The following is a 120811-nucleotide window of genomic DNA, read 5'->3' on the forward strand; positions in this document are numbered from 1 at the left end:
TACTCTGGAGCCCAGAGAAGGTTACAGGAATACATGACGCCTTGGTTTTAATTTTATTTTCTTTTAAATCAGGATTGAGAAAGGCTCTAAGGAAAAGCTGGTGGGTTTCCTGCTTTACAGACACCTCCTGATGGTCAGTTCATGGGGTGAGAAGGACTCATTTAGAAAGTGGAAGCTGTGATTGCAAATAAATGAGGCTGTATGATCAGTGTGGAAAAGGAGCTGCAATTAGAGGGAAGAGAAGAGCAGAGATGAAGAGTGCCAGGGAAAACCCTGGGTGTGCGGGCCTTCGGGTCGGCAGCAGGGAGCTGGGCAGTGTTTGAGGAGACGAAGGCTTTCTGCTGGAGGAGAGGAGAGAGATGGGGGAAATTTCACTGCATCACATCTGACTAACGCTTGGGCTGCAAAATTCTTTCAACCAAATTTAATGCAGATGGTACATTAAATATTACAGTTCCATTAAATTACATATTATCTCATTTTCTGTGAGGTTTTGTGGATGTTTCTGACATACAAATATGGAAAAATGCTGCAGTTCCCGATGGGTTTGGCGAGTGCTTACTCATGGGTTTTAAATACCCACAGGAGGACTGAACAGAGAGCCAGAGCCCTGAGCCCTTTGGCAGAAGCGGGACTTCGCCGGCATGGAGAGCTGATGAGGTCCAGCCTTGCTTGGGGCGAGGAGCAACGCTCACAGCAGCAGCAGCTGCCCCTGTAAACAGGCAGAGGTAAGTTCAAGGTGAATAGCTTCACCTTGTGCTCAGTTCCTTCACCTGAAAGAGGATCTGGGTCTTAAATGCTCCCAAAAGAAGTATTTTTCAACTCTTTTGTACCTGAGTTGGACTAGCAGGTGTCACCAGCTTGGTTGTCATCCTGTCCTGAACACCTGCAGTGGTTGAAACTGCAGTAGCACTGCCTGGTATTTCAGTTGTGCCTTTCCTTTCCTGACAGCGGCATGTTGTGGAGAGGAGACCTGAGATCTGACACTGAACACAGGGCTGGATTTGGGGAGAGCTATTCCAAAGCAGCTGAGAGAAGCCTCTGTGGAGCAGCAGGTAACTTCATTTCCCATCACCATTTTTTTTCCTAGGGTTATCTTCTCTTCACTCAGTAGCAGATCAGAGCTGATATCAGTTGAAGGTCATGTTTGCCCTCTTCTATTGACCTTAACCAGAGGAAACTCTGACTGAATGTAATGGGAGGAAATTTGCCCCTGTGCTGTATGGTGTGTGTGAGATGGGGCTATGTCTGATTAGGGTTTGGTAACCTCTTTCTTTTCCAAGCACATCTCAAGAGAGGAATGATTCATGCTGTGGGTTTATATTATGCTCCAATATCTGTGTTATGGTCTGTGAGGGCTATTTATATACACAAAATATCACACTTTGCTAGCTTGATAGTAGTCTAACTATAAGCAAGTAGTAAATAATAGTTGCATAATTCCACATCAAAATACAATAAATAAGGCAGTAGACTCAGTTGCCACTGGCTTTGCCTTGACTTCGACAGGTGGTGGAGCACATTTGAGCCACAGAACATGCAAAATCAGGTATCAAAACACACAGAAGGGAGAGGGATGCTACAGCCCTCAGGGTAACGGCTGAAATATCAGATCTATCTGTCAGGCCAAATCTGTTGCTGTCAATGAACTTCCACTGGCCTCGGAGGAACTCAGTGCGTTCGTGTTGTGTCAATGCGCTCAAACAGGTTGGCATTGTGATTTCATTGACGTGAGCTGGTGATGCTACTCGTAACTGATAGACAGCAGAGTACAAAATAATTAGTCTCATCACCCTAAATGAATACCAGTGAAACGTTCGTACTTTCCCTCTCACCCACACAATGATGTATCTCACTTCTGCCACATGCCAGTATCTCTTCACTAATTACCAACTTAAAGAAACTGAGATAACATAATTTCAATCCCTTTGTCTACTGTATATTTGGAAATTGGAATCTATGATCCAGAGACTGATCAACAACATGAATAATTTGGTTTTAAGTAGCTTTTTGGTGCAGGGTTTTAGGGCTCATTTTACTTGTGTGCTTTGAAATTTCGTCTCTCGAACAGGATGGAGGTGCGAGTTAGCTCCAGTTTGCCAGGCGCCAGTTTTTAAGCCTGTTGTGGTCTGTGAATTTAAACGGCAAGTAAATGCGAGGTCCCGGTGGTTCTGACCCAGGCAGGGACTCCTCGCCTTCTCGGGGACACAGACAACAAACTTTCTGAGCACTCTTAAGGTGAACTATGTGAACACTGCTCTCGGCTGGCGTTTTTAAAGAGCATAGTCATGAAAACTGGTTGGGAGCATGGAAGCCAACTGCGGTGCGGTCCCGCAGAGCTTTTGCGTTCGTCCCTTAAAGCAGCCTTTACACCACAAACACGGGAGTAAACCCTCCCGCTGTGGCACGGCGGCTCCGGCCGAGGCACGCCGCTTCTGGATCTCGGCCGGCAGCGGCAGGAAACCCAGGAGCAGGGACAATCCTTGTCCTGATGCTCCCCCATCTGACAATTTCTGCGTGTCTCCCCTTTCGCGCAGCCCTGCTCTTTTGCAATTATTTCCATCGGGTTGGGGTTTGGTTTGGGTTTTTTTTTCTTGGTTTTTTTTTTTTTTATTTTTGATTCCTTGTTTGAGCTGCCAGCCCGGGGAGCGCTCGGGGAAGGCGGCGCAGCCGGGGATGCGCCGGGCACCGCGGAACCGCTCCGCGCACCGCGCTGCCTCCCACCCCCCCATCCCTCACCATCGTCCCAGCGCTGCGGGAGCCTCCGCGTTTCCCCGCGCACCGCCCCGCGCCCGCGCACCGCCCCGCTGAGGGCGGTGCGCGGGCGCGGGAGCCCCGAGGGGGCGGTGCGCGGGTGCGGGGGGCGGCGCCGGCGCTCGGCGCTGACAGCCACATGCCGCCCTGCCTGAAAAGGCTGCGAGGCGCCGGCGGGGAGGGAGAGGAGGCGCAGACGGCGCCCCAGCCCGCACCGCCACCGCCGCCGCTGCCACCACCGCGCCCCGGGGGATGCCGAGGCGCCGGCCCCGCGGGTCGCCCTAGGGGACAGGCGCTCCGCCGGCACCGCAGCCCCGGCCCGGGGGAGGCCGCCGGCCCCCGCTGAGACCCGCCGGTGCCTCTCACGCGTGGGGCGCCCACGCGGCGCTCCCGGGGCAGGGAGGGGAAACCCGGCCCCGCCGCCTCGGGTGTTGTATTTTATTTTTTTTTATTATTATTATTATTTTTTAAAAAAAAATTCTTCCGAAGGATGGATACGTTTCTTCTCGCGTGGGGATTTCTAGGGCTGTGCTTGCCCGGCTCCGGAGGCACGGCGGAGACAGGTAAGGCGCCCGCCAGGGCGGGGGATGCCCTCGGCCACGCATGGGCGAGGGAGCCCTCCCCGCCCGCCCAACTTTCGGGTGCCCGTGCGCGGTCCCGGGTACACGCACAGGGGCTTTGCCCGGCCTGGGGCATCGCATAAGGGAATAAGTGAGGGATCGGCGGCGCCGCGCAGCTTTCGCAGTACGGGTTTTGGGGGGGGTTGGTGCTTGTGGCGAGGCGGGGATGGGGCGGCCCCCCCGGCAAGGCGCTCAGCGGGTGTAGCCGCGCAGCTCCCATCGCCCGGCGTGAAGGGGCGAGGAGCCGCATTGGAAAGTTGCGTGCTGTTTTTTGGGGGGGAGGCACGGGGAAAGGGAGGGGAGGCGGTTAGGGACCAGCCGCATCACGGACACCCGCATCCGGATGCCCGCGGCTCCGTGCCCGCTCACAATCTCGGGAAACTTTAGGTGAGAAATTAAAATCATCTGGCAGGGAGCAGGCAGCCGTGCAGGGCGGTGCTGGGAGCAGGCGAGGCTTGCGGCGGTGGCGGCACCCGCCCGTGGGAGGCAGCCTCCGGGCAGCCCCCCGGGAAAGCCTGCCCGCGGTACCTGCGGGACCCGCACTTACTTTACGAACGCCGGGGTGTCCCGGGACATGGCGGGTTCGTGGCAGGTTTTGGGGTGTGAGTGTGTTTTTCTGGTCTTCGCTGAAGAGCTAGGCTGGGCTGTCAGGAGGCGCTGGGATGAAGCCCCGGTGTTTGCGTTGGGGACAGGAGAGGGGCAAGGGCGGGCTGAGGCCGGGCCCTGTGCTCCCCGGCCACTGGCTCTGAGTCTGGCTGGTGGGGGCAGCAGGGTCCCCACCTGGAGCAGTCACTGGGGGAAAAGGGTATGCCTCATCCAGCCGTCAACCGCTCTCTTTGGGCTCCTTCTGCGGTCAGCAACCCGGGAGCTGCCTGGTAGGATGGTGGTACCAAGCCAGCAGCTGCTGAGCTGTGGGTTTCCCTTCCTGTTAGCCGGGGCCTTGGGACATGCCTGGGACAGCCTGTGGGGACACAAGGTCCTGAGCCACGGTCTGATCCAGGCAGCGTTGGATGGCGAGGCATGATGTGTGTTGGTCCCTGCCTTCCCCCTCCCTCGGGCAGCACGGCCACCAGCTACCCCTTTGAAAGGGGAGAGTCTCTGCCGCCTGAGAAAGTCCCTCTTTTTTTGCAGCAGCGAAGCACAGACGTTCCCAGCAAACATGCTTCGTGTACATTCAGTTGCCGGTTGGCATCGCCTCCTTCCTTATGGTTATAAAGGAAAGAAAAAAACAACAATCCCATCTTTTGTTCAAATAGGAAAACAAATGAATAGGCACTCGATGGGGTGAAGAGAAAGGGCAAGGTCCTGGGAGGCCCCTGCCAAGTGCGACAGTCTTTTCAGATGGTCCCTGTTGCAGAGGCAGTGTCTGGTATCCTGGAGCGGGTATTGTGCTGAGGCAGATCGGGCTGTAACCTGAGGCTGGCTCCTGAGGGTGCACTGGCCAGCCTGGCTGCAATCCCTGTGGCTGCAGAGCCCGACTGTGTGCCTGTGCCTGTGTTTGTACCTCCTTCTATCCGTGAATGGGCTCGGGATCAGGACTTCTAACTGGGAAGGGGTTTATGAGCCAACCGTGTCTCTGAGGCCATTCAGTCGCTGTAAGAAATGTTTATTTGAACGCAGGGTTTTCCCGGCTAAGCAGAGCATCACATGGTGTTGGAGCCAGCAAGGAAGTTGTCTCTCTGCAGCTGACACCAGCGGCTGTTTGCTGAGATGTTGTTGTGGTGCTGCAAACCCAGCCAAATGACTTTATGGCTAGCCCAGTGAGGAAAGGTACGGGGTAACAGGACGCAAACCTCAATCAGGCTATGCTCAGCTCCAGTAAAATAGCCAGCCTAGTAAGAAAAACATGCCAGAGGTAGATGGATTTATGTTTCAGTCTGGTGTATCTGAAAGCCTTCCCCCATTATGAAAGTCCCTCTTAAGGTTCCCTAAGGGAGGTTAGTAGAGAGGGGAGATGTTTTTAATAGACAATAATATGATAATCTACATGGAAAAAACCCTCGTGCAATATTTCTACAGTAAGAGATAAACAGTGCAGCTGCCAATTTGTATGTAACCAAGCAAACCCTGAGATAACCACGGAGGGGAGTGGGTGGGAGACCCTGGAAGATAAATCTGAAGGCTGCTGGATGTCTGTGTGTTTTTCATCTTCCCGTAAAAAGCAATCAAGTAAGAAAGTAACAGATTTGAGTGACCCAAGTACTGAGCCATTCAGATGATGTTTATGCAGCTCCAAGCAAAGCTCACTCTTGAAGCCTTCCAAATACTTTGCTTAAAAGCCAGTATTTTCAGTAATGACTGAGGAGATGGAGCAAGGTGGGGAGAGGGACCAAAACAAATTGCTGCCAAGCAGGCACACCGCCACACACATACAAACATGCACACACACACACCCACGCAAGCCTTGAGCGTAATGCCTTTTGCCCGTTGTGCTGTTAACTCAGCTCTTACTGGGAACAAAAGCTTTTTTAGCCTAGAAGTCAGACAGTTGTCAGGAGCATCACCGAAAACGACTGATACAAGCTCAGTGGGGGGCTCTGACCCAGGTTAGGATGCTGCATTTTGTTTTCCTAACTTTTCTGCTGCAGAAAAATCACGGTGTGTGGTGTCTGAAGTGACAGGCAGGCATACTGGTCCTGGGGGCTTTATGGAGGTGCTTCCCATCTCCCTGCCCTATTCCTTCCCCCCCCACCCCCAGACCCCTTCTCCACATTTACTCTGTGTTTGGTACCTCGTGAATGGCCTAAAAGGTTAAAATGAGAAAGCAACTCACTTTGCTGGGCTGGAGAAGGCAGCGCTCCCTGTCCCAGCAGTGTGCTGCTCCAGGCAGGTGGGTGGGTTTGTTTCTTAGCAGAAACTTCCAGTGCCACTGAACTCCAGGACGTGGTGGCCTTGTATCGCAGATGATAGCCTGAAAGGAGAAAGTATCCTTCATGGGGTTTAGGAAGCTGTCAGGTTCAGATAAGGCTGGGATCCTATCCTATGGGACCCCCAGTTGTATTAATAAGGAAAAATTAATTTTTAAGCACTGGGATTGCTGCCAAATTATATGACCTCTGACAGAACAGCTGCGCTAGGAAAATAAATCGTCTATATCGGAGACCCGTGATCCTATCTGAAATCGAAATAGAAAAAGTCTGCATTTAGCCACGATGGTGGGGGCAGATTGCAGCAACTTGAGAGCAAACTGGAAGCTGCTAAACTTGCTCTCCATTGTGTGGTGAAGTCACCGCCACCGTCTCCCCATGGGGTCTCGGAAATACAGTTGTCTAATCCGGGAAGTGTGGAGAGCTGATGTGCTTGCACACACCCAAGCTGGAGCTGATGGTGTCGGCACGGAGGTGGGGGCAGAAGCGGGGTGTGAACGTTTCCAGCTCTACCCTCACTCCGTAACAGCCCTTTGACACATTTCTAATTATAATACACACACAGACAAAGAGGTAGCTGGGCTATTTTCGAAATCCCTGTCTACACCCTGGTGGAAACCGCAATACTAGCAACAACATAAATCAGGGCTGTTGCTAGCAGTGTTGCACACGGCTTAGCGCTACAGTAGCATGGTTTTAATCTTACTCAGAATCAAAGGGTCAGCCTTCTCCCTGCCTGAGCCAAATCGCAGTCTCAGAAGGCCGAATCCTGAGCCAGGCTTGATGCCTGTGCAGTGAAAAGACACAAGCGCAGACACGGAGGAGAGGTTTGTCAGCACGAGGTCAGCAGGCACAGGGCCAAACACTCAAAATCACAACTCGTATCTGTAACCCTTTCTACGTGCAAGTGGTGCCTGTGGATTGCATGGGGGAGGACAGCTAGGGTAATGCTGGGGGGCCAGGGCCCTGACCGCAGCCTTGGTGAGGCAGCCTCTTCCCAAACAGATTGGGGAAAGGGGTACAAGCAGCGGGTTGGCATGCAGAGTAGCCCGAAGTAGTACTTGCAGGGATGGATGGCTGCAGAGACTCTGTCTGAATGCTTCTCCCCCTCTTCATACTTGACAAGTCAAAGAAAACGGGCCCCAGAGATGAAGTGCTGGGCTCTGGGTCTTTGAAACCTGCCCTGATTTCTCCCCATGCATTTGAGACAAAGGCAAGACATCTGCCCCAGCTGTTCTGGTGGGTCACCCCTAGCTGTGAAGTGCTCTCTGTGTGGGGCTTGAATGCCTGCCTTTCTCTGTGTCCCTTCTAGGAAGATGGTGAAGCCAAAAAGACGCTGTCCTTTCACTCTGCTTACATTTTGTTCAAAGGCTGCTTTGGACCCTGTTTTTCAGGGGGTGCCTGTGGGGAGAGGAGGGAGGAAAACCCCAACCCCTTGTTGTATGTAGACACGTATGCACACGCTTACTGTCTCCCTGGTTCCTCCTTTCTCCTCACAAGCACACAAATCTCTACCTCTTCTCTTTTGCATAGAGCCCCTCTGGTCCCCCCCACCTTGCTGCCTGCGACACACACACACACACACACACACACACACACACACACACACACACGGTCCTGCATCCTTCCCTTCCCCGCATGCTCCCACAGCCCCTTGGCAACTTTCTCCCTCATGCACACCCCCAGGCTTGCTCCTGCTTTCCTCTCTTTCTGTTTGACCGCTGAATATGTGCTCAGCAGGAAACAATGTGTTTAAGACACTCGCCAGAATGTGTAATAACTTCAGCGCTAGCAGTGAGGCTCAGCAGTAGCTGGATTTGAGCAAGCCGTCATAAAGGCTGAAGCCGCTGCTGCTCGGCAGCGTGTGCGGAGGGAGCTGCCGTGGGGCCTCTTCCCGGGGGGCTCCGGAGGGGCTGCTTCTCCTCCCATCCCCTCCCCTTCCATCCCATCCATGGGGCTGCCCACTGACAAGGCACCGGCTTTTGCTCTGCGGCTCCAACAGGGCCCTTGGAAGGGAGGGCTGAGCCAGGGGTCGTGTGGGATTCGGCGAAGCTCTGCCAGACGCTTTGGGAAGAGGCAGGAATAAACTGCCATTGCCCGGTGGGGAAAGCCAAGATTCAGTTTTTATGAAGAACGGACTGTGACAGATGGGCTCGAAAGGTGTGAGGGAGCTGGGAGGGCACAAGGGGAGATGAGAGACAAGATAGGCTTTTTTTCTTCTTGAATTTGTCGTAATAACAATGCTAATTAGTATTTCAGAGGCATTGAACACCTTTCATCAAGCCTGAAGCTCTTTAGAGAGGAATCCTAGGTGAATCCATGGCTCGCTCTTTAATGTGTGGAATTAGAAATGTCTCTCGCTTTTTCTCTGTGGCCCTCAAACGAGCCTGTTCTTGATAGCATTCACAAGGGTGGCTCAGCAAATTGTTTCATCCTCATATTATTTCCTAGTGTAGCCTATAGGTAGGGTGGCAGGCTGCCATGCAGGAAGCCTCTGCCTTATTCCTGCTTCTACTCTGAGCCTTCAAGCTTCCCTGAGTCTCTGTTTCCCAGCCTGCAGTACCGGCAAGGTTTCCTCAGAAACTGCCCGATCTGCAGCTTGAAGATCTCCTGAAGCTGCCACCTGTTCCTGGGAGATGGCGGTGTGTTTCCACGAGACTTAAAACCCTTGGAAGCCTAACACAGAGGCAGGAGAAACAGGCGTGATTCCTGCAAGTTCAATATGCAATTATGCCCCTGCCTTGCACGTGCACACACACACTCACACGCTCTCCTGAATGATTACCGGAGTAGCCGGGAGTTGTAATTCCAGACCCACCGATTACATTCACAGGCAAGCCGGGAGGATTGTGTGTGTGCATATCTATATAAAGACTTAACACTATTAATCCAGTTGCCCTATTGGAATTGCATTTGCCTGTGATATAAGATGACAAATAACAAAGTTAGTGGAGGTGGCACCATGTAAAACCAGGATATGAAATCTCATCAAAGATTCAAGGCGGGGGGTGGCGAGTGGGGGGAGGAACCACCAGCACCCCAAAGTGGCAACATTTAAAGCTCAAGGTTTTCACTGACTCAAGTGGTACAAAGATATGCCACCCCCGGAAGGAGGCTATCCAGAACTGCAGGTGTGGAAATCAGCTGAACTCCAGTGATTTCAAAGCAAATTACCTGGATTTGCATGCAGGATTTGGCCCTCTCATTTTCCGTAGTGAAGCTTGAGTAGGTCTCTATTTCAGGTTTCCACTTAATTCTTCTGTGGATTAACATGGCAAAGAAAGCGCAGGTATCAGAAACCTCCAAATCTCCTCTTTCTTCCGCCCTCCAACACTCCCTTCTTATTTAAAAATAATTTAAAATGATCCGTTTTTGCAAAGGCTCACAGCTAAAATGTTCCATTTGCTGAGCTTTCCGGTGCTCCCCTCCACTGCTGTCCAGCGCTATAAAGTGAATATATTGCATCCCTCCCCGGTTGCCTTAGGAAGTGGTCAAACGGCTGCATTCCTCAACTGATGGATTGGCGCGTTCCTCTCTTGCTTAAGCCCAGACAGTGTTTTTATGAGCCTGTCTTGTGACAGGCTTGAGACACTTTGAATCAGACAAAATCCTAGTTCAGACCACAGAAGCAGTCTTTAAATTCTGCTCTGCTGTGCCTCTATTTTTAAGTGAAATTTTAGTTAAACTGGTAAAAGCCCACGCTGAAACGTTCAGGGGACTTTCCCTGGTTGTGTGAAATCCCAAGAGGTGGATGTGGGTACCGCTCTGGGATGAAATGTGCGTGGAAGTGCTTTGTGGTGTTTGGGTGTGTTTGTCCATTAATTTGTTCAGGAAGCCTTTGAAGCTTTATCTCGCAATCCAAAGCAAACACGCTTCTGCTAAAATGATCTATGCTACTGGGGATAAAATATCTAATCTTATTAGCTTCCTCTGCACTATGTCTCTCTCCTTGGCCAATGGCTAAGCTGTATCATTTAAATCTGAGAGTTCGCATTTGTGTTCCTGCCTGATGTGAGCGTTGTGCCGTACAGTTTGAGGGGAGAGCCCCTGCCACGTTAGCCATTCCCAGACTCTCCCCCAGGCCCAGAGCCTGGGTAATGAGGCAGGATGACCATTAACGGTAATGAATCCTCAGCAGACGAAATCTGTTTCTCCCCTCTGTGCCAGGGTTTGGCAAAATGCTTGGACGCACATGGACCTTGAAAAACTTTGCTTCTCAAAGAGCTGTTTGACTCTAAAGGGACTGAAACGCAGGGTTTGCTGCACAAAGGCTCGCACTAAGTTCAGCAGCTCTGAGAGCAGTAGGTCGTGCGTGCCAGGACCCGTATTTTGCTGTGCTGTTGGAAGGTTGGCAGGGCAAATCTCCTCTGCCCAGCTCTGAATGCCGGGACGCAGAAATTTTCTGTGGTGGTTGGATGAGAGTGTGGAGCTGGGCTGTGAGGGCCTCGTGAGAAGAAGAGAAATAAGTGACAAGGCCAGGCGATGCACCCCTCCGCTGTGGGATCCTGGGATCTCTCTCCCTTCCTCCTTTGCTGCCCTCAAAGGCTGCTCTTTCTTTCTGAGCAGCACAGACACCAATGCTGCTGCTGCTGCTTGCCTCTAAGGCAACAAGAAGGTCTTAAATTTTCTGCGCAGCCCTGAATTACATCCCTAAAGTAAACTGAACCCAGCAGATCAAAACACGTGATAGTTTTCTGCTGGACGCTACAGGCTCTGAGAGGCTGTAGTATGTGTGTTTGTTGTGAAATGGGCCTCTCTGGTGATGATTATTTTTGTAACAGGCAGAGTTGGCTTTAGTTTCTGTGTTGAAGGTCCAATAATAACAGTGAGCCCTGCTCTCCTGGGGTGAGGGAAATCCAGAGGGGTTTAATCGGCAGGAAATTCAAGTAGGAGAATGCTCTGCTCCTGGCCTAAGGTTTCAGCATGTGCTGATGAACTGCAGAGCTGAAAAACCCCAAATGTGGGTGGAGGTTCCTGGGGCCTGGCTGTTATTTTTGGGTCCCCTGAGTGATGATTGCTTGTTGCAGGCAGGGGGAGACTTCATCAGCCTGGATGTCTCCAGCGGGTCAGGGCAGGGAAAGAGGGGTCTGCCCCTCGAAAAGGGTGAGGAGCTCAGCTGCAGATACCCATCTCCATGGAAGCTTTGCAGTTGCCAGCTGTACGTTGTGGCGTTTGCAGGAATCTGCCCTCGTGAGCTTCTCCAGGTCTTCCTTTCCCGTCCCTATGGCTTGTTTGTCATCCTCTTGTGTAGTTCCCCTGTTGGGTGGTCCTGCAAGGAGAGGATTGCTGGGATAGCATAAGTCATGTGGTGGACAGTAACGAAGGAGGGGATCTGGGGATTTCCCATCCTGAACATAGCCTGCTCCAACATGCTGGCGAGTGCCGACCTCTGTAGCTGTTGAAGAGCCCGGCTGCTCTCCTGTGGCCTTGCCATTGGCACAGTGCTCCACTGGCCCCTCCATCCTGCAAGCTGGCTGGGGCCCCAACAGTTTGCTTTCAATGCCTGCGTTTTGCTTACTGAGCAACGGGATGTCCCACGCACCTGGCAGACTTGGCTTAAACTTCAGAATTTAATTTTAATTTTATTAAGTGAATTCAGGGCTGGCAAAAGCTGCCAGAGCCCATTAGCTGTGGAGCACGTCTCACTTCCAAAGCACGCAGCCTGGGCAGTAGCCATGCCGCTCACCTTTTTTCTTTTTTTTTTTTTATTTTTGCACGGTTTGCATCAGTTTGAAAAGACACATTTATATAGAAGCCTGACCCTCTACTGTGTACAAAACAGGCCTGATTTTATACAGAAAGCCAGTGCTTGGCATGTCTGCTAAGGCAAAGCCTTTGCCTGTCAGTGGGCACAGTGATAGATTTTTTGTTGTTGTTGTGGGTGTTTATCTGCTAGATACCAGTGAATCAGAAGAGAAGAAGCCCAACAGAACAATTACAAAGATATTGAAGTCATTTTGCTTTTTCAGATAACTCTAAGAAGACCCTATTTCCCTGGTACGCTATTGCCCATCACATGGCCTGGTGCTGCGTGTGGACAAGGCAGCGCTGCACTGAAGCAGCCCCCTTCATTTCTCTGGACCTTCTTGGGGAGGGATGAATGCAAGGGCAAAATCCATTCCTCTGAGAGACACAGATAAGTCTTCTGTGGGCGGAAGGCTTTTTCTGCTGCAGAAAGATGGTGAAATTTTCCTGGTGGTATCTGAACACCTGAGGGATGTGGCTGTTCTCCTGTCTGCTCAGTGGTTTTGCCTGCTTGTCCTGTTTTGCTGCAGAGACCACAGTCACAGAGAGCTGGGCTCCAGGCCCTCTCACTCAGGCTGTCCTCACTGCCACCAGCAGTTTGACTTGGGCACCAAACTGACCTGAAATCAGGATCAAGCCCAGGGATTTCCTTAGCTCAGTCCCGCTGACCTGCGATGGCCTTGCAGGGCAAGGGAGAGGTTTTGAGATCAGGGCAAACCTGGGTTTCTGCTCCTGAGTTCATTTGTCAGGGAAGAGCAGGAGCAAGCTGGAGCTGACGCCCCTGTTCACATTGCAGTTCCCCTCCAACTGGTTGAGTTGCAACAGCTCACAGAGTATTCATAGTATCCGGCGCGAGTAAGGGGCTAGCAACTTCTGAGTGCTGGGTGATGTTGGTGGTATCAGCCTAGCGGGTAGCATGTGTGTGAAAGCTGGAGAGACGGGGAGGGGATGACGAGGTGTGGAAGTATTGACTGTATTTTCATTGCTTCGAGACTTTGCCCTTTCCAAGAAAAATAATCTGCAGCTTGAATATTTCTCTTTGCTGGAGGGGGTGGACATGTGTGCAAACGAGGTGTGAATTTTTATGAGAAGGTGTGAAAGTGCGTACATGAGTGAAGTGTGAATTACACGTCTATTTGTACGTTGATGTCAACAAGTCCGTGAATTTCTTCCTTCCACGTGAATGTCTCTCTTTTTCTCTCTCTCTCCCCTCAAACCCACATAGACACGTGTGTGGGCAAATATGCCTTGCTGAGAGAAGAGATTTGTGCAAGAACATAGGTTTGTAAATGTTTGTGTGTTGAGCAAGCTCTCCTGTGGAACAAAACCAGATGTTTTTGAATATTCTCAGCTCTTCTGTGGTGGTGTTGCGATTTTTCCCCTCATATTTTTCAGGATACTAACAGGATTATTTTAAGAAAAAAAGAGAAGGCTGCAGAGATGCCTTTGGGTATGTGAGAAGAAAGTTATTTTGAAGAATTAATGTGTTAGAGGGCATGAAAAATACGGAGGAAGCTGACATAGTGCTTTTTCATGGCGGAGGAAGCATTGCTCCCCCATGAAGAGCCCTCCTGTTGTCCTTGTTCCTGCACAGGGCACGTGCATTTTCTGCAGGCAGCGTGCAGGTAGTGTGCAGACAGGGTGCAGGCAGCAGGTTGTTTATTCAAAGTGCTTTTTTCCAGGAAGCATTGCCACCAAGGGGTCCTGCTTCGCTCCAGCTGCTTGCGTTGGCTGTGACAAGAGGGCAGTTTGAAGGAGGGCTGGGATGTCCTCACTGAGAGCAGGCAGGCTTGTGACAACCTGGCAGGGGACACACACCCCTGGGACCTGGTGGGCCCCATGGCAGAGGGACAGAGCCAGACCTGCGGCACGGGGTTGAGCCCACAGGCTTTACTTCTCCTGGGTGGTCCTGGGGCTTTGCAACGAGTGCCACTGTGGGAGGGACAGGGACAACCCTCAGGACCAGGGCAGTGGGGAGATCTTTGGCTCGGAGAGCCCATGGGGCATGGGACATGTGGTTACTGTCCTGCACCAAGGGTGATGTCCTGTGCCTCAACGCCCTTTGAGGCACGGGATGTGCCTCTGTCCCCATCCCAAGGTGTGCACATCTGGGCCCTAGGACAGCCCACCTGCACCCTTCTGTGGGATCAGAGCTCTCTGGGACTGAGGGGAGGCTGTGGGGACAGCCCCACAGTGGGGACAACCCACGAAGGTTTGTATCCTATGTTGTACCCCATTGCTTATTGTCAGGGAGGGGTAAGCCTTTCTACAACATGGATCAGGGTCACCCTCTATTATGGCCAGCCTGCCCTGTGGAGGGACCTGGGCTTTGCTGAGTTTTACCCATTTTGCTGTTTTTGTCCATTTTGCTGGGTGTAAGGAGGCAATGCTGTCTACCAAGGGCAGCTGTGTCAGCCTGTGGGGCTGTGGCGCTGGGACGGGCTGGTGGCAGGGGAGGGTGGCACGTGGTAGGGGGCCCATGGAGAAAGGGACTTTGTTGGGATTTGTAGTGCGTTATCAATTGACCCTGTGATGCAGATTTTCCTCCCAGCAAGTAATGCAATAATAAATTTGATTTGCAGCGTTCATGAGATTAAATGTTTTTTTGAAGATGAAATCACCCTCCAGGGCCTGTTCTAACCCAAAGCTGAGAGTGCTTCCTCCACTCACCACGCAGCTGTTGCCAGCCATTTGCGGGCTAGCCCCACAAAACCGCCACTGCTGATTATCCATGTCTGCAGTTCCAACGGCTGGGTTAGCTTGAAAGGTTTTGGGAGGCAGGAGGCCAATCTGCCGAGATGGGGTAGTGGGGGCAGGCGTGGTTGGGGAGGGAGAGCACAACGAGTGGAAAAGGGCTGTCGTGGGGCTGTGGACGGGGGCCAGGAGGGCTGGACGCTGTCCTCAGGTCTGCCACCGGCGGGTCTGGGCTTGCCATCAGCCCTGCTGTGCCTCGGTTTCCTTCCTTGGGTGCAGCAAAGCTTTCTGCACTCCTGCAGCTGGATCAAGGGTTGTATGCGTCCAAACTTTGGTGTCTCCTGAGGCAGCTGTGGGAGACTGCCACAGAGCAGCTTGCTAAGGAGGCAAAAGAAGGGATAAAATGAGGCGGCTCCAAATGATCTGATATCAATCTGTCTCTTACTTTATGGCTCCGTAATTGCCTCGGCAAGAGCATTTATTTCTCTTCTCTGGTCTGTGTGAAATGTGGTATGTATGTGTGGCAGGAGGTGGAGGGGAAAAGGAGTAGGTTTGTTGTGTAGAATAATTGCTCTTGCCCAAAGATTAATATGAAATATTAGAGTACTAAATGGATGTCAACAGCCGGGAGAATGGCCTTTATCAGACCACCCCTAGCAGTGGCCCAAAGGGACCGACTCTGCGTGGCTGATGTCCAGAACCCATTTCAATGCCTTTTTCCCTTCTGTGTCTCCGCAGCTCAGCCGTGCGGGGGCCGCCTGAACTCCAAGGATGCCGGGTACATCACCTCCCCGGGGTACCCCAATGACTACCCCTCCCACCAGAACTGCGAGTGGGTCATCTACGCCCCTGAATCCAACCAGAAGATTATCCTCAACTTCAACCCTCACTTCGAAATCGAAAAGCATGACTGCAAGTAAGAGCCTTCCTTTTCCTCTCTAGTACATAGTCACCTCCTCTTCCCACTTTTGCCTAGCACGTGAAAGCACGCATCGTCCTGAGTCCCTGTAGCCCTGCGTCTCGTTGCCTTTCAGGGGAAAGTGTGCCTCTACCAACTGGATGGTTATAAGATGCTGCTTTGGACACATAAGATGAGCTGACTCTGGATTGGACTGGTGGTTCTTAACTCAGCCTGATATCACCTGAAAGCAAGAGCAAGCTGGCTTTCAGCCTATTTTGACTTTGGTTCAAAGGCAGCTTGTTTTTCTGTGTTAAAGTGGCCTCCCTGTCCTTTTAAACCGTGCTGGGAGAGCAGAGCAATTTCCTGGAGTGTAACTAGGCAGTGATATGGCAGAGAGTGCCCTAGGGCTGGAGACTCAGGCTTGGGCCACGTGAGGCTGGGGGCTTGGCGGGCCTGAGCTGTTTGGGCTGGATCTGACTCTCCACAGTGCTTATTCTGCTGCGTTTGGTAAACTGGGGGTTTAGTTTGGTTTGCTTTGCTTTTTTTTCCTCTTTTCTTCTAAGAAGGGACTCGGAAACTAGATGTCCGGGAAAAACAATTAACAGCTAGTAAAGAATAATTAATGGCATCAAAGGGCACCATAAAGGGCTGAGTTAATAACATGGTCTCAGCAGACGTATAAACCTGTGTGTTTAATCTGGAATCCACAGCCAGCTACGGGGATGCCTGAGCTGTGAAGGAGCTTGGGGTCTCCTAAAACAGGCCTGACACAGCAGTCTTGCCAGACACGCTGGTCCTGTTGATTAAAAGGGGGTTATATATGGAGAGGGGAACTCTGTTTTCAAAAAGGACAGAGGGACAGGGGAAGCATTTATGGGGCTGTAGAATCAGTCCTGTGGAGAACAAAGAATTCAGCATGGGTTTGATGATGTACTGAAGGTTATGAAGTGTAGAGCTGGATCCTTAGCTACCATAAATCAGTGTACCTCCTCTAACTCTAATGAAGGTGTGCTGATTGATGTCACTGGGGATCTCATCACCCCCTATAGATAAAGCTTGGGCTAATAAGGCTTCGAGCACCATGAACTCTCCCTGAAGTCACTGTGTGTGCAAGGCGTTTAGAGCTTTGCAGGATCAGGCCTGTGTTTAGAGAGGGGGGGAAAAGGTAGAGAAAGGCTTAATGTGGGCATAGATGAATACACCAAGGCCTCGGCAGCGCGCGTGAGAATGATGGTTGCTGTCAGATTTTGTTATTGCTTGTACAGGCTGAACTGTATAGCCTTCTCATAGGTAATCCAGTTGCCCCAAATTCACAGTAATAAAAGCTTTATAGGCCTATATTTGCAGTCTGCAGAGTATGTAGTATGTATTGGGCAGGGCAGGGGTTGAGCCTGGGCAGGAGGGACTCCAGCTTCTGCCTCTCCAAGGTCTTGGGCAAGCAAAGCCAATTTGGTCAGAGAGCCAGCAACCCCCATGGGCACCTGGCTTTTCCTCCATGTGTAGGAAGCTGTCAGTTTTAGCTCTGAGCACTTTGGACAACTCTTGCCATGTTTGGCTGCCTGTGAGAGGGCGCGGTCTGGTCCTGAGCTGCAAGTGGTGTGTGCTGGAGGGGCTGCCTGAGCGTTGGAGATGATGTCCCTTTGCTGCTTTCTACTTTGCTGTTGCAGATCTTCTGAGGAGCTGCTACGTGGTCTCGCCCTTTCCCTTTCTGCATGTACATGCACAAGGGAGCCTTTAGTTAAAGCAGAAAGGTTTGAGTTGGAGGGTTTTGGTCCATGTGGGGCATGAATGGAGGATTTGTCAGGGTCTCTGATTCAGCTCAGCTCCTGCGGCAACATTGCTCTCTAGAAACCAGGTATTAACATCAAACGTCTCCTGAAAGTGAAGTTTGCCTGCATCTCTATCCCCTCAGCTGCCACCTGTGTGCAAGTGAAACAGGGTTCATCCACAGTGCACTTGGGCTTCTGCTGGCCACACGTATGAGCTGGGAGCCAAGCTGACTTTGGGTGCCTGCTCCCCAGAGCCAGCACTGCAAAGGCGTGGATTTGAAAGAACTTCATGAACAGTGCTTTACAGAAAGCATAACCAAACAAGTGAAAGCAGTGCATGATAAACAGTGCCTGAAAGAAAATGATAGGAGGGAGATTCTTTTAAATTTTTTCAAGTGACCTAGCAGAAGGAGACAATTATTAACACTGTGTAATGCTTGGGCATTAAGCAGTACTAATAGGTGACGAACTAGTAATAAATCTCATGTGAGCATCAGAGGGTATTTTATGAAGAAGCAAAGGCCTCATTGCAGCTGCAGGTGGGAACCTTAACAGGAGCAGGAGTTCAACATCAAAGAAATATAGTCCAGGGCAGAGCCCTTCTTTTGACATCTGATCATTAATAATAGAGCATATTCACACAAAGGTGACAGGCTGATGAACCCCACTGTGGCACCCTGTCTCTGGGCAGGCAGGGTTCCCTCTACTCTGGTATTGCTACCTGGCAGCTATCGGAGCGGGAGCGGGGCCAGTCTGTGCTTCCAGCTGCCAGAGGTAAACACCATAACCCCTTCGTCTGTCACTTCTTCCTTCGACTTCTCATTTTACCTTATTAGGCTAAAGTTTCTCCCTCATAAAGCATAACATTTACATTCCTAAAACCCATTCTAAGGCCTACAAAAATATCTGCAAAAGTCTTTTTAGTTTTACTGTGTTCTTTCTGGCCTTCCTTGTGTCAGTTTTAGATTTCCCTTTGGGACGGGAGGTGTTTCCTCCTGTGTTTTGTACAGTGCCTGGCACCCTGGGGACCTCTGCGGAAAGGTCAGTGATTTCCCCTTGCCGGGCAGCTGGCCGGAAAGGGCCTGCGTACCTGCTGCTGCCCGGACGCCGGAGCAGTGAGAGCAGGCTGCCGACAGCGGCTTCGGCAGCCGGCCCTCGCTGCACGGAGGCGGGAGCATCAGATGGGGATGGAGCTCGGAGATGGTAGCCAGGGGCGGCTGCTCGGTGCTGATTGTTGCTATTGTTTTTCTGGAGGCACATCTGGGCTTCTATTTTTCAGCTGTGTCCAGCTGCATTAAGAAGTAACTGCACTCCCACCATCACCATTATGAAAGGAGTAATTGGGTGTAATTGAAGCCCCAGAACATATTTCTCTCTGTCTCTGTGCTTCACCCATGCTCTGAGTAAGTAAGTGCCTTACTTTGGGAAGGCACTTCAGGTTAAGAAAATTGGCCTCCTCCTGCCATTATGGCTCTTGTGCGCCAGCACAGCAGGGATCCCTGTTGCGGGAGGGTGGGCACGCTGTGACAGGGAGGATGGGACCCGGGCTGCTGATCGCACTGTCCTGCAGCCGTGGGGCCACAGCAGTAATGGCAGAGTCAAAAGGGAAGTTTGATGCTCCGATAAGAGACCTGCCAAACTATTCGGAAATAATTGTAATAGCCCGTCTGCTTGCTGTTTCTTCCTCTCCGTGCTGCAAGCGCAGCTGTTGCTCGGACACTGCGACCCCGCACTGTCAGTATCTCCTCTCTGAACAGGGAAGTGGTATCCAGTGGAAAAGAGGACACTGCTACTGCTGTGGTGAAATTTTTCTACTCCCTCCCTGCATGGCATGGTGGTAGCTGGGCAGCCTTGTGTGTGCCGGGGTTTATCTGTGATCCCAGGAGTGACCTGAACCTTTTGCAATAGGCGTGCAATAGGGGAGGCTGGCCCCCCACTCACACAGTCCACGTGGCCATGCTGCCCGCTCCTTCCTGATTGCCATTTCGCCGTTCTGTCTGCGCTACTTGCTTGGAAAATCCAAGTCAGAAACCTCAGCTCTGTGTGAATCACTACATTTGTAACCACCTTTTCCATTCGTGCTTCCCTCCCACTGCTGGGCTTCTCTTTGGACCATTAAAAGCTCCCTCCCGAGATTGGCTACTGACTCTGCCATCCCCGGCCACACTCAGGCTGACTCTGCCAGAGGATTAGGCTGGGCAGAGCTGCCGTTGAGTGCCGGGACGTTGCTGTACACACATGGCAGGGGCACGCTCCCTCCAGACTGCAGCGGATGGCCTCAGGCTCCCTCTGCAAGCAGAAGACCTTTCAGCTGAGTCATAACATCTGCACCAGAGGAACGTTATTTTTTTTATTTTTTTTTAAAAAAGCCTGACTGATAATCAAACTGCGCCAGTGGGTTTTTCTGTAGTCCTTTCTAACGCATGCTGCAGCAGGATTGAGATCAGTGGGATCCCTGCCTAGTAAGGATTTGGGGGACTGTTGCCGTGGCTCGCAGCCCCCTCTGGTGGCACATGCCAAATGCTGGTGAAGGTCTCCAGAGACAGGGGCCCGCAGTTCCAAAACCGTGCAGGAGCTGGCAAATTGGAGACAGCCCAGAGCAGCGCAGTCAGGCTCTTCCTCCTGCCTTTGGCTCCCCATGTCAAGTCCTGGGGGTTTCCAGAAACAGGAACTGGGGCCACTGTAATGAGGAAATTTATGTGTTTGTCACCACCTCGTAAGTGCCACGGTGGTGCCAAGAGAGTTGAACGAAGTTCAGCAAACTGATGTATGCTGGATACCGAGCAGGCGTGGCAGGAGATGCCCCTGCTCCCAGCCTGAAGGGCAGAGGGGACCAAGGTTTGGTAAAGGAAGACAACATGCTCCCAGTGCCCATCTCGCAGAGCGCTGCCTTCCAGGGGACACTGGCAGTAACGCGCTGGTGTTCCTGGGCCACAGTACAAAGGGTGAGGCATGTGAGCTCAGCTAGCCAGTGAAGGCCTCTTGTGGCAGCATGGCCCTCTCCTGTGCTTCCAGGAAGCTGGGCACTGGAACAAAACAGTTCTGCATCCTTCCTAGAGAGCAGCAGAGATGCTGGCCCAATTCCCTCGCTCAGGTGTCAGGGGGAGCTGCAGCCAGCCCCAGTGCCCACAGGCAGGCAGGCAGCTGGTGGCTGCAGTATCCAGCCTGGCGCTCTTGACCATCTCCTTCAAACAAGAGCACAATATTGCAAGAAGCCATCCTTCCACCGGCGAAGGTTAAGAGTAGACAAGGCAGCAATTATGGACAGCTAATTAGTAAATGCTTTGAAAAGTATGCATAATTAGCTTATTAGTAAACATTTTAGAAATAATGCAGTTCATCTTGAGATTGGGAAAATGCTTAGAAAAGAGAAATACTTTTGAAGCACTACAGAATGCCAGGGCTTGGGAAGGTTCTTTGCTGGGATGCAAGGGGAAGTGACTGTGTCTCCTGCAGCACTGTGCAGAGGGGAAGTCAAAGATGAGATGTTAAGGAAGGCATTTACTTGCTCATACATTTGTGGCATGGGTAGCCAGAAGCAACATTTCTAACGTACAGGAAATAATTCAGTCTGGGTAACATGACACTGCAGCTCAACTTGTCTTCAAATGAGCTTCTACTGTTTTTTAACTCTGTCCAGCATCCGCTATATGGTTCATAATTCCCGTCAAGCCCGGGTTATTTTCCGAAATGAAACGTCAATGAATGTGTTAGCTGTGACGGTGTTCAACCAGTACATGAGTTAACAGTTCAAGGTTGTTCACATCTCTCCTCTCTGCTGCCTATCCGCAGAGCTGCTCAGCCTACGGCTGTGCTTCCTAAGACCCTCTCCCTGGAGGGACAGGCCGAGTCCAGGCTCTGCAGAAGATGATGGCCTCAAAGGCACTCTCCTGGGGTCTCCTATGTCCCGCCGGCTCACCAATATCCTGTGTGTAGGAGTCAGATCTGGTTTTGCACCTTGTTTCCTGTTGGCATGATGACAAATTGAGGCCCAGCTGGTGACACTGGGAACAATAGCATTAGAGATAGAGACCTCTCCCCCTCCTTCCTGCTAGAGAGGAGGAGGAGGTAGTGGTGGTGTACTCTCTTCTTACTCAGCCTCTCTGGCCACTGAGGGATGCAAAGCCCAGTAAAGGCAGCAGGAGGTTTTACCTTGATTTCCACAGGAACTAGTTTAGGCTTTTAATGAGCAACTGTTTGCCTTAGCTACGTGCAGTCTTTTTAATGGATATCATCCCTATTGTCAGGCTGTAACAGGGGAGTGGCAGACTCGTCAGCAATATCAGGGCTGGGAGTTGTGAGATTTGGGTTCTTCCCCTTCCCTGCTGTCGATTTACTGTTCCTGCTTTGGCAAATCGCTTTAAATTCCTCGCCCTATAAAGATGAGAAGACCTGGGCATCTGCAGGCAAAAAACCCAGCCTAGATCGCAACAGTGCATTGCACACTCTCCTCCAAAGGCTGCCGCGTAGCAGCATCACGCAGGAGCAGGTCAGAGCGCTGCAGACAGTGATTGGTTCGTTCCCAGCCTTTTCTGGCCGGGTGTGAATTCTGCAATTAAATATGAATGCAAAATAAAAAGAACAGACTGCGAAGAGCAGACTGAAAACAGAAGAAATTTCTGGTTGCTTTTGGCCAGAGCTCAGCACAGAGCTTATTTGAAAAAATTGGGGGAGGTTAGTTTTTAGTCTGAGACTAGTTCTCCCTTTTCTTTAAATCAAGCGTCTGCACACCACCATTGAATGGCAATGTAATAATATGTTGCAAACCACAGTCTGGTGATCCTGGAATTCCATATAAGTTAATAGCAGTCATGGTCTACTAATCACAGCTAGGATGTTTTAAGCAACTGTCTTTGATATATCAGTTCAAACACACCATAGAAAGCCTTCCTTATGCTGGCTTAGCAAGTAGATCAGTAGAATGTTAGAAAGAGCGAATAACCTGGGGGTTTTTGTGGTTCTGTTTCCCCCCTCAAATCCCAAGGAATTATTGCGATCTACGTACAGCATTGCTGAGCAATCTCAGTCCAGTAGTATGGTGATAGTTTTAAAGTAGCGCTGGGTCAGACATGGAGATATTAGTGTTTAATAAATTGCTAGAAGCAGACCCTGATGCAGCGGGGTCTGATAGCAGAAATCCCATGCCAAAGACTTAGTCCTGTTACAAACAGCACAGAAACTGGCAGGGCAGTTGCCCTCAGTGTGTGCTGTGGGTGCCCCAAACATCACTTCTTGCAGAGGTACAGAAGATACTGTGGTCAGCGTGAAGAAGAGTGCGTCCCTGTTTTTTGAGGTGGGATCTCCCTTTGCTGAGACAGGCAGCACGTGCCTGCTGGCAGTGGGAGAGCCCCCGCGCTCAGCCCCGTGCCCGCTGGGGCCATGCCGCGTGCAGGGTGTTTGCATGGGAAGTGCTCAACGCATTAGAAACCCCCAGGGAACCCTCAGAGCTGGGGTTGTTGACGGATGTCCAACAAGGAGTAGGACCCCCCTGCCGCCAGCACAGGAGTTTGAAGCATGTGCTCAGCTTCCTTCCTCTTCTGTTGATGTGAGGTTTCATTTACATTGTTATTTTGCAGTGAAAAGGGAAGGTGTAATGCCTGGCTCTCACACGTTGTTCCTTTGGTAATGCTGATGTTTGGCTGATAATCATGGCCAGGAACAAGGTCTGGGATCTCCATCAGCAGAGGGGACTGACTCACCATTGATCTGTGTTCACTGCATCTTGTTGAAGTTTTTTGACCCATTTGATTTCTTAGGTTTTCTTTTGTGAAAACCCTCTGATTTTTCTGCCGTTCAGGAGCAAAACATCTCTCTGTGTCTTTAAATATGGCAGATGGGGATTTCTTCAGATGTCCAATAACTCAATTGAAGGAGACCTCAGGAGACCTCTCCCCTTCCCTGTCCCCCTTCTCAGCCTGTCTTTTCATCTGCAATCTGGAGATGTAAGGGCTATAGTAATAGAGTGTCAGAGGAAGTAATTGATTCATCACACGCCGAGAGAGGAGTCTGTTGCCTTCAGTGTCAATGGAGCTGAACCACAGCCTGGAAGGGTGAGGGAGGCTTGTAAACACTCCATGGCTGAGCTGGCAGGACAAAGCAGACACACTGCCGTGGCTGAGCGAGAGGGTGACACAAAAGGTTGCTTCAAAGAAAATCCTCCCGAACAAAGCAGTGGTGGGGGCCTTGTTTGTGGGAGAAACAGGGACGCTCCCATCCCCCTGTTCCCAGAGCGCGTTAAGGAGAAAAGGTACCGACCAGCTCCCTGCAGCAGCCCACTCCCTCGTCTCTGCCTCCCTCTTCCGTCTCGAATGGAGCTGCCTCTCCAACCTGCTGTCCCAGGCAGGACTGAGCTCACCTCAGGGGTACCGACCACCCCTCACAGGTGGCTAGTTCCTCCCACATCCCAGATAGATGCCGCTGCCCCCGAGACCTGGGCGGGAGGCCACCGCTGCTGCAAGGCATGGTGTGTGCACAGCACAGTGCTCACCCTCGTCCAGGCATTGATTGTGCTCAGACCCTCAGCAAGGCTTGGTTCAGATGGCTGTTGAGCTGCAAGTGCCCATATTTTGGGGGGAGACGGAGGTAGGAGATGCTGTGCTACTTACACAGCATGCAAGGAGGGATCAGGCAGGTTTGGTGTGCCGTTTGGCCCAGAAACCGCTCTTACTACAAGCTGGCACGGTCAGGTTGTTGTGGAAGTGCCCAAATAGCAGAGGCTGCAGGCCAGCCTTGGCGGCACAGCTTTGCTTACTTGTGCATCGGCTAAGGCAGGAGCTGGGCTGTGAACAGGCTGTGTCTGAGAAAGCGCAGGGTCAGAAAGCCACCCCATGGTGGGCCAGTCCTAGGGAGGCCGTCCATCATTAACAAGGGACATAGGCAGCCAGCAGCATGAGGGTGGGCTGGTCAGGGCTCTGTTCTTGCAACCTCCTTTATACAATTGGTGCTTAATGAGGTATTTGTTTCGGTTTTGTGCTGAGAAAAGCCAGTGCAAATGAGTGATATGTGGAAAGCTGAGCTGCAAAGCTCCCATCTGATCCCAGTTATTACCAGCTCCTTCGTTCTTCATGGCATGTTGTGTCTAAGGCCATGACTGATACCGTGCCAGCGAGATGCGATGGGACATCCCTCACTATGGCTCCATGGAGGGTGTTTTCCTCGGGAATGAGGCTGGCCCAGCAGAGCATGTGAGCATCTCCTAATCCTCATCTGCACCCACTAGCCAGTCCCCAGACCATCAGCCACTGGAGCCAGCCTGGCCCAAACTGGTCTCTGTCTATCACCTGGACTGCTGGGCACCGGATCCCAACAGGAGATGAAAGCCTGTTCCCCTCACTGCAAAGCGAGCAAAGTGGACGTTTGCCCCCTGCCTTCTGCCTGCTCTGCTGCTTTTCGCCAGTAAATTTTCCTCTTGTGGTTGTTATCTTTTATTATACCCATTTTTTTTTTCTTTCTCTTAGTGATCAAGTGCCTGTGAGTGGTGACAGGAAAATGACATAGAAACCAAAGTCTAATTTTTTCCACAGATGGATTGTAGCAGAAGGAGGAAAGTGCAAATGCACTTTCTCGAGTGTCCTGCATTTTGGGGTATGAAAAGGTTGTGAGTTGCCTCAGTTCCCTTAGAGCAGCAACAGAAGGCAGAATGCCACGGAAAGGGGGGCTATTCTTAACATGCTTCGTATATTTTATTCCTAGTTTTACCATCATTTTTTCCCCCCAAAGAATACCCAAAACATCTTGCAACAAAAGACCCCTGTAGCTAAAGATAGAAGGGTGAGGAATTTATAAAGATGGTTTTGGAGACAGAAATAAAATTAACAGCCATGTGTAACTCCTGAACAACAGCCTGCAGAAAACCCCTAAAGTGCACATTAGCACATCTTGTTTTCTTATATAATGAACGGTTTTCCAGACATGCCCCAGATGAGAGCACTTCTCTACTCCAACGCGCCTTTCCGCAGTGATCTGGCAACACAGCTTGAAGAAGGCAGCCTGAGGATGAACGGCAAAGTGTGGGGGAGCCTTTGCTCTCCTGTCTCTGGGGGGGCAGCGGCACGCAGCAGCTAGGAGCTGAAATTCCCTCCTGAATCAGAACTTGCCACAGGAGCAGTTTGCAGCTATGTTTTATTCTTCCCTTTGCAAGATGTATTTTGGCTACCTTTTTTTTTTTATTTTCCGCATAAGTTAGCAGTAACTGCTGAAACACTCTTCCCATCAGTGGTGCTTGTACGGGGGTGAAAACAACCCAAGGAGTATAAATAGAGGCTATTTGTAGTTTCCATTTTTTGTCTTCAAGGCATTTTTGAAGAAGTTTTCCAATCTGTTAGGGTTATTTTCTTTCCCTCTCTGTCTCTCTTTTTTCTTTTTCTTTTTTTTTGACTGACTGGATTTTTCTCATTTCTCAGAAATTCTGGTCAGACTTTTGAGGAGAGATAAGAAAATAATCCAAAGCACAGTGGAATGATTACAAAACCCTACAATACTGTGATTACACAAGATGTAATGGGATGCATCAAATTCAAAACAAACTTCCGAGAAATCCTAAGCAATTATGCCCCCCCCACCCCCCAGGCCTGGTTCTTCCCCTGCTGCCATCAGATTTTGGTCATTTTAGTCACTGAAATCCCTTAAGATGCAGAGCAATGATAGCCTATTTTTCTCTGCTGTTGCCAGGGGTGGTTATTTCCATCAGGGCAAAACAAGGGCAAGCTCTGCCTGCTCTCTGTGCAACTTTTGCCTCAGCATGGACAAAAACGGTCCCACAAGCTGCGGACTGAGACCAGATTCATCTCTCCGATGTTCAGCCACCCAAAGTCCAAGTCCGGTCAGCGAGAGTGCTTTAAACTACCTCTGTTGTCAGTGCAGAACAATTAAACTCATCCCAAACTGGATGCAAGGAGTCTGCCTCTACTGAGAGCAGAGGACGTTTAGTAGGCTAAAGCTACATATGATACAGCTTTTTACGTACATATGTAAAAAGCTTTTTTAGGTCTGTGCACAAATCTGTCTATGAGGACCGATTCTCTTCTCACCCCAGGATAAATTAAGAGTGATTACCCTTAAAATGATGAGTTACACATGTGTAAAACCAGTTCAAGTCAAAGGAGAATCCAATTCATCTGCTGTATTTATAATTAATTACTCTGATTAAGGGCTGGCAGCTAAGATCAAACTTCATTGCTCTTGTTTCATCAGACAGCAGAGGTGCTTGCCTCTGCTATCACAGCTATGAAAAAAATACCATTTTGCAGTAGCTTCTGCAGCAATGTAACCTTTGAAGGGTATGTCCTGCAGTTGCTCAAGATTGTATAAACATCACAGAAAAGTTTTCTTGTCTTTCACAACGTAACCACCCATGAAATAAGGATTTGGTTTGAAGGTGGCATATGAAATAGCATGAAGATGGGTGGTGACACAGAAAAATCGACTAAGCCAGCTAGCATGTAATGGACATTAATTCTAGCCGCCGCCTTGATTGCAAAACAAGCACGGAGCTGCTGGTTCACCATTTCTTAACCATCTCTATACTGCAGCTGCTATTTCATTTCTAAGAGCGAGCCTTTTTTTAGGGGATGTTTAAAAAACTTTATGCCTCTAATAACATTTGTAATTTCTGAGAAACAAACTACCTGCCACCTTTTCAAAGGGAACAATTGCATTTCCCAGCTGCTGTTGTGGCTAAGCAGGTTCCCCACACCCTGCCCCAGCTACCTGCAGAGTATTAACACCTGCTGAATTTCACTAGAATTGCAGTTTCTCTTCCTATTCTCAGCAGATGCATTTGAGACATCATGACATAATGGTTCAAGCAGGCCAGGGATCTGGAAGGCTCAAGTCAACATGGGACATTCCCAAATTTGGGGCTGTTGGCATGAAGTCAGTACCTATTTGTCTCTCTCTCTATCTAGGCCAGACTCCTCCAATATAATATAATCTGTCTAATCAAGGCTAGTTTTCTATTTGGCAGTGCTGCAAATTTCCTCTGTGACCTTGGGCCAGCCACTGCTCCCTGCCTTCCCACGTCCTGGGGTCTTGGGAGGATCCCATCATTATTGTTTGCCAGGTGCAGTCATGAACCCCATGGAAGTGCCTATAAATAACAGCTCCAAATGAAACATTGGGGAACTTCAGGTTAGAGCCTTGCAGCTCTCTCCGGCCCTGGCAAGCACTGGAAACCAGGCTTAGCTGCGTGAGAGCCCTCACCTACTTGAAATCATAGCTCTGCAAAGACACTGAGAAAGCTGCCAGCTAGGTCAGAACTTGGTCTGGGGAGCCAACCCTCCTCGGGCTTTGAAGCAAAGCTTGCACAAGTTTATGCGTTGGGAGGGCTCATATTATGGCTGTAAACATATGAATTATTTATCATTTGTATATCTCCCCATCCTAAGCTCATGTCCCCATAATGTCCTTGAAGCATGTTTCAGTGGGGAAAGACTCAGCATCTCTTAGGAGCTGGGGCTGAGGGGCAATAGGTTTGTTGATTGTGTGTGGAGCAGTATGAGTCCCAAAACTGTGCTTTGTGCTGAATTGTGTGCCTCAGGAAAGGAGCACCCAGAGGAATGGTGCGGGCTCTCCGGTGCTGCTCCCCAGATGGGTCGCAGCGTTTCTGGAGCTCACCGGTGCCTGGGTGGGCACCTGGGAGGTCTGTGCTGGCCTCGGGGGAATGTGCAGCACAGCTCAATGGCCAGGGAGCAGATTAGCTAGTTCACAGCAGAAAAGGACTGAAAAGGTGGAGGCCTTCTCATAATCACTGCAATTGGGGCTTGTTTACCTTTATTGTGCTTCACAGCCTTTTTTTGGACAGCCGGCGGCAAAGTGGCTTAGAGAAAATAGAAAGGAAAGACTGGGAAGCAGAGAGGGTTGACGGGAGGAAAAAACAAGCAAGAAAGCATGAGTAATACAGGCATTAGAAGTGCTTTATAATTAGTTTATAAAAGCTCTCTTAACATCAGCAAAGCACTTTCTACTAAAAATCTTTAATAAAAATGCAGCAATATTTGTAAGCATTGTACATTTTCCATTTAATTCTTTTAAACAGCTCCAAGAAGAGCATCTAAGCAATGCGTTTCCCTCCTTTCTCAACCCCCTCTTGTATGGGAAGTTAAAAGCACTTCAGCTTAGCCTCCCTTCCTTAAAACTTCCTAGTGGAAGCCTCTGTTTGAGGTAGTTTCAAACCAGCTGGCTGGCCTTCCCGCTCAAGCAACAGCCGAAAATATCCTGTTGCTGGAGGACCAGCCAACTGCGGCCACCATGGCCGCAAGAAGACTTGGTTAATCCAACCCATACTTGTGGGTTACGGATGCTACACCCTGCCCTCACATATTTATGGTTGGCTCGTTTTGGAGCAGTGCCTAGATGGGGAGAAGTGGCCATGAAATGTGCTTGGAGATGGCGGCTTGCCCAGTGGAGGTAATGCCAGAGAGGTCAACCCACAAGGATGTCGGTGCACATTGACTGGAACAAAGGGTTTGGTTATATGAGTGAAATGCAAATTGCTGGGCACTGGATGCCATCGTTGCATAATGTGTCCCACCCAGCTGTGCCCTAGTCTGTAATTATCTCAAAATGCTGAGAGCAGGAAGCATCCCCAGGGTGGGCTTTCTTCTTTCCTATTTTGTTTCTTGTTTTTCACACGGGAGGAACAAAATCTGGAAACCATGCTTAAGCTTAACAGAAGCAAAGGTCTGGCCAAACTAGATTTTAACATGGTCAGTGACCCAACATAAGGAGAATGGGGTTTATCAGCTTGTTTGATTGTGGGCCAAGGCGTGGACACGACTGAAGCACATGATGTCAAGAGTCTCTGGTGGGGTTTAGCCGGTGTTCTTGCTGAAGTCTGAAAGTTTCATGGTTTGGCCCGGGTGTCTTTGGTGTTCATTTTGAAAGCCTAAAGTTTAATTGCTATGTTGGAGAGGAAGTAGGTGCTCCTGATCATCTGGGCAGGAGTTGTCTCCTGAGTGTAACATTTGCCTAACTCACACTGTTTATATGACCTGAAGAAAGAGAGCTTTGCCTCATGAGGAGCAGAGGGCTTGGGCCAAGACTTTTTTAACTAGGGAAGAAAACTCATGCATTTATGTTCATTTTACATTTGGCAAAAATGATTCCCTGACCTTCTCGTAGGGGCTTTTTTACTTGTTTGTAACATTTGATTTATTAAGGATTAGCTCCAGTAGGAGAAAGCTCAGTTAGATGCTTGGATGAAGCCAAACAGGGTTTAATTCAGAGAGGCAAATATTTCCTGATGATTTACTTACCAGATTCATTCTTTTAATTTTCCATTTGCAAATTGCCCATGAGCAGATTGCAATATTCCCAAATTGTATGTATTATTGGAAGTTATTCACCCATTCAATAAGCAAATATTTCTTGGTCCAGAATGTGCTTCACAGCACTGGGTGGTTTGAGGAGCCATGTGGACAGTGCTAGGATGTTTGGTGTGTTGGCTACAGCAGAAGCTGTGATCATTACAGTCAAGTAGTTGAAGCCATGTACCATGTTGGCGAGTTATAACCCCACGAGGACACAAACAGATGTGATTCCCTGGGATGTAGCTAACCTCTGCCTGTGCCATGCAAATGGCAGCTTTTGTAATCCTCTCCCTTAACAGTGTTTTGCCAACATTCTTTTTTTTGCCAAATTAATATTTTGCTACATATTCATGATTTCACTAGTAGCCGGTAGTCCTGCGGCACAGATGTGTACTTCGGATGTGGAAAGGCTGCAAGCACACTGAGAACAAGTAGTTATTTAGAGAACAAAATGTCCCCGCTGCTTGCTCAGTGTTACTTTAAACAAATAGACAAACAAGGAGGAAAAAATTCTACTTAAAAGAAGCACTAACACTACCATGTTCCTCATCCCTGGGGAGGCAGTGGGATCAAGCCACACATGATGGACATTAGTGGGGTCACGCAGGGTGCTGCTGGACGATGTCAGGGTAATAAGGGGTCACGAGGTGATAGGGAGCTACACAGAGCTGAGGAGAGAGCAGAGGAAACAGATCTTCATTTACATCAATGTGCATCCACCCACCAACCAAGCCAAATTCTCTTCCTGCGCGAGTGCCTCTTCTCAAGACCACTTGGATTTCACCTTGGCCAAGCCAACTGAGTCTGTAACGAAGTTAAAGGCTGGGTGATTGCAGCTAGCTGAGTGCTTGGTCCAGCATAGACAGGATTTTATCTGCAGGCATTTTGCCTCTGGCTCTCAGCCTGATTTAGTCCCAGAAAGGAGTGAAACCGAAGCCGTCCAGGCCATCTTTCTTTGTGGAGGAGCACACTGAGTTCCTGGAAGTTTGTTTTGAGATTGTTGCCTGCCGATGTGTGCTTTGCAGAACAGGAATGAGTCACATGAGGATCATCGCTGTATCCAGCAAGCTACTTCTCCTTTCAACTCTCCATTCCCAAACAGGAGATCTTGTGACAAAGAAGAAAGGCAGATTCCTGGCAGCCTGGAAATGCTTTTTTCCTCCCTGGCCCCATGAGAAGAGCTGTAGCATGTTGTTCAAACAGGTTGATAGAAAGTGAATAAACAGTCGGAGTTGGGCAGTTTCTGTAAATAGCAGCGTGCTGGCCAGAGAGGAGAAGAGGGGCGGGAGAGCGCGGGTGTTAGAAAGCAGCTGAAGAACAAGATGTTCACGTAAAAGCTGTTTGTTTCTTCACAGCACGCAGAGACTGATAACTACCTTGCCATTAGTCATGGCCTAGAAAATATGAAAAAATATGAAAGAATCTGGGAGTTTCACCTTTCAGCCAGACTTTGCAACAAGTTTTTGTCTCTGCACTGAGAGGCAGTTCTTCCAGCCCTTCACATTCCTTCCCCAGATCATTCAGATGCCCAGGAGCCACGTCAGTGGGCAGGTGGGACATCTCCAGGTAGGATTTAGCGAAGGCAGGTTGTGGTTACAGGGTATACAAGGATCAGGCAATAGTGAATGTGGTTACCGAGCTCTTACGCAGCACTTCTCATCCACAGAAAACCTTTCTCAGCGCTTAATAGAAGAGGATCAGTATTACAGTCCAAGTGATAAGTAAGTGTACTGGCCATGCTTGTTAAAGGACCAGTGTGGTGTCAGACAGTGCACAAAATCGCTACCTGCTCACATGGATTGAACATTGACTATGTTCATTCTTGGTGCATGCTTGGCAAAATCCCACCTGGATAGTGGAATAAACTGAGCTGTGCTAAGTAGCAGGATGGCACTTAAGGAGAGAGGTAAGGGAAGAAGAGCAGCCCCGGGAGAGTTGTATCTGAGCTTCGCCCATGCTGAAGGAGTATTGGGGAAAAGGAGTTAAATTTTATTCTAAATTTTGCATGTTGCCTCTGAAGTTGAAGTGGATGTGGGTGCAATAAATTAATGAAGTGAGGAGCGACAGAGGAGGAGACTCAAATGTAGCCAGACAGACAAAAAGGAAAAATGTACTGGGGAGGGTGTGGTGTGGTGTGGTGTGAGTGACGGAGTCCCAGGTGCCCATCTGGAAGATGTTCTGTAAAATATGCAGATATAAAGAAGTGTTCTTTGTTTGTTCCTGGCATCCCGAAGCATCTCCCTGACAGATGGTTTGACTGCCATTTCACCTGTCTCCACAGGTATGACTACATCGAGATCCGAGATGGGGACAGCGAAGCAGCAGACCTGCTGGGCAAGCACTGTGGGAACATAGCACCTCCTACCATCATCTCTTCTGGCCCCTCTCTCTATATCAAGTTCACCTCGGACTATGCACGACAAGGTGCTGGCTTCTCCCTGCGCTACGAGATCTACAAGACAGGTGAGTGTCTGAGTCAGTGCCTGTCTCTCAGGCTGTTTGCCATGATGATCTTCACAAGGAGATGTCTTTGGTCACCTTTTCAATATGATTTTTAGCATGCTTTACAGAGATAAATGGCTCTTTTTTTTTTTTTTTTAATTTAAGCAAGTCTGCTGCATCACATTTGCAAGAAGGTAAAGATATTAGTGGCGCATGATAATGCATTTTTGGATCACAGTGTGGCATCAAAAGCAGGGTTCCTCGTTAAATGCTCTCTTGTATTCGAGGCATTTTCTTGTATTCTCCCTGGCATGTGTGGAGCTTGTTAGGGCTAAGTGGGGATTGTCCCTCCGTTAGGAGTGCATGGAGCTCCCCCTCCTGTGGAGCTGCGATTCAGGGCTGATCAATGACACTGTGTTTTCTCTCCCTGGAAGTGGGGTTTGTAACTGGGGAGCTCTGGTTTTCAAGGGACTGCTGTCAGCAGTGCTGTCAAGGGCCGAGACGGCGCCTTTCCAGGCAGATATAAGAGGAACTATTCATAATTCTGTTTAATACCGAACTATTATTGAGGAAAGGAAAAGCTGCTCAAAGGCCTTTTAATAGTGTTTCTGTCTAAATATTTGCCAGAATTGTGTGTCTGGGAAGAAGGAGGCTTGAGAAAATAAAACCCACTCTGTGCTTGCTCTGTGAGTATGTGTGGGTGAGAGAGGTGTGCCTGTGCACCGAGGGAACAAGAGTGTGCTTTGCATGGGGACGCGGGCACCTGCCCTGTGCGCACATTCCTTCAGTGGTGTGCTGGAAGAAAACACAAATGCAGCTTTCACGTCATCAGATCCAGCACAAGAAAAATGCCTGTGCCTGGTGAAGAACCAGAAAGGTAAGCCACAACCGGGTGGCTTACCAAGCCTCTTCAAAAGGAAGGCAGGGAGCACAGGCACCGGTGCCCAGGGGCCCTGGCCCAGCTGCGCAGCAGGCAGAGGTGTGCAGGCAGCCCACAGCCTGGTCACAGGTAGATGTGAACGTGGAGATTCTGCTGCAAGAGGATGGGAATGGGACCCCCCAAATTCATTGTGAAATGCTGAGGACAGGCAGTGTCTGGAGGTTCAGGTGGATGAGGAAAGTGCTGTTGCTGGTGGTTGCCTGGGCTGTATAACTGGCCATCGAGCTGTTGTGGTTCAGCCAGCTCACACGGCTATTTGTTAATTGTTAAGATGCAGGTTAGTCCAAAAAGAGTTCAGTGGTTCATCTGGCTATTGGGGTTTGCTGAGGCGAGTGCCTGTGTTCGGGTGGGAAGACTGCCGACCCACCTCAGCCTCCCCTGTCTCTCTCTCCCTGTACATGCAACCCCTCTGTGCCCAGCAGACTGTGCTGGGTTGTGCTTGTCTTCACATCGGGTCCATGCCCTGAGTTGGGGCACAGGGCAGAGTGGAATGGTCCAGCTGGCTGAGGTGGCTAGGCTAGGCTGAGTGTGGCTGTGGGAAGGGATGGCAGGCAGGAACCCTGTCTGCCTGGGTGAGAGCCAGCAAGGGGCCAAATTAATGGGAAAAGGAGATTTTGTTGCTGCTGGTAGGGAGGGAGAGGAAGCAAGGGCTGATGTGGGAGGGAGCGGATGTTGGATGGAGCCTAGAGCTGAGTTTGAGACCTTGGTGTAGGTCCCTGCAGAGCTGCCCTCATGCCTGAAGCGGTGGTGGGGCTCTTATAGCCAGCAGCCTCCCCCACGGGCAGCCATCCTCTCCAGAAATAGCCATGCTTTCTTCCAGCCACAGCCCACGAAATCCAGCCTGGCAAGGCAGCTTTTGGCACAGGAGCAGAGATGAGCCTGTGATCCGGGAGCACCCCAGCCCACTTTGCCTGCCCAGCCCCTCTTCCCCCTGCCCGGGGCTCCCAGGGAGGGCGGTGGGCAGCGCTGGCTGCGGGGCCACCGTAGTACAAGCAAACCCTGCCTTTTGTTTGCAGGCAGGCAGGCATGGGCGAAGCTTCCATCTAAGCAGTCACAATAGCCAGCAAGGGTGTCACCAGCTTTAAAGGTCATCGGATTGTCATTGTCTACATCAGTAAAGGCAGTGTGGCTGCAGCTTCTTTCTTTCTTAAAGGTGACCTAAAAAAACCAACTCTTTTCAACTGAGCGTTTATTTCCACACCTTGTGCTAAATTTCCCTTATCACGGTGTGAGCATGAAGCAATCTGCATACAAACAACTGCATACCAGTCTTTGAATCCCCTGATGGGTATCAGTCAGTGGTCTGTGGACTGACAAAAGAGCCGCCTGCCCTGGCTGGTCCAGCCTCCTTGCTGCTCGCTTTGTGAGTCAGTTTGGCAGGGCTGGCCTGAGCTCTCCATCGCTGGGCATCAAAGTCTCCTCTCAGGCTGGTTTTTGCTGCTGAAGCCAGCATGACTCATGTTGATTATCTGCAGCTTCCCTATAAAAAAACCTGATCGTTGTGTTTGCTGCTATCAGACAAACTGTAGACAAAGATGCCAAACGTGATAAGAGCCCCACATGAGGAAACTGTTGTTGCCTAATGCAGTGACATAGTTATGTCTCTCTCCTGTCTCTAGAGGACAGTCCCCAACTCTAGGTTTAGTCTTTGATTTTCTCCCTAGCTCAGAGCTTGTGTTATTTTCCCTATTTATCTATTTGTCTTTCAAGCTGTTTGGAACGAAGTGCGCCCTTATCCCTGTTCACGGCATTATGCTGTGATTTGTGTTTGGCCTTATTTTTTGCCTCTATGTTTTACCCCACAGGTTCACACCAGAAAAGCTGGCTGCTTCATTAGGTAGTCAATTAAGAGCCTCTCCTGAGTAGCTCTCCAGCTAGGCTCTGCATAATGCAGTGCTAGGATCCTGCTATTACTGTGGGCTGCTGGCCTGACTCCTGTAGGTTAATGCTGAATGGAATAACAAGTCTCCCATTAGTCCTGGAAAGGCTCGTGCTGCCTGGAAGAGCCGGAGCAGAAGCGTTTGTAGAGGAGAAGGAGGGTGTCCCAGTAAAACTAAAGCGGAAACCTTTGTGAATGCTAACGCCGGGTTGCAGCAGTGGCCAGCAGCATCTCTAACATTCCCTTTCGCCTCTGATAGCTCCAGGCTACCGATTTCTGTTGCCTATTGTCCTGTCTCCACAGCGCAGAGGTTTCAAAGTTGTATGAATACGACACAAATTCCCCTTGACACAAATTCCCCTTTCCCCGGCCACCCTGAGGCACCTTGGCTGTGTGAGAGGGGGCACAGAGCTGGCCTGGCTGCAGCTGAGGCCAGTGCTGAGGTCAGCAATAAATAAGAGGCAACATTGTCTGCTCTCCTCGCCACGCAAAGGTCTTCCTTAAGGATAGAAATAACTTGCATTTCTGGTGCGGATGGCTCAGTCTGTGAGAAAGAGGGCTCTGTTCCTCCTCTCAGCACAGATCTCCCTGCCACGGCCCCTGTTACCCCTGCTCCTGCTGTGGCCATAGAGCAGGGATGTATGCTGGAGCCGGCCCTCATGCCTTGCGTGGATCTCGGGGGGGGGGGGCTGCAGGCTAACCACATGCTTCCCAAGGGTTTCCAGCTAACAGTGGAGACATTGGCACCCTCCCCCGGACCCTTTCACTGTGTAAATATTTGTGCTTCCTGATTTTCTCAAGAGGAAACTGAGGCACAGATGTCCATGCGAGAGGGGGAGAGGTTGCAGGAGACCAGCCCCTGGGAACAGCTTCTTCCAAAGAGATGGCATCCCCGTCACTCCTCTCTGCCCCTTCCCAGGCAGCGTCCTCCCCAGACAGGGTCTCCTCCATCAGACCTGGAGCTGCTGTGGCCCTTTGCCAGCAGGGGTGGCAGTCGCGGCAGCGAGGACCACATACGGCAGCCCCCTGTGTGCTGGCCAGCCCCTCTGCAGGCTTTGGGGCAGTGGACACAGGTCTCCTGGCAGGTGACTGGGGAGCCCAGCAGAGAGTGGGTAGGGCTGGCAGGGGAAGCCTCCCATGGCCTCCTTTCCCCACCAGGGCCACCACCACTGGCATGGGGGACATAGCCTACCAAATTGCAGCCGTGGCTTTGGGTGCCTTTGGATGGGATCCCTTTCCTAGTCTTGTTTTTGGAGTAATTGGCATGGGGATCAGCAGTGGCATACAGCTTACATTTGCAGAGCTGTGTTGAGGGATCTAGACACATGCTGTCCACTCCAGTGAATGCACAGACCTTGTCTCTCCACCTGTGGAAAGCTTTGAAAATCACCGTCTTGGTCCTTGCAGGAATTCACACAGCTCTTGGGTTACAGGACATTTCCAGAAGTGAATACACAACCCCTTTAAGCTCAAAACGGGGTTTCCACAGTGTATCAAGCTGTTGGTATTAAGTTGCATTGTTGCTAAGGCTGCGGGTTTTTTTCTGACACAACAGGCTCTGAGGACTGCTCCAGAAACTTCACTGCCTCCAATGGCACTATTGAGTCTCCAGGTTTCCCTGACAAGTATCCACACAACCTGGACTGTATCTTCACCATCATAGCCAAGCCAAAGACAGAAATCCTCCTCCATTTTCTGCTCTTCGACCTTGAGCATGACCCGCTGCAGGCTGGGGAAGGAGACTGCAAGTACGACTGGCTGGACATCTGGGATGGCATCCCTCAGGGTAAGCCATGCTGTGCTGCTGTCCTCAGCCTCTCTGGGTGTCTCACAGAGCTCCAAAACTGTGCAGTCTGTGCCTGAACACCAAAGGTGCCTATCCTCAGATGTGGCTACAGCACGCAGCCTACCATCACAGTGCTCCGTGGCCGGCTGTGGGGATGGTGTGCTTGCAGAAGACTGCGTGTATTAAACCCCAAACTAATGCTCTGTTGGAACCACTGATCTGAAAAGCCCCGTGGGGTACTCCAAGATTGCACCGTCCTCCCTCAGGGAAGGGCAGTGGGTTCATGCAGTGTTGGGAGGACCTCCCTACCCATACCAACAGCAGGAAACAGAGCAGATTGGAGCATTTCCCAGCAATTGCAGAGCAACGCCTGCTGCAGTGGATATTTCTGCATGGCGCACTGCATGGCACTGTGCCAGCGAATGTGAAAAATAGCCCATCCCCAAAGCCTTTCTTTTATCCCAATCGGTCCCGCTAAGGCATCCCTGCTGAGTGATGCCAATCTGCTAGTGACCCAGGAGGCCGGTGGAAAAGCAGGCGTTACCTTTGGTGCTTTCTTTTGCAGTCGGCCCCTTGATAGGCAGGTACTGTGGCACTAAGATGCCGTCGGACATCCGCTCAACCACCGGCGTCCTCTCGCTGACTTTCCACACAGACCTGGCAGTGGCTAAAGATGGTTTCTCTGCTCAGTACTACTTGATCCAGCAGGAAGTCCCAGAAAGTAAGTTGGAAATGTGTGCATATGGCTTTAGGCAGTCGTGTCACCTGTTTCTCCCAAGTCTTTCACTTGGCACATGTGAGAGTGAGGCAGGCAGGAGTGTGTCCAGGGGCTGGTCCCCCACTGGCAATGCAGACAGCAGTTACACTAGGTGTGTTCTCTGTTTCTCACAGAAGTGAGATTTTAGTAAGAATCACACTTTTTGACCTTTCTTTGACTTTTCACTTGCTTGTGAAGTCTTCTCGATACCTTTTGGGATAGAATCCTTCACGTATGTGCTCAGCCCAAAGGATTTAGGGGAAGACTTCAGCCCAGAGGGTGCAGCAGATTCATTAAAGCACGGGGGAAAATAGTCTCTCCCTCTCTCTGGTTTTCCAAAAATGCACAGCCCCAAACTACAAATTGGAATTTCTTGACTGTCTAATTAAAAAATGCCTAAAGCTCTAAGAATTTCAAACCAAAATTTGTTTTAAAACCCTTATTAAGGGAAGTAAATTGATGTGGAGCGAGGAAGTAAGTTGTGTGTTTTGAGAATGAAGAGCATTTTGGTTCTTTGTGATAATGCTTGCAGGCAAGGAAAGATTCGGTTTGTTTTCCCATGGTATTTTTACATCAGAGCTGCAGTTCTTGACCTCTGTTAGCAGTGAACCTGTGATACAACAGAAGCAGCCTTCAGGACACGCCTCAGTCCCAGAGAAAGAGAGAGGGTCCCTGACCCAACACTGAAAGCCCATGATGGAGAGCAGGGTAGAGTAGCGGTTGTGCAGCACCAGGGCAGCTGTGTTACAGGCTCTTGCTGTGTGATTGGGTTAGGGATGTTGTGCTGAGGCTGTGAGAGTTACAGACAAGCATGAGCTCTTCACTATTACCTATATCCACACTCAGTTGATCTGTTCTTTAATCCCCTTTCTATTCTGTTCTTTAAAAGGATTGGGAAATAAAATGTGGATGACACCCAAAGCTTGAGAAATCAAGCACAAGAGCTGCTAAAGGGCCAGGCCTGTTTTTATTTATGGTGGTGTAAAATTTAAACTTTAATAATACCACTGAGATCTTAACTTGGCCCATCATTTCCACACAAGGTTGACTTGACCACATTAAAAAACAGGCAGTTTGGTGAAGCCCCATTGGTTTACAGCAGCAGTAGCATGCTTGGGCCCATGCAGTATTTCCTATTTCCTATAGTTTTCTTTGCTATTGTTTCTATGAAACAGTTGCCATAAAATATATGAGATACACAATAAGATTGAGCTAATTGTGACTTTTAAAGCTTCTTGGCTGGTTAATTCCTGTGGGCCTGATAACACATATAGCACATGCACATATACATATACATAGACACATACACACATGCATCCATACTCTCACGTGCACACAAAACCTTTAGACCTTCCCATTCCAGGCATCAATGTTCCTGCTGGCAGCACAGCAGTAAGTACCCTCCCGGTGTGCTTGCCCATTTTCCTTGCCTTGTCAGTGCTTAGATTTCACCTCTGGACTTAAAGAAGATGGGGAACTTTGTGGCAAGGGGACTTATTGGTGGAGATGGAGGGAGGGAAGGGACAGAATTGTGTCAAAACTGTGCAAAGATGAAGGAGGTAGAGAAAGGAAGAAAGATCTGGACTGTATTCGTTTTCATATTCATTTTCAGGCCATGCAAACATAAAGCTGCCCCATCTTTAATTTTTCAGTGCCGTTCTGTGAGCACACACAACCTGCAAGATAGTGCAGATCCTGTTCATCTTTCGAGGCAGGCAGCTTTGCTCGGGGTTAGCTGGGGAGGATAGTTTAGGCCTGCCTTCCACTTGAGAGGCAAGTACAGAGACTGTAAGATGATCTCTGTGTCTGCATGTGTGTGTCTGCTCCAGATTTCCAGTGCAACGTGCCGCTGGGGATGGAGTCTGGCAGGATCTCCAACATGCAGATCAGTGCCTCCTCCACCTACTCAGATGGGCGGTGGACCCCTCAACAGAGCCGGCTCAACAGTGATGACAACGGCTGGACCCCCAATGTAGACAGCAACAAAGAGTACCTCCAGGTACGCACACTTTCCAGCCCCCTCACCTCTTCCCCCACCAAATGGAGCATCACGCTGTTGAACTGACCCTTGACCATAAGGCTTGTTGAATTTTTTATTGCCTCTGTGGCTCATGGGGAGTGAGCAGCAGGGGAGCTGCAGTGCCTCCATGAAATGCGACAGGCTGGCTCTCACATTAGCACGCCTGCATGAGGGCTGACTCGACCTGCCGTCCCTCTCCCACCCCCCTCCTTCCTGCCTAAAACCTTGATGGACTTTCCATCATACTGCCTGAGACTGAGGGACCTCTGGCACTTACAAGGGCCACTGACTCCACTACTGGCCTGAGGACCAAAGTCTCCAGGAGGCATGTGGAAAAACAACTAGAATAATATTTATCTCATCAGTGATGCAGGGAGTGTGAGGGGTCTAACGTTAGGTTGGGGGCTGACAGAGCAAAGGCTTTCCCTGGGACCTGGTTAGATCCACACTCTCTGCCTGCCCAGGGCTTCTGGCTGTGTCACATCACTGTGAGACGCCGCTTGCTAAAGGGCAGTAGGAATGGGAGGTGGTGAATGTCATTGCCTCTAGCAGACGTCTCATTCTTCATTTATGGCAGTGCTACCAAGCCATTTCTGCTGACCTTTCTCAACCCACATTGTAAAAAAAAAGAGGAAGGGAAAACCAGGAACTGCAGCACTTGCTAATTGGACATCATGCTTTTATTTTACATGGAAAAAGTCAGGCTCTGTCCTGCTTTAATGGACACGAGCTTCTGTGCAGATCCTGTTGCTTGGTCTGAGGCAGGAAGAAGTCTTTGTGATGGTCCCATACGGACAGACATCAAGATCCTTAGTCACTCTTCTACTATGGTCCTATCTGCAAGCATCCTGCTGAATTTAGCCCAGGGGGTTTATGCCTGCTGAAATGTGCACCCACAGATGGAGTGAGACAGACTGAATTTGCACCTTTTCATGTTTCAGAGACAGAGGGAGGAACTAACTAGCCAACCTGGGCTCTCAGGTGGTCACCATTTTCTCTCTTGTCCCTTTTTCCCCTGGAAAGGTGGACCTCCACTTCCTGACTGTGCTCACAGCCATTGCCACACAGGGCGCCATCTCCAGAGAAACCCAGAATGGCTACTATGTCCGTACCTATAAGCTGGAGGTCAGCACCAATGGGGAGGACTGGATGATGTACCGACATGGGAAAAACCACAAGGTAAAAGCTTTTTTTTCTCTTTTGCATGTACCTTGGTGAGTCTTGCAGCCGGTGGAAGGGACTAGAACAGATTTTACAGGCCTGGAGGGTTTAATCTGTGCGGGACCCTTTTTCTGATGAGAGCTAAAAGACTGATGATGCTCTGAGCAGAAACAGTCCTTTCTCCTTTGCACAGCAATGAGGAAACACTATTCCTTGGAAAACCTGGCTGCTGTTGCATCTTTCGTGGTGGTGAGAGTATGTTATTTGACTGCAAATGAAGGAGAAAATGTTTTCACAGCCTGTGTTTTGCCATACAAGATTCATTGAGCTTTTATGGCTGTAGCCCCGTCTGCATGCTGGGTTAACAATCACAAAACCACATGAAACTGTAGTTCAGGAGTTATTGAGGCCTGGAAATGAAAGGGCACAAATCCTAAGAGGGGATCGCACCATCCCAGAGAACAAAATGAACAATAAATAATGAGGAGCAATTCAGTCTGCCGGAGCTGTGGGATCTGCGCTAGCAGGCATGGTCGGCAAGGGTGCATTGAGCCCTGGGAGGTGCTGCACGCTCTTGCCGTGTTTCTGGGAGGCACACAGAGATGGGAGTCAGTGGGAGGGAGGGTAAATATGGGTGTTTGGCCCTTCCAAGCCTTGCGTGTGCTGCTGTGGGGCCAGGCGGGGCAAGCTCGAGGTGGTCTGCATGGGAGCTCTGGCATATGGGGAGGGGGGTTAATGCAGCTGTGGTGCTGGGCTGCTCCTGCTCTGTCACTTGCCTTGGTCGTGTGGTTGTCCCCTGGTTAAGGGCACCTCGGGAAAGCCCTTCCCTGCTCTTCTGTGGTGCTCACCAGCACTGCTGCCATGGTTCAGGTCCTCCCCACTGCTGTGCCATAATCTGTCTGCCTGAACTCGGTGGCTGGGGTCCCACACACCTCCCGCCGCGTGCATGTCCCAGCAATTTCTGCTTCCTCAGCACTTCTGTTAAATTAGCTGTCCCCTCCCTTTGCTGGCACAGGCACTGCTGGCATGAAATGCAGCAGTTTGCCTTGTCCAGGATTCATCCAGACATTTCCTTCCCTTCCGGGCCATGTGATTTCCCCTTCCCCACAAGTGTGTCTCACAGTTCAAATTCACTCTGCTTCCCAGAATGAGTCCTCTCTGTGCAGAGGCCCTGAGCAGGGTCTCATACCTGCAATATTTGGAGTACTTAAGCTCCTTGAGTGCCAGTGAGGTGGTGTTAGACCTATTTTAGGGGTAGGGAAATGGAGGCACAGGGCAGCGCAGCACCCCATAGGAGAGTCAGCAGCGGGGTTTCTCTAGACCTCGGGCGGGCTGACTATGGGGCCGCAGCTCATGGCAAAGCTCATGTATAACCCTAACGTAGTGGCCATGTGCTGGTGCGGCGGCTCTGTGCTGTCCTGGGACCCACTCGCTGCGGCAGACCTTTCTGTGAACAGGGGCTGTCTCTCCTCACCCTGGGCAGCCCATGGAAAGGGTTCTCTTCGTTCCCATGTTCTGCCCTCAATTTAGCAGACCCTTTCCAAGGCTGGAGGATAAGTAATTGCTTTTTGGTGGCTCACATACCCCTTGCATCCTGGTGACTACTTTCCCTCCCCACCGAACAACAGCTGCCAAGCCGCAGTGGGGCCAGGGCAAAGCCCCTTGCTCACGGGCATGCTGCTGGGGGGCTCTGGCCCTGCATTCCCAGCCCACGTGAATCCCTGCTGTTCCCGCATTAGGCAAGCTCCCAGATGTCTGTATTCAAGGTGCAGATTCCTCCCTGCGTCAGTGCGGCGCTCCGCACAGTTCAGGCTGCAACGGTGGAGCGAACCATGCCAAATAGATTTGTCAAGTCTGCCGCAGCTTGATTTGGTGCCATGAGGAGCGGGGAGGGAGAGGAGGGGGTGGACAGACAGGGGCTCTCTATTCCTCCATATACATGCAGATATGTAAGTATATATATATATATTTATATATATATACACATACGTGTATATATATATATGCACATGCACACATAGGCATATGGGGTATATCAAACACTGCTCTGAAATTTTGCCGTCTGTGTGGGCCAAAAGCAAAGCTCTGCCATGTTATAGGCAGGTCAGCTAACATTTACATCTTCATCAAGGAACTAAAGCAAGAGAAAACCAGCGAGTGCAGGAGGGGTGGGGAGGGGATGATGCTCTCTGCTGAGGATGGGGAGCTCTGACCTCCTCCCTTTCATCACCCGCTGCCCCTCCCTCCAGTGTTTCGGAGGAGAGTGGGACCAGGGTGTTTCCCTGCGGAACATGATGGCTCACCTTTAAGTCCCCAGCCACTGGCACTCTCAGTGAGGGAAACGGGAGAGGCAGGATGAGGCAGAAGAAAAAAAGATTAATATGTGCTTGCAGCAGACAGAACTGCCTGGGCTGTTTCCATGTCAAGTGCTTGCTGCCTTTCTGGGGTGGGGAGGCAGTGGGAAGGCAGCGGCTGGTCTGCAGCAGGCAGCAGAGGAGCCTCACACTCACACCTTCCCCTTCCCACCCTATCCCTGCTGGGCTTTCCCCCTGCCTGGCAACCCACTCCTCACAAAGCCTAGTCCAGCGCACCTCAGACATCCCCCCCTCTCCAGGGGGTGATGCTCTGTCCTTGCCCGGGGTGTGGGACCAGGGGGAGAAGCTAACCCAGCGACCTGGGTGAAGGTGCAGAGCTGTCTTCCTGTGTGTCCTCTGAGAAAGGAGACAGGGAGGAGAGCAGCCACCACCACATGTTGCCCCACGCTCGCCCCTTACTACCTAACAGCACATCCCCTTGAGACAGGGCCAAACAACCCCTGCCCCAGAAAGGCTGCTCTGGCTCTGGCCCTCCCTGTTGCATCCCCGCTCTGTGTCATCCAGGGTCGATGGCCCCAGAGGTTATCTTCCAGGCACTGACCCCACTGTGCGCGCCGAGATCTTATCTAGCGGTTTGCAAATGTCTTTAGAAAACAACATCTCGTTCTTCAACCCAAGGAAGGAAAAGAGCACCTTGCAGGATTTGACCTTTTATTTTTGGCCATTTTCTTCGGACAGATTCAGCTATTACGATTCAGCTATTACGATCAGAAAACAAAGTGCTCATCCATTCTGATCCACTTCCTTCTTTGTAGGGTCTCGAGTTCCAGCTCCCGTGTGGTCGGAGCCGCCCATCTTAGTAACTGTGGAGATCAGCTCACGGGGACCATCTAGTGTGGCGAGGGACTGGGGGATGGGATGGGTTTCAGGATTCAGGTTGGGTTGGGAATGTGTGCTCTCACTGCCTTCATTGCTCTGCATGTAAAATGGGAGTATGGAACTGAAACATTTGCTCTCAGAACCTGTACAAATCAATGGATGAGAAATGGCAGCAAGATCCAGCTGATATGCACTTTCCATTTCCTACTCATTTTGATGGCTTTGTGTTTGTTATCAGCTAGCCTTCCTGGGTGGTATTTCAGGTGGATGCAAGAAGGCAGGTTGAATTGCTGCAAAGAGCTGAATATCTCCACTGTGCATGGAGCTGGGGATGTCAGAGGTGTTTGGTGCTGGCAGAGAATATTGAGGATGACTCTTTGGAGACCCTTGTGCCTTCCCTTAGGAGCATTCCTCTGTCCTTTCAGTTCTTAATGAGGTCTTCTGTGTTCATTCACCTGGGGAGGGAGAGAAAAGCCTTCAGTCCTGTGTCTTCTTTATCTGGAAAACTCAGGAAACGCTTGTGTGATCAGCCAGAAGGCCACGAGTGCTTCTGCACAGAGACATCATGGTGCAGAGGGTTTGCTCAGAAGCATCCCCAGGCCCCAACCTGCTTCTGCTGCTTTCACAGGCAGGACAAAGATGTCAGGCTTTGGGAAAGGCAGCCCCATGCATTCACCCTTGGTGCAGTACCAGGGGAGAATTACAGCCCTGGCTTTCCTAGCAAGGCTGCAGCTTTGTACTTCTGGGCCTGATATCTCCTTTGCAGGCTAACAGAGTGCCACTCCTCATGTCCCTGGTGACTCCCAGATCTGAGTGGAACCTCTCAAAGACATGGTGCTGGCAAGCCCAGCCCAGCACACCGTGCCTTGCCCAGACGTCTGTGCTTTGTTGAGTGTTGCCAAGTATCATTTTTCTTTTACCTCCTTATTCCTGGATTTAATAAATCCGGAACTATCCACCCTCTGCTCGAGCCAGAATCCTCCCACCATCAAATATGCCCCATTTTATGCCTTCCCTATCTGACAAGGGAAATAATCTCCCCTACTTTTCTCCTTCATGCTTCTCTGTCTAAATCCTGAAGCCCTAATCCTGTTAGCATGCTCTGTTCCAGGGCTCTGTCTCCACGGGAGTAACATAATCCTGCAGTAAATCTAGTGGGTCCAGAGAGACACATACATACGGATGAAGGCAGGGCTGCTGCCATCCTTGGCCTTCTCCTCTGCCTCCCCCAGCCACTTTCTGTAGCTCCCCAAGAAATTGCGTAGTGGCCAAGGAGCACAATAAATAAAGCAGGAGAGAGGTTACCTCCTGCCCCCTCTCTGACTCGCTGCCTCTTCAACTTCACAGTGCTTTTTGTCTCCCCGTCCTTCACTCCCTCCACTCCCTTCACTCCAAACTCTGCCGTTGGCACAATTCCCATACCCACTGGAACTAATGCAGCTTCAGAAATCTCCCCATCGCCCCGCAGCGGTTCCAGCGTGTCAGAAATAAGACTTGTAAGTGTTGGTGTGGAGCCTGCATGTGTGTGCACATGGAAAACTTGCCCAGTCCTCCTCTAGCCTAGACATCATCTCCCACCACTTGCTTTCTGCAGCAAATTAATTAAGCAGGTCAGCTCTCATTGATTATCAATTTAATCTTATGTGTAGACCTGCCGACTGGACTAAAATAGAAGTAAATGTAAAGTATACGGGATGGGGATGGGCAGCTTGTTGATGCGGCAGAGAAAATGAGTTCCCTTGACTGCTTCTTGGAAGGTGCTTTTAATTTGTTAATGGTTTTCCCATTCATTTTCTGGCTCCGTCATCCTTTAGCGTGTGTGCGTGCGTGTGCATGCGCGTGCGTATGTGTGCTCTCTGCTGAGTGTGTATATATCTATCTCCTTAGATCGCAGCCAGATATTTTTTTTTCTGCTGGTGTAAATTACTGTGACTTCTTATACTTCGATGGTGATATGTTGATTTACACCATTCGAAGACTTGGCTCAAAATATGTGCTGAGTGGGATGAGAAGCAGATAGGATGGGAGGAATAGCAATGTTCTATTTTGGTAAGGGGGAAGAAATCTTTGCTTTCTTGGCGCTCCCAATTTCACACGTTTTCCTGCTACTTCTTCCCATGCCGTGAGTGCTAATTTGAAGCAGGATATAGAGCCTGTTCGAGTCAATGGGACTCTCCACGGCGCACTTGGGCTCTGGGGTCAGCGTTTTCAGTGCAGAGAAACCATTCGCTCAGGGTCAGACCCTGGTCGGCAGCATCGGGACCTGCAAGCTTACGATGCATTTCCACTTGGGAAGGAGGCTGAAAGGGCAGGCACACAGGAGGACCCCGCTTCTCTAACAGCACTAAGCACCTGCCCTCTGAAAATGGCCCCTTTCTGTTACGCTGAACGGGGTGCATAGCAATGGTTTGCTGTGATCAGTTGGGGCTCTTCAGAAACAAGGTTCACTGGGGCAGGTCCTGCCAGTGTGGCTGATACTAGCGCTGGAAGTCGGATGCTGTTTCTGCCCTCATAAACTGGCAGTCCAGAGTGTCAAGGCCCCAATTCTGAGTTACGTAGCTTGTTGAATGTGATCTAGTCCTGAGGAAATTACTGGTCCCCAAATCTAAAGCAGAATTGAGGTTGCTCTTCTTGGAAGCAGGTGGTTAGGACTAAGGTCGTGTAAGAGATGCTTTCAGCAATGCATGTGGTAGTGATAAAGTTTTTGGGCTCAGTCCTGCTTCTGCTTTCTGTCAAGCTTGACTTTGCAGAAGTCAGCAACAAATTACGCTGGTGTAAATTTGGATTCTGGCCCCTGATGCTCATATGTGCGAAGTGAGCTAAAAAAGAACAAAACTGGAAATATGTTAAACCAAAAAGAGCAGCAAACCTCATCAGTGACTGTTAAACATGCTGGTCCATATGCAACCTTTGGCTCATGGAGTCTTCAAACTGCTGATTGTGGGAAGCGAAGAGAGGTTGCCAGGAGAAGACTCCCCCAGGCTTGCTGCCCCCAGACATCTGCTGGGGGCCACCATGAGGACCCACCCCAACAGAGGGACCTTTGGGCTGACCTGACGTGCTGCTCCTCGTGCTAAAATAGTTGCACCAGCTCAGATAAACATTTCCTGTCCTCCGGTGTTAGGTTCAGAGGTAAGGTCTTGTGTGTCAGCTCCTGTGTTGACAGAAAGCTGGAGGCTTTGCTGTGGTGTGGAAATGTATCCTTTCAGCCTGTGTTTGTGTGTGTTCCCACAGGTTTACAAGACACACACACGCATGCCTGGAGAGTGTTTCACAGTAACCACTCTTCTTATAGCCCTCCTGCTGGAAAAAAGGGTATTTGGTGTCTGCTGAGCAAGGAAAAGGATGGGAAGTGGGGTCAGACAGGATAAAATAGGATATTAAAAACACATAAACCATGCTGTGTTGCTAAACGGTAGCAGCATGATGTATATTCTCCAGATTAGCATTTCTGCTCAAGTTCACATCAACCCCAAATCCCAGTTACCATCCAGATTTGCAACCAAGGCCCTCTGCAGGGTGGCTTCTCCCTGCCCTGCCGGGAGTGTCGCCGTCCCGGTCTGGACGGGGATGCACAGGGGCAGCCCGCAGCTGGTTGTGGTGCTCCAAACAGCTGCTGTCCCTCTCTGTGCACCATGGTGTGCTGGATCCTGGGAGAGGAGCAGTAACATGCGCTGTCTACGGGCCTAGAGCGGTGAGAGGCTTATAAAATGCTTCTTAACCGCTATTCAAGGCCAGAGCCAGGATATGGCCTCACCCCTTTTTCTGTCCCAGATCATGGGGATCTGCAGGTGAATTGTTTGACTCTTGCCTCAGACAGGAGATTGATGCCAGAGATTACATGCTCCTGCTTCGTTCTGAGACAAACGTAGCAGGAGCCCCTGTGCTTAGTATGGCATATGCAGGGTAGGAGCCTGCAGAAGAGCCCAGCCAAAATCTCAGATGCGGCTTCTGGCTGAGATCGGAGGATGCCCTAGCCCTGTCCTGAGACCCTGCGTGCTTGGAGGGGAAGTGGGCAACGCCTGCAGACTCAGTCCGAGAGCTTTAGTGCTTTATGCTGGGGGCAGAGAAAGGGTTGAAAATTACCCTCAGGTTTGGTATTTCCTTTTTTCCCCCTTTTCTTCCCCGCTATGGCTCTGCAGCCTGAAACAGAAACACAAGTATACAGTCCTGATCTGGCCTATTAAAAAAATGGGAAGGAGGGATAGATGTAACGTCCATCTGGTAGTTATTGATTATGGCCATCTGGTAAGGCAGCAGCCTTTTCATATCATGTCGGATCATAAACTCCCCCGAAAAGCTGTCTCTGTGTGGCGGGCTGCGTGTTCGCCAGAGAGGCAGGAGCGAGGGGCTGGCTGGGACAGTGGCTCATCGCCCCAGGCAGAGGCACCATCCTCCTGGCTCGTGACGCTGCTTGAACACGATGTTTCCCGGTGGAGCTCAGTACGAGGACATGTTATGATGTCAGCCCATTTGTCCGCAGAGGGGAGGCAAGATCTTACGCAGCATTTGGGGACATCTGGCCATTTGTGTTGGAGTGGCTCTAGGTTTGGGTGTGAGCTGGAAGCTGCTGTGGCCTGACAGTCCGGGGTGCCTTGGGGTGCCGTGAGAGGCAGTGGGGCAGCAAGCTCCTGGGTCTCCTGCCTGGTGGGTGAGTTCATCCACCCACCGTGCTGTTCTGCCAGCGGCTCAGCTCTCCCTGCCTGCCCCTGGGTGTTTGCCCTGGCCGGAGGCTGGCCCTTCCCAGAAAGCCTCTCCTCAGTTTTCCCTGCTGAGATTATTTTGACTGCTAATCTGGTTATTTCTTTCTACCTGAAAAGGACATAACTGTATTTCTGCCCCATCTCCCTTGCAGACATTTCAGGCCAACGAGGATGCCACGGAGGTGGTTCTCAACAAGATACACAGCCCGGTGCTCACACGCTTCGTGCGCATCCGTCCCCAGAGCTGGCAAAACGGCATCGCCCTAAGGCTGGAGCTGTATGGCTGCCGCATCACCGGTGAGGCTTGCCTCCTCCCTGTCCCTCCGACAACCCGTCCCAGGGTGCTGTCCCCCCGCAGCTGTCATGGCTGCTTGGCATGCGAACGGTGACACTGTGACCAGCATGGAGGCACCCATCCCAAGGGATGCGCTTGGGGGGACAGGCACCCAGGCCCCGGAGGCAGGGGGGAAGCCTGTTCATGCCGTTTCCTTCCCTGCAGATTCACCTTGCTCCAACTTGTTGGGAATGCTTTCTGGCCTCATCCCTGACTCGCAGATCTCAGCCTCTTCCATCAGAAGCTATGACTGGTCTCCCAGCATGGCCCGCCTGGTGAGCAGCCGCTCAGGCTGGTTTCCTCGCGTCCCCCAAGCCCAGCCTGGGGAGGAGTGGCTGCAGGTGGACCTTGGCGTCCCGAAGAATATCAAAGGAGTCATTATCCAGGGGGCTCGTGGAGGGGACAGCGTGACCACCACTGAGTCCCGCTCCTTTGTGAAGAAGTTTAAGGTGGCCTACAGCATGAATGGAAAGGACTGGGACTTCATCCAGGACCCTAAAACAATGCAAGCCAAGGTAGGCACTGCCTGGAGCAGCTGCAAAGCGAGATACATTTCTGGCTATCTTTAGTCTGCCTGATGGGGTCTTGGAAAATTAGCTGTCTCTCCCCATAGAGACCATGGAAGTTTGGGTTGTCACCATGAAATCCCAGGTTGTGTCCCCTGATCCTGCTCCTAAGCCATATTAGAGGATGTAGGTTCCACCTTGCTCCAGAGATGGCAATTTCCCTTCATTTCTTATTGTGGACCAGGCCTGGGGATGTGGACATCACCTTCTGCTCCTCCCAGCTCCTGCAGGTCAAAGCCCACAAGTTGGTGTATTCAATTATGTTTGGCACAAATTAATTACATATTTTAAGGGGAAGGGTGTTGCTGTTGTGGCTTGCACCTCTGGAAAAGGAAGATAAATCACAACTTCTCTTTGGGAAATTTGCTATTTCTGAAGTCTCTTTTGCCACACTGGTGTGACCCTGAAATTCCCTGTGCTTTTACCATATCATCGGAGTTCCCCATGGTCTTTCTGCTTAGTGGTATGGGAGTGGCAGGGAGCTTAAGAAATTAATGAGTTCTAAGATACTGCCTGTTCTGTTTTTATGCAAACTCCTCTGCTTCTGAAAATTTGGGGAAGTTTTAATTTTTTCTGATCCTACAAATGAATCTTAGAAGGCCTGGCGCTATCTATAGCACTCTGTTTATTCCCCACAGACTTGAGATCATGCACGTAAGCTGAAAAGCAGCAGTACTTGGACTGTGAGGAAAACTGAGCGTTTACACTATCCTAGAACATGCAGTAGCTTCTTTATTTGCCAAAGGACAAATCTGATCTTATTTGTATGTGAAGTTAGTAGATGTTCCCCCAGCTTTCCCTGTGTGGCTTGGATCAGAATCTGACCCCTGGATATAAAGCAGAGGCCAAGAGAGATTGTACAGGTTTCTTAGAAACAGCCTCTCTGGTCCTCTTGAAACTGAGGAGGAACAGCCCAATTTTTGCTCAGCTGGACTCAATGGCCGTGAGTCGGACAGCTAAACTATTTCAGGCTGTGTCTGTGCCCTGCCAGACCCAAATTATCAAGTCTGGTGGAGAGCATGTGGGATGCATACATCACTTGCCTTTTTTCTCTCTCTCTGTAGCTTTTTGAAGGCAACATCCATTACGATATCCCTGAAGTCCGAAGATTTGACCCTGTTCCTGCCCAGTATGTCCGAGTGCACCCAGAGAGGTGGTCCCCAGCAGGAATAGGAATGCGCCTGGAGGTGCTGGGCTGCGACTGGACAGGTAGGAGCCCCTGTGCCTCTGCCCACCAGCTCCATCGGGGTCATGGTGGGCGCTAAACCGGCAAGGTGCGAGTGTAAGGTTATTTCTCTCCCTGCTGTCCCATCTCAGGGTCATACTGTGGCAGGGAGACTGCAGCCATGATGGCAGGATTTGCAGTGTGGCCTGAACCCATCTTTTTACTTCTACTTTGAAAGGAACTGGCCTTGACACAGCATGTAGCAGCAATGTTTGAACCCCCATCCAAGCTTTTGCACAGAGACCCACCCGGGATTTGTCCCCAGCTCCCTTCTCCCTCCTTTCAGAACTTTTAACTGGATGTTGTGCAGGCTTTCCCACTCTCTGTGTTAGATAACATTTGGGCTTTTTAATCCAAATGGATAAGACAAAAAAATAGGAAGAGAAGCAGAGGTGCAAAAGAGGGGTTCAGTGACTGGTACAGGTATCTTGAGCTGACAAAATAAGGTTTTGCTGTAAAAACATCTGTTCCTCTCTCATTGAACCCCATGTGGAAATCCTTCTGCAGACAAGGTTGGGGATTTAACTCTCCAACATCTCTACAATATCCCTAAGACCAGGGAAGTTTGTTCACTTTTGCCCACCTGTTTTTCACAAGCGGTATGCCTTGCAGCCACCATTACTTTTAATACAGAGGTGAAAACTGTCTAACACACTCACTGAGACCGGTAGAGGTTGTACCTCTGACCCTTTTGAGGCTTGATGGTGATTGATTGCTCCATAGTTTCATCCCCAAAAGACAAAAATGCACCCAACAGCTCATTGTGTCTGAAGCTAGTTTTTCAGTGCCGGAGGCTAGTTGTGCCTTTTTCTAACCTATTTTATTTTTTAATAATCTGCTTAAATCTGAATCTGGTGTCCAGATGTCAGTGATAAAGAAGTATGATTTCCATTTTATAAACACATCTGTAGAAGGCATTTTCTTGTAAGAATTCCCATTCTAGGAAGCTTAAAAGACAAAGAGCTTTTTCCCACCCTTTTGTGGAGTCTTTAGTACCCCTTCCTCCTGTGATATGCTGTGAGATGCATTACAAACACTTAATAGCAAATCACAGAACACACATACACACAATTAATAATGATAATTTGTCACCTTTGAAGTCAATGGCAAATCTCCACCTGGACTGGGAATCCATTGTAAATGATTTAAACTTTAGATCAAGATTAGATCTTAATTTAAATCTTACCACATCTTTGGGATGTTGTAGGAGAAGCAGGCGCCATGGCTGTCCTGCAAGCAGTGGGAGCTGAGGCTTCATGCAGAAGTGGTCAGGCAGCTCCCGCATCGTTGCGTCAGGCAGCTCCCAGGAATCTCCAGCTGCCAGATCTCTGCAGACCGTTGGTGGCTGGTGCATCACAGTGCGGCATTACTGCCACAAAGGGAGGCAGTCGCACAAGAGCTCTGACCACGGATATGTCAGCCCCTCCATTGCAATCCTCCAAATTAGAGAATAAGAGGGGTTTGGCATCCTCAACTTCTTGTGCTATTTTTTGATCCAAATTTTCTTTTACAGCTATGTCCACGTTCAGTTTCAATATCAGCAGCAACAGCCCACGTTTTTTCCGGGCAGGGTGCTTTATGGTCATTTCCCAGAGTGGCCGTCTAATCATTTGCACATTGTAATGTTTAAAACTCAACTGCCAAGTCATAAATATTCGTAGCTTTATTGATCTACAGGCATTCAGCTTTGTAATCAGAGCAGGGCTTGTAATCTTGTGGATTCACTATGTTATAAAAAGCATTTATATCCCTGATGCAACCTGGAGAGCAGAGATAGCCCATGGCATTATCTACACGCTAAATCCAGGCTGGCTACATGCAGCAGTCCTTGACAACGCCAAGATACAGCCCTCCTTTGCTGGGAGGACCCAGGCACGTTACAGAACTGGCTGTGAAAACCCAGGCAATTGCACTTGCTTGGGAACAAGATTAAGAGAGGGATTAAAACAAGCTGATTGAAAATATACTCAAGTGAGGGCCTAAGCCCATGCATACCCTGCCCAGTTGTTTTAATTTCTTATCAGCTACAGGCGTCTTAATTATTGAGTCAAACAGGTAATTTAACAGCAACTGGACTCACAAACTAGTTGGCTAGTAGCTCAAAAATTGGGAAGCAGGCAGTCAGCAATTGACTTCTTTCAAAGACCTGCCAAATTTTTTCTTCTGAAGAGTCGAGATTGATGAATGTTCACTTGCAGCTGGTTTTCTCTCCTTTGAAGTTCCAAACATCTGGCTTCAATTGCTCAGTGACTTTGCATTTTGATCAGCAGTTACCACCAGTTGCACAGACACTTGCTGGGCCAGGGAGAGAGAGAAAGCGAGCAAGCCAGACCTCTCTTTTTCACTTTCCATTTCACACATCACGTTGTCCTCTCTGCTATTTTCATTATCTCTTGTAACCATCGTGTTGCAGCTCTGCCATGGTAACTGATTTTTCAAGATATATTTCTGCGGCTTGTCCAGGGCAATGCAACACTGTTGATTTACATCCGCTCAGCATCTGTGTCCCGTATGGGACTTGGCTTTCAAGGTCCTTCCACATTGTCACATTTCAGCTATAAATCTCAATATACAAGAACAACAACCTAAAAAAATGTACCAGCTCTAAATAACTTGCAGCTTTTGATATGTTGCCTTCACCTGCTGCTTTTTTTTTCTTTTCTTTTTTATGACACTTTTCTGTGCCTGGCTGCTTGCAATTTGCTTCTTGGTTGTGTTTGAGGTTTTATGGGGTTGTAACAAATTTAAACTTACAAATTAAGAGACTTTGAGGTTATTTGGTATTTTATCCTGAACAAAAGACAGACACTGGGAAAAAAAAAAAGTAAAAAAACCCCGGAGAGTTTATGTGCAACATGTTTAATAACAGGAAAATAAAAGGGCAGAAAGGAGCCTATGGAAAATACTCAATGTATTTAGGCATTTCCTCCTGCTTCTGGCTTTATTAAATGATATCCTGAAGGGTGCCGACAAAGAAACACAATCGCACATAACTGAGCAAAGCAGCCTCTTTTCAAAAGTGGAAAGAATCAAGCCTGCTGTACTCATAAAAGGAGAGACTGCTGGAACCTAATGTCGTTTACTGTTGATCTTAATATCCTTCCCCTTCTTGCTTAAATTTCCCCTGACACCTGCTTGGAGGTTGTTTCACACGGGCCATGTTGGAGAGAGGGAAATTGGACAGAGACCCTTTGAAAGTGTAGTCAGGAGCCTGGAGTGTGAAACCAGATGCTTTCTGCAGCGAGCCAGAGCACGCTAGGGGATCCTCTGGGTCCGATTGCGGTTACGTCATTTGTGGGTTTGAGTGACTTGTTTTATAAATTGGCACAATTGGTGGGAATGTTGTGTGTGTTTTTTTAACGTGTCATATGCCTTTATGAAAGAAAAAGACGTTCTGCCTGTGATCCCTCTTATCCAGTAATGACAGCTAAGCGGATTGCCAACACTAGCGTAGATTAAAAAATTAAGAGAAAAAGTAGCATGTATGTCTAGAGGAGAGTCTTGTCCAACAGGGACTCTAAATCAAAGGAACTCCCGTACGGAAACAGCCAGTTCACTTGAAGTTCAAACCATGCTGACATTTGTAGCATGTAGAAATTTCATGGTGTTCTTGTTCTATCTCTTCCTGCCATTATAAGAACATGAGAAATTATTTTTTTTGCTTTGTTTCCTCCTACATGGGCTTTTTGTACTGTCTATTGCAAATAGCATCTCTAGTCTGTTTTTTTCAGATGTAAAGCCCACTGCAGAGACACTGATGCCCACTTTGAAGAGCGAAGAGACCACCACCCCATACCCAACTGATGAAGAGGCAACCGACTGTGGTGATAGCTGTGGAGAAGAGGAGGGTATGTATCAGAGTACATCTTTGTCTCAATAAATGATGGGTTAAAAGCTATCAAATACTCTTATCTTCCCATTTGCTTCTATGCATGGAGCTGATTCCTGGAAAGCTTAGAGTAATATTATTAGTAATAGGCCAAGATAAAAAAATGCAACAAACAAAACTTGCCAAAATCTGATAAGTTATATCAAGAAAGGATGCAAGAGCAAGAGATAGCAGCTAATTCAGTCCCTAGGGTACGAGACTCGAAGAGCTGCTCTCTCAGCTTCCTTACATGACCTGATGCAACTCACTTAGTGCCTTGTTTAGAGCCACCTCCGTTCCAGATCCCCTTGGCTGGGTGTCATAAATTCAGAAGGCGATTCAGGGGAGAGATTCAGACTGCCTGGTATGGAAGACTCCTTTTGCAGAGGTCACAACTGTGGGAGTAAATCACAACTTGTAGAGAAGGCTGATGTCCTGAAAACCTATCTGTTAAGGATCATCTTCCCTAATATTAACTGCTTAAAATTTAGGAGGACAGTCTGGGCTGATTGTGCAGGCAGCAGAGAGAGGGGAACGGTAACTCCAGGCAGGAATTCATCCCTCCAGTCTTAGATGGCTGTCAGATGTACAGGGAATGGTTTGGTATCTGTGGTGCTTGCCTGCCTCTTCTGACTACAGAAGAGGCTGAATGTTAGTTTAGACGACACGCTGTGCTTGTGAAGAGACAATGCTGGGGACAACTAATCCTCTCTGCCTCAGATCCCTACCAGTAAAAGCAGACATCATATTTTTCTGCTCCTTGCAAGGGGGCATGTGAGCATCTAAAGCTTTGACATGTCCAGATTAAGGGGAGTGGGCACGGCAGAGCTGTGCAGGGTTAGTTGTGCAGCACAGTGTGCAGGAGATGCACACCCCTGAGCAGACAGCAGAGCGTGGGCCTCAGCGCTGGGGCTTGGGCATTTACACAAGGACTTCAACGAGAAATCTCAGGAGGAAAAGATATCCTTTGAGATAGCTCCTAGGACTTCTGTCACTTCAGCTTCCAGTCCCAGAGAAAAAATTAATGGGTTTTAAAATACATAAATTAAAAAAAGAACATTAATTGGCTTTTTCACACCTCGCATCGGGATTCTGCTGTAGTTCAGTTCTGGAAATGCAAGTTGCAGAAGTAGCTCAACGGGCCTGATTCTCATTGCTTTGCCTCAGTGATAAGCCTGTGCAACTCTGCTACCACTAAGGCACTTGGGAAGCTGCCGACAGGAAATTTAGGCCAGTAATAGTCTCTGCAACAACACGATTCCTGGGTGCAGTCCAGGGCAAGAGAGCGAGCAGAGTATGCCGTGGAGCGTGGAACCAGCCTCCCCACCAGCTTCCCTCAGTTTAGCAACAATTTTCATTCTCATACTCCGTAAACAATGAGTGTGTTTCTCTGGACAATCAGATTTATGACAGCCAAACAGAAACAATGCTGCTCTCCAGGGTATGAGATTAGATTGAAATAAAAGGATCCATGATCTGCATTGTTTTATTTCGAAGAGGGATTATGTAAAGAAGGCCCTTTGCCCCTCGCAGCAAAGTTCCGCTGATGCCTATTGCTTGAGTCACTCAACTCCTTCTGGCTATCGCTGACTTTGTGGGCACTGTGATTTAAAACTTCCTCTTCGCTCAGGAAAAACCCGGCCTATAATTGGTCTCTGACGTGCTTGGGATGGTCTCAGACCGTTTCTGCAGCCTCCGTGCCTTATGGCTGCTTCCCCAACCGAAGGAGCCAGCAGCTGCCTCGCTGCTACGTGCAGCCCCTGGCAAGTGCCCTCCTGCCCACAGACCCGTCTCTGCGCGAAGGCTCTCCAGAGCTTTTAAAGCTGTTGACACAGGGGAATTAGCTCCGCTCCTGTTTCACAGATGAAAAGTTAAATGACTCGCCCAAAGACCATGTGGTGAGTCCGTAGTGGAGCTAGAAATAGAGGCTGGCTCCTTTCACTCAGAATCCAAAAGCTTGAGCTCATGGTGGCCCCATGTTTCCCCTGGTAGCATTTCCACGAGAAGGTAGGAAGTGGTGAGTGACAGCTCACCACGTTGACAGACAGCTCCCGTCTGGTGCAAGTGGCTAGATCTGTCACTCAGGAGCTGGGTTTCTGGAGCACTTGAGATTCTCCTTTTGGAACCAGAGCACAGGCTGATGAGCACAGGGCACTCAGGAAGTGCTCTTCCCTGACATTTAAGAAGGCATTTAATATTTGACCGCTCTAGGGGATGAAGAGAAGGTGCTGATTAGAGTCTGGAAGCATTTGGTACTTGCTTTTATATTTGCTTAGTTTGGTGGATTAGCCGCAGGACATGGTATGAGCATTTTGATGATGCAGAACTTAAGGCTGATCCCTGGAGCTGACGAAATGTGAGATAGGTTAAAAGCATGAGCGTGAGTGAGATTTCATGCTTTCTTCAGTATTTATGGCTTGCCAGCTATTTTACTTTCAGGTTGTTTTTTTTATAGCAACCCTTCATGGGTAGGTCATTTTTTAATCCAACTTTATTTTGCTTCTATTTCTTTTTATAAGATTTCCGTCTCCCTGCAAATTTCAACTGCAATTTTGATCTCCCTGAAGACCTCTGTGGTTGGTCACACGACTTGGCAACGGGTTATACATGGTCTTTTCAGCCTACAAGCACCTGGATTGGCAACTCTGAACCAAGCCCTGAGACTGTGCCTGGTAAGATGGTTAATACCATACCAAAGTCAGGAAGAGGGAGCTGATGGGGCTCAGTAGGACTGATTATTGTACAGCTATCAAGAGCCGTGAAGGCTGTGCAGACCTGAACGTTTTCTTTTGTGGAAGCTGTCAGATGCTTTGCTTTATGGGTTCATGACTTATTTATAGGATTGTGACCACTGGCACTGAATTATCCTAACTGTCCTCTTGAGATAGCCTTGAATTGGACACTGGGCTTTGAATCCACTGTGACCATGTAGGTTAGTCTGGGCTTTGTTCCACATCCTGATCCACATGTCCTCTGTAGGACCCAATGCTTTTTCCCCAAAATGCATTTCCTCTTTTGTCAGAGATGCATTTCTTCTTCCCATATGTTGCTCAGATTGCCTGTAGTCTTCAACTATTCTGTACTCTGGGCTTGCATAGGCTGGATTTCAGCCTCCTCCAAGTGAAGGATGAGCTAAACCCTAAGAATGCAGAAATATGCCAGCTTCTTGCTGTTTGACTTTTGCTCTTTTTCTCTTCTGTGCTTTGGAAGCAGAAGATTTGCATGAGCGTGGCAGAGCCTAATTTATGGAGGACCTCACTGAGATGTGCTGGCATGGGTTGGAAGGGTTGGAGGGCTAATTTATGTCTCTGGCAGTGTGGTTGATATATCAAGTTCTTCAGCTTCACATCTTGGAACTCACCCCGGGACTAGTGCCCTGTCCTTACCCTTGTTGACTTTGTGGCACGGGTGGCACAAAGAACATTTTCCAGTTTCCTTATAACTGTAGATTACATCACCGTGACATCACCTCTCTTCACTGTCATTCGTTGCTTATGAAACTCAAGGGTCCCCCAGGGAGAACTGGCTGATCTCACCTGGCTTCGGCTCTGCCCTGATGCCCAGTGACTCCAGTGCCTGCATACCATGTGCCCAGGGAGCTGCGCATGCTGCGGGCTCCTCCCTGTCCTCCCCCTGGTGAGGTTGAGTCTCAAAATGCAAACATTCGGGCGAACCTGTTAGCCACCTGGCAGAGGCGCTGGCCAGATTGGCAGTGCCGCCAGCCAGTTGGAAAGCCGTGCAGCCAACACCTGGTAGGCAGTGCTAAAGAGGAAAATATGTATTCCAGAAACATATGGGAAGAGGAGAATCTGCTACATCTCCACACACAAATCACCCCCACACAAATGCACACATCATTTCTCTCTTCAGCTCCTGAGGTGCCCGGCATTTTTCGAAGAGACAGGGTAATGCTGTAAGTGCAGCCTATATGGACATCTGACAAATTCTTTGGCGTGACATAGGGTCACAGTGTCTGCTATGGAGAAAAACATTTTCATATTTCAAGTGTTTATCTCTTCAGCATTTGAGTGCTTTAGAAGATTAATATCTGGAGCTCAGTGGAGCCTCAGGCAACAGGAGAGAACACTTACAACCAGCCCCAGACTTAATAACCCTCCCCATCTCATTCACTGTAATAATGTTTAATTAATATAAGCCTCCTGCAAGTAGGATAAAAATTACTTATTTTTATAACTCAGACTCAATTTTTCATTTCATTTCCTCTCCCCTGGGTCTCCCTACAATTAGTTGGCCATAGTTTCTTAGAAGACTCTGTTGTAAGTGCGCACGCGCGTGTGTGTGCACTTGCACAGCTCGGGAGAGCCCGGTGCTGCCTCAGACAGCTCAGCACGCAGTTCTGTTTTTTACCCTTCTACCCTTTATTCTCTTTCTTAGTTAGTTACGAGTTGCAAAAACTCATCAGTGCAGCTGTGGGGGGACATTTTCCTGCTGAGTTCAGTGATCTGGTTTCGTGCCAGCGTGGAGAGCTCTCTCTTACGGTGCTGTGCTGAGCCAGGCACTGGAGCACCTTTGGGGTGCAGGCAGGCGCCCAGCAAGTTGCAGGCTGTACAGGCAGAGGAAGGGGAGGAGGCAGCAGCTCCAGGGGCCTGAAGTGAGTTGCCCACAGCAGTGAAAGAAGTCATCAGCAGACACCAGGCACAGGCTGAGGGACAGTTGTTGGCACTGCCATGGGATCAGCCTCCCAGCTGGGTCGGGTGGGGATGTGCCCTCCCGGCAGCCACGCTGCTGCCTTGCCCACACAGCCCAGAGCTGCAGAGGGGCCGACATGCAAAGGCGCCGCTGCCACGCCTCGCTTTGGTCCTGCTCTTAGAAATTAAGAAGACATAACACAAAAGGAAACAACTATTTGCTTTTTTGCTCCCCGCACGGCTTTTAAAAGCAACTCGAGAAACATGAAAAAGAGGCGATGCCAGCCCCTCGGCGGGGACAGAATCGAAGCATTGTTTGGTTCACACTCCCCCATTCTTCCTCTGCCTTTCCCTTGCGCTCCCTCCAGCACTTTGTTTCTACTTAGAAAATTCATCCTCAGGCTCCAGGGAGCAAGGAATGAAAAGCCGTTGTTCGGGGTGGTCTTTTCTTGTGAATTCCCCACCCCAGGGTGAGCCGTTGGGTGACAGAGAGCAGCTGTGCTTGGTTTAGGGGCAGGGCAAAAGCTAACGGGAACTCAAAGCCGCTGGAGCCCCATTTACTCTGATTTAAAGGTGCTGGCCCTAGCTAGAGGCTGTGGCTGCTCCACAGTAGCAAGGAAATGTGCTGTGCCTTTAAGAGCCATGTGGTGTATGTTTCTATTTCTTCTGAAAAAGGCAAAACAAAAATTAAAATTAAAAGGGAAAAAATAATAATGAAAGGAGGAGCCCTGGCTCAGTCTGCATGAGAGAGAGAGGGGGAAGGAAATGACCATGGTGAAATATCCTCTGTGAGGCACTTGATTAGAAAAGTCTGCTGAGAGACAGGCCTGAATTCCTCAGATATCTCCTGATTTCATTTTATGCGCTGCATGCAATTCCTCCTCGTCTTTGGCGCGGAGAACTTCTTCTCGAGACTGACAAGACACCCACTGCTCTCCTTCCACTATTTTTATTTCCAAGATACTCTTTCAGGCAGCTCTGCATTTCTTTTTTTAGCCCTGTGTTCCTTGGGCTCTTCGCACCATGGATTAGCTCCACATCCTCTCCTGCAGGCTCCTGTTACACGTCTGGGGACTCCATTGGTGAAAGTGGACCCAAAGTGCCAAACTCAGCAGAAACCCAGCATGGTTCCAGCTGTTACCGTGCCCTTTACAAGCCTCAAAAATACTGTTGCTCCCTTTTCCATGCCCCCAAGAGAGATTGCCAGGATTTTTCCCTCTATGGATTTTCAGATGCTTCCCATCTGTAGAAAGATTCCCCTTAGCTGCACCTACCAAGCTTCAAGGAGCAGCAAGTTCAAGTTTCAATGAGATTTCATCCCCCATTCCTGCTGCATGCAATGGCAATGTGCCATTGGTGTCAAGATAGAGGTCTTAAGACCTGAAAATAAATCTGGGTTGGTAGGTTGGGCACCTCAACTCTTCACTGTGTTTGAATTTCACCGGGGTCTTGATCCTGAAGGGTGTAAAGATCCTGGGTCATATCCTTAGCTGGTAGGTGCGGTTGCATTGCTCTCAGTGATGCTACGCGAATAAGTCAGGACTGAAAAGCTGGAATTGGTGTGTTAGCCACTTTTTTTCCCCTCCTCTTTTCTTGCAGTCATTAAGTAAATACCTTGTGGTCCTAGAATAGCACTGTGGGGTCTGCACCTCTGCCACGTGCTGCTTCTCATTCGGGTGAGCACAGTGTCAGGGTCAGAGCCACGGCAGCATTGTGAACCCCATGCTGTTCAGATGTTGGCAGCTGTACATGCACGCAGAAAAGGAAGTGATTTTAACATTGCAGCTCTCCTGACCACATAGCTCTTGGGCTGGGCTGCAAAAACCCACCAAGACCTTCTGCTGTGGGCCGTGGCCTCGCTGGCTTTGAGGGTCAGGAATGCTGCTCATTCAGGTTGCAGGCGCTGCAGGGAAAGGTTTATTTGTTTCAAAGCGTTTCCAGCAGAGGAATGTTTGTAGTGCTCTGAAGTTTCCTAAGAGCTTATTTTTTAAGGAAAACAAATGTTGAGCTGTTTTTAAGCTAATGGTGACCCTTCACCATTCCTGTGTTTTTCCCATGGGATCTTTAAAAGGGAAAGTTTCATATTTTTCCTGCAGTCCATGAGAACTTCTGCCTGAAGGCCTTGATCCTACTCTGTCCCAACCAGCAGAAACATTTTCATGGTGTTAATGGAGCAGGGCTGGACTGAATTGGATATCTGCACTTACTCTCATGAGACTTACTCTCAAGGCTTCTGCCTTGGGGACACATTTTGACCTCTAGGGTCAATCCTGTCCCCTTTGAAGTAGGAGGGAGTTTTGTATGTGGGGTGGTGTGAAAATCAAGCACTTCTGTGCAATGAGTGAGCAGCTGCATGCTGTGGGAAGGAGAACCACATACTCGGCTCGCTCTCTCCCCACTCCCACTATGTGTGGTGCAGATTGCCTCTCAGCAAAGCTGTACGCAGCTCTCCTGACCCTTATTTGCACAGTGAGGACAGCAAACCCTAAGAAGTCCTTCATGCCTTGGCTGCCTGCAGCACAGTAGAGCTGGGACACCCTGGTACCCACATCATGAGAGGTTTGCTGAGCGTCGTCTGGGCTGTGCAAGTACCCTGGCTGCAGGCTAAGGCCAGGCTGTGGCCATCCTCTTGCCCATACTGTCTGTAATGAGAGAAGGGGCACGGCCACAGTCTGTCCCTGCATTGCCAGCAAAGCTCCTGCACGCTTGGGCTGGGCTGCAGGCAGAGGAGAAGAAAGCATTCCTCTAGGGCTTGCCCGTTTCTTCATTGCTCGCCTGTCTGAGTCCTTAGTCACATTTTGGACCCAAACACCAGTGACACACAGTGCTTATAAACCGGGCTGGAATGCTCTCTGGAAAGCAAGACACTGTCTCTCAAAACTTAGCGCATGCATCACTCCATCACTTCGCAGCAGTGACTTAGCAGCCTGTGAGTCACAGAGCCCGATTCGGGAAAGCGTGCGCACGCGAGCAAGCCATAATGTGCAAGCCTGTGCGGTGGAAGCGCTGGCTCGGTTAATGCCTTTAATTGTGCATGCACAAACGCCCGGCGCAGGTGGGTCTGTGAACACCCTTTCATGTAGGGGCGTGCAGGGTGCCTGCCAGGCTGGCGGTGGATGCAGTGTGGTGGTAAGCAGCTCGCTTAGCATAAATGTCAGGCTCTAATTGGCATTTGGTTTGTCAGGGACACCGTGCCCTCCCTGCGCTCCTGGGGGAAGGCAGTGGGACTCACAGTTGTGCCGCGCTGTTGAGGACGTGAGGCTTAATTAAGAGAGAGGATGTAATGGCCCGTCCATTAGAAAGGCTCCAGAGAGCAGGCGGAGGGCTTGGTTCTGGGCAGGTGTGGGGTTTTATGCCTTTTCACGGACTGATTTAGAGACTGAAACGGCAAGGACTTGGCAGGCTAATTAACACATAATCAAAATTGAGGGGATTTTCCAGCAGACGCAGTGATCTAGTTAATATAAATATTAGTTCTACGGAGGATTGATTTCCCTTCGTAAATGAAAGTCTGTCATTGAGGAGAGGCCTGTCACTGAAATTACGACAGCAGCCTTTTGAGGTGAATTTGCATGATTTGCCAAAAAAAATTAAAAATATAATAACTATCCAGTTTCAATCTGCATATTCATGCAGCTGCCATCCCCCTGCTACCAGAGCACCCTGCAGTTGTGAGGGGCTCTGAGTTGATCCGCTCCCTGGGAAAGGCAAGGACTGATGTAGAAGGACAGCAGGATCACGCCTCACTGGGACATCTCCCCAGCCCTGACATATCACCGTCAGGAGTGGCATTTGGGGCTGTGCAGGCAGCAGACAGGGCCCGAAGCAGAGATGTCACCTGTGGGATTTGGCAGACGAGGTGGCTGCCCGAGGGCTGCGGTGCTACCACTAAAACACACTGTGAAACAAGCTCTGCAACGAAGGAGAGTGTGGTGACCTTTGGAGGGACATAAGTGAAGGCAATTCAGCGTGGGTCCTCTGTAGGAGCAGCAGCTGTAACTCAACAATATCCAGCAAGGGAAAACGCAGAGGGAATCTGAAATCTCAGTAATTGCTTGTGTACATCCTGCCCGACATGTTTTGCTGGAAAGCCTCCAGATGTGCTGCTGAGACCGATGTGGGAAGGTGCTTTTCTCGGGAGAGGGGGTGAGATGTGCAGGACCCAAGCACAGGCAGGCTGACCTTGCGGAGGGAGCGGCTGCCATGGCTCGTGGTTGCAGCCTGACCCAAACCGCGAGGCTTCATCCCCTGCTGCCCCTAATGTCCTCTCAGATGGCTTGCTAGCAGGAGGGGACAGGCACGCCAAGAGGAAACCGCATTGGCCAGATGGTTTGTTTGCAGGGCCTGGCTGGTGATTTATCTGGGGCTCACTGCCGTGCACGTACAAGCGACTCTGCCATCGTCTGGTTGGGGATGGTTGCATGTTCACGCTCCTCTGGCTCCCCTACATCCAGATGATCCCATAAATCTTCCATGAGATTTATGCCGTGGCATCAGTTGGAAAAACAGCAGTAGGTTAAAACGCCTGAGAAGGTTTGTCCTGCCTTCTTTGAGCCGGTGCTTTGAACTACCAGTGCCAGTTCAGTGGGGGATGTAACTGCCGTGTTAGCTGGAATAGAGGCTGCAAAGCAAAGTTCTGGGAAAGAGATTAAAATGCACTTCTGATCCTGGAAGAATTGATCAGCTCATCATTGCAAGGCTCCCTTCAAGCGTTTTAGCAGGGGAAATCAGCCTTTCAGGTGCTTTCTGTGCCAAGGGCTTCCATTTACTGTATCAAACAGAGCGACTACTGGAACCACCAGGCTCCCACATGCTGTTCCAACAATTAGCTCCACAGTGCCCTTGTTCAGTCAGTCTCAGCAAATTCGCGGGGCTTTTCAGAAGGTCCAACTAGCCATTAGAGTGATCCAGCCATTTCATCTTCAAATGACACAGAAAGTCATGTCTTCTTGTGCTCTGCTCTCCATTCCAGAAGCTCCTGTTACCAGGAGCAGGAGCACATGGTACCCAAACCCACTGCTACTTGCAGGGGAGAAGCTGGGTTCATTGCCCAAAGGCTGAGCCTCCCCACAGAAGATGCAGCAGGGGTTGGGAGGGGTCCCGCAGCTCTGAAAGAGCCTGTGTGGTTAGGGGGGGCATTGGTTTTGGCTGCGGTTCAGGAGGTTCTTTGATTTCACAGCCTGATAGGAATGGGAACAAATCGGAGGTCAGTGTTATCCCTGGGAGGGATGTGACTCAGAGGCACACAGGCTCTTTTGCTGGAGCAGAGGAGGCAGCAACGCTGGGTACCATGAACTCCCAGTGAGGTGTGTGGATGATGGGGGGGGGGGTGTCCAGCTGTGCAATTAACATAGTCCCCTGTGGTCAGCTGTGGGCTTTGGGTGGATCCAAGGGTGGCTCACATCCCTGCACTCAAGCAGGCTGTGATTACCAAAGGTCAGTCTTGAACTTTGAGAACCTGGATTTTATCCTTCTTGAGCCTGGCTGGCACTTTTATTAAGGTTTTGCCTGTGAGACTATTTCAGCTGTGAGATAATTGTACGATCATAGTCTGATTTGCTCTTCCAACTTGTTTGTTGTTGCTGCTTTTTTCTTGTTGTTGCTTTTTTCTTTGAAGAGGCTTGTAGTGAATTACTAAAAGAGGATTTTAATTCAGGAGACCTTGATGACTTATTATGCCTTATCGCTCCTTAGGCATGGAGTACAGCTTGTTCTTTTTTTTTTTTCTTCCTCCACTTGTTTATCTCCCACATCTCCTCCTCCACCACTACCACTCCGAGGTAAATCACAAGAACACTCCATTAGAGAACGGCATGGTACTTTTTCAAGTGATTCACTCAAACAGGAGTGAGCAAACATGCTTTCATCTTTTTTTTCTGCTACTGTTTGTTGGCATAAAGTGCCAAGTGGCCCAAGTACATTTCATAGGTGCTAGAAAATATTGCTGAAAATGTTGCCCTTTCTTTATGTGGCCAGTCAGGGACAGATTTGTCCTTCACGCAGCAAAATCAGCGAAAGTTCATATGGAGTGGATACGCCTTTGAAATATTTTGATCATACATCCCAGGAGCAGAGTGATGGCAAATCTTTCTGCTGTCTTGTCCTAAATTTATTTTAGAAAGCTGTGTAGATCACGGTGGTTGGTTTCAGCCCAGCTCTCTGGCAGTGACAAACTTGTACCAGGGCCAGTGGCTGTGCAACCACTGATAAATCTCCCTCGGCCTGGGATGTCACCGGATTGCTGAGCAGCAGCAAGGTCTGCTGCTGTTTTCTGGGTGGGACCTGTCTTTCAATGCTCGGGAACTGGGATCTAAGTTCAGGTCTCGCTAGTTCAAGTTTTGGAGGTGTTTTGGGTGCACTTTGCAAACATTCTCAGTGCAGACGCTGCTCTTCTGCAGTTGCTGTGGGCACTGAAGCCACAGAAGGAGCAGGGCGAGCAGGAGGCAGTGTGCTGCTCAGAGCTTTGCCTGTCAAGCGCAGCAGGCTAAGACGTGGGAAAAGGAAGCAACAGACCTTTAGGTGTGGTCCTGGGGCAGAGGTAGCCCCCCCGGGCTGCAGCAGGGCTCGCACGTGCTGGCATGAAGCACCAGTGGCACTTGCCCACTGTGTAGCACGAGCAAGCATGTTCATCCCTCTGTTGAGTGAAACGCAAAATACAGCAATATCTGTCATTGGCCTGTCTGTGTCACCTTGTACTGCAGGCACTGCAGTCAGAGCAACCCAGGGGACTCTGTCCTGCCATTGGTCATGATGGGAGGGGGCAGCTAAGGATCAGATCAGCTACGTGCTTGGCTTTCAGTCTGTGCTCAGGGACTTCAGGCATCCAAGCTGCAAATGGGGAACTCCTTGAGGAGGCTTCTCATCAGAGAGGTCTGGAAACCACTGATTCCAGACCAAATCAGCTGTGCCCAGGGATTTGTATCCATGGGCTTTTGCTGCTATTGGTACTCAGATCAAGTATCTCCAATTCTAGTCTCAGTCTGGGATATCAAATGTACCAAATCTCCTCCCTGAGGATTGACAAAAAGCATGACAGAATTTAAAATGTAATATTAAAGCAAGTGAATCCCCTACTGTAGGTATTTCAACAACCTTCAAGTTTGCAGCTCCCTGGTTGTCACCTGTGCATACTTGACTCACTGGGACCACGTTCTTCCTCTGTGCTGTGCTTTAGGGGCTGTTTTGCTGCATTACAGAAAAAACGAGTGCCAGGTTTTCATTTTGTTGTGCGTGTCCTCAAAACAAACTTGTCAGCTAGACCCTGATTGTGCAGTATTTACCGCTGGGGATGAAAAGAGGCAGGATGAACACAGCTTGAGATCCCCATCCCAAGATGAGTTTTCAGCACCAGCAGTTAGAAAAACCCGCCTCAGGCTTGTTCACTAAGCTCCCAACAAAATAAACAAAACCCCCCTCCCAATGTCATTATTGTGGCATCACTTCTGACAAAAACTGCTCTTTAACTTCTCCTAATTATATCGATTCTTTGGCTTACCACTTTCTGGTTTTGCTGTCGGTCTCCTGCCAGGCGGTGGTCGCTGGTGAAGGAGGTGTGCTCCTCAGCCCAGGCTGCCCAGGGTGCAGCAGCGGCACGGAGTGCTGCACACAAGGAGGGTGCTGGTGGGAGACCCCACTCCTGCATGGGTGTGAGAGTCTCCCCAGCACTGCCAAAGCCACCTGGCAGGAGGTGAGACACTTGTTGCAAGTGGCCGCAGAAAATAATATAATGGTGTTTTCCTCTTTGAACAGATGGCAAGAACTACCTGCAGCTGCAGAGCAGCGGAAGGAGGGAAGTCCAGCGAGCCCGGCTCATCAGCCCCATCATCTATCTGCCCCGGAGCGCTGTCTGCATGGTCTTCCAGTACCAGGCGTGGGGCAGCAATGGGGTAATGCTGCGGGTCTGGCGGGAAGCCAGCCAGGAGCACAAGGCGCTGTGGGTCATCACGGAGGACCAAGGGGAGGAGTGGAGGGAAGGCCGCATCATCTTGCCCAGCTATGACATGGAGTACCGGGTAAGATGCTCGGGGAAGGTGTGCTGCACGAGGCAGCATCTTCAGCATCTTTATGTCAGTGTTTCAGAGCCAGGGCCCATTCATCATTAGGGAATGTCGCTGTTTTCATTGTGTTTCTCGAGTTACTATAGTAACTAAACGACACTGTTTGTTATTCAGATTCCGCACAGACTTGGGCCTTTGTTCAGCCTGTTGCCTTCTATATTCCTCAAATCTCCCGCTTTGCAATTATTTTCCCTTCTTTTAGCAATTATTTTCCCTTCTTTTATTTTCATTTTGTTTTGTGCATTTTCCCCCCCCAACTGATGGTCATCAGATAGTCTGACCACAGGCAGGTGCACAGCTCCAGGGAGCAAACCCAAACCCTGCAGCCAGGAGAAGTGGGAAGCTGGGAGGGGGCATGGCCAGCTCGTAAGGGCAGGCAGCAAACAGCCCTTCTGCAGCCTCGGCTGCAAGTGCTGGCATGGGAGAAGGAAGGGAGAATGTGGGTTCATTTGTGAATCCAATTCTCAGATACCTTAGACCAGATCAGAGGGCTGGGTGCAGCACTGTGGGATCAAGGCCCAGTCCCATGTCAGGAGATCAGTGGAAAAGAAGGGATGAGCTGGAGGGAGCCGTGCTGCTCACCGCAGCCACCTAAGCCCCTCTGGCACGGCCACGCTAGCACCCTGCGGAGAGGCTGCTGCTTCCGGGAGTGCCTTTGGCACGGTTAGCCCTTCCAGGCAGCGTGCTGTTTGCCAGGGAGCCAGGGCTGCTCTTGTCACTTGTTAATGAGGATCGGCACAGCATGCAGCACCCTCCAAGCAGAAGGAAACACTCACTTGCAGACCTGAGGCAGTGCTTTGATGACCACCCTGGTAGGGAGCCTTGCTCTGGCTGCTTCCAGCCCGACCCTGCCCCGGGGAGCTGCTGCTCTCAGGCCACTGACCCCTCCAAACTGCTGCTTCCTGCGTGGTCCCAAGGACGAACTGACACTGTCCTGTGCGCAGACAGACACCTGGCCCTTCAGGGAGGTCTCCTTGGAGGCAGGCATAGGATCGGGCTGCACAGCCACCCCAGAGAAAGGGGGCACTAAAGTGGGGAGAGGAAGTTTGTGAAATACATAGCCCCAGGAAATTATTTGGACCCTTGAGAGTAGTCAGGGAGACAGAAAGCAAAAGCTTTGCACCAGAGCTGCATGACTAGTTTGCATGTGTGTGTTTGCCTTTTTAATAAAATACCAGTAAACGCACTATGCCTACAGATAAGAGTGATGGGCACTGGCTGACTACTTTGTGCGTTAAATGTGAATATACCAGTACTAGCTAAATAACAGCATCATTATGTAAATAGTGCAAGTCTCTCCACTCAGCAGTTCTCAGAGCTAACGACTCTATTTATTTTTGTAAATATATTTTGCCTGTGATTAAGAAGGAATAAATTGACCCTTCTCCTCTAACATTTCAATGCTTCTTATGTAATGTTGATGGGAACAGCACTTTACAGTTAATGTAGCAGTGCATTTTGTGTCCTTCCCTTCCTTTTCCTGATCATAGTCCAGTTAATATCATGGGCCAAATCTGCTGCTGCTGTAAGTCAGTGTTGTGCCACTTGCATCATTTGTGCAAGGGCGGGGGACGGCCTGTGATGCTGAACATTGATTCACTGACTCTATTCCATGCAAGAGACATTTAGTTGAACAAACTACAAGCCGAGTGCTGACAGACCAGGTAACGATCTTTCCACCGAACCTGTCCCTGCAGAGTAGTTTTCTCTGGGGAAGGGGTGGCAGAGGCAGGGCAAGGAAGCAGCACTAGTCTCAGGTCATCTGGAGGTGTGCAGGGGAAGTCAGAAGCAGATCTCCTGCCCTCTCCCTCAGGAGCAGCAGCTGCTCTCTGCCTCCCAGCTTAGCCTTGACATTTCTGTTCTGATTTCTCACAGATTGTGTTTGAGGGATTTATACGCAATGGCCACTCGGGAGAGCTCGCCCTTGATGACATTCGGCTAGGCACCGACATCCCACTGGAGAACTGCATGGGTACGTGCTGTGTCCGGCCGCGGGCTTGGGGATGGCGGTGGGTGAAGCTGGGGCTGGAGAGCCTTCTCTTGCAGGCTGCTAGTTGGCCACTGCTTTTCCCCTGCTTGAGTTACTGGGAGTTTCCGGATCTCATCTGGGACTTTCCTTGCCCATGAAAGAAATGAGGGGGACTCAGTCTCTAGGGGGGAGGCTCTGTGTTGGTGTGAGAGGCAGGAAGCACATGTCTCTGCCGAGCAAAGCCGAAAGAGCAGCTGAGGGTTACCAAGGACTATTCTGTGTGATAAGGACATACACGAAATTTAAAAGGAAAGTGCTGGACAAAAGAAACCAGCTGTCAGTCAGTATTACACGCTTAGAGGGGCCGATGAGTTCAAAAGGAGTCTTCTCTAATAAGAAATAAAATAGCAGAGGGGTTTTACAGCAATGTTAACAGAATAACAAAAGAAATTTTTGTCCTAGAATTCACCGTTCCCCAAACCAGGCCAAAAGCCAGGTGGATTCGTTCAATGTGAAAGACAGAGAGGACTTTAAAAAAAAAAAAGAGGGAGAGCGAAAAATGTGTTTTAGCAGTTTGCTGGCGAAGCCATTGCCCTACCCTATTCCTCTAGTTGGCATATCCATGCACACACTGTGATGGGTCCAGTCGCCACCTAGCTCGGATGTGGATTTAGAGCCATGCCAGTTGAGGATGGGACCAGCAGTACTCAATTAGTGGGATCTGTGCTGAGAGCTGCCCGCAAGAGTGAGGCCCTGCTCTTCTGCATGACCCCGGGGAGGCATGTTTCACTATTAAACACTCACAAAATGGCCATGTCCAACCCAAAAGTCAGGTGGAGCAGGCCCTCTCTCCCATTTGGTCTTTGAAAGGTCCCATTCAGTGAAGCCGCTCTTCTCTGCTGAGGGAGGGAAGGATCCTGGTGCCTCCTAACCCAAGTGGGACAGACTCTCTTTGAGGCGTTATAGCCCAGGGGTGGAGGCACGGGATGAATTGTGCCTAGGAAGGGCTGGTCATGTCGCATGCTGCCCAGTGCAGGCAGGCGCTGGTGAAGATGGTGCAGGCACCAGCATTAATAATAGAACAGGGGATTGGGGCTGCCCCAGAGATGCTCTTGAGCACCGTTGGTCCCAGTTTCTTTGATGCTTTGAACTCTGCTGGTCTCTCATCTGCCAAAGGAGCTAATACTCTGTATGTCAAATTCCCTGTATTTAAGGCTTGACAGTGGTGTTTTAATCCCTTGCCTTCTATGGCATTAAAGAGAAGCAAGACTGATGATTAACACTAATGGCATTTCCTACTAACTTCTTTTGAGCTCAGCAATTCACCTAGCTCCAGTGTTACTGTGTCTTGGGCCTCATGAACCTAAAGCTTAATATTTCAAAACAAAAGCATTAATAAATTACAAAGTTTCAAGCATTGCCAGCCCTAAAAATAACACCAAACTGCTACACAAAATTATTTGTCCATTTCCAGGAAGTTGAATGGGAATCTTAAAACCGATAAGGATAGTTTGTTTCAGATCATTTCTAACAAAGGGCTCCCACTGCAAACTTTAACATAACTCATGGGTCATTTCCGATGTCACCAAAATAATAATGAAACAGCAGAGATACAGTGCTGCTCTCTCTCTGCCAGAGCCATGAGAATAGCTGACTCTAGCACAGGCTACTGTTTTTTCAAATGTAATCCTGGGAAGTAATCTGATTCCTTTTTAGCGTGAAAGAACACTAATAAGTCACAATAATTTTTTCCTTTGACAAATGTGTCATTCGCATTCTGAACTTGAGTGATGATTTCATAGCACTCGGTAGAGCCAGAATCTGCTTCTGTGACTCACAGGCATAATGCAGAAGTAATCTAAAAATAATCAGAAGTCTATTACTTCTGTGAGAAAGTAATCAGTAATAAGTACTGATTATTGCTTTTCAGATCCAGTAATTTGTAATAGATTACTTCTTCAAAGTATCTTGAAAGAGGAAAAAAATCACTTGCCTTTGTTTCTTGGCACTGAGATGGAGAGAAGCATGGCATCGATGCCCAGAAGTAATGCAGTTCCCGTGTGAATAATGATGCCAGAGTTGAGCCAGAAACCAAACTGCTCTTGGAAATTTTAGGGGGTTTCAGGGTTTCATCACTGGGCCAGGTGGGGCTTTTTCTTTGGGTGACTCAGGCCAGACAGCTGTATCCAAATGGTCTTCAACCTAAGACATATTTTTCTCTGAAGCCTGTGTCTGAGTTGAAGCTTATTGTGTCTGGTCAGTCCTCTGCTGAAACAGGGTTTCTCCCTGTCCCGCTGAGGTTGGCAAGCACCCCCACGTTGTTCCCAGCCAGTGGCTTCTCTGGGGCACAGCCACATGCCTGCTCTGCTTGGCTGCTACAGATAACGGAGATGTGAACTGTGGCCTTTTGTGTAGTATTCCCCTCTCTAATACTAGGTTGTTTTTTTTTCCCTTTGCAGAACCCATCACAGCTTTCCCAGGTGAGAACTTCTACTCTCCAGGTAAAATTGCACTCCTCTCGGTGGTTTCTTTCTGCTGGCATGGGCTTTTACATCGAAGGAAAGAGATGTGCGTGCTTGTACAAACAGCAAATGTTCTGAGCAGTGAAATGGCAAGCGTGTGCTAAACCTCCCCCGCCGCAGCAGCAGGAGGTGGCACCCTCTGACTCCTGCTAAGTGACAGGGAGCAGACAAACAGACAAGTCCCACTGTCTTGGGGCTGAGCAGCATTAGGAAACCTGCCATCACGAGGCACCCAGCCTCCTGAAGGGCAGCAGACCCAAAATGTGAAGGCTAAGGAGTAAAGGGTAGTTATCAACTGATTTAAATGAAAAACCGGTAGCCAAATAAAAGTGAAATGAGGTGGCAATGACTTATGTCAGCATAGGGGAAGGTTGTTCTCTAGTTTATGGATGCTCTGGCAATGGTGGTGTTTGAGCTGCTGGTAAATTAACGGTGGGGCCTGTCTGCTTGGAAGGGGAAGGGAGCTGGGAGGTAGAAGTGGGAGAGCAAACTGCCATAAGGAGCTTTGAAGGTGACAGTCAATAAAAGGAAAACAAGGTGAAATGATGCATTTAATAGCTTAATATTAGCCTGAAGGATAGAAACCATCATTTCTCTGATCAAACCTACAGAGTAAGAGAAAAGGTGAGGAACTTGGAAAAACTGCCTCACTCTTTGAGCAGTCAGCGGGGATGCTGTTTGTCTTGCTCTGGGGTGGGAAAAGCTATCTGCTTTTGCAGGGAAGAACAGTTTAGTCTGTTTGAGGTTTATCCCCATGTTTTGATTTTTGATTTTATTTTCCTGCCTGCCTCTTCTGGGATGCATCTGGGGGTTGTGTTGCAATAAAGAGTGAACTTTGGGCTCCCCTTAACTTTGAAAGTTGTTTTGCCAGTTCAGTCAATGCGCCCTTTGCTTTCAGTTGGACATGACGTCCGTACTCTTCCCATGCCCTACTCTGCTGGTGGGCTGTTAAATATGGCTGGGGTCTACCCTAGAAGCAGCTGCACATCTGTGTGGGGCAAGCTGTCTCTGGTGGGTATGTGCATTGGAAGCTGTGGCAGTAAAAGAAAAGTAGACACTGAGACTGAACTCACGTGCGCGACTCCATTCCTGGGGTGTGAGGCAGGCTGTGGAGCGTTACCAACAGGAGGAACACGCGCAAAGCATAACACCGTATTTCACAGTCATACCTATAGTATAATAGCTAGAAACTTGGGCTTGCTTGTTTGTAGGCTGCTTATTTATCTGCTGCTCAGGCTTGTGGTGTTACTGAAAAGCTACTGCAATATTCTCAGCTGACAGTTAAAGCCTCACAACCCTTCCGTACTTAAACCATCTCTATATTCTTCTGGACCTGGTCTGGTACCTATTTTGCAAACAGCATCCTTGTCTTTTGGGGGTTGTAACATGCATGTCATATTCAGTTTGAACGTCACATTGAGTCTATCCCAAAGTCCTCCTAACTCATGTTGTTTGTTTTGCCCTTCACCCCATGCCCTGCTGCCTGTATGCCTCCATTTCCCTGTCATATTCCCCAGGGCACGCTGGCTGGGTAGGGACAGTGTTTGCTGTGCCCAGCACAGTGAGGTCCCTGAGCACCACAGGCAGATGCTGTTGCAGGCACACCTCCCCTTCACACAGGAGCACTCCACCTCGCGCCAGTGGGCTCCTGCCCATTGCCAGCTCCTTGGAGGACATCCTAGCACCGCTCACAACAGGGGAGCAACTGCAGCAAAAGATTGAAGAGGTTTCCCTGGCTGACAGGCCATCCCATAGATGGGGCAGAGGGATGGAGTGACCAGGTGTCATGGTTTAGCCCCAGCCGGCAACAAAGAAACACATGGCCATTCGCTCACTCCCCCAGCCCCACAGCAGGATGGGGGAGAACTGGAAGAAAAGGCAAAACTCATGGGTTGAGGTAAAGGCAGTTTAACAGAATAACAAAAGAAAGGGGAAAAGAACAACAATAATACTGATAAAGGAATATATGAAACACAATTAATATACAACCGCTCACTGACTGGAACCCAGAAAACCCAGCCCGCGCCCAAGAAGCGATTCTTGGCCCTCCCCGCCCCAGCCAGCTCCCCCAGCTAGATACTGAGCGTGATGTCACATCATGGCATCAAATACCCCTTTGGCTAGTTTGGGTCAGCCGTCCAGGCTGTGTCCTGTCCCAGCTCCTGGTGAAAATTAACCCTATTCCCACTGGAATCAGGACACCAGAGAAGGAACAAAATGCAGAGGGAAAACATGGAGAAGTGAAGATGAAGACTGGAGAAAGCAATATAGCAATTAAAATGAGGGGAAGACAGAGATGCCCAACAGGAGAGGGCAAAAAGAGGGGAAGAAGTCCCTGGCTGAAGGAAAAAAGGGACCTCAAGTGAAAAGACTGTGCAGGAAGTATTGAGATGTTCTGTAGCCCCCACTCCTGCAATTACATCATGAGCTGAAAAAGTCAGGTGCCATTAAAAATAATAGCAAATCCTTTCTCTCCTGGCTTGGAAGCAAAGCTGAAAATATGCACCTTACAGGTTCCAGGATCACAAGGCAAATAATAAGAAGAGAATTGTGTGGGTGGAATATCTTTCAGCTAGTGGGTCGGGATCTTACAAGACCAGTCAAGTGTGCTTAAACTGTGCTGCATTTGAGAGTTGATGCGTCTCACCCATAAAGAAAAGGTATAACAAATGGCTGGAAGCAAGGAGTTAGATAAATACCAGGCTAAAAATAAGAGACATATTCCAAAGAGTGTGGAGACAAACTGCGGGGAGAATTTTCCTTTCTAACTGGTGGATTCTCCCACACTAGGTATCCTGAAATCAAGACAGGGATATCTTCCTGGAGAAATGACAGGTAGCAATTAAGGGGTTGAGGCTGACACCTGTTTTGTGGCATTCAGATTAGATGAGCGTAATGCTCGCTTTCATCTGTGCCATCTACGAAAAGTCCAGCTGTGTTCCTTGTCCACAGCAGTTAATGTCAGTGATTTTAGAGAGGAATATGAGCTGTGACATGGCAGCAGCAGAGCAAAGCAGGCAGCCCTCTAGGAGGCTCTCTCCGTTTTTTCCCCAGATGACTTTTGTTCTTGCTTATTTTGGGTTTTGATTTCTGCTGCATGGCTCTAAAACTGGTCCCTGTAAGAGTCAAGGGGGCTGTACCTGTCCAGGTGGGAGGGGTGAGCCCAGCAGCACAGCCACGTGAAATCATCCACCCTGTAGTGATTAAATTGGGTTTCAACTGACCTGTGCCCCAAGATGTGCATAAACACAGCACCCACAGACTTGACAGGAACATCAGGAGGCATTTCTTTGTTAAGATGAGAACTTTAGTGAATAAATAAGGAAGGGCAAGTGTGTGCGTGTGTGTGTGTGGTGGAAGGCAAAGGGGAGTGGAAAAATTAAGTTAAGAAGATGGATTTTTTTTTTCCATCTCCCTGAGCAGAGAACTTTTCCACTGATATAAGAGAATACTTCCAGAGAGCAGGAGAGCCAGTAAAAACAGAACAGATAACATCAGCACTGTGTGCCGAGTGGACGGGCAGCTATATTTAGTGGCTGACAGTGTGAGGAAGAACAATCATTAATGTTGGGAATTGGCTTCGTTAGGGCTTAGAGACAACTGAGTGTGATTCCTTAATGACTTCAGTTGCTAAATGAACTCTCCAGATTTCTGCTATCTCCCCAGGAGGGCCATAAGGTGTGGAAATGGGGGCCAAGGAGGGGGTCTGCACCACCCCTCACATTTGCAGCCGTAGCTGCTGCATGGGGACATCCGGAGCAGGTCAGAGCCAAGCAGAGGCATCTGAACTCGCAGATGCCTCGAGATTTCCCCAGGGATCCTTCCCACAAGCAGGATCATCTGAGGTGCATCACGCTGTCTCCCTCCACCCCCAGGCAGGCAGAGGGCAGGGGTGCGTGAAGAAGGGGCAGCGGCTGCAGGCTGAGCACCATGGCACGGGCTTCTCTATGGCCAGACCCACCCTTTGTACTCCCAGCCCTGCACTGGGCAATGTACGGACATTGGGAGGCCACGGAAACTTTTCCCCCCCTCTGCTTTTCAGAAGGGAGCGCCACTCCCCCAGAGGCTTAGGAGCCATCAGTATCCCTGACACCTGCCCCTCGTCTCCCTACCCAGTTTCCACCAGCCTGGCCCAGTGCATATCAGTGGTGTGAGAGGCTGTTTGCCTGTAAATCTCTGGCTGGAGCAAGGCGCTATGTAAGCACAGACTGTCACCGAGCATAAACACGAGTGGCCTCTGCATAGCAAGCAGCCCCGTGGTCTTCCCGGGGGTTGGCCCTGCGCCCTGGTGCTGTCAGGCACAGGCGAGGTGATGGTGATCCATTGGGGATGGCGGTGGGATGCGTATGGGCCTGGGACGGCTCGGCTGGCTGGATCTGCGGTGGGAGACAGCGGCAGGTTATCAGTGAAGCTCAGGGCAGCGTTGAACATGCTCGCGCCAGTGAGGGGCTGGTGGCAGCCCCCATGGGCTGTCCCCCATGCAGCTGGCTGAGGGGCAGCAGCTTCTCAGGGAGGTGCAGGGATGTGCTGCTTTTGTTCCCCAGCACCATGGTGGCTGGTGGAGATGGAGGTGGTCAGAGGGCTGCCTGCTCCCTGCCTTCACCACCCCCAGCACACAGCCCAGCCCACACTTCCACAGGCACTTTCGGTGGGCAGGAGGGACAGGGCCACCCCCATTGCTGGTGGCAACAGGCAGCTGGGGTAAGACAGGGTGATGGCGGCGTACCTGGCAGGTAGGTTTCTCCTGAGACATCCGAATTTCTTGCCTACAATGACGAATATGTGGGTGGTTCTCAGCCTCCTGCTCTGTAAAAGCAGGATTTGTCTTGCCTGTGTGGTTTTTTTTCTTGGTTTTGAGGGTTTTTTTGTTGTAGCTATGCATCTGGGTGCAGCGTTCATTCTTATTTTCACTCCCTGTGCCTGGGTTTTGGGGGATGGGGAGGAAAGCCTTGTGACTGGCAAAGAAACCATCCTTTTGCCTCATTGCCTGTGCCACCAGCAGCAGAAAAGCCGTCTCCATCCCAAACGTGCCAGCCGATGGCTCTGCTGGCAGGGCAGTGCTTGGGGGGGAGGGCAGAGGCCATGCTGTGAGACGCCCTTGCTGCTAGCAAAGCTGGGTGCATCCTGCACTGTTTTGATTTTCTCCCCTTGGCGTCCTCTGAGCCTGCTCAGCAACCAAAACAGGAGTTTGGTTAGCGCAGAGCTCAACAATATGCTGACATCAAGCTGTAGGAGCCCCCAAAATTCTGTGTGCCGGCACATAGCCAGGGGGCTGCCCCCAGCCCGTGGGCCAGGGGCAAGACAAGAGGGCGAGCAGAGTAGGGGGTTAACGTGTCCAGCAGCAGAGCAAACCCTTTGGAGAGTTTCCCTGGGGACTTTGTTCCCCTTGAAGTAGCCAGTAAATAAATGTGGTGCAAAAGTGCATCTCTCCCCAGTTATTAACAGTGTGCCTTCGCAAGCTGGGGAGGTGGGAGCAGCCTGTGCAGGAGGAATAATAGCACAGAGCTGCTCTGGGGCCGTGGGCGTGAGCACAGACACTGGCGCTCCTCTCTTCGGTGCCTGCCGCAGGCACGGGTGCCTGCATGATTCTGCGGACCAGCGGTGAGGTCCTATGCGCCTCTGGCCACCAGATGTGGGCTGAGCTGTCCCAGGATGACCTGGGAAGCAGGAGCAACTCCTTGCAGCCATGCCCTGCCTCCCAGCATGCTCCAGCTGCAAGAGTAGGAAGGGTTAAGCAGGGCTGGGCTGAGCCTGGGCGCTGCCTGCCCTTGAATTCAAGGGAGGCAGGTGCTCTTCCAGCCCTCCCTAGGTGTGTTTGCTTCATCGGCATGAATTCATAGTCCTGGCTTGCTTAAGCTGCGGAGAGCATGAGTTTCTTATGTGAGTGTTGGGTTGAATTTCACAGCCTGTCCTGTGTAAATAACCATAACCATCCTTTCTCACTTTAATAAGGAAATCTGTAAGTCTGCAAAGGGGGCACCTAGTGAGACCAGATCTGTGGGCAGAGCACTTTCAGACAGAGTTGGTCTTCTCTGCCTTTTCCGTAAGAACAACAAATGTTTCTCCCTGTAATTTCTTTCCCAGTCTCCTGTGGTAACTTCCTTGGCCATCTGAAATTATGCTCTTCCTCCAATTAGGAACGCGATGTGTTTTGTCACTGCTTGACTACATCTGCCATGTGGAGACAAAACCAGGCGGCTGATCTGGAGAAGGCCAAAAAAAAGAAGGGGAAAAAACATTTGTTGATGCCAGAAATAACAGTAATAATAGTGTGCATATGGAATTTGTATTGCGATCCAGGCAGCCTGATTAATTAAAAGGGAAGAAAAAAGGCACTTGAATATACAGGCTCAGCAAACACCAGGCTGTGCTCCCTCCCCCTAGGAGCACACCCCGTAACTGGAGGTGGCCCCGGGACCTCGTGTTACTCCGTGCTGTACTCTTGAAAGCATGTGTGTTTCTTTTTGTGCGTCTGCATGCCTCCCACCTAGCAACCCTGTTCTGTGTCTCCTCCCCAGGGGCAACCCTCCTGCCAGGGACCGAGCCCACAGTGGACACGGTGTCAGTGCAGCCCATCCCAGCCTACTGGTATTACGTTATTGCCGCCGGAGGTGCTGTTGTGGTGCTGGTCTCCGTCGCGCTGGCCCTTGTGCTCCACTATCACCGGTTCCGCTATGCGGCCAAGAAGAGCGATCACTCCATCACCTACAAAACCTCCCACTATGCCAACGGGGCCCCCGTGGCCGTGGAGCCCACCCTAACCATAAAACTAGAGCAAGACCCCAGCTCACGCTGCTGAGAGCCGAACAGGAACGAGAGAGCAAACAAAACACAAAACAGACAGACAGAAACTAAGACTTCAAATACGTTGCCTCAGTTTTGCACTTTTTTCCTTACCTAGCATACGTGTGAACTCTTAGACATCTCCGTCCCTTCTCCGACCCCCCAGCCCTCCCCGAATCTTTTACAAACTCTAAACTAATGCTGCATCTTGGATCGCCAGAAGAGACACACCGCCCCTTCACTTCAGAAGTGAACGCTCCCTTTCGATTACTTTTCGAGGACTCTTGGGGTGTCGGGTGGGGTTTTTTTTGTTTTGTTGTGTTTGTTCGTTTGGGGAGTATTTTTTTGTTGGTAGGTTTGTTTGGGTTTTTTTCTCCTCCCGGTAGGCAACCTGCAAGGAAACTTGAGGGCGAGCCTGGAAGCGTGTGTGTGCAGCTCGTGCGCGTGGTGTGCTGAATCTGTGTATGCAAGTGCATGGGAGCGCGTGCATCTGACTGACTGAATGTATATTTAGAAACAGGCCCTTTTTAATTTGCTTGTTGTTGCTTCTACTTGCACAGGGAATGCTTTTTTTTTTTTTTTTTTTAATTTTCCCCCTTCCTGCCTCCCCTCTGGAAGGTCTGGGACACATTTGTGGTAAATACCCTGATTTGTTTACTTGGGGAAAACAGCGATGCTTTTTTGTTGCCTTATCTAGCTTTGGCTGGGTTTCTTGTTTGATAGCGTTAATGTCTCGGGTGCAAAATGAGAAGAGGAGGCCAGGCTGGACAGTAGGAATGTCCACCTCAGATGGCTAGAAGAATCCAGAGAGGTTCATAGACGTCCAAAAAGTAAGATCTCTCCATCTTATTCTTTCTGCAGCCAACATGACAACACAGCCATTGTTTGGAAGGGGAGGGGGGAGACCCTCCTCTTTCCGCACCCGCAAGTGAATCTATTTAAAGTTGCCTTATATCAGAGAAGCTCATAATGAATGTTTTGTTTGTATCTGTTAAAGCTGGCCTTAGGGTAACACATAGACTTCAGCAGGTCTAAGGTGGATGCTAAATACTGTAGTTTCTTGAGAATTGAAGGGTTATTTATTTTGTAAGTATCCTCCCTCTAGGTGCTGATGGTTTCGCTTTTACACGGGGAAGGGGGAGAGGGCTCCTCCTTGTCTTTCTGCTAGAAATGTTCAAGGGACAAGTATAACTCCCCTTTCTGGGTTTTGAGTTTGGTTTTTTTCTCTGCCCAATTCATAGCTGCTGAATCATAAAAATTGCCAGTTGACGTTTTAGAATGTCAATTAGTTTTGCGTTTGCTAATGTTCTGCTTCTTAAAGCGTCAGTAACATTTAGCAAGCAAAGCCTAGCAGGCGCGTCTGGGGGGCCCAGCTCTTGCTGCTGCTTTAACCGGGGAGGCGAGATGGAGCCTCCAACACGCCTCCGACTGTTGAATGGCCCAGCGTATTGTAGTGGAAATGCCTTATATAAATTACTGAATGATGACATGCAAAAGTGGTTTGAATCGTTAACTCTAATCTGTTTGCAGGCAAAAAAAGTACCTCCAGTGAGCAAGGTTCTCCATCTTGTTTGTGTTCATTTGTGATGAGTGATCAGATTCCCTGCCCCCTCCTAAACTTGCTAGTGCTCCCCACCCCTCCTTTGTCCATGAATATTGCATAAATGAATCGAGGCGAGCAGCCCTGTTAAATTCCCTGCAGTCTTGAGCTACCTTTTGGTCTGGGGAAAAAGTGGAAATGCAAACGGTGCTTGCATGCGTGGTGTTGGCTCCTATGGCAGAGGAGCCCTCTCCCCAGGGGATCTCTGTTGATGGGGGTGTCACTCTGCCCTCCCTCCTTGCCTTTACTCATGCAGCCTGTTTCAGCTCTTCTTGCTGTTTACTCAATAGATTTTAGCAGGACCTCTCAGCTGCAGCAGCCAGTGTCTAAAACGCACAGGGAGTGCAGAAAAAGCCAGGGTGACTTGGCATGGCGAAGACATTAAGGGTGGTGGGTGCTCAGAGCAGCATTCCCCCCGAGGCCTGGCTCCCACAAGCTTTTTCAGAGCGGCAGGGATGTGCCTGTCCCAGCAGAGGTGTAAAGGACCCCAGGAGAGCTCCTGTCACCTTGCAGGAGAGGGGCTTCCAGGGCCGGGGTGCTTTCTCTATGAGCCTCCTTGTTACGCAGCACTTGGTGTTGCGGTGCGTATGGTTTGTAATGTGGAATCCCACACACACCCCACACCCCCCAGCCAGCTGCAAATTAGAACAGATGCGAGATATTGGCATGCGCTTGCTGCATTTTCAGATCAGCCCAAGCCATGTCAGCAGATGATACCATCACGTTTCCAAAGTCAGTTCAATCTCCCTAGGTCAGACGATCCCCTCGCTTCGACCAAGTTCACTCCCATGGACTTTAGCAAGTGCGCATCGGTGTGTCAGAGAGGAGAATGTGGCACCCTGTCTTTCAAACCAAAATCACCAAAGACAAAACAGGTCACTTCAAGATTTTTATTCCCAGTTCTCCCCCGCTCCTCGAGCCCTGACATCCCCAACATTGCCCAGTTGCCTGTGTGTGAAAAATATCTTGTGGAAATTTGAAACTCTTTGAAGATGTATTGTGTGGAATGTAATAAAATGATGATTATTTTTATACAAATATGTGGGGTTTTTCTTCTTTCTTTGCTAACAAGAACACTCAGTTGAAGCAAAGTGGTGTGTTCAGAATTCCATCTTTCCTTTCGGAGCATCAGGGCTCTATCCTTTAGGAAAGTGAAGCCCCCGTTCCTGCTGCAGACCTGGGGCTAAGCCCCAGCTCCCAGCAGCCCAGCTGGTGCGCGCACCCAGCCTCGCTGCACTCGGGATCACGCCATTAATAGCAGCTTTTAGATCCATTACATTTGTACTGGTCTTTAGTGGGAGTTTTGGGCGGCTGGACTGACACTTAAGATTGTTTGGGGATTTTGCTAATATTGCTTAAGTGCTAAATTGCTCGATGTGATTATGCAGAATTTCTCCAGTCGGGGCCCCTGGAGACAGGACATCTGACTTACCAGGGCCCCGGGGGCCGGCTTGGCTGCCAGCTCAGCTGAGCCATGCACTCCTTCCCTGAGCACACCGAAAACTGGGTAAGCCATTACCAAAATTAATAATGAAAAAGGCAATGCATTCCTCTTCTGTAAAATCCTTGCTTGGCCTCTGCGTGTCGGGCTGTGGAGGAGAGGTGCCGCAGCACCGAGGGTTTGGAGAGGTGTGCGTGCCCTGCCTTCCCTCCACCCGAGTTCTCCCAGCTTGTTACAGGGACCTCTGCTACAGCATTTGTCCTTCCCACCTTCTTCAGGTGCACCTTTTGCCCCTTTAGAGGAGCGAGCAGCATCACATTTCACGTGAAATTTATTTTGCTGCCAGTTTGAGAGGTTTTTCTTTCCCTCCTGCATTTATTTTCCTTCTATCGTACTCTTTACCCTGGCATACAGCTCAGCTTTGCAATGAAACTTCCTGGCTTTACTAGGAATTCAGGCCATCAACAAAAAAATAATTCAAATGTGATCCCTCACTTTGGCTGTTCAAACACGAGCAAAGCTGTGGACCCATGCCACTTTTTTTTTTTTTTGCTCCAATTGTACAGCAAAGCCCATACACTTGTAATTTGCATTTTGTACACTTCAGTGACTGTCCAAGCAATATTCAAAACAAATATGCACATGCGAAAAACAGGGAGGGAGAGACTGGCTGATGGCTTCCCAACGAGGAAGAAAAAAATTCTGTTAAGTAAACAGACGAAAAGGGAGGAATCGTTCAGGATTTAATTATTCCGTATGTACACCGCAGCCAGATTGACCAGAGAGTTGGGTGCTGCTCAGTCTGTAGCACATCATAGTGAAGAAAGCAGCTAAAATTAGCACTCTTTGTTTAAAAAAGTAAATACAACTCAGTGTGATTTTGATGCAACCCTCTTTGCAAGTAACCTCAGGCGTATAAGAGCCTGCTTTAAAAAAAAAGGTGGCAGTAGGGGCTCCATATTTCAGCGAGTGGCATTAAGGGTGGAAGCCTGGTGTCTCCTGTGCGCCGCAGGGAGGGTCCCAACATGGCTCCCCTGGTTGTATGTGGGATCACGGTGTCATTTTATCTCCACGGTTGCCGCAGGGAACGTGGGGCTGCTCTCCCCGGGACTGTAAGGGTGAGGCTGGATTTTTCCTGGGCAGGGAGGGGTTCCAATGCCTCTGCTGGGAATGCAAGGGAATGAGGTAGAAACCGGATTGTGTGCAGGGCTGTGTTGGGATTTTTGACCTTCTAGGAAACCTGTGAAAACCTGCTGACTCCATGAGGGCTGCCCCAGCTTACCCCGTGTCAGGGCAGCAGAATTGGGTGCGCAGACACCAGGCAAGGGCCCCAAGGCGAGCTCGGACAGCCTCTTGGCTTTCTGCCACAGCTCCTCCATCAGTGGCTTTGGCGGCTCTTAGCAGCGATTGCAGGCGCGACTGCCAGTTTGAGGAATAGTGTCGTTAGCCATTGCTGCTGTAAAAACAAACAGCAACAACGGGGAGGGCGATAAACATATCAGGATGCCGCAGAGCTGCCGGCTTCTCCCCCGGCTCCGAGCCCTTGCGCTGCTCGTGTGCCGAGGAGCTGCTCGTTTTGGGACTGGTGAGCTCCGGCAGAGAGCACTGAACCCCAACGGTGGCTTCTTGCCTGGGTAGTCCAGTGCTAAGAGCAAGGGAGAGGAAAACCATGCTATATGATGCCACTGTAATGCTGTACATATGCACGCCGCCGCCACCCTTTCCCTGGCCTTTTGTCGGTGACGACAAGAAGTGCAAAAAGCAGGACGCGCCGGGGAAAGCGTCGGGCTGCAACAGGGGACATGGCTGCTGCAGGGAGGGTCTGGCAGGGGCCCCCGTTTTAGGCAGCCGCCTTGGCCACCTGCCGTGCGTGTGGCGAGGGCAGGGTGCCACGCGTGACAGGGCAGCGCCGGGGCTGGAAATAGCTGCCTGCTTGCCTTTGCCTCCACACCGAGCGCCCAGCCCGACTGCACGCCGCCTGAGCGCTTTTGGTGGGGGGGGTCCTCACCTGCCCAGCCACACTTCCCCTGCGAACGGGAAGCCCAAGATGCTGCTTGGTGTCCCCCGGTTTGAAGATGGTGCCGCAGTCGGTGTGCACCGTCACCGGGGCAGTCCCAAGGCAATCTGAGGATAAGGTCTGGGTGTTCCCGCGCTGCGGAGGGCTGCCGGGCCAGGGGAGAGGCTGCTTGTTTGCTTTCTTTTAATGCTCAGCTGTAGCCAAAGCACTGTTTTAATTTGAAATTTGGCAGGGATTTAAGCCTTTTGTAAACTAAAATCATACTCTGTTTCTGGAGGAGCTGGGAAGAGAGAAGTGAGGCAGATTTTCGGCTGGAAATAGAGCAGTGGGGGCTCAGAGGGAGTGTTTCTGCCTGGTGCCTGTGCTGCTTCTTTGGGAAGCGCTTTCCCGTTCACCGGGGGCGGGAGGTGTCGCCCCCCAGCCCCCGGGGCTCCCAGCCAGAGGAGCAGCTCCGCCGCCACCGCTGCCAAACGGAGCGGTGTCAAGGCGAGGCCACGGCGGCTGCTCTGCTATGTCAAAACAAAATGACGTGTGTTGGAGTCACGCTATTGCTGCGGAGAGAAAAGGGCTGGGAATGAGCAAAAGGAGAAAAGTGGGGATTAGGGCGGCGCTGGAGCTCTGCCTCTCTCTGACAAGGCTGGGGAGTGGTAATTTCTGACCCCCTTTTCCTGGGCTTAGCTGGATTTAATGTTTCAGACCCTCATGGGTGCTGTTTGGCAGTAGAGCAGCTGTTGCACCTCTGACACTCCCCTTGCTGGGCGGGATAGCACTGACCGAGATGGATGCTGTAGCAGCAGGAGAGAGGGGTGAGCACGTAGGAGGGCGCTTGCTGTTTTCGGGGATGTGAGCAGCACATGGTTGTTTCCTGCTGTGGAAAGGGCCAGAGGACAGACAGCTACTCCTCTTTTGTACAAGGAGGCACAGCTGCGGATGTTCTTGGGGGGTGAAAGATGTTGGTAGCAGAGCCCACAAGCCACCACCACCTGCTACATCCCTGGTCAGCCCCAGAGCCCGCAGACCCCTGTGGGGAGCACTGGGATGGCAAGAGTGCATCCCAGGCGCCCTCCAGGCCAGGCTGCCCCGTGCCAGAGAGGCTGCAGGTAGGCAACAAAAAGGTCTGGAAATTGCTGCAAGTTTGATTTATCATTTGGGAAAGGCACCTCTTGCCGAGAGGCTCATTTTGCTCACCTAGAATGAGCCCGAGAGCTGCCACGGCCACCATCGGCAAATGCCTGTGTGTAGAGATGCGTGGTGATAGAGCTCTGCCCTGGATTGGAGGAGGCAGCGAGCGCTCGGTGCCCAGGCTTAAGCCAGACAAAGTCAATCTAGAAAGAAATAGCAGTTTTATTCTCAGTGGTAGTCATTTGCCTTGGAGGAATGTGTCTTTAGGCTCCAGCAATTGGGACTGGGTTTCATCTCCAAAGCAATGGCTCTTGTCTTGGTGCAAAGGCCTCTGCCTGCGGCAGTGGGCACTGCTGGTGAGCCCATGCAGGCAGGCTGGCGCTGAGCACGCGTGGTGCCGGGAATTACATGCCGGTCCTTATGATGCAGTGACGGCGGCTTCGCAGAGGTGAACTGCCTTGGGCAGGTTTGGAGAGCTTTCCTGCAAGAAGCACGTGTATGTCTGTGGTAGGCCACCGGAGAACCTTGTCTGCTCTTATGTCCCCCCATCCCCCCTGGCAAAGCGTATTGAGCACATGTCACACAACCCCCTTCCAGTAACCCTCTCCCTGCCCCAATCCCTCCCACCCCTGCTACTATTTTAAAACAGATATACATTAAAGCTCCTTAATCTCTGGAAATACTAATTCTCTCCTGCTCTCCCTCCATGTGAGTTCATACCAACATGGTACTTAAGTCGCTCCTTGTCTTTGATTAGAATCTCATCTTCCTTTTTCAGGTCCCACAAATTAGCCTTTTAGCTGGCAGTGCTCTCAGATCCAACAGATAACAGCCCTTTCTCGGCATCCGGCTGTTCCAACAGCATCACTAACATCATCATCTTTTGGGCACGACCGGCTAGGTACTCACAGCCATTGTTCAGCATACACGCTTTAAAAAGGGCCTTTCACTCAGGAGAAAGCGCTCCTCCTGTTTAAACACAGTTCCCCCTAACTTTCTTGTCTACCCTTCTCCAGTATACATTTTCGCCTTTTAAAATGCAAAGTAAATTGTGCCTGAAAGCTGCCCTTCAAGGAAGCAGCTCTCCACATCACAGGGCGATGCATCTTTTCCCCATTCTGCCCAGCAGCTTGCAGGGCTTTTCTGGGGGCTGCTTTCCAAGGGGATCACTTTGCATGGCCTGCTCCGCTTGTGACAATATTGCTGAGATTTGTCACAAAGGAGCCTAATTGATGACAAATAGCAGGCTAGTCTCTGTGACGGGAAATCATCTCCACTAGGAACTGAACTGAGACCACCAGCTCCAATTCCCACAGACAGCCACACAGCCAGAGCTGATTTTGTTAATGACTTGAGAAACCCCAGTATGGAAAAAGAAACGTTGAGCTGATTTTTTTTCCAAAGGCAGCGTAAAGCCCTGCGTGACAAAATACAATCTGATAGCAATGAAATGGCGTGTGGGGAACAGAAGAATGAGGGCCTACCACAGGCCTGAGGAGGAAGGAGAATGGGTGAGGAGGACGATATCATTTAAGCAGGACTCGGAGTCATATTAGCATGGGGAACTGAGAAAACTGCTAGCAGAGTAAATAGATTTTGGGCTGGGCTTTTTGTATAAATGTTCTCTCTTTTCAAGTTTTCCCAGCGCTCCTTCCTTTCAGGCTGGAAGAACTGGTGTTCTTTTGAAAGTGTTGATTAACCGATACTTTGTTTTTTCTGGCTTTTCCCTCAAGGCCACCCTGGGAAATAAAAAAGCACCAAATTGCTAGCTTATTCTCACACAAAATTTAGAGGAGCTACAACATGGAAAGGCAAAAGACTTCCAACAGCCTTTCCCCGCATATGGGCTCCTTGGGCAGACCATGGTCCAATTTCGACCTTTGCTCATATTCGAGCAACCTATGGTTCCTGTAGGGTGGTGTGGGTGACATGGATGGCAAATTTCACTGCTTGTCTTCTGGCGGAGGACTAGGGAAGCAGACAACTCCGCGTGTGAACTGCTTTGCAAGTTATTTTTCCACATGTTCGGCTCTAAATGTTTGCAAGAGCCCCTCAGGCAGTTCTCCCAGCCCTAAGATGTTGCCATCTGGGCCTGTCAGTTCTGGAAGTGTTGAGAAATCATGTGAACTCGCTGTTAAAGTGGGGATTTACAGAAGATGGTGCGCACCTATGTTTCTTCAACAAGCTACCAGCAGCCTCAAGTCAGCTTAATTACGTGGCTCACTAGACGCAGATCATCGTCAGGAGGGGCAAGTGTTGGGGTTTGTGTGTTCCTGTTGCCACGTTTGCTGAAAATTCAAAGAAATCCTTTAATCCTTTGAGCGCTGAGGTCAAAAGACAATTCTGCCCAAAGAATGCGTATTTGGGAAGGTATCATTAGTACCAGCATGGAGGATCTCTGCAGTCAGGTTGCGTTGGAACAGCGTAGCGTTGGGCAGAGTGCCCTGCTCTGGATGCGAAACCTGAAGTGTCCCTAGCGGGGATTGCCTGATGCCATTGCCTGTGATACCAAAAAATTGGATTTGACAATTCAGGAGGCCTTTTCAAGTCCTAAATCTCCGTGCAAATATGCACAAATATTCTTTTATAAGGTTTTGAATAATTTCTTTGCTTTTCATGGCTTTTTGAGCACAAGTTACATTCTTTGGTTTTGGTCGTTTGTAAGTAACCTTTTTAAACTCTTCTTGCTGTTTTTGCACAAGACGCGGAGTAGCCTTAGTTTTCAAGCACAGCTGTTTCAAGGGTGAGACTTCTACCACTTTCTAGTAGTCCCTGATTTTCTGCATTCCTGATCATTTCAAGGTGCCTTCTCAGTTGAGCACCCCGTTACAGACAGCTTTGGAATATCTAAGCAGATGGAAATGAAAGGGCATTTTCTTTTGAAAAACTGAAAAAGAGCCATGATAACTCTATGTAGAGATAATGCTAGGAAGGCTGCAGAGGAAAATAACTTACTTCTGCTCAGATTACAGCATGTGCATTTGGTTACTGGTGCTTGATCTGTGCTGAACAATAAAAAGAAATGTCACCACTAAAAGGAATTTGGATCAGAGAAATGTTAACATAAATGCCCAGATATGGACACCCATTTGCCGCTCTCCCCATTTCAACCAGCTTTTGCATTAAAACATATAATGATGATACATGACTTCCTCAAATTACTATGAATTCATCTGAAACCCAAAGAGAAACTGGGTCATTGAAGCTCTGTGTCCGGTAAGATGTATGGGAAAAGATGAAAAGTAGAGTGTGCTAAATGGCTCTAGCATTAGTGGCAAGTAATGATAGTCAGTAAGATCCTGTTCAAAGTTGTAACGATAATACCCGTGAGTATGTTAATAGTGAATTATGGCCATTATGCAGGCACCAATGACAATATTTTAATGCTATTCAAGTTATCTGGTTTCTTTGCTTTTCGCTCGCTCTCTTTTCTTCTTAAAAGCTGGTCATTTGGTGGTCATGAAATGTGATGTAGTGGGAAGATCCTGTTCTCTCGAGTGTGCAAGAGTATTCATTGAGTTAGGCCAAAGGAAGAAGACGATGACTTCCTCCTTCCATGAGGAAGAGCCTTGCCGTAGTTTAACTATTTCTTTCTTCTGGCCAGTCTCGTAATCCAGCGACTAGTGGCAATAAAGCTCCTTGAAAGGCCTCTTTAAACAAACAGTGCTTCCCATTTTGTTTTTCTAGTGAACTTCCCAAGAATGGAGGATGACTTTCCGATCTCTGAGCAAGACTTCGAAGACAACGATGATCCAGGTTGGTACTGAAATGCCACATGGGCAATTTATCTGGGGGAGCTTGTGTTTCGGTATCAGATGCTACAATCACTCACGAACCTCAGCTTTAATGGAAGTTCCGAGTTAGAACATGCTTGAAAACTGAGCTGCTCAAGTGGTGCCTTAGTGCCTGGACAAAGATATTAGTTTTCTTTTCTTGTTTTCCTCTTTAAACAGCTAGCAAGCTTGCAAAGTCAATATATTGTATTTGTGTTAGGACAAGTGGAACTGATCTTTCAAGCATTAATTGCTGCTTGCGTGGCATTTTGACTTGTAAATGGAGAAAATTAAGTCTGGGAGCTGTGACAGATTGTTTCCATAGTTTTGAACCTAGTGGCACCTGAAGGGCCAGAGTTTCAGTGGGTGTAAAGCGCTAGCATGCTGTTTACATCGCCTGAGATGTAAAAGTTAATTAGGGTGACTAACTTTCTTGGTAGTTTGGTGCTTTGCATGACTTCTAGACCTGGGTTAGCAAACCCTGCTGAGATATACCCATGGAGGAGCTTATACTCTTGTAAGGCCATCACAACTCCAAGTGAGAAATGCATAAAGGTTGGGGAAAAGCAAAGTGATCCCTGGATAATAAGTGCCCATTCCACTGCAGATTACTTTGGATCGGATAGGAACGACACACTGTTCTCTACTAACTCTCCAGGAACCCCGAAGCTGGACAAAGAAAAAAGCTGGCTCTACACCCTGGATCCCATCCTGGTGACCATCATAGCAATGAGCTCCCTTGGCGTCCTCCTCGGGGCCATCTGTGCCGGTCTGCTCCTCTACTGCACATGCTCGTACGCTGGGCTGTCCTCACGGAGCTCCACCACGCTGGAGAACTACAACTTCGAGCTGTACGATGGCATCAAGCACAAGGTCAAGATGAACCACCAGAAGTGCTGTTCGGAGGCCTGACGGGTGCCCTGGGGATCACCCTTGGCATTGTGCCCAGTGAGGTGGGCTGGCGGGGGGTTACTTTTTTTGCTGTTTTCTATGGGAACTGAATGCCATAACAGGGAACGAGGGGCGCGGGAGGAGCGAGGGGAGGCGCTGCTCCTGCCGCCAGGTCCCGCCGGCGGATCGCACTCCGCCGGGACCGAGCAGGCGTTCCCGCAAACCAGACTGTGCCGGGCAAGGGGGGATTGAGACCCTTGTTTGTTGGTTCATCTTCATTTTCTGCTGATGTGAGTGGCTGGGACGTGATGAGGGAGACTGGTTTACCTTTTGGATGTGAGAAACTAAATGCTGACCTTAATTTCCCACCTCCTTTCTCTGGGGAGTTGCTGAGAAGTCTGAGGGATTTCTTTAGCCACCCTGTCTTTGGAAATAACACACACAGACCCTGTCCATTTTAGACCCCGTCCAGATACCGCTTTGGCTGTAGGGAGTTGTGCACTTCACACTAAGTCCAGGAAGCTGCAGTTTCCAGTCCTGAAAATGGAAGCATGTTGTTACCTTCAACTTTCCTTCTCCTGGTAGGAGGGAAAGGTGGGATACTGGGTTTAGTGTCGATGGTAACAGCAGCGCTTTCTGAAGTCATTAAGAAATAAAAGAGAAAGGAAACCCTATGTGTAGAAGCGCCTCTTTGAGAGAAGCTGAAGAGCCTTAAAGTGATTTGTGAATAAGAGCCATTTATTAAATCCAGATCTTGGATTGCAACAGCTGAGGCCTCCATCAGGAAGGCCTTTCTTTGAATCTCCCACCCCTCTTGATCCTGCCCTTTTTCTTTTTTTTTTTTTTTTTTTTTGCTATAATGAGAAAATTGCAGCAAACAAAAGATAGAGCCAGTCAGCTCCTGGCACTCGGGCGACAGCTTTGGGAAGGGGGACTCTCCGAAGTGCCAGGGAGGGAAAATGAACAGGGAAGGAGGCTGGAGGGGTGCCTGCAGCCCCGGGAGCCCGGCCGTGACACCCACTGGCCCCCTTCGCCTTGGCGGTGCTCCCCTTCTCCTTGGAGCTGGTGGGCATGAGCTGGCGCCGTCAGCGCCGATGGACCAAATGGCTGCCGTCGCATCCCCTTCGGAGCAAAGCTGCGCTGCTCCTGATCAGTAGCAAAAACCCGAAGTTTTATTTATGAGCTGTGTTTTGTTTTACTTTGAACAAGTGCCTTAGAAGTATTTTTCCTCCATCTGATGATCAGTGCTGTGTCAAACAAGTGAGGCCTTCATCCTTCCCCTGGCAAAACGCTCTTCTTCACCGCTCTCTACTGGGGAGAGCCCGGCTGAAGAAGTCTGGTCCTTCTACTTTCAAGTGGTCTGGCTACATTGTCTGGCAGCTGATACCTCTCCACTTACCACTGTGCCGTGGGAGAGGAATGTTATGAAAACAATTTAATGGAGAAAAAAAGAGTTCAAGTGCTCGGCCCCAAACCAATGCCTTCATTTCCAATTCAGTACAGACAGATCGCCCCTATCAGCTTGCACACATACAAGTGAGAAACCTTTCCAGCATGTTTGGTTTGCTTTTCCAGGAGCTCTTTGGAAATACCTGACATATCCTGATTTCACATTTTGCCTAGCAAATAGTTTGGGTTGGGGATGGATTTTTTTTTGCTCGCTAACCGCGGAGCGCTGAAGGTGTGATGTGCTGCGAAGCTCAGTTTGCGCAGCCCCTGCAAACACATCCTGCAGGAGGGAGGCCAGGTGTTCGCGGAGATGAGCAACATCTGGAGAGGAGATGAGCACGGACAGTGCCACAGCTGCTCCTCGCTGCGGTGGGAATAGGAACATTTGTGTAGTATTTCACGAAAAGCTCCAACAGACAGTAAGTTTCTTTTTTTAAAAAAAAAAAAAGACTTCTCCACTGTAAGAAAGACACATGTGTTACCAGGGAAGCAGATACCAGCAGCTGTGTCATCAAAACATCCACGGTTCGTACACGCACACGCAGAGACGCGCGCACACAAAGGCCTTCATTTTTTTTTTCATTCACACTGTGCGTCCCACAGAAACGGCAGTAAACGTATCTCAGATTCTCCTTTCAAATCACCTTATTTCTTTTGGCATTCTTGGTGGACAAATTCCACAGGGGTGTTATTTAACTGTGTAAAAGAAACAGAGGCAGCAAGAGGAAATGTACCAGACCATTTCAAAGCTGGATTGCTGCTGCTCGATGATTCTATCCCCTTTAAACCACAGGTGAGGGGAAGGATGAATGGAAAAGGACCGTACAGTAGAAAAGTCGACTTAGGCGAACAATAGGTGAAAATATATAATTAAAAAGGTGATGTTATGGTGTCTAGTAGGCGTACAGAGAGAAGAGTTCGTATATACATATATTCAGAAATTGTGTGTTTGCACACGCACGTGAATTCTCTGTATGTATCGTGTATGTGACTTATTCCGTGGGACTGACTCGTGTTACTATATCTCTTGATCTGGGGCAGGAGAGTACTGCTGATCTTGGCACTAACTTGGCACGGGCCCAGCGAAGCGTCCGCCCCTGCGTGTCCCGCTCGCCCCTTCCAGATGGGGCAGGGCCCGCACGGCTGCGCTTGCCGGGCAGGAGCAAGGCCAATAATGCTGCAAAGCCGATACCTCACTTACCTCTGCTGGGTGCTTTACTGTTCTTCTACAGAAAACTGTGTTTGATTGTAACTTCAACAGGGAAAAAGAAAAAAAAAAAAAAAAGTAGTCAGTGCATTCAATTCATTACATCCTCCTCTGCGAATAGATTAGATTTGACGATCGCAATTCCCTCTGTGAAATTCAGAAAAGAGAAAAGAAAAAAAAAAAAGAAATCAGTATTAATGCCTTTGCTGAAACGGGCTCTTGCCTCCACACCCTTCCCGTGGCGAGGATGTGTTGCTAACGGGCGGGCGGGAGTGCTGGGTGATTTCATTTTGTGGGAAGGTGCCGGGGGTGAGCATGGGAATTAAACCATTAAGAAATTATATGCAGAAATGGAACTTCTCCAAGGTTTGCAGTTCAAGGTATTTGACCATTCACTGGCTGAGCCAGGACTTATGGACTTAAAGAGCTTTTACTGTGATTCTTCAGTGTAAAAAAACAAACAAACAAAAAAAACAAAAAAAAAAAAAATCAAACTGTGTTTATATGATTTGTATAAAAACCTTTTAAAATTACTATTTAATAAACATTATGGTAGAGATTATGTTTCAGTGGCTTTTTATTTATGAAAGAGCAACAACAAGAAAACTGAACTGAGAGGATTATGGGCAGCCAGAAACCTCCAGGGAAACCGAGGCACGGCTGGAGGTGTGCAGGGCTGTGCCCACTGCCCTCCCTTGCTACAGGCCACCCATCCCCCTGGGGAGGTCACCCCAAGCTGCCTGTCACCCCGCGGTGACGTAGGGCTGTAATGCAGACCCTGTGCACACACGCATCCTCCCGCTCGGACACGGCCTCTCCTCCCGGAGCCCGGGACGGCTGGAGGCTGCTCTGGCCCAGGAGCAGCAGCCGAGCACAAACCCAGAAGTGGACACGGGTCCCTTCCTGCCGCTCTGCGCTGCTGCCGAGCGCTGTCAGCCATCCTGGAGAGGAGTGCAGTTCTAGGCTAAGAAAAACATCATTTAGGACGAAAAAAGCTCAGAAAGGTGTACTCAAGGCTTTGAAGTGCAACCACATAGCATGGTAACAGCCAGCCAGGGATGGGATGAGGGTTGGGGGCACACCATGGAGACACCTTGGCTGCAGGCAGTGCTGGGGGTGACTCAGAGCACGGTGGCACAGGCACCATGCAGGGAGCTGCCTGCGCCCTCTCTGCCTCCTTCCAGCCAGCTTCGGGGGCACGCAGGGGGACAGACTGTCCCAGCTCCGCCACCTCGCCAGGGAGCAGGTGCTGGGAGCAAGCATGCCCCTGCCCCGGTCCCATGGCCCCGTGATGGTGACCGGGACGGCATGGTCCTCTGCGATTTGGCTTCAGCCCCACCTTGGTTGTCACCAGAGGTGTCCGGCAGCAGGGACTCCTGACAAATCCCAAAGCCAAGCCTGGCCCACACGCGTGTCTTCTCCACCTTCTCTCCACTCTGTCCCACCACCCTGATGGTGGCCCTGGCCCAGGGGAGCCTCGTGTCTTGCAGGAGTCCCAGGACCCTGCCACTCGCCCTGCACCGGCCGGCCAGGAGCCTGCGGCGCGGGCTGCAGGGAGCTGGCTGGAGAAGCAGTGGGGCTGAACCTCAGTGTGGAAACTCTTGTTTATTTATGGGTGACAAACAAGACAATCTGACAAACACGAGCCAATCCATCAAGCCCTGGGCACCTCCAGAGCAAATGAAATTTTGCTGCTGTCTCCTTACCTCCAACATGGTGGCCCCCTCCCAAAGCGCGCGTGTGTTAAGAGGGTCTTTAAGCGATGAAGGGCAGCTGGCAGCTTAGATGAAGATGACAGTGTAGCTGGAACCTTGACAGCTCTTACCTCACCCAGGAATAAAGAACTGATGTGCAGATTGATACCTGGGGGAGAGGCTGTCAGCGAGCAGGACGGAGACGGCAGATAAGCGACTCAATCAGTGTCAGACCTGTCCTGCCGTAACACCGCCGGTAAATCACTGCGGTTAAAGAGGCGCCTCCGCTAAAGCAAGGTGCAGAAAGCAGGTAATAGAAAAACGGGCGGCGAAGCAGCTGTGTGCACTGGCTGGGTTAAAAGCCTGATAGCTGGGCTGCAGCTGCCGCCTGGGCATGAAGGGGAGGCAGGCGCCCACTTCAGGAGACTGAAATCTTTAGGGCTCTTTTTAGCACAAGCTGTGATTGCATTTGGGTGGGCTGGTCTGTGGCTGGCAGCATGGGGTGGGACCCGGGGGGGCCCGTTTCCCTGCTGCATTTGCCCTGGTGGTACCCGCCACCAGCGGAGGCTGGAGCGTGGGGGGGGCCACGGGGCTGTTCCATGTGGCACAAGAGCAATCAGTGGCTGAGCGGGCTAATGAAATCGATCTCACCATTCTCAGGCTGCTTCAAGATGGGGATCCAGCCGCTCCAGCACGTCCTCGAGAGCTGATTGCAATCGTGCTCGCACCCTTGCTGTCTCTCTCTCGCCCCTTCTTCTTTGAAATATTCTTTTGCTTTCTGGTTTAATGGGAAAATCTTTTCAAATAATGACTTGCTCTCTGGACAGCTGGGGGCTTGGCAGTGAGAGGGAGCCATGGGCTGAGCTAATGAGTGGATTCGTAATTAATTAATTGCAGGCAGGTGCAAGTGGAGCCTCCCGTCGCCTCTCTCTCCGTCTCTCTCTGAAGAGCTCCTCCATCTCCTGGAGCCTGGCGCTATCCTCAACCGTCCAAGGGGACTGAGCGAAACCTAGTGCCGGCTTTGCCGTGGGCAGTGACTTTGGCAGGCAGGATGGAGGGTGGTGCTCACATCCCCTCCCCACGGGACCCTGCCCGTTGCAGCACCTTGCCTTTACATCTCCACATCTGCCAGGTTCCATATGCTCAGACCATGAAGACTGGCACCTATAAAGGCACCTTCTTCCCCCTGGGCAGCTCCTGCTGCCCCTCCTCGGGGGGAAGTTCGATTGTTGTTTACTGTAGCTTCGCTGAATTAGTTCACACCTTCCAACTCTACAGCCCAGATGCACCAAAACCCCATCTGGACATAAGAGGCGGTGGTGAACCCCCAGGCGTGGACTCCTGTGAGCTGAGTACTGGGGACCCCGCTGCAGCCAGTGCCACTGCTGCTGCATCCAAGCTGTGTCCTTTCAGCCTTATTTTGGCTGCTCCGGTGGGTGCTCAGCAGAGCCCTGTGGCTGTAAACATGGAGGGGACCCCAAGTTTTGTTCTGTCCATAGCAAAATTTGCATTGCATTCTGTATTGTCTTATTGTCTGTATTGTCACTCACACTGGTCAGGTAGCATCACGCTTTCCTATCCTAGCCTGTTACACACAGCGACCCGTTTAACGCAACAAACTCACCACGACGAAAGCAGTTTAATAGGAAAATAACTAATCCATAATGTGTTGAGAGGGAATGACTCCTCTCTAGGCTCCTGTATCATAACTCAGTTGCACCACTAATATCCGAAATGGAAAGCGCTGAATTAAACACTCGGCAGCTCTACCCCCGCCTTGGCCCGGGTGCCAAAAATCAAGGGAAGAAATACAGTGCGGCTTCCTTGTGTTGCTGCGGTGGGTGGAGGGCTCCGGGATGAGCCAGCGTGGGCTGGTGGCTGAGGACTGTTTGCTGCAAAAGACTTTGCTAACATTTCCTTGGTTAAATGTTTACAAATGCAGAGGAAATAGCTGCCCCAGATGTTGCTGATAATTTCCTATCAGGTCCCTCCTGGCATGGTGCAGGGCTGCTTTGTCACCCTTCGGATGAGCTGCCAATCTCATGCTTAATAACGGAGCTGACTGACTTCTTTACAAATGCCATCAAAATTTCTGGCACTGTTTTTGCTCTCCTGGTCTCTCGGGTTTATACCGAGAGTAACTCTGCCCTGGCTTCAAGCCCAGCTTTCTTTGTGGCCCTCGAAGCACGCTCCCAACCGGAGTGGCCTTCAGCCGAGGCACAGGGCAGCTCTTCTCTTGCCCCACCACCTCCCCCATGGGCTGTGTGGGACAACGCAGAGGTGGCCCTGGGCTGTGCTGCCCCTTGGGAAGAGCTTCCCAGAGCTGTCCTTCTCCAGAGCCATCCTGCTCCACTGCACTGGCAAAGGGGGGAAGCTCTTCCAGCAGCATTCAGGGACAGCAGTTGCCAAATGAATTTCAACCTCATATTTTAAGAAGACATTCAATGTGCTTACCAGAGCTGGGGAGCCCTTTACACCGCAGCAATAATCCAGCGCTTGGCCATGAAATCCTCAGCACAGTGTCACATCCATCCCTTTCAGCAGAGAAGTTTTATTAACTTAGGGTGTGAAAAGTTTTGGAGAGCAAAAAGTCTCTCCCTTCGAGAGAAATAAGGATGATTTAAGCAGTCTGGGTGTATTTGAGATGGAGAGCGAGTCCCCCAGCTGACACATCAGAGGGAAAAACTGTAAGCCGAGGCTGCATTTATTAAAGACGGAAGCTGGGGCTGGGTAAAGCCAACCTTTTTAAGCACTCCACGAGAGCATTTTAATAAAAAGCACAACAAGCCCACAACAAATCACGGCTTGGAAGCAAGAAAAAAAAAAGTCAATTCCTGTCAAGTTTTGAAGAATCGTCTGAGCTTAAGGAAAAGCGAATTCCTGCTACACTCCCCTCCCCTGCCCTCCACTCCTGTGCACGGAGCAAAGCCACCCCAAATGCTGCCTGTGACATGCCGCAAATCACACCGGGGTGCGGGGGGGGGGCTCCCGCCAGCCCAGCCCCGGGAAGGCCCACAGAAGGATTGAAGCTTAAAGAAAATGAAATTTATAGTCAGAGCATTAAAATATTAAAGGGCCTTAAAGAACAGCCATGAATCTGATCTGGGGTGGGAGGGGGAAGGCAAGTCTGTCATCAGGCAGAGACAAACGGCTGCAGGACTTGACAACTCATATAAATCTGGCAGAGGAGAAGAAATAAAGCCCAATCAGACCCAAAAAGAAAAAAAAAAAGGTGATGAAAAGATTTTAGGGCATAAAGAGTGAAAAGGAGAGGGAAAGCTAAAGAAGATAAGGAGTTGAAAGCAGAGGATCGATTATAAAAATAGCAGCAGAAGTACAGATGGAGGCAGAGAAGAGAAATTATAAAAAATGGCCAGAAGTTCCCTGGTGGCACAGGTATTTTTGTCAGTCCTGCCCGAGACCCCTTGTTTTTCTTTTCTTGCACAGCAGGAATTCCGTGGGTGGCCTTCAACAACTCAGAGCCTGGGTGGACAGAAGGAGGAGCAGCCCCTGCCACGCAGAGCACCAGCTTCAAACCGCCCGGCGAGGAGGGGTGAGCCCCACACCGTCCCAGTGTCCTCAGCCGCGCTGGAGCACAACGCCTCCCTTTCCAGAGGCCGACCAGCAATCGCCGGGCAAATCCACACATCCTGCTCCCCGTGAGCAGCAGAACCCGCTCCTGAACCAGGGCTCGGCTCCCCCGGGAGTTCCCCAAGAGCCGTGGCCAGTTGCACAACATGGTCAGGCTGCAGATGCTCTGTGGTGCAAGAAGTCAGTGGGATGGACCAGCCCAACCCCACACGCCTTTCGCCCCACGTCACTGGGGACCCTTCCCATGGGGTGTCCCCCGGTGGCAGCCCTGTCCCGCTGAGCCCGGGACGGCTGGGGATCGGCCCCGCAGCGCTGCGGGGGCTGCTGCCATGCAGTGCTGGGGAGAGGCTGCAAATCCAGCCGGGAGCCACAGCCAGGACCTGCCGCAAGCTGGGAAACAGGGTGCAGGGAGGGCTGGATTTATGAAACGCTGTCTGTAAGCCAGCCCTCCCTCCGAAACACTAAACAAAAAAAAACATTCAGATACATTTCAGAGGAAAACACAAAGCATCTGGTTCCCTTCGCTGGTGTACATAGCAAGAGAAAAGTTGGCAGTACATTTGATTACCATAAAAGAGAGAGCTATGCGGAAAAAAGCCACATTAGAGTAACATTGCCCAAAACAAAGTTAAATGTCTGCCTTGTTTTGAACGTGCTCGCGGTGGAAATGTGAGCAAAGGTCAGCCCAAATTAATGAGAACTGCAAATGAATTGGCTGGGCTGGGACTGGCACCCTGCCATCACTTCTCGCCCGGCGATTCTTATTTATCGATTTATTTATTTTCCTGGATGAGGAGACATCCTGCAAACACATAGAAAACCAGTCCTGGTACTTCCTATGGGTGACACGTGCCGTTTGAGCCAGGTTGATGGGGAGCCACAGCATCCTGCTCCTGCACCCATGTAGGGGGCCAGGGGAGCCCAGCCCTCTGCCAGGGGGGCTTCCCTGGGTGCTGGGGTCCCTGCCCAAACACCTCCTGCCCTGTGCCGTGACTGAGCCAAGCGCCACGCTGGGATCACCCATCCTTCACAGCCCGGACAGGGATAAGGACAGGGACAGGCAGGGGAGCCGTGCCGCCTCCCGCCGCAGGCTGCCCCGCAGGAAAATCCCAGTGTCTGGAAGGTGCCACTTCCCTGCCAACACACGGCAGGACAGCTGTGTCGAGGAGGGTGGGATGTGTCTGCTTGGTTTTATGGAGCAAAGGGGGTTTTCTATGGCTCTTTCTGACACACAGGGAGTGATTAACTGCTGAAGCAGCTAAAACTTTGTTTTGGTTTGGTTTAGGGAGAAGGAGGAGGAAGAAAAGCCCAGCCCTGACTCTGGCTTTCCTTCTGGAAAGGAAAAACCATCTCGGCAGCTCTCGCTTTTCTGAATTTCAAATACACAAACACCTCGGTGCCGTCCAAGCAGCTCCTTCCAGCTTCAGCAGCAACACAGGCTGCCGAAGGGCTGGGGGAAACACAGAGGGAAACACGCCAGAGAGGCCAAAGGCAAAGGCAGCAGCTCTCTTAACCCTTCCCTCAGGCACCCCATGGGGCTGTGTGCCCTGGAGGCTCGGGGGTGGGCTCATCCCCTCTGCTTGGGATGGTGAGCCCCAGCCCCGCCAGCTCTGTGAAGCCCAGATGCAGGCAAAGTACCAGCAAGGAGCATCCTCATCTGGGCATGGCACCGTTACGGAGCGAGTCACAGAGTCCCACTTGGACGTTATTTCAAAAATAGTCCCCCTTTTTTTTTTTTTCAAAGGAAGATGTCAGACTTTGAGATTAGAGACAGTGTGAGCCTCAATTTAAGGGGGAGAACTGGGTAAGAACAGGCCCCTTTAAGCACACTTTCTCAGGCAGTTTCAGGTCCCAGCCACAGCCCAGCCGCGCTATCAGCGTTGCCCCAGCCGGGGCCGCAGGCAGGCGCGGGGCCCTGGGCGCACACCAGATTAATTAGCTCCGCTGACCGCCATCAAACAGCCAGGTCCACGCTGCCGATGCAATCTCCAAAGCTCATTAAAACAGAGTACTGACACATGTGGGAACGAGTCAGTGTAATGCTTTGGGTGTCATGATAAAACCATTAAAATAGCAATCTGCAGTCCCCAGCAGGCCGGGCTGCTCAGCGATGCCAGACCGTGGCACATGAGGAGGGGGCTATAATGTGACCTGCAGCCAAGCTCCTCTAAACCAGGATCAATTTCAAGGGCTAAACAGGACGGTGAGGCTGGGTCAAACGGTGGAGGGTTTGGCAGGTGATTTGGGAGGACGGAAAAGGCTGCCGTATCTAGTATGTCTGGATATTCATGGTGTCACAAACAGGACTTCGCTCAATGACTTAAAAAATGAACACCTCTGCCTGAGGTTATCAGCCTCAGGATAATGACAAGGTTGTGAACGCAGCGATGTTGCTGGAATTGAAGAGATTCAGCATCCTGACTCAGGAATAAGTGATGATGATTCCCCCAGATACTGAAGATGAAGGGGAGATAATGCTGATGAAGCGCAGGGACAGATTGACAGTGCAGCCACAGTGACTCATTGCAGCTGCCCGGGTGACTTGGCAGGCTAGGAAAATATTTGTACAAGTTTTAACAAGCCCTGTCGGCGTTCCTCCTGATGCCTGAGAGATGCCCTGACAAATTTGGATGGCAGTGGCAGGGTGCCGGGCTCCTCCAGCCAGGCGAGCAGGGCGCAGAAGTCTCCTCTGGGCATGCAGGGATTTTCACATCCTAAAAAAACCTCTGGTCAGGCGACCCAAGCTGCACCTTAAAGCTGTTAAACAAATGCTTCTTTTTCAAATGTGGAGGCTTATTATAAAACACCGCCTCTTGATGCCCCCACCTAGCCTAGGCAGGATACTGTTTGGCTTGGTCTGCAAACACGGACAGTGCTGCCAGCCCCTGTGCCCGCACCAGGCTCGGCATCCTGCACCTCCTCCCTGAGCACAGGTAACTACAGGATTTAATCCACTGCAGGACAAGAGCAGGAGACCCGCTCCTCCCAGCTGCCCCCCTGTCCCACAGTCCCCATGTGGACGGGGCCCTACACGCGTGCAGGGACTTCAGCAGCACAGCCCCAGACACCCACCTGCATCCACATGAGGAAGTTGCAACCTGCTCACGAGCATCTTCACGTGGAGAAGGAGGCTCCCGGAACTTGGTGCATCATTCGCTGTGAAGGAGTGGTGAGGCTGGAGCTGACGTCTGCTGGAGCCACCGCCTAATGTGGGTCAGAAATGTTAGCCAGGGTCTTAAAAGTAAACTCTTGTTTGCACTTCCAGAGGAAAAAAATACACCTAGAAACCATATCTTAAAAAAAGAAGGAAAACATGGAGATAAATACAATTCGTTAGCAAAATAAACTAAATGAATTAAGGCTGGAATTGCGTTTTGGTGGCACTGAGCAGCAAAGCTTTCCCAGGGATGTGCCGCAAGGACCAGAGCCCTGCACGGGCTCTCCCTCCACGGCTGGCGGGGGTGGGTGTGATTAGCTGTGGCAGTGCCAGCCGCGGGCCGAATGAAAAACACCCATGCAAGAAAAGGGAAGGAAAGAGCCGGAGATCTGACCCCCTTCCCAGCTGCCCTCTGTCGAGTGGCTACGGACCCTCTGCAGTGCTAGAACAGCCCAGGTGCTGCCAGGTGTGCAGGCACCCTGCGAGATACTGCACATCTGGCAAACAGGTCAGACAGGTGCCCCCCGCCAGCTCCATGCCCCAAGGCGACATGTGTCAGCCCCTGTGTGGGTTTTTGACAAGCTTCTGGCGCTCCTGCACACCTGGCTCCATGCAGGGTGAACTCGGGGTGTGGGCGCAGAGTGCAGGCTGCCTGCCCAGAGGCATCCCGTGTGCCGTGCTGTGGCAGACACGCAGAGGGAGTGTGACAAATGGCCGTGCAGGTGCGTGGGCTGCTGTTGGCTGTGCCAGGCTTGCACACACGTATCTAATCCGCAGCCTGGCCTTTCCCCTCCCCGCACCACCGCTGCAGGCCCTGCAGCCCCACAGGAGTGCCATTAGCTCACGTCCATGGCAGCAGATCCCTGTGCCGGCCACAATCATAGAATCATAGAATGGTTAGAGTTGGAAGGGATCTTAAAGATCATCTAGGTCCATCCCCCCTGCCCTGGGCAGGGACACCTCCCACTAGACCAGGCTGCTCAAAGCCCCATCCAGCCCGGCCTTGAACACTTCCAGGGATGGGGCATCCACAACTTCCCTGGGCAACCTGTTCCAGTGCCTCACCACCCTCACAGTAAAGAATTTCTTACTAATATCTAATCTAAATCTACCCTCTTTCAGTTTAAAACCGTTACCCCTTGTCCTATCACTCCACTCCCTGAGTCCCTCCCCAGCTTTCCTGTAGGCCCTCTTTAAGTGTTGGAAGGCTGCTATAAGGTCTCCCCGGAACCTTCTCTTCTCCAGGCTGAACCACCTCAACTCTCTCAGCCTGTCCTCATGGGAGAGGTGCTCCAGCCCTCTGATCATCTTTGTGGCCCTCCTCTGGACTCGCTCCAACAGGTCCATGCCGTTCTTCTGTTGGGGGCTCCAATCCCTCAGCCCCGCTGAGACAGGCAGCTCGCCATGAGGCTTCCCTGCTTCCCCCACCAGTCTGTGCCCAGTTTTCCTGACTGGTTCTTGCAAGACCCCCATGCTCCAAGCTCAGAGGGCACTGGCGAGGCAGGATGCCGTCTTTATAATGCTCCTTTGTTGCTCTGCTTTACAGTGGAAATTAATTTAGGAAAAAAAAAAAGAAAAGCCTTATTTAAAAAAAAAAACCAACCTCACCCCTTTCTCTCCTCCTCCGCCCTCCCCAAGCAGTGATGGGGGATAATGAACTGCTGGGACTGTCATCCAAAGAGCGCTTAATGACAGTATTCGCTCTGTGTGTGTGTAGCATTGGCTGTTCTCAGAGCTCTCATTATGAATAGTTTTCAAGCTGTTTTGACTATTATCTGTTACAAAGAGGAACTCACTGTTAGCTGCCTATTTCCATCACTGAAGCTGGCCAATGTAATCCTCACGGAGCTGTGACACCACGGCCGAAAGCTGACACTCCCGCGCTCTCACCCCCGCCTGTATGGCAGCAGAGAAAGGCCAGGCTCTCCTTCCCTGTCCCTTGCGTCCTCCTCACTGCCAGGCATCTTTTTCAGGCTCGTGCTCCAGTTTTGCAGGTGATGCTTCTCCAAACTGGCCGGCTGCAGCGTCCCGACTCACATTCTCCCGGTGCTGGACTCACTGGTGCTCATGGCCCTACCGAGCCTGTGCCCCCGACTGTCCACTTCTGGGGCTGGGAGTCCCCCCAGCAGGCTTGGCAAGGGGAAGGGGACCCAGCCTGAGCTTCATCTGTGCCGCAGAGACACCACGAAGCTACGCTAAAACAATCTGTTCTCCCATCTTTTCCCGGACCCTTTGCCGTGAGACACAATATTTTGGAGGGGCAGCTGAAATCTTGCTGGTGTTAATTTAGTTTCGGTCTGCTCGCTGTTAACTTTGGGCTTGCTGCGCTTTTTGTGGCTCCTTTTCCTTAAAGAAAGCTTATTTTCTCTTAAAACAGGGCGAGAAGCAGCTTGGCACCACAGACACTTTAAAGATGTTTGAACATTTGCAAGAGGAAGCAAACACATATTTTTAAATATTATGAAAAGCACCTTGAACAACAACTTCTCAGCAGGAGTCCTCCGCAGGCTCCATCCTCTCCTGAAGGAGCCCGTGGCTCAGCTGGGGGCATCCGAGGCTCAGCACATGCCTCCACACTTTTGGGCAGCACCTCAAAATCCCGCTCCCGGCGTGCAGTCCCACAGGGACGGGGCAGTGACTCCAGGCACCGAGTGGGAGATAAGCTCTGCCGGATCACTGCGTTATTAAAAATGATGAGGGGCAACCCAAGGCTCCTCTCCGCAGCCATACTCGCCTGCCCGCCCTCAGGAGTGGCTCATAAAAATAAAGAGGGAAATAATTTCACAATGTACTTCAGCATTGGTTCAGTGGTTCCTGAGCTGCTCCTGGATCTCACTGAGGTTTTCAGGTGTCGGTTCAACATACCCTTCTTACATGAAATTGGGATATGGTTTGTCTTTTTCCTTCCCCAAAATGCAGCTTTCCTATTGAAACCATGATTTTCTGGCCAATATAAAGCTTGAGAGGTGGTTTTATATTTAAGGAATTGTGACAAAAATTAGGGGTGGCTATGCAAAAAAATTTACATGTCTGCTAACATCCACAGAGTTAATTTTTATTTTTTTTTATAAAAAGACACTTTCTGGCTAAAAGCCTTTTCTTTCTAATATTTTGACTCTCCCCACATGCCTGTCAGTCTTCACCCGTCTTCTTCTCGTCCCCGCTGACACAGTGCCATGTTCCTTGAGCTTCCCCACCGATTTTTCTTGGTAGAGCCACGTTCCCGTCAGCCGTCCGGCCACAAGCACACAAATCACAGCCGCCGGGCCCGGGAGGACCTGCAGCCAGCGGAGACCATTAGATCATCCCGCCTGACCTCTCTCTGACGCAGGGCCGTCTGGCATCCAATTACTCCTGTACCGAGCCCGGTAACTCCTGCTTGGCTAAAGTGTATGGCGCAAAAACGCATCCTGCCTGGGTCTAAATGTATCAAAGGCAAGGGAATGCGCCACTCTCCTGGGTAGTTTAATCTTTATTAACACTCACTTTTTAAAAGGTCTGTTTGATTCCCAATTTGAATTTGTCTGGTTCAGCTTCCAGGCGCGGGCTCGTGCGATGCCTTTCTCCTCTAGATTAAACAGCCCTTTAATACCTGCCTTTCTCTCCCTGTGAAGGTACCTCACACAGCACAATTAAGTCACCCCTTGATCTTCTTTTTAATAAGCTAAACAGGCTGAGCTCCTCCAGTTTCGCACCGTAAGACATTTCCCCCAGCACCTCCCAAGGATCAAGTCTCTAATACCGCCTGATCCCGTGCAGGGGGGACGTGTGGCAAAGCAGCCCCATGCAGCTGATGAAATTAAGCAGCTTGCTGGGAGATGGCAGCCTTTCCCCGCCACCTGCTCCCCCAGCCAGCCCATATTTTTGGGGAGGCTGCTTAGGGGTGTCCGGTGGGGTTTCACACCTCTCTGAGCACCTCCGCGCCCCATGTTCCCCACTCACTGAGTGATGGGGAGGCAGTTCTGCAGCTGCGCCCACCTGTGCATATGAGATGCTGGATAGGCAACACAATTGAGGGCTGTTTCCTACTGGAGGTACTTGGGTGTGCTCAGAACCACCCCATGCTTTACAGCCAGGGTGGGAAAGGAACCACAGTGCCACACAGAGTCATCCCTGTCAACTTTATGTATCCCTAAAATTCACAACTCCCTGTGGTTTGAAGTGGCGTCAGTCCCGTCACTCACCCCATCCCTGGGAGGGGGGTGTCAAGACATACAGGTCCCAGATGGCAGGTGGCAGCACCTCCCACCCAGGGCACCTGCTGCATTCACCAACCAAAACAAGCTTTTCCTCATTCAACATTTACCTGAAGGAACAATAAATCTCAGCATTGGCCAAAAAAGGGAAGTCAATGCACATGCGATGCTGCACACACGTTATTGGAAACGATCACCACTTTTGATCTGGTTTTTAAAGTGTTACCTTCTGAGCTGGATCCCGGGTGCCCCAGCTGACGCATGCAGGGACGGGCACATTTTGGGTGCTGTGGTTTTACAGCCAGCCAGCTGGATTTTAGCCACGGGCTTCAGCAATACCATTTCACACACCGTTATATGGGTTTAGCCAGGAGAGCACTCAGAGACCCTCGCGCTCTCCGCCAGGTATTTGTCCTGCCTGCGAATCAATTACAGCAGAGACGCCGCATGCATGAGGATTGCTGCTTGGCCCGTATTTCAGCCGTGATATATGTTGCTCTGCTCCACAACAAACGACTTGGATAAACCTCCAGGAGGTCGTGTCTGTCAGCGAGGTTTTTATTAGGTGAGCTGTGCCCATTCTCACAACGGCAAGGGCTACCTGGCAGAAAATTGTAAGCTGTTTCCCTTGGAGGGGGTGAGCCCTAAATGAGTTTCCCGGTCTCACTTTGGGAACACGCTCGGATATTAAAGGGACCAGAGAGTATCATTACTGCCAGGTGATAAAAACAACCACTACTTCGGAAGACTGATGGCCTTTGTAAAAGCTCCCAACAGAAGCTTCATTCTGCACAGTGGATAATAACAGCCGTCTTGGGCTGAAATCCCAAAGCAGCTGCGTTTTCCAAGGCTACGAAAGTGACTTCAGGATTCCTGGCGCCACGTTGCTCAAGCATCGCTTTTTGGCAGTCACAAAGCCCGAGATCAGTTAATATTCTTCAATGATCACAGCTTAAAGATGTCGTCTGCTCTCTCCCTGCTTGCAGCTCTGCTTTCTGGATTGCCTCCCTGGCTCAGCAAGGGTGAGGTGTCAGTGAGAGCAGAGGCTACTTGGGGCAGCAAAGCCAGCAAGCAAAGCTCCTCCTTTCATCTTCCTCCTTGCGACGGGGAGAGGAAGGTTTAAGCCTCTCTGCCACTGAAATAACTGCCACCTTGCACCATGACATCCTGAAGATGTCATTGCATTGCACCACAGACATGACCTTGCATGACAGCTCGTTGTGCTCCAGGAGTAGGCTGCACTTCCCAGTACCATCTCCAGCCCATTTTCACCACCTCTGGCAATCGCAGCGCCCTGACAGCGCTGGGACTGGCCCTGCGGCAAGGCATGGGCTGGGACAGCCTCATTTACCTGCTGTTTTCTTGGCCACAGCCGCATCGAGCAGGTACCTGTCCCAGCTGAGAAATGGCCAACCTGCTCAGGAGTCACTGGGATCTTTCCAGGGTTTTGCCCGTCCCTGGGCCAGGGCTCCACACCAAGCACACCTGGGAGCCAGTCAGATCCTCACTCATCTACTGACCACCTTGTGAGAGCCCAGAGGGAAGGTGGGGCAGTGTGGGGACATGGTGAGGCCATGATGTGCCATCACTCCACCCATGGGGTTATCCGCTCTGGGAGACCCAGCAGCGCAGAGCAAGGTCTGAGCCCCGGGGCTGCCTCTCACCCATCTCCCTGCCCCAGGGCAGAGGCTGAAATGGTGGCAGGTTCCTCAGGGGTAAAAAAAAAAAGCAACAATGCATTTGAGCTCTGCTTTTTTGTTTTAACACTGCTGCCGTTTGTGCTGTGTTGTTCAGCTGTGCGAGGGCAGGGGTGCCGGCCAGCCCCTCGCACGCCCGGTGCTGGGGGCGAGGGCTGTGCATGGCAGCCACAGGCTGGCTCCTGCACCAGAGCTGCCCACGCAGGGTTCAGGCTTCAGCTCACTTTCACAGCAAGGAGCCCCGCTGCCCGTGTCGCTCGCATTCAGCCCTGACACCTATTCATCCAGCTCAAGTGCTTTTTTTTTTTTTGTAAGCGGGTTTTCTTGGCTGTTTTCTCTAGATGAAGATTTTCTGAAGACTGCTGGTTCCCTTTGTAACCTTTCAAGAGTCCTCTCTGTATGAAGTTCTCTTCACATCATCTCCAACAGATGCAGGTAATAAAGTCGCAGCAGATTTACGACTTTGAGAATCTCATTATATCTATCTATCCATCAGGAAAAGGAGCTGTTTTTAAAAAAGGCAGGAGATGGATTTTGCCATTATTTATTGTTTAAAAGGGGGAAGAAAAAGAAAATCCCTTCAATCCTTCCCAGCCTCAATTGTGTAAAAACATCCCCTGAACTCACCGAGCACAGCACCGGCTCATGCCAACGTCAGGATGCAGTGCCGTGGCTCTGTGGAGAGGTGAGAGCAGCCAGCTCCACGCCTGTGACCTCAGCCAGCAACAACTTCAGGCCCAGCCACGGTGTCACTGTGGATGACAATCAGCCCAGGAGGGCTGTGCTGTTAGAGACCAGTTAGAGACAAGCTAGGACTTCTCCTGAAGGACTACGGCAGCTCACTGCTGCTGCCTGTCCATGAAGGCGAACTTTCTCAGCAATCAGTGGGGTGAGACAGAGAGCTTCCCACATGGTGCCCATGCTGTTGAGGGTCCCCAAAGCCATGCTGTCATGCCCAGAAAGCACAGGTTTTGGCTGTGGAGCCCAAGCAGGACTTCCATTCTACCTCCACCCATCTCAGCACAGAATCCCACACCACAGCCCACCCACCCTGGCAGTGGTGTGCCGCAAAGGACAAAGGCTGCAAATGAAGGATTAGACAGGAGAAAAAGAGCCGGGGGACCAATCATGTGTCAGGAAAGACGTGACATTCCCCCCACCTCAAGGACCATTGGTGCCACCGCCCTGGTGTGCCTTTGTGCAAGCAGTCGCTCTCGGGCTCTCCATGGGAGCAGTGCATCCAGTTCCTTGCCTGTTCCCATGCTCTCCACTGCTGCTTTCCCAGCAGCCGAGCCAGCTCTCCTCCAGGGAGCTCCCATCTGCCCCTGCCTGCGGGGATGGGGGTTTTGCGCCAGGAAGGGCTGACACTGGCGGCACTCGGAGGCCGAAGCCACCTCTCTGGGTGGTGTCAGAGAGGGTTAAACAAGCACATTAGCAGGATCCAGCCTGGCGGATCATGGTAACAGGTCATGTGTTTGCCATGTCCTTCGACCACATCAGTCAGGGATTCATAACTGCTGAAGTCCCCGCTTGGGAAATAGATTTTCCAGGCGTGGTTCCAACCAAAAGGCAGCTTTGCAGGCCTATTGTCAGCATGATTCTGCGGCTTGCTTGCAAATGGTCAGAGACCCCTCTAGCACCTCTCCCAGCACAGCTCATTCCCAAACTGCCCAGCAGCCCCTGCCCTGCCCAGCCTTGGAGCAGGAGGCACCCTTGGTCTCATCCCGCAGGAGAAAGGCCCAGAGCTGTGCCGAGTTACATTGCCCGGGGCAGGTCAGAGACTGGGAGTGGGAGCGGGGGGCCAGGACATGATAGATACCTGGCATGAAGTCACGGCTGCTGGAAGGTCAACAGGACTCTGGTCACCAGCTTACAGCCACAATTTCAGCTCCAAAATGCTGGTGTCTGGGGCCTTCAGTCACTCCCTGCTCTGTTTTGTGGATACGGAGCCTCTTTCTCTGCAAACGTAACAAATCAGTTTTGATCTTTCCCGTCAGCCTCTTTTGCAAACACAGATCCCGCACGACATCTCTGCTCGTACATCAAAACACTTGGCGAAACAAAGCAGAAACCTGTTCTCCCTGTCAACTAAAAATTAATTAGGAAAGAACCCTGATTCTGAACAAATAAACAAAACCCCCGCTTCCCTACAGCTCTTGAAGCAAAAATCTTCATGCGAGGATTAACCACCGGTGAGCAGTCACAGCCATTGCGTTTGAAAGGTGACTGGTCTGCAGCTGAGATGTCAGAGTCAACTTTGCAAACACTTTCTGTTTTTTTACAAAAGACCAGGGAAAAAAACCCACCCTCAGCCGCGACTGTTACAAATCATCACTGTTGTATGAAGCAAAATGCCACGGCTCAGCTGAAAATGCATGTTCGTGATGGTTAAGTATTTTGTCTCACACTGATCTAGTTTGTGAGCTGTGGTGAGGCACGGCCTTTGTTTGAAGAGTTTAATAAGTCCGTGTAAGTGTAGCATAAATTAAATCCTTGATCGGATGGGACTCCTCCTTGCCTGCAGCATTCCTGGCCTTGGTTTGCTGGAGCCTGCGCTGGGCTGGGGGTTCAGCCCTGCTTTTGCACCACCCGGACCCCGCAGCCCAGCGCATCTGCCCAGCATTTGGGCTGTGTGCCTGTACAGCAGCCAAGGGGCTGGCCCTTCGCAGGGCCTTCTACCCCTGCACACCCCTGGGTAACTGCGGTGGCTCAGGGAAGCGAGGAGGAGGAGGAGGAGGAGGGATGGGCTTTGGAAGGGAGCAGCTGGCGGGCTGAAGGGCAGCTGAGCAGCAGAGGCGTTGGTGTGCTGCAAGAGCGAGCGGTTGGTCCAAACCGAAGTGCATCGCAGCCCAGGTGCTCCCACGCCACCGTGGCAGCAAAGGGCCCGATGCCAGGGTGTGGGGCTCCACAGTGTCACTTTGGTCTCGGTGGGATAGGGCAGCGATGGAGCATCTCACTGGCTCCAAGCTGGAAGAAGACAGGGAGCTCCGGCTCCAGTGCTGGCTGGCGGTGAACACCACCAGCACACCAGCTCCTATCTCCTCCCATAGCGCAGCATAAAATAGAGCCGATCCAGGAGTTTTGGTGCAATCTACAGACAGACTCAGTGCAAGAGTCAGCAAAAATCTCCTATGCTTGGGGAAAAAAAAAAAAAAAGCCAGTCAGGAGCAGAGACAAAGTCTGATTTAGAAGGGGGAGGGGAACCAATCCACAGAGAAAAGAGACAACAGTTTTGGCCAACACATCATGGTCTCCATTAAATAAAACAACCTGTCATTTGCATTCACTTGGCAAGTGACTAGACTTGAACTTGGCTGCACACTTGATGATCCACCATTACTTTCCAGGGAGGAGGTTGAAATATTCTTATTCCTATTCATTAGGGCAAAGTAATTCTCTTAATGCCACCAAACCAGCCATGGACAAGATCCTGCACATAATGTCATTGGCAGTGCTGCGAAATGAAATCCCTCTGCAAGCAGCTGGGGGAATCAATACTCCCGGTAATTTGTCCTTCCAAGTTTTCCTCCCGCGCCAACTTATTTGTGGCACCAGTCTGTGCCAGCTCCATCTACCTCAGCCATACGCAGGGCAGGGAGGGTCCTGGGATTGGGTAGATGCTCCAATGCGGTGCTCCACCTCTCCTACCCTCCTCCATTTGGGAGCTGCCTCCCGGCCCTGTGCAGGCTTTGCTGCAGGACCCATTAGGAGCTCAAAGAGAGGGATGAGCTGCTCTTCCCTGTCTCTGTGGAGTACGAAGGGCTGATTTTATAACATGTAGCAAAAGAAGAATCATGGCTTTTTCCAGAAATTGGAAATACAGCGACGCCTTCATTAAATTATTAGCTAGAAATTCAGCTTCTGTTAGGCGAGGCTGCCACACCACGGCAAACACTTGAAGCCATCAGCTAGCACGGGGCCCAGGGACAACCCAGCCCTCGCACATTAGCTGGAGTAAATCTTTATTGCTTCCTGAGCCCTTGCTTTGGACCACATTAAACATCAATATTGCAGCACTCAACGTCGTCCGATATTATATCAAATCATTAGTGGAGGGTTAATCATTACAAAAAGAGGAGGTCTCAGCTGACAATTCACTCATTTCCTATGTGAAAGCATTATTATTACCACAGCAGCACAAAGATTTGGGCTTGGCTGCACCGCTCGCCACCTGAATACATCACCGTGACCAGTAGGCGCGTTACAGCAGTGGGGTGGAGAGAGAAGGTGACCCCATCTGTCTGCAGTCAGAAGAAGGGACATGCCCCAGAGGCTGGCCAAGCTCCATCCAAATCTACGTCCCTCCCAGCAAGCACAGGAGCTGGCTCGGTGGCAAGACCCAGCCGCCGAAACCAAGAGCCGTATTTTTGACCTCCCCTGGGATTAGCCCTGAAATGGGGTCCCAGTCGGAGCCGTCGCCATCCCGTGGTGCAGCGAGCCAGGCGCCCCGCAGACCCGGGGAGGTCTGCACAGCGGGGGGGGTGGTTCCCTTTAGTGTTCTGGCCTGTCATAAAAAAATATATATTACCAAGTTCAAATCCTTGTGTTTCTTTTCTGCTGGCATAATAACTTTGAAATGTATTATTGCTGAGAGACTCGGCTCGCTCTGCCAACAACTCCCCGGAGAGAAGCACTAGCAGAAGAAAAGAACTTTTTACAGCTTCTTCATAAAAGAAGTCAGCAATCCACTGGACCTAATCAACTTTTCCTAGAGATGATGCGGACAGAGCCTCAGCTACAGTAAACCAGTGAAACCTCATTGGTATGCCATTGAGGTGGGGTTTTTTTTACACCAGCGGACAATTTGGCTTGCTGATTCAGGAGCAACGCACAGGAGACAGCCCCAGATGTGCTCTGTACCTTTGCTGTTCTCTGCCGCTAAGGCAAAAATTTCCGTTGCTTCCTCCTCTGTCAGCTGTGCTGGGAGAGGGTGGAGGACCGATATCGCAGCCTAGGAAGAACCTAGGAAGAACTAATAGAAAAAGAGAAGCATTTAAATAAAACCACTCACTAACACTATAGATCTCCTTACTGGGTCGGCCTGCCAATATATCAGCACAGCTGGATGGTGTGCATAAAGAGAACCCACAGCTGATTTAGGATAACAGCCTAAATCAGGTGGCTTTTAGGCTGCTCTTTTCACTCAGCCGCAGAACACCAGTGTCGGAGATTTCAGTGAGAGCCACATTAGCGGCTGGTCTTTTCCACCACCAGGAGCTGTGCTGTCTGCAGGAGAAGACTTCCATTTCAGAAAGCACCTCACGGCCTCCGAGCTAATTTTCCCTGCTCCCAGAGATAAAGGCAGCCACAGATGTGGTTACAACTTTGATTATTTTTTTTCAAATCATTTGAGAAAGCATCTTGCCAGAGAACAGTTGGAAATGATAGTCCTAAGCAGAGGCAGCTCAGCTGGCAGTCTTCAAAATAAGGCCGTTGTATTAAGCATTTAAACTGGAAAGTTAATGGTTTGGCAACAAGGCAGTAGATCAAAAACTGATGCTGTCCTGGGGTTTTGCAAATAGGCAAGGACCAAGGGTGTGAGGTGGGGCTGAGCTGGCCCAGCACACTGCTCAGCTCTGCAGGACAAGGGCTGACCCAGGCAGGGTGCCCTCGCCATGGGCAGCTCTGACCCCCAGCAATGTCACCCCTGTGTCACATTGCCTTGCTGCGCCCCGGTTCCCTTCACCCATCGCCAGGGACATCAGCACCTCTCTCATCCGGCAGTATGTCCAGACGCAGAGTGGGAGAACATCCTAGTTGGGGATCTTGAACCATGCTGCAAAAACTGGATCCCCACGCTGTTGTTTCTGGGGTGCGTGCTGGCTGCAGCAGCAGCGAGGGGCTGCAGGCACCCATGGAACCAAGCAGTGTGGGGCAGTGGTTTGGGGCAGACCACGGAAGACTACATCTTCTTTTCCTTCAATTCCTAGCGGGGAAATAGAAAGGCAAGTGCAATCAATTTGGCGTGTATCTATTTACTATGAGCACATACAAAAGACTCACAACAGATCTCCTCCCCCACCGTTGGCAGCCAGCCTACATGTTGGCAAGCAAAAGATGTTATCTTAAGGACACACTGCAATACCCTGAGTCATGCTGGAAGTCTGAATCCACCAGGAAGCCTGCTGAAGTCAAGGATCTAGCGGAGGGACACTGACTTCTTACGTATTGTTCATGGCAACGTTCACCACGGTGAACCGTCCACACGGACCAGCACTGTTGCTGACAGACAGCAACACTTCACCTGCCTGTTCCAAAGGGTGGGAGATACAAGAGCCCAGTCCCGGCCCCAGGACCGAGAGGACAAGAGCACCGCTCCACCGAAGCTCTGCCCCAGCCGACTTTAATTGGCGTCTCTAGCTAAACCTCACCTTCCGATGCAGGGCCCGTGGGGGCAAGCAAGGCTGCTGCGGTGGCTGCCTTGGGGCGCTGGGCTGTGGGGAGACAGCATGAGCCAGGGTGCCTGACAGAGGAGCGAAGGCAGCGGAGCTAAACTGATTTACATCAGCTGAGGAACTACCGCATGGTTGGGCAACAGAGCATAGCGGTTCAAGGGTGGAATAGCAAATTCAAAGCCCAGCATTAACACAAGGCTCAGCTAAGCAACTCAAGGACTCCGAGGAGAAGAAATTCAAACCGCTGCTGCCTTAAATTAGGAGGAGTTGGCAGGCGAAATCTTTAGGTTCATGCCCCCATCAGGCAAATTTGGACTTGGCCAACAGAAACATGAACATTTCTTGGGGGCAGGATAGGACAGCTTCTCCCAAACTGGAAAGTTTTCTGTAAAAGCAGGTATTGTTTCCCTGTCACTATTCAGTGACAGTTACTTTTCAGAGTAGTCAGAGCTCAGCAGAAATGAAGCCGTACGGCCTCTGCAGACGATGCTGTACACCTCAGTAGTCCCTGGCAAACAGCAGAGCCCAGACCACAAAATATGCTTTCATCAAATTGTGCAGCAGCAAGTCTTCAGCCATCCCTGGACAGAAAACCAACGGGGGGAAAATGCTGCACCACCGAAATCCACTTGAGGGAAAAGTGGGGCTCAAGGGGCACCCCGCTGCCTGTGACAGCACAGCAGTCCCGGCTGTACATCAGGACCATGTTTTGGGGTGAGGTGGACACAAAGTGTGTCACATCATGGTCATGTGCAAACTACCAGATGACATAGTAGGTTTGTGTATAGGAGATGTATAGATGTATAGATTTTAAGGAGATGTATAGATTTTAAGGCCAAAGGATCAGATAAAATCTTTTAATATGAACTCCTACTAGACACAGGCCACAGAATAACAAAGTCACAATTTCTCTCTGACCCCAGGCACGTCTTTCAGAAAGATCTTTAATCCAGATTTAAAGATACTGAAGGATGGAAACTCTACCGTCTCTGAGTACATTAGTAGATAACCTTAAGCATTAAAAAGGGAGACGCCCCTTTTTTTGCCTCTTTTCATCTTTCAGGCATTGTATGTTGTTATGCCTTTGTCCTCCTAATTAAACAGCCCTCTGCTCCCAGAAGTCTCATTCCTAAATAAGTACTTAGAGATGATGATCCAGTCACCTCTTAACCTTTCCTTTGTTATGCTAAATTAGTTTAAACTTCCTTCATGACTCCCTCCAGGGAAAGTTTTCCAGCCTCTGAACCTTCTTCTTTTCCCTCGAAGGCCCTCCGGCAGCGCTGCCCGGGGCTGATTGAGCAGGAAGTCAAGGCTGATTAAGCAAATCACTCTGGAAGGTAAGGAAACACGCTCCTGGTCACACCACTGGTGTCCAGAGGCCTCCACAAAACCGCCTTGTCCCAGCCTGGACCTACGGACACCCACCCAACCGTCGGTCCCTCCACACGTGTCCTGCCAGTGGCAGGGCCTCCCTGCTGCCGCCATCGCCCCAGCCCCGTCACCCTGGCTTTCCAAGCACCGGGGGCACCAGGCGGTGCTGTGCGCGACCGAGTCTGCAAAGCAAGTAATTAACAGCGATAATTAACCTCTTCGATTACTTTTATGTGGTCCCATCAAAACTCGGGTGCTTTTGTTTACTTGCCGCGTGACAACAGCTGGCTGGATTCACGCGAAGCAAATTAATCAGTGGGCAGTACCCAGGGCAAGAAATAATTGGGAGGACTTAGTGCCACTGATTAAATTATCCATTTGAAAAACAGGAGTTCTAGCAAAGCTTTTCTCTTTTCTCCTACGTCTGCGCAGCCACCCGGAGTTGGAGGCCCTGCACGGCCACCTCTCTGCAAGGCGCCGCCACGTCCCTCCTCGCACCCCACCTCTGCCACGGCCCTTCAGAGACACGGCACCGGCGGGGGTGACATTTTTCGTGCTCACCCTCACGGCCCGTTCCCCGCCCGCCATCCCCGCCGGCGGCGGGCGGAGGCGGCCCGGGCTACCGGTGTCTGAGCCCCGAGTGCCACCTAGCGGGGACGGGACCTGCCCAGCCCAGCCGAGCCGAGCCCGGCCGGCCGTCACCCCTTCCCAAATTGCCCCCCTGGAAATGCCGGGGGCAATAGGGACAGCAATAGGACATCGGTGCCGCCAGGAGCTGTCAGCCCCCATCCGGAGCTCCCCGGCACCGATGTAAGTCAGGGGCCACCGCTCGGCTGCCCACAGGGTCCGTGGGGGTGAAGGCGAGACCAGAACCGGGCAGAGAGTTTGGGGGTTCAGACTCTAAGATGATCCCACGAAAGCCCACGCTGTCAAAAAGGGATCTAGGGGAAATTCGGCCAGGGGGGTTTGTCTGAGTTGGTAATGGACTGTCCCCGCATTCCTGGCTGGAGAAGGAAGGAGATGGCCTCTAAAAGACCATCCACAAACATCCCGCTACCCTCTGGGTACACATGCACGATGCACAACACCCCCCCACCCTGGAGCCTCGCAGGGCAGAGCTGACATCAGGGCTGGTGTGGTAAAGTATGAGGAGACCAACCTGGGTGGCTTCTCCATCTTGAGCAGAATGAGCAAGTCCCAGGGTGGGAGTTTGGCCAAGGAATCCAGTGGCGTGAGGGACACTTGCATCTTCCCTCAGTCATAAATCCCAGTGCTTTAGTGACATAAAGCCAGCACTGATGCCAGCTGCAGCCTTTGTAAATCACTCTTTGCCCCTCTTCCTCCCAGCTCCTAGCTTTCTTTCAAAGATTCCCCAATAAAACACAGATGGAAATGGCCACAGGTTGCTTTCAGGAGTTCATAAGTTATTTATAATCTGCTGGCTGTGCAAGTATAGTTCCCTAAACTTCTTTAGATTTTATTTTCTCTATAAACTCGGGGAAGTGATGCAGATGTATTCAAGGCCCGGGTGACATTTTCAGACACCTTTCTGCTCTGGAAATCGCAAGGTTTGAGCTTTGCACCCCATTCTCTGTGGAGAATTAACATGTCCCTCCTGCCAGAGAGGGAAGATTAGATAGTTACTTCTGGCATCACTCCTTGCCCAAGGGCCGCAGTATTTGGTGTTCCTATGGGGTCCCGAGTGCACATGTTGCATGGGGTGAGAGGAGCTGCTGCCCATACCTAGTGCTCAGGTGGTGCTCCAAGCCCACCTTCCAGGTGACCAACGAGGGAGGTGGGTCAGCTCTCCTTCTGGTTGGGTCTCCTTCCCCCACCACCTGCCAGAGCTTCAAAAAAGCGAGGTTCCAGCCCAGAACATTGCGAGATTTGTCTTAAAAAGTTAAAGAAAGCAACAAAACTTGGGTTTACTTACCCCCTTTAAGTCTATGGGGCAAGGGTTTCAGTTTTTCTCTGCAGCACTGAGATCAGCCACTTCCTTTTTGATAGAGTGCAGAGTTTCTCACTGCGACTTTTGGGAAAGTCCAGCTGCTGGAAGGACTGGCAGCAGAGGGACCCTGCTTTCTGCGGGATGGAGAAGAGATGCAACCAGCCTCTGTGTTTCTCCAATTTTCTGTTGACATTTTTATTCTGCGTTGCTCCTTATCAGCTCAGGGCCAGCCTGGCCCACAGGCAGCTGATGACATTTCCAGTCATCGGCATTTTTCCAGTTGAGATGAGATTAAGCCAGAGTCTTCTCATAAGGAGACTTCTAAAGAGCGCTAACAGCCTCATCAAGCAGCCCAGGCTTTCCCACAGTCTCGCAGTGCTCCTGCCGCCATGTGCGGTGTGTTTCAGAGCTGGTGCCGCACGCCATGTCTGCACCTGGAAAGGGCCCAGAGAGGGCTAATGGCAAAGCTAGCAGGGTGCTGTGCCGGCACATAGACCTCTGTCGGAGGGGAGACCTTGGCTGGCTGCTTCCACCTTGTGAATCAGCTCGATCTGGACATCACCCACCTCCTCCGTGCACCTTTGTGCCAGAAAAGACAGCAGCAACTGTAAATCAGGGTCTGCAAGAGCTTCGCCAACAGTGATCCCGCCTTTGCCCTGGCTACCTGCCAGCCACAGCACCATTGGCTTTAACCTTGTTTTATGGAGGCTGCGTCGCAGATCCCACCACCTACACACCTCTCCTGGCCTGAGGCTCAGCCCCATGCCAGCTAAGTCACTGCAACATCTTGCTTCTAAGGGGGCCTGACCCCTGTTACCCTTGTCTGTGTGGTCTAGGGCCTGGATGTAAATGTACATTGACCCTCCCCGTGAATAGCGTTGGGCGCCTGATTCCCAAATTGCCTTTGATGTTCCAGGGCAGGAGTCCAGTGCACAGGATGCCAAATGGTCTTAGTCAGTCAGTTTTTCTGCCCCTGAAAACATCACCACTTAGCTTTTAGCTCTGACTTTCCACAGATGTGTCAGGAACTTGACACAAACACACCCAGGCCGCAGCCCTGTGAGACACCAAGGCTTGGTCATCCAAAAGGGTACAGAGAAATGCATTTCTCCATGTACTGGAGCTCCATTTTACCTGGCCTGGGCAATGCAGTACGGAGGAAAGAGCAGGACGATTAAGAAATGACAGTTTGTCTTATGGATGTGCACAGACCGCCCCCCCCAGCACCTGGCCCAGTTCAGGCCCCCGTGAACACCCCCACATTGCCACCCACAGGGCTGTGGCTTGCCCAGATACGTGCCCACGGATTCAGAGCTAACAAAAGAGGTGCTGGAATTTTGGAAGGCAGGAAAAGCGGCTTGTGTGTCTTGGCAGGCGTCCGTAATAACAAATAATAGGAATAATAACAATAACAACAATTACAATAATAATAAGAAATAGCAATAAAGGACCTTGCGTGCTGCTGGCTGGACTGAGGTGCCCATGCAGAGCAGCCCATCAGCTCTCCTCGTTCTCATGGCAGAGGTGCCACAACATCAAACAGTTCCTTATCTGGAGAGAGCCGACAAGCGTGGGCTGCTCCCCCGGTCTCCTCACCCCCAACAAAATCTTCCACCAGCAGCGAACAAATCACTCACATCGTAGGCATTCAGCAGAAATCAAAGCCCTGGCAAGTTATTATTGCCCTGACGCTCTTCCCAAGAGGAGGCTAATGCTGAGCTCTTTATCCCTTCTGTGTTCCTGCTTTCCCTGACACGCTTTGATTTTTTGCATTTGCAGGTAATTCTGCTCCGTTTGATCACGGCTCACTCGCCTGTCTAATGATTACACATCGTCCATCTGTCCTGCGGGGCAGCCACTTGCACGGCAGCTCACTCTGCCTGTCCCACACCCAGCCCAGCCTCTTCTCAGCAATCCCACTTTGGAGATGTGTTTCCCCCTTATCCAGCACAAGGGCCAGGCCATGAGACGGTGAGCACCGGCCTCGCACGGCACTGCCCACGGCCGGACCATGGAGGAGACGGCAGCCTCAGCTCTTCCCGAGAGGTGAGGAAGCTGGGGCAGGAGAAGGAGGGCAGCAGGCATCCCCTGGCCAAGCACAGGGTTGCTCTGCACACCACTGGGCATCAAAGCTGCCCCCTGGGGACCAGGAAACATCACCAACCTCAGCCACAGGAGGAAGCGCAGACAGCCCGTCAGCCATACACCTGCTGTATCCACCATACAGGAGGATGGAGGGCCTGGGGTCAAGCAGCTGCTCCAGCAATGAAATGTTAGAATTAAAATTAGGATTTGCCATGTGTTGTGCTCTATGTGTTCATGACAATGAAGAGGCGATGTTGGTCCTGCACCCTGCCAGCTCCTGCCCTGAGCCCTGGGGCCAACTGTGTCCCTGGGGCTTTTGGCTCCCGGTGGGGCAGCAGAGAGCCTGAGGACAGTGCCGTGAGCCTCTGACTTCCCAGTCACCCGCAAATCAACCTGGCAGAGAAGGTGCCATTTTGGATTCAAAGAGCACTGTTTCCATTTCCCCAGGAAGTTCCCGTGTGCCCTTGCCCCAGCAGCCCCACGGATGAGAGCTCAGGGCTGCCAACAGGCACGGCCGCCTCTGCCGGCAATGCGACCCCCTTCCCACCCCGCTGCTGAACTCCCCTCTCCCTGCTCTCTGACAGATGCATGGGGCTGGGGTGTGACCTCCACCCATATTCCCCAGCATGAGGTCCCGCTAGATGGGCTGTGAGGGTATTGGAGCTGCCTGAGCCCCACCAGCTGGGGAGCACCACAGGAGAACTCTGCCCGCTGCCCCGAGCCCCGGGACAGGACAGAAAGCTAGGTGTGCTGGTGGTGAGCACAATGGCATTCCCGTGTGCTGCCGGGATGAGGGTTTGGAGCTGTTATGTTTTCTGTACACAGCGAGATCAAAATATGAACTTTCAAAATTACTTGAGATTAGCTGGAGGGAAACAACAGAGAGAGGAAGAGCAGCGCATCCCTGCTCGATTTAACTGCTTGCACACCACGCACATGCTGCCTTTCTGCAAAGATGAGGCAATACTGCACTCTTGGCCAAGGGCACGTGGGTCCTCTTGATAAGTAGCCAAGGCTGTGCTGGGCTCAGTAAGGGCCAGGCAGGTCTCCTGGACCTAGATCTTACCTTCTGGCTGTGGTGCAGGACCTCATCTGGGCTAGGGGTTCCCTGGTGTGAGGTTTAAGGTGAGTCTCGGTTCCTCAGCAACAATCACGTGTGCTGAGGGGAACTGCAGAGAGCCGTTCCCAAAGCCCCTGGGGGACAGGGGAAGAGCAAGAGCTGTGTTTTTGGCAGGGATCACCAACATCGCATGCACAACGCTGGATGCGCAGAGGAGCCGCCTCCACTGTGCTGTGCACAGCCACACCAGCGTGCCTGCCTGCCAACGCAAACATTCTGCAGAGCAAATTCCAGCTGTTTACATGCTTAAGATATGCGGATGCATGAGGCACAGGCCTCAGACACCAAAATACCCGATTATACTTTCAAATGAAGCAGCTCAGTATTTAAGCACACGTAATTTGCAGGTGCCATTAATTTTCCCCACAGTTTGGTGTCTGGTTTTCACTGCAGGCAAAAGAGTTGTCGACAGGAAGGCACACCTGCGGGTTCAAGACTGCCTTAAAAGCAGCGACAAAACAGCTATGAAACCCAGGACCAAACTAAGGCAAGCTGGTGAAGCCTGCAGAAGGCTGCTGCCACTTGCGGAGCTGGGCAGGCACAGTTGCTTGTCCCTAAAGAGACCATGAGACCCAGTTACCTGACATCCCGTTAATGCTGAAGCTGCTGCCAGGCACTCTATCTTATCTCCTGAAGGAGAGCCCAGGTTATGAATACCCAACTTTTTCATCACAAAAGAGGAAAAAAACAATCAGCAAGCGGTACGCTCATCTAGCAAAGCTTCTTTCCCGTCAGATTGTCATGTGAAACTGCCAAAAAACGTTCAGAGTCAAAGATGAGACAAGGAGAAGCTTAGAGAAGTCCATTACAGCTGAAAATGAGATACATGTTCAGAGCAGCAGTTAGGAAGGCAGTAACGTCAACGTGTGTCTGCAGGTCTCCAGCAAATCATAGAATCATAGAATGTGTTGGGTTGGAAGGGACCCTTAAAGTTCATCTAGTCCAACCCCCCGGCAGTAAGCAGGGACATCTTTAACTAGATCAGGTCGCTCAGAGCCTCATCAAGCCTGGCCTTGAATGTCTCCAGGGATGGGGCCTCCACCACCTCTCTGGGCAACCTGTGCCAGTGTTTCACCACCCTCATTGTAAAGAACTTCATCCTAATGTCTAATCTAAATCTACCCTGCTCTAGTTTAAAACCATTGCCCCTTGTCCTATCGCTACATGCCCTTGCAAACAGCCCCTCCCCAGCTTTCCTGTAGGCCCCCTTCAGGTACTGGAAGGCTGCTGTAAGGTCTCCCCGGAGCCTTCTCTTCTCCAGGCTGAACAACCCCAATTCTCTCAGCCTGCCTTCATAGGAGAATAAACACATCTTAACCAATGTTGCCAGCAGAAGGCTGGTTAAAGAAAGGGAAACTTTACCATAAAACACATGTAATTCTTGGTGGGGTATGGTGAAAGGGGAGGGCCGGGAGGCTCTTTCCTGCGAGAGGCCAGGGGGATCCATGGACTGACATTCTCCAGCTTGTCACCTAGAGCTAATGGAAACTGAAAACAAGGAGAATCACTCTGCTTGCAAAGGGGATTTCTGCAGCAGACAGACG

General features: G+C 50.5%; 1 protein-coding gene across 6 annotated transcripts; it reads left to right on the forward strand.

The window, feature by feature from the left end:
• The first annotated feature begins 2898 nt into the window (after positions 1-2898).
• NRP2 (neuropilin 2) lies at positions 2899-92575 on the forward strand. 6 transcript variants are annotated; one of them, XM_063340490.1, is made up of 17 exons: positions 2899-3317; positions 15419-15596; positions 31940-32121; positions 36475-36705; positions 37271-37426; positions 39292-39461; positions 40506-40661; positions 48693-48837; positions 49040-49389; positions 50505-50649; positions 54397-54513; positions 57053-57205; positions 66932-67194; positions 69115-69211; positions 71668-71709; positions 88381-88449; positions 89074-92575. In XM_063340490.1, the coding sequence occupies exons 1-17, from the start codon at positions 3245-3247 to the stop codon at positions 89376-89378; spliced, it is 2832 nt and encodes a 943-aa protein (XP_063196560.1). In that variant the 5' UTR covers positions 2899-3244; the 3' UTR covers positions 89379-92575. The 6 variants fall into 6 exon arrangements, with proteins under 6 accessions (XP_063196560.1, XP_063196562.1, XP_063196561.1 ...); XM_063340492.1 differs by having other exon boundaries at positions 89125-92575; XM_063340491.1 differs by having other exon boundaries at positions 71668-71688.
• Positions 92576-120811: the final 28236 nt, after the last annotated feature.

The sequence above is a fragment of the Chroicocephalus ridibundus genome, chromosome 7, assembly GCF_963924245.1.
Source record: "Chroicocephalus ridibundus chromosome 7, bChrRid1.1, whole genome shotgun sequence".
Taxonomy (NCBI): domain Eukaryota; kingdom Metazoa; phylum Chordata; class Aves; order Charadriiformes; family Laridae; genus Chroicocephalus; species Chroicocephalus ridibundus.

What these genes read in the sequence shown, in the direction of transcription:
- NRP2 (XM_063340490.1), top strand. Translation starts at nt 3,245, where the DNA reads ATGGATACGTTTCTTCTCGCGTGGGGATTTCTAGGGCTGTGCTTGCCC. An exon ending in GACATGGGAAAAACCACAAG is followed by an intron (nt 40,662 to 48,692) that starts GTAAAAGCTTTT and finishes TCTCCCTTGCAG; the next exon opens with ACATTTCAGGCCAACGAGGA. An exon ending in CTAAAACAATGCAAGCCAAG is followed by an intron (nt 49,390 to 50,504) that starts GTAGGCACTGCC and finishes CTCTCTCTGTAG; the next exon opens with CTTTTTGAAGGCAACATCCA.